Source organism: Medicago sativa, chromosome 1 (assembly GCF_051527215.1).
Source record: "Medicago sativa cultivar Bolivia chromosome 1, Bolivia_mono, whole genome shotgun sequence".
NCBI lineage: Eukaryota > Viridiplantae > Streptophyta > Magnoliopsida > Fabales > Fabaceae > Medicago > Medicago sativa.
The window spans coordinates 91,577,620-91,693,656 of NC_140749.1; the positions used below are offsets into that span (position 1 = coordinate 91,577,620).

The following is a 116,037-nucleotide window of genomic DNA, read 5'->3' on the forward strand; positions in this document are numbered from 1 at the left end:
CAAAATAGCTCAATGGATATCCACATGTAAAATAAACGGATATTTGAACTATTTGTTACTTAACGGGTGCAGATTTAATGATATCTATGTTTGTGCCATGTTTATTGAAATTTGCATATAAAAAAGGGTTGTTTAAAAAAAAAAATTGTCAACAATATTTACTACATAGATATCCAAATTAGAAATCATCTCTCAAGTCTCAACCACCATTAAAATGATAGAAGAAACGACCAGAGGTAGACGTCACAGAGAAAATACGAAAAGTAGATAAAACACACAAGAAAGCAGAATTATGCTGCTAACGAGGAAGCAAAATATGAAAAGAAACAATAATCAGTGTTTAAACACTTTTTAACCGAATATAACAACTTTCTCAACTTATTCTAAAAAAAAAAAAAAAAAAGACATCTTTCTTAACGAGTCAAGAAACTACAAAATTTTGAACGGAGTGTTTGAAAATAAACATTGCATAAAAGATCAGCTCCTGGGAAATACTCCAGAAATATCAAAACATCTTTAAGCAACAGTAGGCACCTCAATATTAGTGGTGGGCAAAATAGCTGCGGGCCGGTTGCATTCCTCCTCCTCCTTTGGAGTGTGGATAGTGACAATATCAGGTAGGGGAGTTTTAGGACCATGTTTCCCTTTAGGATCCCACTCAAGCATGATCTTCACTTTGATTCCAAGAACACCCTACAAGACAGTAAGGAAAAATTTGTTAGCAACATTAATCCATAACAACAAAATGAATAAACAAATTTCAGAAATTTCAGGAACCAAAATGAATAAACAATTAGAAAATGTTGGGGACAAAAAAATTGTATCATGTAACAAGGAAGAGCAGAAGCAAACCTGTCTGAGGAGCACATGTCTAACTGCAGAGTCAATGTAATCTTTCACTGGCTGACCAGAAGAAAGGAAGTATCCTTCCTTGAACTTCATTGATTTAGCTCTTTGAGCCCTCAATTTTCCACTGACAATGACCTTATCAAATAAAACAACAATTTACAACCAAATTAGTAATTTAATATTTACAACCAAATTAGTAATTTAATACACAAAAAAAATGATATAATAAACGAGTTTCAAAGCTGTTTCTGTGGAACAAACCTCACATCCCTTGGCACCACTTTCCATAACAAACCTCAAAACACCATAGCAGGCCCTGCGACAAATAGTTCGAGACACGGTTAATGATGTCACAGCAAAGACAGAATTGTATCCGAGAAAATATAAATGGGAAAGTTTTAAATATTAGCATGCCTTGGATAAACACTAATCATGGAAAATGTGACATCTTTATAACTTTAAAGGTGGACAACTATCAAACAATTGGAGCAGATTCATTACAAAATTATGTGTTTCTGTAACTATTAAATTTTAGGTATATTACAATTTTTTAACAGTGGGTTATATTCCAATTTTTTGAAAGTGGAGTATATTACAGTCACCAAACAATATGGGAATTTACAGAGGAATATAATATTAGACATAAAGTATACATTAACCATGAAACAGAGGTTTGGGAGTAAGCAGTAACTATGCTGTCATGACTAACCAAAGTATTTTCCTTTCTAAAAACAGGGAAGTGGTCAGACAACATACCAAGTTTCGACTCAGTACAACATCGAAAGCTAGTCTAGTTTAAACTAATTAATAAACGAAATAAAATCAACCACTCTTCCAGCTTCCAAATTGATAGAAAAACATTACCAAATTCATAAAAACCAGAAAGGAAAAAAAAAAATGTTCAATAATAATGTGCATTCGATATCGAGTAGGAAAAATAAAGGCATACTTATAAACAGGAAGAAAAAAAACAGCAAGCAATAATTCTGTTTATCAGAGGTAATATGCAATACATACATTCATTAACATAATCAGCATGCAGCAACATATACATAGCATTGTAAGACTCATTAGTCATTAAACATAATCGAATAAATGATTTAACGTAGTAATCCTATATACCTGCGGACGGCAAGACCACCAAGGAGCTTGTAACGAAGAGATTCGGCTTGAGCAGCAGCACAAAGTCCTCTATTGCTGACCTTTTCAGCATAAAGTTGGACACTGTTCTCAGGAAAGTTAAACCTCTTCTGAATCAATGTGGTTAGCTCTCTTATTCTCCTTCCCTTCTCACCTACAAAATCACAAACAACAATTCAAAATGAAAAATAAGAATAATAATTTTTTTTTTTTTGGAAGATGATGAATGCAAAGCAAAAACACACCGAGAACAGCTTGGGTACGAGTAGCTTTGATGATGATCTCGGTGCGAATAGGGGTAACCCTAATCTCAACACCAGTATAGCCCTCTTCAGCGAGTACACGGCTCAATAACTCATGCATTTCAGCGTGCAAAACTCCATCATCAACCACCTACAACACAAAACTCAACAAATTTTAACAACGGAAATGCTGAACAACATTATCACGACAAATGCAAGCATGTACTCGCGATGCATTCGTTACCTTTCTCATTTTGCTCATTTGGATCGCCATGTTTCTAAAATTCGTCCACGGCACGAGATCTGCAAAACGACAAAACCCTTATTTTGGAGGAAAGTGGCACGGTGAGTGAGTTTATATAGGTGCAGGTGGTTATTAATCTAACGGACCAACTTATTTTAGGGTTTTACCATCAACGGCCAATACTAGTTCTATTTTTTACTGTGTTTTTTTTTTTTTTTATAAAAAGTGATTTTTTTTTTATTGACGGTATTTATGTTGAAAATAAACCATATAATAATAATAGTAATAATAAAATGTCAGACGTTGTGATTAGGATTCAAACTTTTTTTTTTCTTTCTTTTTTTCCTCAATCCAATCCGCCAACACAATTTGATGCCCACGCTTGTATTTTCACATGGAGAATATTAGACAAACCTATAATCCCATAAAAACCAAATCGAAATGTTCCATCATGGTTACGCACCAAGCCACGAAACCCGGGATTAGTAAGAGCACTTCCATCCACATTGAGAACCATGCCATCCACATCCCCTTTATTCCAACACACCTCACAAGTTGTTCGAGTGAAGTGGGAGGTTGGATTCCCAAACGTCAGCTTAGAAACTTGTAGCTAAGTAAAGATAGATGTTGTGATCTGGTATTTCACATGAGTTATTCCCTCAAAAATAAATTTGTTGCGAGAGATCCAAATATCCCACATTATCAATGGAGCTAAGATACCCACTTCAGCCACTAAGGTCGCTATGATCTTCGAAGTATTGTCTAGACAAACCTTGTGACACATTGCTTGAACATCACTAAACCCACAATCAGTCTAGATTTCAACTTAGCGTGGACATATCATTAGACAATAAAAAAATGGTTTCATCTTCATTACAAAAAGGGCAAGTGGACGTTAAAAGAACTCCCCGATGACACAATATACTTCTACTAGGGAGAGACTTGTGGCATGTTCGCCATAAGAAAAATCGCACACTAGCTAAAAGATGTAACTTCCAAATTCACGTTCCAAGATTCTTAAGAAATTTCATTATAATGTTGTGATAAAAGCCAAGTATAACCACTTTTCGATGTATATTGACCACTCTGTCTAGCACTCCAAACCTAAGTATGTTTCAAGGAATCAACAAAACATGGTATTGGAATAAAAGAAAAAACTTGTATGATATCATATACAGACGGTATTAAAATCTTGTTAAAAAGAAAAGGACAATTTGATTATTAGAATTTAAATACCCAATGTATATATGTTATTGATTAGAGCATAATTTTTTTTCATGTTATTTACAAATATTTCATATTATTTACAATTTAAATAAAAATATGCTTATATTGAGTCTTGTTATGTTTCTTTTTATTATTTGAGCATGATTTCAAATTGTTTAAGATGACCGTGTATATAGGAAGAAGTCCGACCATGTTTATTTTTACTAATTCAATTCGATAAACCTAGTTATATATCTTTTTGGATAACAAGATGACCTAAGCCCAACAAAGAATAGAATTATTGTCGAACAAGACTCGAGTAGAATCACCAACTATATATTAGCTAAAATAATAAACTATATTTGCGAGCGTATCGGAAAAAGTATTAGCTTCTCCGTATGAATGATAAATCCAAACCTCTCAATTCATCCAACAATCACCTAATATGTTGTAATAAACTTCAACCTGTTGTCATTCTCACTTTCGAGGAAGAGAGAGTTGTGGCCACTATCCAAGAGTCAACCTAAAGCTCTACTCTATTAAAACCATGAGCTCTAACCAACTTGGAACCTTCAAACCCACCCCAAAACTCAGCTAAATATGCATCACAACTCCCCAATCCATTTGAGAAACCACAAATCCACTCCACATTAATTGCCACCCTTCAGCACTCCTCCAAACTGGCTATAGATCCCTTTTTAGACACGCCGTCGGGTATTGGGACAGATCCATCCTATATCCGGTGGCTTCCAAGAAATATCCTCCGTTACTCTCCTGCCACAGGGGGATGATTATGTTGATCGTCCATTTAACAATAACTCTCCCTGTAATCTATATCTATTACCATCATATTTATCTGATCCATCTATTTTTGGCCACCTAGTTGATGACGTTATTTTTACTAATTATATTTGCTTTGGGGTTGAGTTACGTTTTTTTTTCAATGATTTTTTGTTGTTTGATGGCAACTTTTATATATATATATATATATATATATATATATATATATATATATATATATATATATATATATATATATCCAACTTCTTCCAACAAAAGAAATTTGCCGAAATAATAAAAGGGAGAACTAACTGGCTAGCTATTTTAATTAATTTTAATTCCAGCTGCTTTCTCACATCACACCCACACCCACACCCACCGGCTTCAAGTATAAAAAATCAGCATCACGGTCATACATATCAAGCATGCTCGCTCATCCATTACCATTTTATTCAGTCAGCTCTGAGCACCTTGATACTGTCTCACATTCTCACTAATTAAATTAATTGAATGCCTATTTATGTTGATAAAAAAAATTAATTGATGCATATATATGTGGGAAGAAAAGTCTAGCATAAGTACTTCCCTAAAAAAAAAAGTATAGCATAATACCTTTGACTTTTCAGTATGACTGAATTACTACGCTATTTCTGCGTGCGTGGAATTCTGTCTCTTCTCTTTAATTTCCATGTGCAACTTGGAATGAAACTCTGAGAGCCAGACTCAGTCAACTCATACTTCACTCCCCTTTCACATTTGATAACAAGTTTTTTAGCTTTTATGTCTGTTTGTATGTCTTTTTCCGTTATTTAGTTGACAATGTACTCCTTTTTTCAACTTTTTGACAAAAAATACTTAGTCGATGTTATTAATAGTCAAAAAATTGTAATCAAAATACAAATGATGATAACTTCTTAAATTTCAAAGATAGGTAGTAATCACTATTAGCAAAGATTTTGAAAAAAAGAGTATCTAAAAGACTAATAAAAATCTCATGGGAAGAATTGTTTTGATACCATAATTTAAACTATTGTAAGCCACATCAATGCTCTTAGTCATGGCCACACTTATCCGCCACATAAGCATTTGAATGACATATACAACAAATGTTCGTATAAGAGATCAAAATAAAACTTTTGATGAGAGATTAACCTTATCAAAAACATATAAGAGATTAAAATTAAATGAAAGTTGAGTAATTGAACTGATTTAAGTTAAGATTTAAAAGAGATATAGTTTTTGAGTTCAACCCCGACAAATAATTTTTTATTTTGTAAAAATAATCTTTACTTTGTTAATTTAAAATTCAAAATAGTTTTGTGAACGATACTCAGGCCCGGTTTTAGGGGTGCAAACAGCTCAACCAAATCAGGCCTCTAAATGGTATGGGCAAAAAAAAAAAAATTATAGCCTAATACCCACCCCACTCAAATAAAAAAAAATCATATTTTCCTTCTTTTTCTTTCTTCGATACATGTTTGGGTTTCTTCTAGACTCTAGTTCTCCTTTCTGGATATAAATCTGATGCTATCAAATCACCCCCCCAATTTGTATAATCACTTAATCAGTCAATTTGAAAAACTATTTCATTGAAAGAATCACAACAATCATTTCTTTTTCGCATAAACCATTCGTTTTCCTCTTTCTCACAACGAAGGAGTGACAAATCCAAACAACATCGTTAGGTAAATTTCACATCTCTTTCGCTTAATTTTTTTTATTTCGTTTCATGTTTAGAAGTTCTTCTGATTTTTTAATGAAGCTTAACTACACGAATTTTGTTATACGTTGCTTAATGCTTATCAGTGATTACTCTTTAAAATTTCAGTGTATAATTGCTAATTTTGTTGAACATTGCAAATATATGGTCTAATATATGTTGAATGTTGAAATTTTTTGTTATATGTTGAATGTTGAAAAATATAATTGCTAATTTTGTTATATGTTGGATGCTGAATGTTGACAAATTTTGGTATATGTTGTTAATATATGTCTCCTAAATGTTAGGTTCTACATTTTTTTTCTTTTCATTATTCCTTTATGCCTCCTAAATTGCCTCCTAGGATTAGAAAATTTAAAAAAAACTATCATTGTTATTTTACTAAGGGTCTATTTTACTATGAGAGCTGAGCCTCCTATTTAACAAGAACAACCCTGACGATATTATATGTGTACTACTAGCAGTAAACTATTTGGTATAGGTTATTATACTCGACATTCAAAATTCTTGAACACACATGACATCTTACGGTGTCATAACTAATTTAATGGCAAACTTAGAAAACAAACTGAAAAACCTAATCAATTCACTTTGTTTAGCAACTAATCAATCCTTTTTTTGAGTTAAATCTACATGTATAAACAATTTATTATACACTCATAGTTTATCTTTTAGTGGACTCGTGCTTGGTCACGCGCTAATAACTAGTAGTGCATTACTAGTTAACGTTGATACGCAAGTTTGAGCAAGTTTGAGCAAGCTGACATATGAATGAAGAAAATTGACAAGTCAACGTTCGAGCAAATGATCATGTATGGAGCCACGTGCGCTCCTATATAAAAAAATTGTTCTATACGGGATCGACATCTTTAAAGTAAACAGCTATCTTTAAGATGAAAAATAAATAATATTATATATTAATTAACAAATTAAAAATATATATTGTAGATACTCGTAACACATCGTAAATTTGTTAAAATAACAAGACTTGATTTTTTTTTATTTTACATTTTACTCACTTTAACGTATCCTTTTTATTCATAATGAACAAACTAATTAAAAATGGCGGTGTCCTTTTTGAGATGTTAATGAAAGCAAACTGCATTAGAGTCTAAGCAAGAAAGCGACGAAAAGTATCTTTTTTTAGGACTAGACTTTTCACCCGTGCTACCGCACGGGTCATATATAATGTAAAAGTATTAGGGAAAAGCAAAAATACATTGTATAATTATTGATAAATAAATTGATGAAATAAAAATAGTAATGAATATAAATTAAATTATCCACAAATACAATTTATTGGATATATACTGAATACAAATGTTAATAACAAATTATTTATACCTACAATATAAATAGAAACATAAATCAAAATTCGTAGCCCCTATGATTTTGAGAAATGTGTAACTTTGGACTTGATTAAATAAAATCTAAATCAAATAAGTATTGGGCCGGTGCTATATAAATTGAGCAGTTAAAAATGGCAAAATAATTTGAAAAGTTAACTATAGAATGCGAGAGCATACAAATTTAAATAAATTTAAAATATAACACTCTTCTGAAATTTCTGAAACCTCTACTCCACATATCCAAGGCAGAGTCCACTCAAGTCTATGGCCAAAAACTCATTGATTGATCTATCTGTTAAAGATATCATCAAATAAAATTATTTGTTTCTCATTTTCAAATAGATATACAAAAGTCAATTACTAATATAGACATCCTTCTTAAACATTGTATATTGTATCTACCATATATGGAATATTGAACCTTAACAGGGGCATATTACATCTACCATATAAGGATTGTTGTAAGTTGTCTAAGTATTATTTAGTGTTGTGGCTTAGGAGTTCGCCAAACTAAAATTCAGTCATATGTTACAGTAAAGTATATGATGACATCATTGTTCAATAAGATTTAATGTATCATGATAGCTATAAAGTTCACTTGCACTTTGTACTCAAACTTATTCTTCACAGGAAAATCAAAAGCAGCTCTTGTGAAGAAATACACCGTAGAGTGATAAACAAAGTCAACTAATTGTGCCTTTTGATCATCCCTAATTCATTTAACCTGCTATCTCATGACAACAAAAAATCACATATAGTACATATCAGAGAATCTACATGAGCTCACTAAAATATATGGAGACCACATGCATATCATCAATAACTGCAAATTAATTTTACAATAAACAGTGTATAGAGTAAATTGGACTAAAATGGTCAGTAGTGGGAAAAATGGAACCTTGGAAGGAATATCACTAAATGAGTAAATTGGACTAAAATGGCCAGTAGTAGAAAAAATGGAACCTTGGAAGGAATCTCACTAAATGAGGCAAGTTGATTAACCATCTAATGAAGAGGTCAAACAGAGAGCCGAGCTTTAAAAATATATTCTTTAAAAACCTAAGTTTAGTTATAGACAATTTCAGATCAATTCTATTTAAACAATTGAAAATTGCAAACTTGAAAGTTGCAGCAACTTAAACAAAGAGGCATGCATGTTGAATCAATACGTACAATTGTTTTGTGTCATGACTAATGAACATCATTGTTTTTCCCAAATGTCTATTGATTAAAAGATATGTCAAAATATTATAATTTTGACCTCTAGCCACGCTACAAATAAGTATCTAACAATCATGTTAGAGGAAACCATTGTTTTTTTACTTTTAAATGTTGAACTTGCCTCTCAAAGCTAGAGGCAATCATATTATCAACTAAAAAAACCTGATGGCAAGCTCGCATTACCATATCATAAACAAAATTTTAATGCATAAAAAGTAGTGACCATAGTGATTGAACTACCTCATCCATCCAATAGCATATCATTTGAGATCAATAGTGCTTCACCTGAAGAAAACAAACCATGAGTCTATCTTTTCACACTTAAAAGTTGTCAAATAATTTACAATAGAAAAAGACCAACTTTAGTTTTAGTAACTGATTAAACACATTATAAAGCATGTTAGCTTTCCAAACATGACATTGTCCAAATCAAAATAGCAAATAACAGAACAAACATAAAAGACATAAAAATTATTGTACACACTTTGCAATTTGCACGCATGTTCATCACAAAAAAATAGAGAAAGAAGAGTTAACAATAAAGAACAAAAGTAATAAGTCGTTAATGAGATAAGAGTCTAATTGAGGTTGTTAAAGAGAGAAGAGTCCAATGAGTGAGAGAAAATGTGTACGATGAAGAAAGGATGAGCAGTTTAAGATCATCAATGTCTGTGTTCGATTTCGACATCGTTGATTAGGGGGATGAGCAAGTTGAGATCCAATTGTTACAGTGAAGTCATTTCTGATTGCTTTAGGGATGAATCCATGTTCAACCATGAATAAAATAGAGAGTTGAGAGTGATGAGAGAAAGTGAGGAAGAGCTTTTTCTGATTTTACCTCATCGCTTCCTTTCAAATTAAGCTCCTTTTCATCACACACCAAACTAAAATCTGTCACATTTTCACCAGCATAAATATTTTATTCTGGCAATGCATTGGGCACGGCTTCAGCTATGTTGAGACTTGAGTCACTTGACAAACCAGAAAAACCATCACACCATGCACAATACTCGACTCATCATTCTTTGAATCTGCAATTGGGCTTGTTAATAGATCCACAATAGAGCGTGACAATTGACCTTGCGTCCCACCTATATTTCCCACTTCAAAACTTTCACTTTGCAAAATTTATGGATTTTTAATTTGGCAGTCATTGCTGACTCACATCGGCTGTTGTGAAACAAATAATCAGACATTATAGAATTACAGATTAACCAATGACATGTTGGTATTAATCATAATTATAGTATTAATTTATACGGTTATCAATTTGGCGATGCATTTTCAAGAGCTTCAATTGCTTTACTCAATCAAATTACATTATATAGAACTCAATCAAATCTTAAGATAAAATCCTACAACAACAAATCATTCTCTAATTCAAAATAAAGCAAATTAAATGGCAATAAACCTTACAACAATTTCTTAAAAAAAAAAATCAACCAAATAGAGCACTGTCCAAAAATCAAGAGCATGTTGGCATTAAGCATGTTTTTATAGTTCTCTGTTTGACATTGAAATTTCAAGAGATTCAATTGTTTTATGAAGAGGACATCAGTGTAGTTTACTTACCCTATATTGCATCCTTTATAGTGATTCAGCCGAATCACCTACCCAAATTACAATCTTCCTTGTGACTCAGCTAAATCGTTGACGACATCAGCCCTTCTGATAGCTCTGCTGAATGTAGGGGACAATAATAACAACATGGTTGATATGCATAAACAGTAGGAACATAATGCATTTGTATTTGTTGTAGCATGTATAACATTAAAGTTAATGGCCAAAGTTAGTAAAAGCATAACAAATAGGACGTAAAGTAGGAGAAAAAAATAGCTTGTTGGAAATGTGTTAGTTTTTTATTAAAAAAAATAAAAAAATTACCATTAATTTCATTCAAAAAGAGTAACCAAATGACTATTATTGCTAAAATAACAGTCTGTTTCAAGAAAGGGACTGGTTTTGTAATTACAAAATTCAATTGTTTTCTATAAAATTATTGGCTTGCTATAAAATTCAAGAGTAACCAAAGGACTAACAAATAATAGTCTCGTTGCTATAAAATTCAATAGTAAATGAAGAGGACATCAGTGTAGTTTACTTACCCTATATTGCATCCTTTATAGTGATTCAGCCGAATCACCTACCCAAATTACAATCTTCCTTGTGACTCAGCTAAATCGTTGACGACATCAGCCCTTCTGATAGCTCTGTTGAATGTAGGGGACAATAATAACAACATGGTTGATATGCATAAACAGTAGGAACATAATGCATTTGTATTTGTTGTAGCATGTATAACATTAAAGTTAATGGCCAAAGTTAGTAAAAGCATAACAAATAGGAAGTAAAGTAGGAGAAAAAAATAGCTTGTTGGAAATGTGTTAGTTTTTTATTAAAAAAAATAAAAAATTACCATTAATTTCATTCAAAAAGAGTAACCAAATGACTATCATTGCTAAAATAACAGTCTGTTTCAAGAAAGGGACTGGTTTTGTAATTACAAAATTCAATTGTTTTCTATAAAATTATTGGCTTGCTATAAAATTCAAGAGTAACCAAAGGACTAACAAATAATAGTCTCTTTGCTATAAAATTCAATAGCAAAAATCTCAATAATATAAACAATACCATAAAATAAAAATTTCTAGCTTCTTCCTTTTTAATTTACCTTCAGAATTTGTGTTTAAGTATGTGATTTACCCTGTTCTTTGTATAATCCGCGTCATTTAGTAATTGATGGCATATGGGAAGTAATCTTTACAATGGTTGTTTTGCTCCACTCTTTAGTTCTTGCAATTGAATCCTGCAAAAGTAACTAACCGACTTTCATAATCTATTCCATAAGATAATGCAAATTAAGAAGTTCGAGGGAAATACAATTAAGAAAACAAAGACTTGGCTCGTGATAAACAGAGTCTATAAGGAAAAAGTAAACTACCTTCAACCAAAAAGGATGAAAATTCAGACCTGACATATTCAATTACTGGACCTCATACATCCATAAAATGCATATCGGCCGCACATTATTAGCATTTCAATTGCTAAAGTTACACTGCCACTGAAAAAATTACCAGAAAAAAAAATTTACTTTGATTTAGGAAATCCCTGATATAAAAATCCATAAATTGGAAAACAAATCAAACCCCAACTATTAGTTGCTCTCAAAGTCACAAAGAATGATATAAAAATCCATAAATTGGAAAACAAATCAAACCCCAACTATTAGTTGCTCTCAAAGTCACAAAGAATGATCTGATACCATATGATAAGCACATCTAAGAATTACCTAAACAGTGGAAACCGAATCGTCGCCGAAATGCTTCCCGGGTTGTTAAAGAGAGGTTTTGCAATTGACTCATTCAGAAATGCTTCCCGAATTCGTCGTATTATGTTGTCTCGCTGTGACCGTTGCGACATGGAGCCATGGATTTGCAGCCTAGGTCAGCGACTAACACATACAAAGAAACGCGTGAGAGAAAGAGAGGAAAATATACATACCGTCGTTGAAAAAGGGTCAGGGTTCAGCCGACGTCGGAAAAGGGTTGACGGTTGATAAATGAATCGGCCGTCGAGTTCAGCGACTTGGAGGCACGGATCGGCCGCCGTTGAAAAAGGGAGAAGCATATAAATTTGTAGATGATGATGGCGGAGGAGAAAAGCAAGAAATAAAGGTGTGAAAATAGGAGATTAGGTGTGAGGAGATTAGGGTTGGCGGTGGTGATGATGATAAGAGGAAGAAGAAGAAACGCGTGTTTGTTTTGGGAAAAAGAAAACGCGTATGTTTATTGGTTAGGGTAAAATAGGAATTTTATTCATTAGGGCTTAGGTTTAATTAGGGCTAAAATGTTGGCATGTGTTAACTTTTATATATAGATTGATACCATATGATAAGCACATCTAAGAATTACCTAAACAGTGGAAACCGAATCGTCGCCGAAATGCTTCCCGGGTTGTTGAAGAGAGGTTTTGCAATTGACTCATTCATAAATGCTTCCCGAATTCGTCGTATTATGTTGTCTCGCTGTGACCGTTGCGACATGGAGCCATGGATTTGCAGCCTAGGTCAGCGACTAACACATACAAAGAAACGCGTGAGAGAAAGAGAGGAAAATATACATACCGTCGTTGAAAAAGGGTCAGGGTTCAGCCGACGTCGGAAAAGGGTTGACGGTTGATAAATGAATCGGCCGTCGAGTTCAGCGACTTGGAGGCACGGATCGGCCGTCGTTGAAAAAGGGAGAAGCATATAAATTTGTAGATGATGATGGCGGAGGAGAAAAGCAAGAAATAAAGGTGTGAAAATAGGAGATTAGGTGTGAGGAGATTAGGGTTGGCGGTGGTGATGATGATAAGAGGAAGAAGAAGAAACGCGTGTTTGTTTTGGGAAAAAGAAAACGCGTATGTTTATTGGTTAGGGTAAAATAGGAATTTTATTCATTAGGGCTTAGGTTTAATTAGGGCTAAAATGTTGGCATGTGTTAACTTTTATATATAGATTGATTGATATGTGAATACCAACACAAAAGATATGTTCACAAGAGAATTTCTCTATGCAACATTATTTCTACATACTCCTTCCGTCGCAAAATGCAAGCAAAAATTGGTCAATATAAATTGACGTATTTACCAAATACATCAACTTAAACCATATATATTTTTAAACGGTAAATCTTGGATGGAGTCGAACCCTTGACCTGCCTAGCACTTTCATTTGCTCCAACCATGTTATCCCTAATTTTTAACCGGTTGTTGCTCACAATTTCACAAACGCACATTATCAGTATTTTATCCAAATTGAAAATTTAGAGTCCTAGCGAAATGACATAAATTTTTTTTTGTTTGTAAATAAGCAAAATGACATAAGCTTTTTTTGGTGGCGGTCGAGATTTAAACCTCGGACCTTACATATATTATGCATCCTTGCGAACTGATAAGTTAGGATCATATAAATATATTATGTCTAATGTTACCAATTTTTAATTGTATGCGCATGTGACTACATACGTATAGATATCAGAAAAATTTAGGATGATAATTTGATTATTTTTCAAGTAACTAACTACTAGTTGACCATTCAATATAAGGATGCAATACTACGGGTGCTTACTTGGACTTGATAATTTAATTTCAAAAGTCTTGCGATGGTCCCATTGGTGATTCTTCAAGACTTTTCAATTGAACTTTGTTTTTTCGAAAAATGATTTCCATTAGAGCCAGATCGATGCCGGGTAAATGATGCCATTGACCCCAGATATCTTGGTCTAAAAATTAGAATCAAATTTAGCCAAGTTCTAACAACCTTTTTTTTTTTTTGACAAAATGTTCTAACAAACATGTCCTCGTGAGCTTAGCTCAGTTGACATGAACAATGCATAATATATGCAAGGTCCGGGGTTCGAACCCCGACAACCACAAAAAAAAAAAACATAAAGGATCGGTTGTTTTGATACGCTGTAAACGAAGATTGATCATTTCTAAAATTTGGTCAACATCCCAAATATAAATTAAATCTTAAAATGAAATTGTCATTGATTTTCCCTTGAAAAATTATATACCCATTTAGAATTCCGTTTCTCTTACAGGATTCATAGGCCAGAGCCTCAGAAGTTAAAAATATAATTTGAAATAAAATAGTTTCGTTGAAGATTTTCTTGTTTGCTTGAAAATGTTACCTAGGCGTAGTGTTTTAAATTCGGATTCACTTACTTGTGTTGTAAGTTGTGGTTAAACGAAAGCTTTTTTGGAGTTGTTGAAAGAAAGCTTAAAACATCTATTCTTTTAATGTTCTTTTTTTAGATGTATTTGAAATTTAATCTTGAAGTCATCAAAGACATCAATAGGAAGGCTTCATGTAGTTTTGGCTAGCATGCATTTTGTAAATTTGGAAGGAACATAAGACTATTTTGTCGAAAAGATTCATCGGTTGCTGATATTGTTGATAAGGTGAAACTCCATCGTGGTGTTGGCAAAAAGCAAAATTTCAAAACATTTGTTCTGATCTAAATCATTGTTGGTCGAACCCAATTGAGTGCTTTCAAGTGAAATAATTATTTTATCTTTCGATGTAATTGTCGTTTTATGGTTTTGTTTTTGGTATTATTCTTTGCATGTCTTGTGCTTGAATAGATTTTATGCATATGAAACTTGAAAAGAGTTTTAAATCAATTTTAGTTTCTTTTTTAAAATATAACCATCTAGATTGATGGAGGAAACATGCATAAGAATAATAATATCACTGAATGTGAAAGGTTGGCTACATCGTTCTTCTCCATATGCAAAGAAGTCAACATTAGCAACAAATAAGGGCGCCAACATTTGTTTTTCTAAATCAATATTCTATATATATTCAATTCAGCAAGTTGCTCCATCTCATTTATACATATTACCTCACTACTTCAATAACCATAAGTGGCAACGAGTGCAAGCTAGCTAGCTAGCTATTGCAAAAAGAAAAATATATCTTCTTGCAAGTCACAAAACTATGGCGGCCGTAGGTAATTCCATTGGTGTTCATGGTTTGGGAGACATGAAGAGTCTCACCGTCCAATTCATCACCGGACGGTGGTTCGTCATTTTTGCCTCCTTTCTAATCATGGCAGCCGCCGGAGCCACCTACATGTTCGGTCTATACTCCCCAGACATAAAAACAACACTTGGCTATGACCAAAGCACACTAAACCTCCTTAGTTTTTTCAAAGACTTTGGTAGCAACGTTGGTGTCCTTTCAGGACTAATCAACGAACTCTATCCACCATGGGTAGTTTTGACAATAGGTGCTATTCTCAATTTCTTTGGTTACTTCATGATTTGGTTATCAGTCACCAAAAAAATAGCAAGACCACAAGTTTGGCAAATGTGTCTTTACATTTGTATAGGTGCTAATTCTCAGTCTTTTGCAAACACTGGTTCACTTGTTACTTGTGTTAAGAATTTCCCGGAATCTCGTGGCGCGGTTTTGGGAATTCTTAAAGGCTATGTTGGTCTTAGTGGTGCAATCATCACACAACTTTACTCTGCTATTTACTATGATGACACAAAGGCTTTGATTTTGTTTATAGGTTGGCTTCCTGCTGCTATTTCCTTTGCTTTTCTTCGAACCATTCGATATATGAAACCTGTTCGACAAGTTAATGAACTTAGGGTTTTTTATAATTTCTTGTATATTTCACTTGGTCTTGCTGGATTCTTGTTGGTTATGATCATAATTCAGAAGAAGGTTAGTTTTTCACAGAGTGAGTATGGTTTAAGTGCTGCTGTGGTTATTTTCTTGCTTTTTCTTCCACTTGCCGTTGTTTTCATTGAAGAGAACAAGATTTGGCAGAGTAAAAAACTTGCTTTGGTTGATCCTTCACCAGTGCAAATAGTAACAGAAGGTAAAACTGAAACTGAAAAAGCCAACAACAACCTCAGGTCAACAACCTCTGCTGTTTCAGTTTCAGTCCCAAAAAAAGATCCAAAATGGTGGGAAGATGTGTTCAATCCACCAGCAAGAGGTAATGATTATACAATACTTCAAGCACTTTTCAGCATAGATATGTTGATACTATTTGTGGCATGTATTTGTGGTGTTGGTGGAACTTTAACGGCAATTGATAATCTTGGTCAGATAGGAACATCACTTAGATATCCAAAGAAAAGCATAAGCACTTTTGTGTCTTTAGTAAGCATTTGGAATTATCTAGGACGTGTTTTCTCAGGATTTGTTTCTGAGCATTTTCTAACGAAGTACAGATTTCCTCGTCCTCTTATGCTTACTTTAACTCTCTTTGTCTCATGTGTGGGACACCTTCTGATAGCATTTGATGTGCCTGAGGGTCTCTACGTAGCTTCAGTAATAATTGGATTTTGTTTTGGTGCTCAATGGCCATTACTTTTTGCCATTATATCAGAACTTTTTGGGCTAAAATATTATGCAACTTTATATAATTTTGGAAGTGTAGCAAGTCCACTTGGGTTATATGTGCTTAATGTGAAGATCGCTGGTCATTTGTATGACAAAGAAGCAAAGAAGCAATTGGAAGCACTTGGAAAGCAAAGAATAGAAGGGCAGGAATTGAATTGTGTTGGTGTTGATTGTTACAAGTTATCTTTCATTATTATTACAGCTGCAACATTTTTTGGTGCTGTTGTTTCACTTATTTTGGTGGCTAGGACCAGAAAGTTTTACAAAGGTGACATATACAAGAGATATAGGGAAGAAGCTGAAATGGTGGAGGTAAAGAACGAGGGAAAAACAGAAGAAGATGACAAAGTTGGTCAACAGCAGCATGTTGCGACAACTTAGAATTAGGACAAATGGTTAAGGACGATATTATAGATCATAGATCATATATGTGGAAACATGAAATTTAAAATTTGTCATACATATTATAAAGTATAATTGTAGCTTTATGTGCGTTTGTTTTTCTTTGTCGTGATGTATACTTGTCATTTTCTTTTGTCACACATTCAAAGAAAAGAAACTTGATTTCATTATACTATAGTTTAATGCAGAATCCCCTGTTAGCATGATTGTGTACGTTTGAGACCTCGAAGTATGCTCATTTCAACGTCTCAGATTTGATTCACTCGTGTGCTAACAATTATTCTGTTGGATCAGTCCATACAGAGTTGTGCATCTCTTACTTCAATCGGGATGATGTGGTAAAGGATGGTGAAATTGGTTCGTTGGATTAACGGGTGCTTAGCCGGACACTGATTTAAAAAAAAAATTATAGTTTAATGAAAGATTTGCTCCTTTTCTTACATGCACGTTGATGGTTTGAGGCTGTGTGTTCCAAACATGTTTGAACGAATCCATGTTAAGTATTGTATTGGTGCTGTCAGTAAACCAAGACCTCTGTGGAATCGAAATCATATCCAATATTTCAACTCCGAAGTTATGACTTATTTAGATTAGAACGATGAATCTGTTCATTTTTTTTTTGGTACAAAAGAGGGCCAAAGGCCCAAAAGAAAACTAAGAAGCTTCTTAATCTGTTCATTTTTAATAGGCAACATGATCATAATAAAATTCGGAATCAACCAAAAGGGACAAAAATCAAACATTTTAACTTATTGACACATAAGGTCAATGTTGAATTAATGATCCAACAATCCATCACCTCGACTATACCACAATCTTATAGTTACGCATTGCAAAAACTACCCATATGAGCTAATTAAACCCATTAATGACCATGTATATTGACACAAAAGAATGACATGGATGTGTAGCATGGATTTTCATGTCAACATAAAAGCATGAAAATATGAGTGTAAAAATACCAAAATTGTATTTCTGCAGAAAATACCCTTAAACCTTACCTAAAGTGAAGTATGTCTATATCATAAAAGCATTTGAAACAAACTCACTATGAAACTGAATATCACTTAATTGTATAACATCCATACAAGCAGTATGCTCATGAGTTTTTTTTTTTAGGTGGCAACTCTCTTTTAAGTGGATCTGCAACAATGGAGTTTGTCTCGATATTCTCTATAGACAACTATTGACTTTGAACTTTTTCTTTAACAACAAGGAACTAGATCTTTATCTGTTTCAACCTCGTCGATTTTCTGTTGTTAGTGGAAATATACCTGTTGATTTACTGTCACAAAATAACTTTAGTGTTTTTTTTTTTATAAAAAAAAGCTCCACATCCATTATGTCCAGCCCTGTAACAAAGTTTCGCAATTGTCTCAAAACATGCTATATTTGCATCCAACAAAATCAGAGACACTATATCCAATGACCTCAAGATGATCTAACCTCTGATATGCGAGCATGTAGTCCTTTGTTCTCTTTAAATATTGCATGACTTGTTTCGATGTTTGCCGATGCTCTAATCATGGATTACTCAAATACCTGTCCAACATCCCAGTATCGTACACTATATCTAGACGCATACAAACTTGTGCATGCATTAGACTCCCAATTGTCGATGCATAAGAAATCTTCTACATTTCATTTTTTTTCAAAGTGGTTCTTAGGGAACTGATTGAGACTAAACTTGTCTCCCTTATCTGCAGGGGTACCGCATCGTTTATTGTCTTGCATGTCATATCAGTTGAGAAAATTTTTAATATAGTCTTTTTGTGACAATTAAAGAATACTCTGAGAACAATCATAGTGTATCAGTATATCTAATACAAAAGATGTGTTGTCAAGATCTTTCGTCTCAAAATTCTTATCTAGAAATATTTTGATTTCCTGCAATAAATTTACTTCATTGTTGGCAAGCAAAATGTCTTCGTCATATAAAACCGGGAAAATATACTTGCTCCCACATAACTTATGATATATTCAATCATCAACCAAATTTACCTTAAAATAAAACGAGATGATCACTTGATAAAATTCGGAATACCATTGTCGAAATGCTTGCTTGAACCCATAAATGAATTTCTAAAGTTTGCAAATCATATCCTTTGAATTTTCTGAAACAAAGTTTTTTGGCTGCACCATATAAATTGTCTCAATAATGTCACCATTTAGAAACACAATCTTTACATCCATCAGATATAATCGAAGTTCAAAATGCTTCACCAATGCCATTGTAGTCCTAAAAGAGTCTATCAAAGAAACCGGAGAGAAAGTCTCTTTATATTCAATGGCTTTTTACTACGTAAATCCTTTTGCGACAACACGAGCTTTGTACCTCTCCACACCGCTTTTTGGTTCTCTTGACCTTAAATATTGAGTTTCACACCTTGTGGCAATAGGATAAAATCTCGAACGCCATTGTCCTTCATGGCATTGATCCACCTTTTAGAATTTGGATTTTCCATGATCGCGTCATCATCAATTAATGCAATGTTAACCTCATGTTCATAGAGAAATAAAAAACCAAAAAAGAAAAGAGTGCAAAAAATACTTTTCAACTTAACATTGTGTTTTCGAAAAATGATTTCCAATAGAGCCAGATTTCGATGCCGGGGAAATGATGCCATTGTCCCCATATATCTTAGTCTAAAAATTAGAATAAAATCCATCTGTTGGTACACAAGCAAGTAAATAGAAAGGATCAGTTGTTTAGATACTCCACAAAAAATTCATATTTACGTTATTAAATCTTTGTTTTGATACTTTGTAAATGAAAATTGATCTTTTTTAAAATTTGGTCAACATCCCAAATATAAATTAAATCTCAAAATGAAATTGTAATTCATTTTCACTTGAAGTATAATATAACCATCTAGAATTCAGTTTCTCTCACAGGATTCATCTGCTAGAGCCTCAGAAATCAAAGATATATAATTTGGAATAATTAAAATTGTTTCTTTGAATAAAAGATAATTTGGCTAGGCGAGGTGTTTTAAATTTTGGATTCTCTTGCTTGTGTTGGAGGTTGTGGTTGTGACGAAAACATCTATTTTTTTAATGTCCTATTTTTAGATGTATTTGGAAGTTAATCTTAAAGTGGTTGAGCATCTCATGCGATTTATCAAATATAACTAGTGAGCATGCTCCACAATTGTGTGGCTTTTGTTTCTCATCAAAGGTGTCAATGGAAAGGCTTCAAGTAGTTTGGCTAGCGTGCATTTGACAAATTTGGAAGAAACACAATAATAGATTTTGTCAAAAAGAATCATGGGTAGCGGATATTGTGGATAGGGGAAACTACATTTGTGGTGGTTGCACAAAACAATGTTTCAAGACATTGGTTATGGTCTAAATCATTTGTGGTCGAACCCAATTGAGTGATTTCATGTGTAATAGTTATTTTTCTTTGTTGTAATTGTCGGTTTTTGGTTTTGAATTTGAGATTTTACTCTTGTACATTTTTCTTGGGATTATTCTCAATTGAGGATTAGGTGATTTGTATCTTAGGTTGTTGATGTTATTCTTTGCACCTCTTGTGCTTGAATAGTTTTAAATATATTTTACCTTTTTTTTTAGAAAAATTATAACCAACTAGATTGATGGAGGAAACATAGGTTGGCCATATCGTTTTCTTCATATGCAATAAGTCAACATTAGAAACAAATAAGAGCACCATTATTGGTTTTAAGGAACTTGCTCCATCTCATTTATACAATATCACTTATACAAGTGCCAACAAAAGTGCTAGCTATTGCAAATTTGCTTGCAATCCAAGTAAATATGGCAATTGGTGTTCATGATTGGGGAGACATGAAGAGTCTCACCGTCCAAGCCATCACCGGACGGTGGTTTGTCATTTTTGCTTCCTTTCTAATCATGTCAGCTGCCGGAGCCACCTACATGTTCGGTCTATACTCCAGCGACATAAAAGAAACACTTGGCTATGACCAAAGCACACTAGACCTCCTTAGTTTTTTCAAAGATTTTGGTAGCAATGTTGGTGTCCTTGCAGGACTAATCAACGAAATCTCTCCACCTTGGGTAGTTTTAGCAATAGGTGCTATACTTAATTTCTTTGGTTACTTCATGATTTGGCTATCCATAACAAAAAAAACTGCAAGACCACATGTTTGGCAAATGTGTCTTTACATTTGCATAGGTGCTAATTCTCAGTCTTTTGCAAACACCGGTTCACTTGTTACTTGTGTTAAGAATTTCCCCGAATCTCGCGGAGCTGTTTTGGGAATTCTAAAAGGATATCTTGGTCTTAGTGGTGCTATCATCACACAACTTTACTCTGCTATTTATTATGATGACTCAAAGGCTTTGATTTTGCTTATAGGTTGGCTTCCTGCTGCTATTTCATTCGCTTTTCTTAGAACCATTCGGTATATGAAACCTGTTCGACAAGTCAATGAGCTTAAGGTTTTTTATAATTTCTTGTACATCTCACTTGCTCTTGCTGGTTTCTTGTTGGTTATAATTATTATAGAGAAGAGTAGTAGTTTCACACAGGGTGAGTTTGGTTTAAGTGCTGCTGTGGTGATTTTCTTGCTTTTTCTCCCACTTGCTGTTGTTTTTATTGAAGAGAACAAGATTTGGAAGAGTAAAAAGCTTGCTTTGGTTGACTCTTCACCAGTGCAAATAGTAACAGAAGGTAAAACTGAAACTGAAAAAGCCAACAACAACCTCAGTTCAACAACCTCTGCTGTTTCAGTTTCAGTCCCAAAAAAAGATCCAAAATGGTGGGAAGATATGTTCAATCCACCGGCAAGAGGTGATGATTATACAATACTTCAAGCACTTTTCAGCATAGACATGTTGATACTATTTGTGGCATGTATTTGTGGTATTGGTGGATCATTGACAGCAGTTGATAATCTTGGTCAGATAGGAACATCACTTAGATATCCAAAGAAAAGCATAAGCACTTTTGTGTCTTTAGTAAGTATTTGGAATTATTTAGGACGTGTTTTCTCCGGATTTGTTTCAGAACATTTTCTAACAAGGTACAGATTTCCTCGTCCTCTTATGCTTTCTTTGACTCTCTTTGTCTCGTGTGTGGGACACCTTTTGATAGCATTTGGTGTGCCAAAGGGTCTCTATGCAGCTTCAGTGATTATCGGATTTTGTTTTGGTGCTCAATGGCCATTACTTTTTGCCATTATATCAGAACTTTTTGGACTTAAATATTATGCAACTTTGTATAATTTTGGAAGTATAACAAGTCCAATTGGCTTATATGTGCTTAATGTGAAGATCACTGGTCATTTGTATGACAAAGAAGCTAAGAAACAATTGGAAGCACTTGGAAAGCATAGAATAGAAGGGCAGGAATTGAATTGTGTTGGTGTTGATTGTTTCAAGTTATCTTTCATTATTATTGCAGCTGCAACTTTCTTTGGTGCTGTTGTTAACCTTATTTTGGTGGCTAGGACAAGAAAGTTTTACAAAGGTGACATATACAAGAGATATAGGGAAGAAGCTGAAATGGTGGAGGTAAAGAACGAGGGAAAAACAGAAGAAGATGACAAAGTTGGCATGCGGTGACAACTTAGAAATAGGGCAAATGGTTAAGGATCATGAATCCGATATCCCATGTCATAGATCATAGATCCACAATTAAGTATAAATATGAAATTTTCCCTTAAAAAAGTGTAAATATGAAATTTAAAATGTTGTCATACATATTTTCTATATCTATCTAAAAAGGGCAGACACGATTTTGGGATGACCTTTTCATTTTCAATTTTATCCTTCATTTAAACTATTTTGTTTACAATTGTATAAATTAATAATTAAAAACTACGAAATCTCATTAAAATAGGAACAACACCACTACAATAAAAATTTAAATCATTACTTAAAAAATTAGTTATGAACCTATGAATGACTAACCACTCACACTTGAAAACCAATAATCTTCCCCTCAAGTGTAAGTTTCCACCACTTATACTTGATCCAAGCACTAGGATCTCAATCTTGCTCCCACCAAGCTGAACTTGGGTTCTAATACCACTTGTTGGGGAAATAAGGGGAGCGATGAAAGCAAAAATAAGTCAATATTCCCGGAGCATAATAGAGGGAGACACCACATCTCCATCCAAAATTTTAAGGCATTAGGTATATGAGTCACATATCTTATATATCCAACATTTTGCACATTTATAGCAATGTGCAACTAACCACTCATACACTGAATGAATGAGCCTTTTAAGATATTAGAATCATAATATCCACCATGGATTCTCAACATGATATTAGAATCATAATATCCACCATGGATTCTCTAATGCATACCTTTTAAGATATTATCATCCTCTTCATTCTATCTTTGTTGTTTGCTACCATTTATTCTATTCATTTTCATTCAATGAATGCTTTCTCTAATATTAATATATCATAAAGATCATGGATATTGCTCTCTCACATCAAGAAACTCCACGATAAATAATATTATGGGGTGTTAAATAAACAATAAGCCTTTCTAGTGAAAGGTTTACTATGAGTGAGATTGCTCTATGCTTGACTATTTCTTTGTTTCACAGGTTACTTGCCAAAGTTCATGTTTTTATTCTCTTGTTGAATGTTTTCATGCTCCCAAAAAAATATGGTGGTAAGTCTCTTTAATTTAGGTGTCAAGGACCACTTTTGAGACCGACTCTCTTGCTCTCTACTATAAGGTCAAGAAAGGCTATACTACTTATACCATGTTGCTTCTTCTCAACAAGATCCTCACTTTACAGTAGAAATTAGACGAGTTCACTTTACTTTTCTCCGAGAGAGAGGCTAATCGTTGGGCTCATATGATTGCTCATTGTGGACAAACTGCTCTTTTCATATTACTACTTTTAATTTTATTCCTGCTCTTTTTGCAACCTTTTGTAAAGGTGATGTTGGAGGTATTCCTCATCAGCAGATGAGTTAATAAATGAGTCTTTACTCTTTTCTATTAAAAAAATTATTAATTAAATTATTTATTTATCAAATTTTGTTGGTTTCAAACACAACTTGTATCCATGACAATCTTGTTGACTAAAAGATATAATAATGTGTGTATGTATATATAAAGGATATAACTCATGATTAATTTATCTTATTGTACGCTGACTCATCAAATATTGAATTGAGTCAAAATAATTATAAATTTGTTCCCAAAATAAAACAAATTTTACTACTCCCTCTCTCTCTATTTAATTGAACATATCTCATTTATAACAGCAGTTCACAGCTGCAGAGCTACTGCTAAAACCAAAACCAAGTAAGCAGTAAGCACCAACAATATACAAAAATATTATGGCGGTTGGTAATTCCATTGGTGTTCATGGTTTAGGAGACATGAAGAGTCTCACTGTCCAATTCATCACCGGACGGTGGTTCGTCATTTTCGCCTCCTTCCTAATCATGGCAGCCGCAGGAGCCACCTACATGTTCGGTCTATACTCCGGTGACATAAAAACAACACTTGGTTATGACCAAAGTACACTAAACCTCCTTAGTTTTTTCAAAGATTTTGGTAGCAACGTTGGTGTTCTTGCAGGACTAGTCAACGAGCTCTATCCACCTTGGGTAGTTTTAACAATAGGTGCTATACTAAACTTTTTTGGTTACTTTATGATTTGGTTATCGGTCACCAAAAAAATAGCAAGACCAAAAGTTTGGCAAATGTGTCTTTACATTTGTATAGGTGCTAATTCTCAGTCTTTTGCAAACACGGGTTCACTTGTTACTTGTGTTAAGAATTTCCCTGAATCTCGTGGCGCGGTTTTGGGAATTCTTAAAGGCTATGTTGGTCTTAGTGGTGCAATCATCACACAGCTTTACTCTGCTATTTACTATGATGACACAAAGGCTTTGATTTTGTTTATTGGTTGGCTTCCTGCTGCTATTTCTTTTGCTTTTCTTCGAACCATTCGATATATGAAACCTGTTCGACAAGTTAATGAGCTTAAGGTTTTTTATAATTTCTTGTATGTTTCACTTGGTCTAGCTGGATTCTTGTTGGTTATGATTATAATCCAGAAGAATAGTAGTTTCACACAGGGTGAGTTTGGTTTAAGTGCTGCTGTGGTTATTTTCTTGCTTTTTCTTCCACTTGCCGTTGTTTTCATTGAAGAGAACAAGATTTGGCAGAGTAAAAAACTAGCTTTGGTTGATCCTTCACCAGTGCAAATAGTAACAGAAGGTGAAACTGTAACTGAAACAGAAAAAGTCAACTCTGCTGTTTCAGTTTCAGCTCCAAAAAAAGATCCAAAGTGGTGGGAAGATGTGTTCAATCCACCAGCCAGAGGTGATGATTATACAATACTTCAAGCACTTTTCAGCATAGATATGTTGATACTATTTGTGGCATGTATTTGTGGTGTTGGTGGAACTTTGACAGCAATTGATAATCTTGGTCAGATAGGAACATCACTTAGATATCCAAAGAAAAGCATAAGCACTTTTGTGTCTTTAGTAAGCATTTGGAATTATCTAGGACGTGTTTTCTCAGGATTTGTTTCTGAACATTTTCTAACGAAGTACAGATTTCCTCGTCCTCTTATGCTTACTTTAACTCTCTTTGTCTCATGTGTGGGACACCTTCTGATAGCATTTGATGTGCCAGAGGGTCTCTACGTAGCTTCAGTAATAATTGGATTTTGTTTTGGTGCTCAATGGCCATTACTTTTTGCCATTATATCAGAACTTTTTGGGCTAAAATATTATGCAACTTTGTATAATTTTGGTAGTGTAGCAAGTCCACTTGGGCTATATGTGCTTAATGTGAAGATCACTGGTCATTTGTATGACAAAGAAGCTAAGAAACAATTGGAAGCACTTGGAAAGCATAGAATAGAAGGGCATGAATTGAATTGTGTTGGTGTTGATTGTTTCAAGTTATCCTTCATTATTATTACCGCTGCAACATTTTTTGGTGCTGTTGTTTCACTTATTTTGGTGGCTAGGACAAGAAAGTTTTACAAAGGTGACATATACAAGAGGTACAGAGAAGAAGCTGAAATGGTGGAGGTAAAGAACGTGGAAAAGACAGAGGAAGATGACAAAGTTGGTCAACAGCAGCATGTGGTGACAACTTAGAATTATGACAAGTGGATAAGGATGATATTAATTATAGATCATAGATTCATAATTAAGTGTAAACATGAAATTTAAAATGCTGTCATACATATTATACAGTATAATATGTAACATTATGTGTACTAATTTTTCTTTGCCGTGATGCATAATTCTCATTTTCTTTTCACACATTCAAAGAAAAGAAACTTGATTGCATTCTTATACTATAGTTTAATCCAGATCTGTTCCTTTACTTACATACAAGTTGTTGGTTAATGCCAAGTTCAAGTCTTTGCTTTAATTTTCCCTCAAAAAAAAAAAAGTCTTTGCTTTAATTTATAATATTCATTTTCATTTGGATTTTAATTAAAAATAAGCTTTGGTCAATGCTTGCAACAGTGAACGTGCCATATTTGTTTAAGATTGTTAGAGGCTGTGCTCCAAACATGTTTGAAAGAACCCATGTAATTGTAATGTATTGGTTGTGCAAATAAAACAAAGACATCTATCTATGGAATCGAAATATACTCCAATATTTCAACTCCGAAGTTGTGCTCTATTGAGATTGGAACAATGACTCTGTTCATTTGTAATTGGCAACATGAGTATATTAAAATTTGGATACAACCAAAAGGGGACCAAAATTATAAGAAAATATATAGTCATTTTAACTTATAAAATTAAATCAAGTAGACAACTTGCAATAGCAGGGCATTGCAAGCATGTATCATTCTCAAATAGTACAATTCCTCAGATGTGATACAAAGGGTTACAAGTCCTACATAATGACATATGGCCATATGGTAAATCGATTCAACAATCTGCAATGTTATGAATATATGAAATTAATGTATTAGATTCTAGTTTTGTCCTTGTGCAAAAATAGGAATTTGATTGTGAAATGTGATAGCAACATTAACTCTAACCCTCTCTTTTCAAGGATTTTAATCATCTTCATTCCAATCTCTCTACATCTCTCTCCATCCTCTTTAGTTCTTCTCTATCCTCTTAACCTCTTGATTCCACTCATTTTTTCTTATATTCCATATGAATACGGGCAAGATTTACTCTAATAATTTTTTAACATTATTTGTACCTTACTTTTTATACTTATTTTGATTCATAACAAAAGGCCAAATACCACGTCTGGTCCTTTTAGTTTGATAGAATTCACAAGTTAGTCATTTAAGTTTCGAAAATTTCAATCAAGTCCTTTTAGTTTGACAGAATTCTCAAGTTAGTCATTTAAGTTTTAAAAATTTCAAATAGGTCATTTTAGTTGATAAATTATTTCACTGTTACCCCTGTTGTCAATTAACTGATGCTGATGTAGTCGTTAAGTTGTTAAATTAGATCAAAATGCTACCTTTTAAAAGCTCGATGGTGTCAAAACGTTACGTTTAATCATCACAAATGATCATTCTAGCACTATAAATGTCATTTAATAGTGCCAGAAACGCATTTGTTGTTGTAAATAACTGTCTTTCTAGCACTGTAAATGATCATTTGTGACCATTAAACGTAGCGTTTTGACACCCTTTTTAAAAGACATCATTTTGATCCAAGTCAACAACTTAACGGGTACATCAACATCAGTTAAACAGAGACTGACAGCAGGGGTAACGGTGAAATAGTTTATCAACTAAAAGGACCTATTTGAAACTTTTGAAACTTAAAGGACTAATTTGGAAATTCTATCAAACTAAAAGGACCTAATTAAAACTTTCGAAACTTAAAGGACTAACTTGATAATTCTGTCAAACTAAAAGGACCGAAAGTGGTATTTGGCCCATAAGAAAATAGAGTGCCTCCAACATCATGTGATTCTTAATTTCTCATGTGATTCTTAATTTCTTATAACTCAAACTTAGGATTACATATTTCAATCTGTGATTAAATAATATCACTTTCATGTTCTCAAATTTACCTCAAAATTAATTCCACTTAAGCTGTTTTGATGGTATTGGCTTGGGACCTGGAGTGTGTTTCCTCCCTCAAGAGATTTTTGCTCTCCACCCAACACAAATCACTCGCGCCCTGCAGCCCTTCCATTTTTACCCCTGCGCAAGTTAAGTCACGCTGCACAACTTAACTTACGCACGTTATATTGTATACGTGACTTAACATGCGCTGCGTGAGTTAACTTGCGCAGCGTTAGTTAAGTCATTTAACGCCAACACAGAAGCACATTTCCCTCATTTCTCCAACTTCTCTCCAACTTCCCAACTTCGAAAATTTTCCCCCCATATCCGATTTTCATCATTCTTGCGCCATTCAAAGCCAATTTCTCCCACATTATCAAGTAAGTGATGATTAGCATACTTAATTGCATTTAAATTGTAGAAATTTTAGTTTTTTTTGAAGAAATATGACATTTTTAGGTTTTTATATATTTGGTTTGCATGTTAGTTTTGATGATTGTTAGTGACGAATTAACTTAGGAATTGTTGTTTAGAAGTTGTTTAGAGTAGAATGTGGTAGCTTAGGGTCTACAAATTGTTAGATTAAGGTAGTTGTTTAAAAATTGCACACCATGTGTTTGGTAAAATGTCTCAATGGTCATTTTTTGTTTTTTTGGATTGTGACTTATCAAATTAGTTAGCATATGGTTTGTTAATTGGGAGCTTCTATGAAGAAGTCGGACAATTGACTTCTTCGGTGCAGTCGTTTGAATGGACCAATCAGATTTTAAGTGATGACACGTCAGATGTAGAACAAATTATAATATGGATCACTTGCTTCATATGTTCCACCGTGGACAAGTTTATTTGATGATCTTAACGGTTAGATTTACTTGGTCTCTATGTTATTGTGGTACGACATCTACACATGATTTTTTTCTAGTACAAATTCTCTCTCTTCTTTATTTCCTTTTCTTTATTTATTCATATTCTCTCTCTTCCAGATTTTTATTAAATCAACATCTTCATCTTCTTCATCACATCTTCATCAACTTATTCATCGTTTTTATGAGAGAAAAAAAAGCCCAGAAAATAAAAAAAAAATGAAAATGCATAATTAACAAAAAATTACAGTTAAAAACACTTTCAATTTCAATGCTTCTTTATTTACATCACAAAACATCATACATGATAACACCAGGCAATGAGTAAATCTTCAGATTCATCAACTTCCATGTGTAACGGATCCATCTCTGTTTTGAATAATGACAACAAGGGAATAAGATACTTAGACAAACATCAGTCCAAAAAAAAGCATGGTAAAGGGGATGAGATTAATTACAAGAAAAAATAGGCACTCGTGATTTCATCTAATTACTGAACATGCACATATAACAATAGTTACACTTTCACATAAAAGTATTTTTAGAAATTCATAGGGAAAGTTATCCAAAAAATAAATTAAAAATTCATATGGAAGAATTATACTGCCGTATTCATCAATGTGTTTTATGAAATTAAAAGGAAATGGTGTGTTCATGATTATGTGTTCGAATTGAATTTTTGGTGATAAAATGAGTTAAAAGGTAAGGTTTTTATTTTTCGGGTCGCATGGGTTAAGCGGGTCATAACGACCCGTCTGGAGGTAGAAGATGAAGTATTAAAAAAAATAAAAGATTTGGCCAAAAAAGACAAGAATCGAACTCGCGACAAAAAAGACAAGAATCGAACTCGCGACCTCAACAATCACAAAAACAGACCAAACCAACGCAACATCAAATATATTCAGGTAATTTTAACATTATAATTCTACTTAACTGGTATGCGAATTTTAAAAAGTAATAAATTACTATATAATTGTCATTAATTTTATGATTTGTCAAAAAAAAATCATTAATTTTATGTTGGGTGCTATAAATTTGACACAAATTTACATAATGAGTAAATTGTCACTTTAGTCCCTGACTTTACACCTCGCTGTCACTTTAGAGTGACAGACAAAAATCCTTAAAAAATGAAAAGAAAATTCTTTGGAGTACAAATATATACTTATAATCCTTATAAAATGAAAAGAAAATTCTTTGGAGTACAAATATATACTTATAATCCTTTAAATCCTTTAGAATACATATGGCAAAAGTGGCAGGCAAAAATCCTTAAAACAATGAAAAGAAAATTCTTTAATATATACTTATAATCCTTAAAAAAAAGATACTTATAAAAAAGAGACATATTTAAATGGATTTGTCTTAATAATAATATATTGTATTTTTAAAGATGTCATGATTTAAAAATAGTCATGATTTTTAACATTTTGTTTGTGAAATCCAACGAAATTAACAACAGCCAAAGCACATGCAATCTAACGATTCAAATTTAAAGAAATTAAGAAATTCATCTCATCAATCTCGTTCATCCCAAATACATAAAAAGAAATTAATTAGTTAGGATCTAAAACAATAAATAAATTGGAATAAACGTGTTGTTGAAATATGAGTCACAAGTCGTTCATCGTAAGAGTCTTGGGAATTTCTCTCAAATTAAAAAAAAAAGTCTTTGAAATATCCCTAAATAAAAGTCTTTGGAAATGTAAAACTCTAAATGAGTACATATTAGTTTTATTAATATTAGTTATTTAAATTTTATTTTTAATAATTGTTATTGAAAGAATTTTTAATAAAATTATAATTAGGTATCCACTACAATATTAAATAAAATAAATGTCAAAATAATATAATTAATCGGACCGTTGAATATGACCTTATTGAAACAAGAACGAAGCAGGAACTGTAATTTCGGAAATCGAAATCTTCAATGTAAGTCGATCTGACGAACTATCCCATTAGAAACCTAATCAACAGGAAAGGACATTGCTCCGACGATCAAAACAGACCCAACCAACTAACGATATCAACAGGAAAGTCACAACCCAAAAATCATCATCATAAAACAAAAAGATGAAGATATTTAGAGTTTTTTTTAAAAAGAAAATAAATAAATAATGCTAATAAAAAATATAAATCATTTTTAGATTAAATAATTTTTTTAATCATTATAAGTTAATCTAACCAGATATAATTGGAAATCGCCAGCCACAAATTGGAATTTCGGCGATCAAAATCTTCGATACAAGCCAATCCGACGAACTATCTCATTAAAAACATAATCAATATAACCTTACTGCAATAAGAACGAATGAAAATTGGAATTTCAAAAATCGAAATATTCAGTGTAAGTCGATCTCACAAACTATTCCATTAGAAATCTAGTCAACATGGAAGGACATTACTCTGATGTTCAAAATGGATCCAATCGACTTACCTCCGAGAATCCGATATGAGGAATTCCAGTTCATATATCCTTTATGGTATACTAAGGTCGTTTTGAGCGATTTGATTTATTGTACTTGTTGTCATTCAGATTCTAGTCATGTCTGAATGAACAAATAATTATCATTAATTTCATGCTTTAGGAAATTCAATCTACTACTATAATAAGAAAGTTGATATGAGAAAATATTAAAAACTCATGACCATTTTCAAAATATCAAAATTAATATATTATTTCTATCAAAATATAAAAAACTAATGATTATTTACAAATATCAACATTAATGTATTTTTGTCAGAAAAATATTGATGTGTTGTTTCCATAGTTTTAAAAACCAGACCGGTCATTGACTCGGCAAGGTCACTAAATCACGGGTTTATTGGTCGAATCATTGAGTCATTGGTTGAACCGCATGACTAACCGAATGACTCGATTGTATAACTCGGTCTTGATAAAAATTTGTATTTATATTAAACTGGATAAGTCGGTACCTTAAATATTCTAAACCAATGCTCATCAAATCAAAATAAAAACAAATTAGAAAAGAAAAAAAAATCACAAGACATCGTACCAAAATAAACATCTAACATAACAATGTGGCATTAAATAATATATATTTAAATAACCATTACTATAAATGAATTAGTTGCTGCTGGTGTAATGGTAAAGCCTCCAACATGTGTGTGTTTTGTCCAAGGTTCGTTCGACTCTTGCTGCTATGTTTTTTTTTTTTTTTCAAAAACTTCTATTCGATTCTTGCTGCTATGTTTTTTCAAACTTCTACCAAAACAAAACTAATCTACTAAAATCAGAGATAGGTCAACGTGACAGCTTGCATAGGATATTGTGCATAGTTATAAATAAGCGTGTTATCAACATTAAAAGCAGCATTAAATAATTAAATAATTAAATCGTACGTGGATACGACTCTTCTTGTCAAGGATGTGATGAGTTCTTCTGGTAATTGGGATCAAAATTTCCTTTTTGATAACTTGCCTAACAACATAGCTGAAAAGGTGTTAGCTCTCCCCGCTCCTTCTAGTGGTGATGGTCCTGATATTATTGGTTGGGGAGGCACGAGTACGCGACAATTCTCGGTCAAAAGTGCGTACGACATGAAAGATGAGAATCATGCTAATACCGAAGGGGATTGGAAAAGTTTGTGGAATTGGAAGGGTCCTCATCGGATTCAAACGTTCATTTGGTTGGTTGCTCATGATCGCATTTTAACTAATTATCGTCGAAGTAGATGGGGTGTTGGCATATCCCCAATTTGTCCTTGTTGTGGGAGTGAGTTACTGTTTAACCAAAAAATATACTAATGATCACATTTTAAAAAGTAATTATGAGTTTTTAAAATTTTATCATATCGGTATATAAAATATGTAACGTGTGCAGTGCAGTTCAAATATTTAACGATGTTTTTCATATAAAATAATTATGAGTTTTCAAAATTTTATCATATTAACTTTCTGATGCCGTTATGCAATAAACTTCATCCTCAAATATAAGTAAATAAAATTCGCAACGGACGCGGTGCAAATAGTTAACGATGTTTTGCATAAAAAAATTATTTACCATAATCACTAAAATAATGTTGATATTTTGAAAATAGTCACGAGTTTTCAAAATTTTATCATATCAAAATTTTCACATCGATACATCAAAATTTGCTTATGCAGATCTAATCACATCAAATTCAAGAGTGCGGTGCAAATATTTAACGGTGTTTTGAATATTGAATAAAAATATTTAATAAAAATGCTACATTACCATTGATATTTTAAAAATAGTCATGTGTTTTTAAAATTTTATCATATCGATATTATGATATTGATAGCATACAAAATATCAAAGGAGTATGATAGGTAAGTCGATATAACAAATTATCCCTTCAGAAACCTAGTCAACTGAGAAGTACGCTTGTCCGACGACTGAAAGGAGTCTAGGTCACAAACGGAAACAAATATAATCAATCAGACCGTTGAATATGACCTTAATAGAGTAAGAAGGAAGTAGGAACTGGAATTTTTGAGATCGGAATCTAATTGGTAAGTCGATCTGACAAACTATCCCTTCAGAAACCTAGTCAACTTGGAAGTACGCTTGTCTGATGACTAAAAAGAGTCTAGGACACAAACGAAAACAAATATAATCAATCAGACCGTTGAATATGACCTTAATAGAGTAAGAAGGAAGTAGGAACTAGAATTTTTGAGATCGGAATTTGATTGGTAAGTCGATCTGACAAACTATCCCTTCAGAAACCTAGTCAACTGAGAAGTACGCTTGTCCGATGACTGAAAGGAGTCTAGGTCACAAACAGAAACAAATATAATCAACCAGACCGTTGATTATGACCTTAATAGAGTAAGAAGGAAGTAGGAACTAGAATTTTTTAGAACGGAATCTGATTGGTAAGTCGATCTGACAAACTATCCCTTCAGAAACCTAGTCAACTTGGAAGTACGCTTGTCCGACGACTAAAAAGAGTCTAGGTCACAAACGGAAACAAATATAGTCAATTAGATCGTTGAATATGACCTTAATAGAGTAAGAAGGAAGTAGGAACTGAAATTTTTCAGATCGAAATTTGATTGGTAAGTCGATCTGACAAACTATCCCTTCAGAAACCTAGTCAACTTGGAAGTACGCTTGTCCGACGACTAAAAAGAGTCTAGGTCACAAACAGAAACAAATATAATCAATCAGACCGTTAAATATGACCTTAACATAATGATTTAATTGTTTAGATTGAATTGTGAAGCAGTCAAACGTCTTTTAGGGTTTTGTGTTTAGAGTTTATGTTTTAGGGTTAGGGTTTATGGAGCATAAGGTTTAGGGCGTACTAACTAAAAGTCGAATGAACCAATATGATCATCCATAATGATTCAATTGTATAGATTGAATTGTGAAGCAGTCAATATTATGTATATAATTTGATTACGTGCATATTATGTTGATATTATATTTAATAATGATGTTTTGAAATAAAAAAAATGTAGATATAACATACTTATATATATATAATATATTTCGATTCTAGACATAAAAAGATAGACGCCACAGTCAGTGGTTAAAATTTCAATTTTGCACAAACATGTTCATGGTTCGATTCATGTTGTCTTTCGATTTTTACAATTTGGAATTTTCGATTCATGTTGTCTTCAGTTTTTACAATTTTGGAATTTATCTATAAAAAACTTAAATTCAAAGCAGTTGAACAATAATTCGTTAAGAATTCGCGCATTAACCGCTCATTAATTATCCTTCAATTCCCAAGCTTGTAACAAAGTCTCACTATTATTACCCCACTAGCTTAGGAATATGTGGAACGGTGAAAAAAAAAAACTCAAAAGACATCAGTTTAAATAATAAAGGTAGCTTAGAAAAGTAGCTTAGAAAATCAAAGCATTGATTAATTAGAAGCGTACAAGTTCATCCATTAGAACTAAAAAGAAATCAAAATAAAAATTATTAGTATATACTTTCAGATATTTGTGTTGTATTTTAAAAGTGGTATAAAATGACAAACGATTTGATTTGATTGGTTGAAAAAGCAAACAATGTTTCTGATATAAAATGACTGAGCAGTGAACAAACAAATATTATAACTAATGACTAATTAACGGAAATGATTATTATTAAAATTCTAAATGATATTATAATTATATATGGGGATTGGAATACAAATTAGTTGGCACAAATCAATGGAATATGGAATCATGTCGTTTTATTTAATCAAAAGTTTTTTCATGACAAATATGTTGAGATAAATAAGGATATTAAGAGTCAATACTCAATATCTTTTCCTTTAAAAAAAGAATCAATACCATTGGTTAGAATAATCGATAGTCAATACTCAATATCTTTTTCTTTTAAAAAAAATCAATACTATATGTTGAAATATTTAATTAATAATAAACTTTTTCTTTGACAAAATAATCGATAACAAACGTCTTAAAAAAACAGATAAAATTGGTATAATAAAATTGATGTTCACAAAATTGCCTAAAATATACCTCAGTTAGAATTTTAATCTCTACTAATTTTAATCTCCACTAATTTATTAATGTGCCTAAAATTTGCATCCATAGAAAAATTAAATTAATGTTTTTTTTTTGAAATAAAATTAAATTAATGTTAATAATTTCATTTAGTATATTTTAATATTTATATATTTCATAATCTGATTGGTAATTATCGCATTTTAAAAAGTAATTAATAAATGAATATATATATATATATATATATATATATATATTTCAACTTCATTAGACAAATAAGTACTTGGTGTGATGGTTAGTTAGTTTTCTAGTTATTTGCTCATATGTACACGTTTCGAAAACTTGATCCTTCTATTTTTTTTTTTCAAATTCTGCTTATTTTCTACTACAAGGGAATTGCGCTTTTATTGCAGAATTAAATAGTATTAATGGCGCATTTATCAGCATTTTTTCTTAAAGAAAATCAAAAATAAAAATAGCAAGAATCAGAATTAAATAGTATTAATGGCGCATTTATCAGCATTTTTTCTTAAAGTAAATCAAAAATAAGAATAGCAAGTATATATATATATATATATATATATATTTCTACTTCATTAGACAAATAAGTACTTGGTGTGATGGTTAGTTAGTTTTCTAGTTAGTTGCTCATATGTACACGTTTCGAAACTTGATCCTTCTATTTTTCGAAACTTGATCCTTCTATTTTTTTTTCAAATTCTGCTTATTTTCTACTCCCTCCGGTCCTTATTATAAGAAACAATTGACTTTTTTGGTTCATAGAATAATTAATGTATCTTGTTATAAATATAGACTAGATACATCACTTACACAATGAACCTAAAAAGTCAACTTTTTCTTATAATAAGGACCGGAGGGAGTACTACAAGGGAATTGCGCTTTTATTGCAGAATTAAATAGTATTAATGGCGCATTTATCAGCATTTTTTCTTAAAGAAAATCAAAAATAAAAATAGCAAGAATCAGAATTAAATAGTATTAATGGCGCATTTATCAGCATTTTTTCTTAAAGAAAATCAAAAATAAGAATAGCAAGAATCAAACTCGTGACCTACCACCATTTTATAATGTGACTAAACCACTGCGCTAATATAATCAGTTGTGATTTTTTCCGCTATTTCCTTTTTATTATAACAAATCCGATTAAAGAAAAAACCAGTCATCTTCAACCTCCAGCCGGGTCTTTTTAACCCGGTTCAGACCCTCGAAACCCGAAATTGAACCCGATGATTTAGACCGATTTTGAACAGTCATTTTAACTCCACTGTAACCACCGTCGCAGATTCACTCAGAGAAGGTAGTGAAGCTGCACCAGGAACAAGGGAGCGGGTGCTTCTACCTAAGTCTTTGGAACATTGCTTTTTGCTGGGCTAACTAATGATAGGAGTTAAGATTTTTGTTTAGGGGCATGGATCTTTCAAACAATATTCTATTTGTTGTTTTCATTTCCCTTATTTCAATATGAATTTAATTATGTTACAATGTCAAAAAAAAAAAAGATGATGAAGGTATGAAGATGATGATGATGTTCATAATCTTCCTTGGGTTTATTTATTTTTAATAATGAAATATTTTTTATAAAAAGGATTATCATAAAAAGGTTTATTTAAATATTTTTTGAAATAGAAATAAGAAAAATTCAAAAAGGAGAAAAGAAATAAATATAGTGTGAAAGGCAACACAATAACAATAGTGAGATGCTTAATCTGATGATTCAAAAAATCTAAGGGCTAAAATTTGACTGCAGGTACACGGTTCATACCATGCATCCACCAATATGACATGACATAACTAACACACGTGGCGCATTCTTATTAGCTGTAGGGTTGACTTCACCGAAGAAGTCATTTGCCTGACTTCTTCATAGAATTTTCCTTGTTAATTTTGATGGTTTGTTAATTTTGATTATAGTATGTTTGACTGCAATGTGGTAGTTTACGGGTTGAAATGACATTGTTGGAATTTTAGTGTTGTTGATGAATTGTTGGAAATGACACAATGTGCGTGTGAAAATGTATATTGAATTTGTGTTTTGTTAAATGTTGTGCAGATATGCCTCGGAGGAATGCGTCTCAGAGACCGCCTGAGCCGTCTGAGCCGCCTCAGGATAGGAGTGACAGACTTAGGGCAGGGAGGATGGCCCCTACTGGTAGTGCACGGAGGGAGAAAGAAGCATTACGCCCTCCTATGGCTGGTCGAGGGAGAGGTGTGGGAACGAGACTTGCTAGAGATGATGCTGCAGGGGGGTCAACGTCGAAGACGGGTCCATCCCAGACTATGGACCCGACGCAGTATCAGCAGCATTATGAGGTCTATCAGCAGCCGCATGATGCGTATCAGTTTCAAGAGCCTTAGCCTCACCAGTACCAGTTTGTTATTGAGGAGCCTGTTGTTGAGGAGCCGCCTGTTATTGAGGAGCCTCAGCAGAATGATGAGCCTGAGCAGCCCGAGCCTCGTTTTCAGGGGGTGCCGAGGGTGGTGTACGAGGCCGGTCCGGACGGCTATGCAGGGGGACCTTCTGATCTCACGCTTTTTGTAACACCCCGTTTTCCCAACATAAAAATTTCATTTAAAATCAGAGTATTCTGATCACAACGGAATGTCACATACTTCATTTAAATCATAAAACGGATAATAATAATTATCCTTCAAATTCAACATCATGAAAATCTTAAAATTGTTGCAGCGGAAAATAGTTCAACATCTAAAAGTCTTGGCACGCAGGCCTTATTGGAAAATCTCATAAATTAGTTCATAAAAGAGACACGTAAGGAATAGAAGTAAAAGCAAGCCCCCATCCCGTTACGTATCAGAGCACCTAGACACCAACAAAGAGTCCACTCATGAACGCCTCTAATCTTTATTACCTGCACATTACCCACGGTCGAGGCAACATATACGCAGAAGGGGTGAGATTTCATAGTCAATACATTAAGCATATAATCCAATAAAATGCATTTAACAACTTAAACATTAATAACATATCAACAATTAACAATTAGCACATTTTTCATTACATAACAAATACAATCATCAAATATCATTACTAATTTTCATCACAAATCATCCTTGACCATGCAACTCTATCAACTCAACAACAACTTAACAACACGACTCGTCTTTTACCATGCAACTCTATCAACTCGACAACAACCTGACAACTTAAACATCATGAACTTCTTGATATGCAAATGCATGTGGTACCAATCAGCAACAAAATGAGCATAATAGGCTCTTCAACGTGTGAGCACAAAGGCTGCCGGGCCTAAAGCCCCCAACTTTAATGAGCACAAAGGCTGCCGGGCCTAAAGCCCCCAACTTTAATGAGCACAAAGGCTGCCGGGCCTAAAGCCCCCAACTTTAATGAGTATGCAATGAACTCGACTTCCAACAACTTAGACAACGACGTGTACAACTCATACGACTCATAATCATGGACAACTTCTTAAATTCCAACAACATAGACCGACTCATGCAACCTCAAGACACTACAGTCGACAACAGAAAACAGCAGCAACATACAACAATTAACAACACTGGAATGTGTTAACATTCACATAAAGAATTAATTACATCAATATAAATAGCACAAAACATCATTATAGCATTCATGTAGTAACACTTCTAATTTCAGTCACCATAACAGACTTCTGGAGCTTATGAAAGCATCCTAAACAGCTCTCTAACTTACTTCTAAGGTCATCTCAAGACTACACGTGCGAAAGGATCGCATCGGGACAATTTTGGGCAACTAACAGCCTAACTCGCAGTGGCGAGTAACTTCACTCGCAATGGCGAGCAAAGTGTGCATTTCTGGGTTCCTACGTATTTACTCGCAGTGGCGAGTTATTCTGCTCGCAGTTGCGAGCTCACAGGTCACTCGCAGTTGCGAGTTGTGTTGCTCGCAGTTGCGAGTTCTGGGTTCTAGCTCGCAGTTGCGAGTGTTCTTGCTCGCAGGTGCGAGCGATGAATGTCAGTACGGCCAGAAACCTAAAAATCCCAACTTTTCACTTAATCTCCTAATTCTAACCTCAATTCAACATCTAATTATCATCTTATGGTGTATCTGAGTTCTGTACACTAATTTAGCATCAATCTAACATCTGTTCATGGTTCAATCATCAAAATTGTTCTTAAACCTAATTCTCAATTCTCACCAAAACTTAACCTGATCATGCTAAATTCATCCTATAGAATCATACTCTTAATAATATTGAAAATTAGTCTCACCCTTACCTTGTAATTGCAGAATCGATAGCCTCTCCCTCTGGTTCTCCTCTTCTGACTCTTTCTCTCTTTTCTCCAAAAGCGTTTCACGTAAAAACGTTTCCCACTTATGTCTGTATTATTTATTTACTCTTATTACTCATCTCACCTATAAACTTACTCTTTCCACCTCACAGCCCAACTTCTCATATTTTTATTTTATTTCTAATATCTTATTTTATTTAATAATAAAATAAGTCACACCAACATAACAACTTCACAACATCAAATACTCCACATAATTCATTCATAAATCATATAACTTACTCAAATCATAAATCACATAAATTACACAAATTATAAATCATATAAGCATATATTTATAAATATATTCTAAACTTCATTGAATTAATTAAATAGTTAAGACGGGCGTTACAACTCTCCCCAACTTATAGAATTTTCGTCCTCGAAAATTTACCTCAAGAAAACAACTCTGGATAAGACTCCATCATCTTACTCTCTAGCTCCCATGTCAGGCTTTCACCAGTCGTTCCACTCCAAACAACTCTCACTAGAGGAATCTCTTTGCCTCTCAACGTCTTCATCTTGCGATCATCAATCCTCAAGGGTAAGGTCTCTACCGTAAGGTTGTCTCTAACTTGCACATCATCACTCTGAATCACATGGGACGGGTCTGGAACATACTTCCTCAATTGCGACACATGGAATACATCATGCAAATTTGATAAATGCGGTGGTAAGCCAACTCTGTAAGCCACCGTGCCAATTCTCTCTGATATCTGATAAGGACCAATAAACTTTGGAGTCAACTTCTTTGACTTCAATGCACGGCCAACCCCGGTCGTTGGAGTAACCCTCAAGAACACATGGTCTCCCTCTTGAAACTCAAGATCTTTCTTACGCTTATCATGGTAACTCTTCTGTCGACTCTGCGACGCTTTCATCTTCTCTTGAATCATTTTCACCTTCTCGGTAGTCTGTTGAACAATTTCTGGTCCTAGAACCACACTTTCACCTGTCTCAAACCAACACAACGGAGTCCTACACCTCCGACCATACAAAGCCTCGAAAGGTGCCATCCCAATACTGGAATGATAGCTATTGTTATAAGTGAACTCTATCAACGGAAGATGACTATCCCAAGTTCCACCTTGCTCAAGCACACATACTCTCAACAAATCCTCAAGTGACTGAATCGTTCTTTCCGACTGACCATCTGTCTGAGGATGATAAGCCGAACTCAATCTCAACTTAGAACCTAAAGCCTCTTGCAAACTCTTCCAAAATCTAGAAGTAAATCGTGGATCTCTATCTGACACGATGCTTGAAGGAACACCATGCAATTTCAGTATGTCTCGAATATAAATCTCTGCCAACTGAGCCACAGGAAAACTAATATTAATCGGAAGGAAATGTGCCGACTTCGTCAATCTGTCAACAATCACCCAAATAGCGTCATTTCCCTTAGGAGTATTCGGCAAACTTGTCACAAAATCCATGGATATACTATCCCATTTCCATTCTGGTACATCTAACGGTGTCATCAACCCAGCAGGTTTCTGATGCTCTACCTTCGACTTCTGACAAATCAAACAAGAGTACACAAATTGTGCCACATCACGTTTCAATCCTGACCACCAAAACAGCTTCTTTAAATCATGATACATCTTTGTAGCTCCCGGATGAATGCTCAAGCTACTCCTATGACTCTCTTCCAGAATCATCCTTTTTATCTCATCATTGTCTGGAATACAAATCCTACCTCGGAACCTCAACACACCTTGATCATCGACTTTAAAGTCACCATCTTCAGTTTGATTACTAGCAACCAACAAGTCCACAAACTTAACATCAACCTTCTGTGCATCTCTAATACTTTTCAAGAAATCGTTATCAATTTTCAGCATTCCTAACTTAACGCTCTGAGACGACATTTCACAAACTAAGCTCATATCTCTAAACTGTTCAAGTAATTCAAATTCCTTCACCATCATAGCAGACATATGTAAACTCTTCCTACTTAAGGCATCCGCAACAACATTAGCTTTACCCGGATGGTAATTCAAACTAAAGTCATAATCCTTCAACAATTCGAGCCACCGTCGCTGTCGCATATTCAATTCTTTCTGATCAAACAAATACTTCAAGCTCTTGTGATCACTAAACACCTCGAATCTCGAACCATACAAGTAGTGTCTCCAAATCTTAAGGACAAATACGACTGCAGCTAATTCAAGGTCATGAGTAGGATAGTTTCGTTCATGAGTTCTCAACTGTCTTGATGCATAAGCAACAACTTTACCATCTTGCATAAGCACACCGCCTAAACCTAATTTGGACGCATCACAATACACCGCAAAAGGTTCATCAGGTTTTGGCAAAATCAAAATTGGAGCCGTCGTCAAACGCTTCTTCAATTCATTAAAACTGTTCTCACAATGAACATCCCACACAAAGGTTTTACCTTTACACGTCAACTGAGTTAACGGAAGTGCCAACTTAGAAAATCCTTCTATAAATCTTCGATAGTATCCTGCCAAACCCAAAAAGCTTCTAATCTCTGTAACTGACTTAGGAGTCTCCCATTGTGATACTGCTTCAACTTTAGATGGATCGACTGCAATACCACTACCGGAAATAACATGGCCCAGAAAACTTACCTCGTTCAACCAGAATTCACACTTAGACAATTTAGCATACAACTTCTTCTCTTTCAGCACTTGCAAAACGATTTTCAAATGTTCTGCATGTTCTTCTTCTGTCTTAGAGTAAATCAAAATATCATCGATGAACACAACCACAAAGCGATCCAAAAATGCATGGAAAATGCGATTCATATACTCCATAAACACGCCAGGCGCATTACTCACACCAAAAGGCATCACCTTATATTCATAATGACCATATCGCGTCCTAAAGGCCGTCTTCTGCATGTCTTCATCTTTTACTTTAATCTGGTGATAACCCGACCTTAAATCAATCTTGCTGAACACACGTGCACCCACCAGCTGGTCCATCAAATCATCAATTCTAGGAAGTGGATATCTATTCTTTATAGTTACTTTATTCAGTTGTCGATAATCAATGCACAACCTCATACTTCCATCTTTCTTCTTAACCAACAATACCGGCGCTCCCCAAGGTGAAACACTTGGTCTAATGAACTTCTTATCTAGCAATTCCTCCAACTGTTTCTTCAACTCAGCTAACTCAGATGCCGACATACGGTAAGGTGTCATAGACACAGGCTTCGTTCCCGGAATAAGATCAATGGAAAATTCAACTTCTCTCTCCGGTGGTACATCAGGGATTTCATCAGGGAAAACTTCAGGAAAATCACACACCACCTGCAACTTATCAATCACTGCTTGATTCTCCAAAGATAAGGATGCCATCAAGGAAAACATCAAGATCCCATCGCGTTCTAATTGCTTCAGCTGCTTAGTAGACAAAAATTCTGCTCCACTTTCCTCTTCAGCAGAAGAGAAACGCACCGACTTACTAAAACAATTAATACGGACATGGTTGTATTCCAACCAGTCCATACAAAGGGTTACACAACAAACAACAAACAGGACAACTCAAATACAGTACAAAACTGTAATACGACACAACGCGACTCTACTACTTGGCCGGACGGACCGACCTGCTCTGATACCAATTGTAACACCCCGTTTTCCCAACATAAAAATTTCATTTAAAATCAGAGTATTCTGATCACAACGGAATGTCACATACTTCATTTAAATCATAAAACGGATAATAATAATTATTCTTCAAATTCAACATCATGAAAATCTTAAAATTGTTGCAGCGGAAAATAGTTCAACATCTAAAAGTCTTGGCACGCAGGCCTTATTGGAAAATCTCATAAATTAGTTCATAAAAGAGACACGTAAGGAATAGAAGTAAAAGCAAGCCCCCATCCCGTTACGTATCAGAGCACCTAGACACCAACAAAGAGTCCACTCATGAACGCCTCTAATCTTTATTACCTGCACATTACCCACGGTCGAGGCAACATATACGCAGAAGGGGTGAGATTTCATAGTCAATACATTAAGCATATAATCCAATAAAATGCATTTAACAACTTAAACATTAATAACATATCAACAATTAACAATTAGCACATTTTTCATTACATAACAAATACAATCATCAAATATCATTACTAATTTTCATCACAAATCATCCTTGACCATGCAACTCTATCAACTCAACAACAACTTAACAACACGACTCGTCTTTTACCATGCAACTCTATCAACTCGACAACAACCTGACAACTTAAACATCATGAACTTCTTGATATGCAAATGCATGTGGTACCAATCAGCAACAAAATGAGCATAATAGGCTCTTCAACGTGTGAGCACAAAGGCTGCCGGGCCTAAAGCCCCCAACTTTAATGAGCACAAAGGCTGCCGGGCTTAAAGCCCCCAACTTTAATGAGCACAAAGGCTGCCGGGCCTAAAGCCCCCAACTTTAATGAGCACAAAGGCTGCCGGGCCTAAAGCCCCCAACTTTAATGAGCACAAAGGCTGCCGGGCCTAAAGCCCCCAACTTTAATGAGTATGCAATGAACTCGACTTCCAACAACTTAGACAACGACGTGTACAACTCATACGACTCATAATCATGGACAACTTCTTAAATTCCAACAACATAGACCGACTCATGCAACCTCAAGACACTACAGTCGACAACAGAAAACATCAGCAACATACAACAATTAACAACACTGGAATGTGTTAACATTCACATAAAGAATTAATTACATCAATATAAATAGCACAAAACATCATTATAGCATTCATGTAGTAACACTTCTAATTTCAGTCACCATAACAGACTTCTGGAGCTAATGAAAGCATCCTAAACAGCTCTCTAACTTACTTCTAAGGTCATCTCAAGACTACACGTGCGAAAGGATCGCATCGGGACAATTTTGGGCAACTAACAGCCTAACTCGCAGTGGCGAGTAACTTCACTCGCAATGGCGAGCAAAGTGTGCATTTCTGGGTTCCTACGTATTTACTCGCAGTGGCGAGTTATTCTGCTCGCAGTTGCGAGCTCACAGGTCACTCGCAGTTGCGAGTTGTGTTGCTCGCAGTTGCGAGTTCTGGGTTCTAGCTCGCAGTTGCGAGTGTTCTTGCTCGCAGGTGCGAGCGATGAATGTCAGTACGGCCAGAAACCTAAAAATCCCAACTTTTCACTTAATCTCCTAATTCTAACCTCAATTCAACATCTAATTATCATCTTATGGTGTATCTGAGTTCTGTACACTAATTTAGCATCAATCTAACATCTGTTCATGGTTCAATCATCAAAATTGTTCTTAAACCTAATTCTCAATTCTCACCAAAACTTAACCTGATCATGCTAAATTCATCCTATAGAATCATACTCTTAATAATATTGAAAATTAGTCTCACCCTTACCTTGTAATTGCAGAATCGATAGCCTCTCCCTCTGGTTCTCCTCTTCTGACTCTTTCTCTCTTTTCTCCAAAAGCGTTTCACGTAAAAACGTTTCCCACTTATGTCTGTATTATTTATTTACTCTTATTACTCATCTCACCTATAAACTTACTCTTTCCACCTCACAGCCCAACTTCTCATATTTTTATTTTATTTCTAATATCTTATTTTATTTAATAATAAAATAAGTCACACCAACATAACAACTTCACAACATCAAATACTCCACATAATTCATTCATAAATCATATAACTTACTCAAATCATAAATCACATAAATTACACAAATTATAAATCATATAAGCATATATTTATAAATATATTCTAAACTTCATTGAATTAATTAAATAGTTAAGACGGGCGTTACACTTTTACCTAACTTTGGTGGACATGTGGCATGTAGGATATGGGTTGATGCCGATGTAAGTATAATTTAATGTTTATTTTACTTATTTTTTGTTTTGAAATTCAATTAAATCTACCGCACTTGCGTTAGTTAACATGCGCAAGGGTAAATATGGAAGGGCTGCAGCGTGGGAGCAAAATGTGCTGGGTGGAGAGCAAAATTCCCCTCAAGATCCCAAATTTGATTCTTCCTGATACCAATTTAGATGGACTAATTTAGCTTCTTCAAAAAAATTACCTCAAAATCTACCGCACTTGCTTTGCTGTATGTTAAATCCAGTTTCCATTTATGAGTAAATACGAGTGACGTTGGACACAAAGTGTGTAATATCATGTCGGTGAAAGAAATATATGCTCACGGGCTTCTGGACTGAAAAAGACAAACACTATTAGCATTTAGCAGGCTAAGAAAATTGTGTATGCAATGATTTTTCAGGAATCTAGTATATCTATTATTTTCTGCCTCATCAAGCAGACAAAAATATCGTGCAAGGAGTGGTTTCATACCTATATACAGGGCCGTCCCTATAAAACTGGAGGCTCGGCTCTCGTAGTAAAAATAGGCACCTAATAAAAAAAAAAGCACAATTTTTTAAAGAAATTAATCTTTTATTGAAATTGAAAATAACACTCGTATAATGGTTATTAGCCACCGAAATTAAAATTAGCAATTATTTTTACTAAAGACGTGCTTGTTAATGAAAATAGATGACAAAAAATTCAAGATATATAGTAGTTATCTACATTCATAAATAACTTTGAAATGCATTTTAAATTGTAATGGCCTAGTAGTTATGTATGTAATTGAGACTTTTATATTTAGTTCAAATTCACACAAATGCTCGGGATTGAACCTCAAGACCAATGACTCAAGTGGATTCTATTTTACTAGTAAACTATTCCAATATATCTATTGATTTTTTTATATTTTATTTTATATACCTAACACTTTTGAGTGCTATATTTTTTTTTTGAGGCTCCTACGATTACGAGGCCAGGCACCGTAGCTCACCTTGCACATGCCAAGGGCCGGGCCTGCCTATATATATTCTTTTGTAAAAAAAAAAAAACCTATATGTATATTCTAAATTCCTTCATGCAATATAAAGTTGATTTTTTTACTCAAAAATATATCCTTTTTTATTCACCGAAAGTTTCTTAAGACTAAGCAAGTCATCAAAAAAATTTAAAGCAAATGAAAATATATTATTATCTCATTTGGTTTTATTGTACAAATTATCATCTCATTTGTTTTTTATTTTTATTTTTTTTGGTACAATCTCATTTTTTTATTTAACTCCCTAGCATTATTAATCCACTTTGGTTGATCTGGTGGTCTTGATTTAAGACTTTGGAATGTTATCTTGAACTCTCAGATTCGATTCTCATTGATGTTAATTTTAGTAAATTAGTTTGACTTCTTAAAAAAAACTCTCTAATGTTACTTTTCTTGATACCAAATTATGTATTCATCGTGCCATACTTGATATATTTCTCAAAAAGTGATTTTACCATATTATTTTTTTTAACAAATGATTTGACATAATAAGAAAATAACAATTACAGAATGGCTTAATTTAGGCTGATTTATCAAAGATTTGGTTTGATTACATACAATAGTTATAATGATCATTAGATAATTTGATGATTAACATCAATGTCGATTGACTTCTTAAGTCATTCCATTTTGATGATAAATCCTTTTCTTTTACCAAATTTTGATGATAAATTTTTGACCAAAACAAAGCTGGCTAATAAATTTTGTCCCTACCAAATTGCAGGAAAGATTTTCCTTCCTCCAATAGCATCACCCACCGATGTATCTATGTATGATTTTCAAACAGTGTGGTACAGCTCCCATGACTTAGAATTTAGATCAAGTTGAAGCTGAAGCCGAAGCCGAAAAAGTAAAACAATGGTCCCGCTAAGACAAGTCAACTAAAGAGTCTCTATATATGGCTGTGGCTATGCTCATGGATTGGTGGAGTTTCCTCTTACTTCCGGGGATATGCTAAGAAAAACTTAATGTTTGTCGACAAAATGTTAGTACTACTATTCAATTCAAAAATTAAATGAATATATTGCAAATTTGCATATGTTAAGAAGTTTAAAGTAGTAACTTTGCATTAGAACTTGTACATGGTATTAAATATATAACTTTTTCATAAATAATTGTTGTTTTTTAATAAAAGATTTTTACTTTTAATTATTTTAACATATACAATATTGACCATATTAGACAAACCTTCAAAACAATACTACTAATTAGCATCAAGACGAATAAAGTTGTCTTTCCGCTTTTATATGGTGTTTAATTAGTATATGTTTATTTTTTTTCTATGTGGTTATATATTTAAATTTTTGAAACATACCATAATCAAATAAAGATTTAACAATTAGTTTAATGTTTCTTTTTTTTGGAAGAAACTAAAATGAAATTTATTCAAAACACAAAGAATCCTAGCAAGCACAAGAAATGCTAAGCTAGAAGACTTAAAGAGCAACATACAAAGAAAAAGTGTCTGTATATATGCGGAACACCCAAACAAACACTCATGTATCAACTACAAACTTCTACAAGCAAACCAAAAACACCCTCCACGGAGGGCCCTCGAAACCAATAAAAACTAAACACCAAACCAAGAAGTCATCTCCAAAAACCAAAAGTCTAAACGTCTGCGCAATAGCAGAGACAAATCTTGTGTCAAACCGTTAAAAAAAACCTCTCCAAAATAACCATCCAATCTACCAAAAACTCATGTAACCGCACCTTAAACAAGTCCCACCGGCTAACATCTGTGTATTTGAAAACCCCATCAACGACAAACTCATAGAAGAAAAACTCACAAAAAGCATAACCACCACTAGCCACCACAAGCACCACCACCACCACCAAAACTACCATTAACCACCCAAAAACCACCATTAATCCTCACCAAAAACCAGCAACAGCCACCACGAAAACCAATAAACCCCACTGACCCTTCCATCAGCCACCACCACACACCCCTAGCCACCACACAACCACCACGAAAACAACTGCGACATTTTTGATGTTGTCTATCACCATCACTTCATCACCACCACCACACCACCACAACTCGGACTCTTCTCTCCACTGATCCACCAAAACAGCATCGTCGCCACCACTGCAAAACCACCACGTATCACCACCATCACCTCCTAACACCACTAAAATTGTGCCCTACTCCACCACAACACACCAACGGAAAATAAAACACGCAACAGTTCAAAACAAAAAAGTTGTCCCCGTTTCAAAGAGGAACAAAGACAACCAAAACACACAAAACCATCGGAGAACAACAACCTTAACGCCGACAGATCTGGCGTTTAGAGGTGGTGCGGAGGACTGGTGTCACTCGTCGCACCACCACCCTGACCGGCTACATCTTGTAAATTGAGGGTTTGGATTGGGGTAGAAGAAGGTGTAAACGGCGGGTTCTGTTTGTTAGAGAGATGCGAGAGCTTTTTGGTTTTGGTTAAGGATTTTCAAAAACAAACTCATGTTGCGGCGAGAGGTTCTGTTTGTTAAGGGCGTAGGTGTTTCTATTTTAGTAGAATTATTCATATTACAATGAGGTTTAACTGATTTTTTTTAATTAGAAATTTAAATAATATTATAAAAAAAGGTAAAATTGAAATCAGAATAGTTTAAATAAATGGAATAATTGAAAAATAAAAAAGACAACCTAAAATAATGAATCTCCTTTATTTATTTTGAGATAATCATGTATTTCATATTTGCATCTATCTAAAAATATTAAGGTGTAAATTATCTAATGTGCACATTTTTATTTGAACTAAAATCATTCGCCTTTATTAATTAAAATTATTATCTTAAAGGTTAGTTTTGTACTCCATCCGGTCACATTTATAAGCAGAAAATAATTTTTTAGATTCATTGAATAACCAATCTATCTTGTCTGTATATATGTCAGATGCATTAGTTATTCAATGAATTTAAAAAGAGAGAAGTGATTTTTTTAGGTTGTTTTGTGAAAGTTGATGAATGTGACGTTGAAGATAAAGAAGATGAGGAAGGAAGAACACGAAGATAGGGAGAAAAAAATTAGATTGTTTTAGTGTATTGTTACATACAATAGACCTCAAAAATCACATAGTGTATTTTTTAACAAATAGATCAAACAATTGAGATTAAAGAGTGAATGAGGTTTATGGTGGAGCATCTATAATGTTAGTTCACCTAAGATATTTGGGGTTAAGCCCTTGAAGAAATGGACTAAAATGTATAACGGAGATGAACGTAAAAGACTCAAACGGACCAAAAATTAATTATGAAACCAAAGTATACCAAATAAATAGTTAAGAGACCAAAAGAACAATTTAGCCTTATTATAAAGACATTATAAACATTAATTATGAAACCAAAGTATACCAAATAAATAGTTAAGAGACCAAAAGAACAATTTAGCCTTATTATAAAGACATTATAAACATTAGACAACAAAAAAAACAGGTCACCGCATAAACAAAAACAAAGAAGAAAAACATTCCTACAATTATAAGTATCCACCTTAGTTTACATTTGCTAATTTACACCCACTTTGATTAAAATTTCCAAAATTATCTTGATTTCATGGTGACTTCAGATACTGAAAAATAGCTATTTGGTCCAAATGAAATGGTGTGTACTTGCTAATTTATATCACATCAATGGAATGTTACACCAGTCTATTATCTTAGTCAATACATGTTTTTTAAATTTGACCATCGGATGATAAGTTTAAATCATATAGATCATTCACGTAAAATTTTATGTAAATATAAAATCATTTGATATGTTAGTGAGACTCGTCAAAATTCAATAAGTATATACTACTCTCTTTTTTCCCGATGAGCATATACTACTTTTAAAATCAATATTAAATACTAATTTTAAATTTTCAAATCAACATTAAATACTAATTTAAAATACAATCTTGAATACCGTAAAACAAAATGCAATATTGAATTGAAAAATATTCAAGTATCATTATTTATTTAGTTTAAATTTTGGTAAAAAATTAAAAAAATAAATTGCCATTTTTTATTTTTTGTTGAAAAAAGTCAGAGTGTGGAAAGTAGATACTTGGTTGAATTTTTTTTTAAGGAAGATACTTGGTTGAATTGAAACTCGTACGTAAGTATGAGGGAAAAAATTCTGTTGGTTATTTTTTGTTCAACAAATTCTTAAATTTCGTATCAGCGTTGCGAAATTCCTTTTCTTGGTAGAGCGTACGAAATTCCTTTCTTCGTCATATCTATATAACCGATGCATTTTCTTGTATTATTCTTTGTACGTGTTCAATAAAAATTTCTTGTGTATTTCAGAAAAATAATAATAATAATAATATTCCTTTCCTTAAAAAAAAATGATAATTCCTTGTGAGCAGGTAAAGCAATTTTTTTTTACCAAAAAAGTATAAAGTAAAGCAAAGCTTTAATTAAACCTATCAATGTTTTGGTGAGCTAATCCGGGTTACCATTAACGATGTCAACTTACATTCATAAATATCAATCCTTGTAGGGATCGTCTCATTTAGAGATTTTTTTTGATAGAGGTGAAATGTATGAGTGTTATTATCTTTTGATTAGAAGATGGAAATGAACTAACACCACAAAAAAATGAATGTGATGAACTTTTGTAGTTTTTTTTTTTTTTTTGAGGGAATGAACTTTTGTAGTTAATATAGAGTGAAATGAATGTGATTAACTTTTGTTGTTAAATTTTAGATAATTTTAAAAAAACTTAAAAAAACAATTTTAAAAAAATATACATAGATTAACCAAAAATACATGTTGGTACCTTAAAATTCATGGATTACCCGTTTAGCGGATATCCACACAAATATAAGGCGCACATGAATATCATACTAATTCAATGAAGCAGCACAAATATCATATTGTTTGTGTGCATCCATATCATCTACATGTCTTAGACTGAGACATTAGTCTCGTAGCTGGTTTCAAGGGCCTAAGTCATGAGGATATGTTTAGGCATCTACTCTAGTCCAAGGTATTACTTAATTTTGAGTGGATAAAGCAAAACTTTGACTCTAAAATAAAAAAACTATTACTTTCCTTCAAAAATAAAACTATTAATTTTAGTTTTTTTTTAAAAAAATTTAAAAACAAAGAGATAACACATGTACAACTTAAAACTTATTTTTTTTATAGATGATTTTTATGGATAGTAAACAAATAAAAATATCTTCAACTTCTTCAACTATATAATTTTGTAAAAAAAATAAAAATAAAAATAAATTTCTTCAACTATATAACTTAGTAAAGTGTCGAAAATAAATTTGTAAAAAAAATAAAAATAGACAGTACAAAGTCTCATCTATATAATGATTGGCACATTAACACTACCTAGCCAACATCTTCAACTTCTGTTACTATTAGTGACACCAAAATGGCGGTTGAAGGTGTAAGCCCGTTGAGGTTATCTCAAACAAAAAACCTCATAATCCAAGTTATCACAGGACGATGGTTCGTGGTATTTGCTTCTTTTCTAATCATGTCAGCTTCAGGAGCCACCTACATGTTTGGTCTTTACTCCGGTACCATAAAAACATCCTTAGCCTATGACCAAACAACTCTTAACCTCCTTAGTTTCTTCAAAGACTTAGGTGGCAACCTTGGTGTTTTCTCTGGCTTAATCAATGAAATCACACCGCCTTATGTTGTTCTTGCAATTGGTTCCCTTCTTAATTTCTTTGGTTACTTCATGATATGGTTAGCAGTGACTAAAAAAATACCAAAACCAAAAGTTTGGCAAATGTGTCTTTACATTTGTATAGGTGCTAATTCTCAGTCTTTTTCAAACACTGGTTCACTTGTTACTTGTGTTAAGAATTTCCCCGAAACTCGTGGTGTTGTGTTGGGGATTTTAAAAGGTTATGTTGGTCTTAGTGGTGCTATTATCACACAACTTTATTCTGCTATTTATTTTGATGATCCAAAAGCTTTGATTTTGCTTATTGCTTGGCTCCCAGCAGCAATTTCCTTTCTTTTTATTCGAACCATTCGATACATGAAACCGGTTAAACAGAACAACGAACTTGGTGTTTTTTACAAGTTTTTGTATATTTCACTTGGTCTAGCTGGTTTTTTAATGGTTATGATCATATTACAGAAAAAAGTGTCTTTTAAACAGAGTGAGTATATTGGAAGTGCTTCAGTTGTTCTAATTTTGCTGTTCCTACCTCTTGCTGTTGTCTTTGTTGAACAGAAAAAGAGTCAAATGAGTCAAAAGCTTGCATTTGTCGATCCATTTTCGGTTAAAATAGTAACTGATCAAGAAGTGAAAAAGTCTGCAGCAAAAAATTGTGATACTAATGCAATGGTTTGCGTTGTTGAACAAAAAGAAACTAGATGGTGGCAAAATATTTTTAGTCCACCAGAACAAGGTGAAGATTTTACAATACTTCAAGCCCTTTTCAGCATAGATATGTTATTGCTATTCTTTGCTGGTACATGTGGTGTTGGTGGAACTTTAACAGCAATTGATAATTTAGGTCAAATTGGAACCTCACTTGGATACCCAAAAACAAGCATAAGCACATTTGTTTCATTAGTGAGTATTTGGAATTACCTAGGAAGAGTTTTTTCTGGTTTTGTTTCTGAACATGTTTTAACAAAGTACAAATTTCCACGACCACTCATGTTCACATTGATTATGTTTTTATGCTGTGTCGGTCACTTATTGATAGCCTTTGATGTGCAAAATGGCCTCTATTTTGCTTCAGTAATCATTGGATTTTGTTTTGGTGCACAATGGCCATTGGTTTTTGCCATAATTTCGGAGTTGTTTGGTTTGAAATATTATTCAACTTTGATGAACTTTGGTGGGGTAGCTAGTCCAATTGGATTATATTTTCTTAATGTTAGGGTCGCTGGTCATTTATATGACAAAGAAGCTAAGAGGCAATTGATTGAAAAAGGAGTACAAAGAAAATTGGGTCAGGAATTGAATTGTGTAGGAGCAAGTTGTTTCAGATTGTCTTTCATTATTATCACTGCAGCTACTTTGTTTGGTGCCATTATTTCACTTATTTTAGTGGCTAGAACAATTAAGTTTTATAAAGGTGATATATACAAGAGGTACCGATCAGAGCAGGTTGAAGTTGAAGGAGCTACGGCTGAGATGACGGTGGTCCAAAATGACGGCAAGAGAGGACAGGAAGCAAAAGCTACAGGGATGTGATTCATTGATGTAGGCCTACTAGGGGTTGATTTTTATTTCTTTTTTAACAAAAAAAGTATATGATTGGTGTTTGAATGTTGATTTATAAGCAAATTTCACAACCACTAGGACGACAATGACTAGGAACCGAAAAAAAATTCAATCCATTCTTGTGTCTATATAGGACCGCTTTCTTTTTCAATACCCATCTTTCACTGTACTCATGTGATAAATATAGGGAATCAATTATATGATATCTAATTTTGGCTATATATGAATTTTGTGTATTCAACTTTGGCATTTTCTTGTGTGCAACATTTTGCTGTCTCAGCTACGTGCTTGGTTTGGCACCATATAGAAAATTGTTAGTTACTTGTTTAAAGTAAATTAACAATGATGATTACTTGTAAAAAAAAATAAAAAAATCACAATGATGAATCCAATTCAATGGGAGATACTAAAACGAGAGCTATCAACTTTTTAACAATTGAAGTGATAATATCTTTCAGAGAGCAAAATAAGATTCTATGCTATTTTTATTATTTTTACTTTTAAGCAGCACATGTGACTACTATAAAGTAAGCCAAGTATACTAAACTGAGTAGATTATTGGTATACTATACAATTTGGAAATTTCTTTGTTTACCTAGGCAATGTTCACTCATGTGAAGGAAGGAGTACCAGTCACTCAATTTGCAATTGTAAAATATTGAGAAGACAGCGAGTTTAGAGCTCTGTTTGTGGAAAACTATCTATACCCCATCAATTCTACTCATGTCCCTCAGATCATCATTAACTTCGCAAAATATCCTTTATTCTTTTTTGAAGAAAAATATCCTTTATTCTAACAAACTAAAAACAATTTTTTCTTTCTCAAATCCCACATACTCCATCAAAGATATGGATGGAACAAAAGTGAGATAGATATTTCAATTTTTTTAAAAGTGTCGGATGTTTCATTTTTAAAAGATTAGGTATGAAATCATATCGGATGTTTTGAAAAAGAGAAATGATGTTTGTACAACTATTTTAATACAATTTGGACAATTCTTTCATACGTTCATTGTCTTCTTGCTCTTTCTCTCTTATGTTTTCTCTCTATTGTTTTTCATCAATAAGAATATAGAAAAAGAATGTCGTCTCAAAAGTCATAAAATGGTTTTACAAAGTAGCTTCTTCTCCTGATCCTATCCTTTCTACTCCAAAAATTGTCTATCTTTTCGTTCTTCCCTCAAAGTAGCTTCTTCTTCTGATGAATAGTTGACACAATTAACATTTTAATTTCTAAAGATGATTTTCTATAGTTTAGCCTCCAAAATTTATCCCGAGTTTATTAATTAATAGAACTAATTCTTATATAGAATAATAAAGGCTTAATTACACCACAGGTCCTTTAAGTTTGACGTTTGTAACATATAGGTCCTTTAAGTTTGTTTTGTAACAGATAGGTCCTTTAAGTTTGACGTTTGTAACATACAGGTCCTTTAAGTTTGTTTTGTAACAGATAGGTCCTTTAACTTTGTAACAGTGTGCAACTAAGTCATTCTGTTAACTCACCGTAAAAAAAACGCTGACGTGGCTGTGAAGTCTGTCAATTTCGTCTCCTTTACCCTTACATTTCCCCAATTCTCAAACCCTGACTCCATTTTTATTCATACCAAAGCTTGAATTCGTCAAATCAATGGCTTCCAAGTGTAATACCAGCATTATTGCAGGGGAAGAACGTAGGATAGATGATAACAATTTCTTATATAGAGAGTTGAGTATATTTATCATCGGTTTCATCATCTCAGTTATTGCCTTTGCAATGTACTTGGTAATCTTGGACAAGAACTTATAAAATCCAACAATTAGATTTCGTGTGGTAGAACTGTTGTCTTCTTTCCTTCGGTTATCTTCTCCTGATTCTTCAAAAAAAACTGGGTGTAGTAAAGGAGATTAAATTGACAGACTTCACAGTCACGTCAGCGTTTTTTTTACGGTGAGTTAGCAGAAGGACTTAGTTGCACACTGTTACAGAGTTAAAGGACATATCTGTTACAAAACAAACTTAAAGGACCTATATGTTACAAACATCAAACTTAAAGGACCTATCTGTTACAAAACAAACTTAAAGGACCTATATGTTACAAACGTCAAACTTAAAGGACCTGTGGTGTAATTAAGCCAATAATAAAAGTAACGTTAAATTACTTGCCGAAACAGAACACAAGCTTCTGGAATAGAATTACTTGCATGTCTCTTCGTATAATTACTTGCCTCATCTCAATAGAATGCTCAAGATTGGAGAATGGGTCTTCTAGGAAGAGGGATTAGATCACGGGTTTCTCACTAGAGTATATGAATTGAGGAAAAAGCTTAAAGGAATTTTTGTTTGGGGATCAAAACTTGGGTGAAGAAATGGTTTGGAGAGAAAAGGGTTGGTTTTGGAAGAAAACACAAGAACTGAGGTTGTGTTATATATATATATATATATATATATATATATATATATATATATATGTATAATATATGTCTAGTACTTACGTATCGGAGGTGAAACAAAATTAAATTTAAAAAATGCACATGTGGTAGTTAAGTACCGGAATGTTCGGCTGTTATAGACTGGATGTGTTATTAAGGGTATTTTTGTAACTTTAGGGGCCTAAAGAGATATTGGGGGGCCTAAAAAGCAATCCTTCTGAACTTACTCTCAGGCCCAACTAATTTTATAGGCCAGTCCTAACTTTTAAAGCCCACAAGGGCTACTGCCACTGTACTTTCAAATCCACGTTGACCACATTTTTCTAACAAATAAATTTCCTTCTCAATACATAAAAATTTCATTTCTGATTTTTTGTTGTCTTTCCCAATTCACACTCACTCACTGTGCATGCAATTCGCATTGGTTTCAATCCACCGGAAATGACGAACAAGGGCAAAGCTCCCGCTGGCAAGGGTAAAGCTCCTGCCGGAAAAGGTTCCTCCGGCAAACGCAAGAACAACTTCGACGACGACAAAACCGGCAAACGGAAAAATCGAGGAGTCGTTCAGTTCTTCGAAGACGAAGCCGCTGACGTTGATAGCGATGACAGCGAGTTCAGCGATTTCAGCGACGGTACATTCTCTCAATTCCTTAATTTGTTGATCTCGCTAGAAATGTTAGGGTTTCGTACACATTTCGTTCTTTCGTTCAATTTTTCGTGTCATTTTCGAATTTCGTTTTTTCATCGATAGCATTTCTAATGGTTTTACGCTTATCTTCGTGTTTAGAATCTTATGAAGATGAGTTTGAGACATTGTCAACGACGAGGAATGAGTCAGTTAAGGGTTCGAGCAGCGTCCCACGCGTTCCTAAGCAGGAACTTGTGGATGAAGAAGAATTTGATAGATTGATGGAAGAACGTGTTAATTCTAGGTTTTTCCGTTTTGCTGAAGATGGAGATGAGTTTGAGGATAAACCAATGGAGGATAATTCTTCTTTACATCATGCTCTTAAGGAATCAATTCCAACCATATGGAGAGTTAAATGCACTGTATGTCACCTGAAACACGACTTTTATTGATTTTGCTAACCGTAGTTTCTTGCATTGCATTTATAATTTTTTTGGGGCTTCTATACCATGAAGCACATACACGGTCACGGACACCTGACATGACACTGGCACATCGACATTGGTAATAATTTGAGAAAACTACATAAGTGTCGGTGTCGTGTTAGTGTCGGATACACCTTTGATCAAAAGTTTTGGTGCTTCAGAGCTTCTATATTCCTTTGCTAAGCTTTGTTTGCCACAGGTTGGGCGCGAGAGGCTTTCAGCTATCTGTCTGATGCAGAAGTTTGTTCACCTGAAAGGACTGGATACTAAATTGCAGTTAATATCTGCCTTTGCTGTAGATCATGTAAAAGGATTTATATACGTTGAAGCTGAAAGGCAAAATGATATAAATCAGGTAGCTTTAGTAATAGGGTTTTGATTGGTTTATAGATAGATAGATATCAATTATTACTAGAGAGGTGTTTCTGCTGCTGGCTATTTTCATTTGTTACTCATGTGTAATTTCAGGCATGTTACGGGATTACTGGTATCTATGCTACTCGAGTGCAACCTGTTCCGAGAAATGAAGTTTTTCATCTGTTCTCTGTTAAAATTAAAAAACCTGAAATTACTGAGGGCATGTGGGGTCGCGTAAAAGGTGGTAATTACAAGGGGGATTTAGCACAGGTATCGCATGAGTAAAGATGTTGAGTTTTCATTTGCTATTCAACTTGTGAAATACTTATTCCCTTTATCTATTTTTATATTGCCAGGTTGTGGCAGTGAATAACACGCACAAAAAAGTTACCGTGAAGCTTGTTCCAAGAATCGATCTATTTGCGCTGGCTGCCAAATTTGTAATCTACGTTCCCATGATTTTCTCTGCTTTTTCCTTTCTACTGAACTTCAACTGTTAGCTTTGATTATGCCTGTTTTCATTCAGTTGTTATTTGGACAAATAGATGCTAAACAACTAAAGCGTATTCACATTTTTTGTTTCCATTCTTGGAAAATAAGATTAGAGACTAGTACAATTTTTTGAATTTAGCAACGATAAAAAATTATACCTGCATCCTGCAGTTGGTAGGTCATGATGTTGTGTCAAAATCCACATTTACTCAAGAGATTTGCAACTCGTACCTTTTTCCAACCCTTTGTATATTTATTTTAACTTTGACCTTTCCATCTGATATGTCATGGAAACTATTGTACACGTTAAAGTAGATTGAGAAAACTACAATTAGATTTGGACTTGTAACCAGACTTGATGGAAAATGTATTCTTTGGTTTTCACTTTAATTACATAAGATCATAAGACCTGGGAGGGAATCTAAATATTGTAAGGTAAACCTTTACCATGTCTCCATGAAATTGAGGCAGACTTGTATTACTGGTTTTGTCTCAGAGTGATGCAAATTCCTATTTCTACAGACTGCTCTTTTTTACTTCATCGTTCTTATCCTATTGTTGTGTACTGTACATGTAGACAAAAAATCATTGATGCATTTTTTTCTCATTGTTGCAGGGTGGAGGATGTCGCCAAAAAGCTGCGGTACCAGCACCAAGATTAATTAGCTCCACTGAACTTGAGTAATATTGCATATTCTCCTATTTTCCCTTTTTTAACTTAGTTTTTGGATAGTTTGTCTGATGGGGTTGTTTTTCAATGATTATGCAGGGAGTTCCGACCTCTGATCCAAATAAAACATGACCGGGAAACTGGCAAGGTTTTTCAGGTTCTTGATGGCATGCTGCTCAAGGATGGATTTCTATATAAGAAAGTATCTCCAGATTCATTAAGTTTTTGGGGTGTTGTTCCCACTGAAGAGGAGCTATTGAAGTTTGGGTCTTCCGAAAACAATGAATCAAATGATATGGAGTGGCTTTCTAATATTTATGGCGACACAAAGAAAAAACGGGTTACTATAGCTGACAAGGGCGATGGCAAAGGAGAGGGCTCATCAGCTTCGGGCGCAGGAAATGATTTTGAATTATATGCTCTTGTGCGTTTTCGGTAAGTTTTTGTTAAACTTAGCATTCATTATACCATACAAATTCGCTCCTCTCCCTCTCTCGCTCTCTCATGCACACACGAACATGCAGATGTGCACACATGCACATCCTGCAGATCGATGATTTTCATATCTGACAGAGCGTTGCCATTGCAGCAAAAAGGACTTTGGTGTGATAATAAGCACAGATAAAGACGGTACTTACAAGGTACCATATTCAGCTTATGCATTGCCCTTTGTATAAGCCTTTGATTTTGAGTGTCTATTGCATTTTTATAGTTATATTATAGTTTTCCTGTCTGTTGTAGATTTTAAAAGAGAGTTCAGAAGGACCGCTTGCTGTAACTGTTCAACGAAACGAAATAAAAAGTGCTCTGTGCGATCTGAAACTTAGTGCCCAGGACCTGCACCGTAAGACTATAGTTGTTAATGACAATGTTAAGGTTCTGGATGGTCCATCTCAGGTCCGATGCTCATTTCTGAATCGATTTTTGTCTGTATGTTTGAATCTCTTCTCACCCTTGATATTTTTTAAAATATTGTGTCATTTTGCAGGGCAAACAAGGCATTGTTAGACATATCTATCAAGGGATTGTCTTTCTATATGATGGAAATGAGGAAGAAAATGGTGGTTATGTCACAGCTAAAGCTATTATGTGTGAGAAAGTCAAGCTTGCCGTTAGTGATTTCAGTGCAACTGGAAAGGTCTAACATCTTATCTAGTACCCTCCTTGGTTACAAACACTGATAACTTGTGCTTATTTTTGATATTTGTACTCATTGATCTATACCCAGGATAGTGAACCAGGTCCTTTAGTCTTTGACGACCAACCGTCATCACCAAGATCACCACTCTCACCAAAAAAGCCATGGCAAGCAAAGGAAAAGGATTGTATGTAAAGATGCCCTACTCCAAGACACGTCTTTTAACTATGGATACAGTACGCATGTTACTAATTTTCCTCAATTCAATAATTGTGTATGCAGTTAACCGTGGGGACAGTGATAGCTTATTTGCTATTGGCCAGACCTTGAGAATTAGGATAGGTCCATTGAAGGGATACCTCTGCCGTGTCACTGGCATACGTCGCTCTGATGTTACCGTGAAACTAGATTCTCAGCAAAAGTTTCTTACAGGTATGTTTATGGTGGTCTTGCACTTGATTCTTCAAATATCAGATCATCATCATTTTTGACAATTTCCATGAACTTGCTATAATTCAGTTAAATCTGAGCACCTTTCTGTGGTTCAAGGGAAGAGTACCGCTGTGTCAGCAAGGTATTTCTGAGATTCACATTAACTGTGATTGCCGCAATTAGTTATTGTTACTTCTTGTTTTGTCTCTTTGTGAACATTGTCATGAGTTGCTATTATGTTTTTTATTTCAGTGGTGATCCAGATTCGAGTTCATTAAATCCATTTGATTTGCTGGGCACTGAAGGCAGCTCTGGAGGTGGTAATCCTTTATTTTCAAATTTATTGGCATCTCCTTATCCTTCAACTGGAAATAATTTTTTTTTCATATAAAATGTGGTCTTTAATTAACATGCATGATAGTTTCCTTTGCTGTACTCTGTTTTCCATCATGTTATGCTGAGATTTACATCTTTTCAAATGGAAAGGTTGGTTGAATAATAGTGCGGGAACGTCCACTGGAGGCGGTGGATGGAATGCTGGAGAAACGTCAGGTGAAAGGTATAACATATATTTCATAGTGATAGTTTATCTCTGTGATTTAATAAGCTTTATATATAAGTAACTTAATTATTCTTGATGGCTTCAATCGTCAAAAGCAAGGTTCACATGATATTCAGATATTGTTAAGTAATCTTGAAAGCAATGTTGTATACAGTGGATGGTAGTATAGAGTCGATGGCCAAATCTCCACCATATTAACTTAGGACCTATGGGGCCACCAATGTGGATGGCGTTTTACAAAATCTGCCTTAATGTTCCACCATAGCTGCTATTTAACAACAATAAAAAAATAAAATAATGTAAGCTAATGTCTACGAAAAATGGGAGCAGACAAGGTAAGTATTCCACAGAATGGCACAAATGGAACACACGGCAGAGGCAGAGACATCTATATGTCAAACATTCATAAATAAATGCATCTTATTTTGAAATTTTGAAATATACAAATATGGTTACTAAATATTACTAATACCAAGAAAGCATAACTAAATTATTTTAGACGTAGGAGCACCATCCTTCTGATACAGAACACAGTCTCTTTTAGAAGAGTCTCTAATCGATATATGAGGAGATTAGAATGCATATTTTTGGCGTTATAGTGGAAAGGCCCTAGTAATCCGTAGTTCAGCCAGGAGGTAAGTCAAGTCTGGCCAAGAATTGTTCCACCCAGGAATCGAACTCAGGTTCTCCTGAACAATTCGTCTTTGGTGGAGCTCATTAACCACTTAGAGCCCAATTGTTTGGTTTATTAGAGCCCATGTTTGTATAATTGTATTATTGTTTTTAAAACAGTCGTGATAATTATTATTTATTTTCTTCTTATTTTACTTTCTAACTTGCAGTTTATTGCTCCTTTTATTTTTTGTTTCCTCTCATCATATGGTAAATATTTTGCAGGAGTGCATGGGGTAACCCTTCGGCTCCAAGTTCTGTGGTATGTCTCGCATTGTAGCCTCAAAATACTGTTCAACCTTTTATTCCCCCTTCGACTCTTTCCTATCTCTCTCTAGGGTTTTAGTTGTTATTTTTCTGCTTTTTTAAACGTTATGTAAATACATTTTTCTTGTTGCTGCAGCCAGGGTCTACCTCGGATCCCCTCAGTTCTGAGGGTAATGCAGAAGATAATGCGTGGGGCACTAAAAGTACTTCAACTCCGACGCCCGCATGGGGTGCTGCAGTGAACACCGGAACCACATCTGAGCCAGATCAGTCTGGTGGCTGGGGCACTAAAAGTACTTCAACTGCGACGCCCGCATGGGGTGCTGCAGTGAACACCGGAACCACATCTGAGCCAGATCAATCTGGTAGCTGGGGCACTAAAAGTACTTCATCTCCGACGCCTGCATGGGGTGCTGCAGTGAACACCGGAACCACATCTGAGCCAGATCAATCTGGTGGCTGGGGCACTAAAAGTACTTCAACTCCGACGCCTGCATGGGGTGCTGCAGTGAACACTGGAACCACATCTGAGCCAGATCAGTCTGGTGGCTGGGGCACTAAAAGTACTTCAACTCCGACGCCTGCATGGGGTGCTGCAGTGAGCACTGGAACCACATCTGAGCCAGATCAGTCTGGTGGCTGGGGCAGTAAAAGTACTTCAACTCCGACGCCCGCATGGGGTGCTGCAGCAAACACCGGAACCACATCTGACCCAGATCAGTCAGGTGGCTGGGGAAAAGGTGGAGGCAGCTCAGGTCAGTCAGAGCCTAACGATAATCAGAATACTGCCTGGGGAACTAAAAGTACTTCAACTCCGAAGCCCGCATGGGGTGCTGCAGTGAACACTGAAATCACATCTGAGCCAGATCAGTCTGGTGGATGGGGAAAAGGTGGCGGCAGCTCGGGTCAGGCAGAGCTTAATGACAATCAGAATACTGCTTGGGGCACTAAAAGTACTTCAACTCCAAAGCCCTCATGGGGTGCTGCAGTGAACACTGGAATCACATCTAAGCCAGATCAGTCTGGTGAATGGGGAAAAGTTGGAGGCAGCTCGGGCCAGACAGAGCTTAATGACAATCAGAATACTGCTTGGGGCACTAAAAGTTCTTCAACTCCAACGCCTGCATGGGGTGCTGCAGTGAACACCGGAACCACATCTGACCCAGATCAGTCCGGCGGCTGGGGCGCTAAAAGTACTTCAACTCCGAAGCCCTCATGGGGTGCTGCAGTGAACACCGGAACCACATCTGAGCCAGATCAGTCCGGCGGCTGGGGCGCTAAAAGTACTTCTGATGTGAACAATAGCAATTGGAATTCTGGATCTGGTGATTCTAATAAAACATCAAACTCAGGAAAGAATAGTAACTGGAACAATTCCTCTGGGGGTGCTTGGAATGAAAACAAGACTTCCAACTGGAGTTCTGGTGGTGCAAGTGAAGGCACTAATTGGAGAAGCAATGAAGGTCCAAATGAAACTTCTGATGATGGAGGTGGTGGGAGGGGAGGTTACCGTGGTAGAGGTGGCTCAGACAGCGGTGGCTTTAGAGGTAGAGGTTTTCGGGGCAGAGGAGAACGTGGGGGCTTTGGTGGCCGAGGGGAACGAGGAGGCTTTGGTGGCAGAGGTAGATCAGATGGGGAAGGTTTTGGTGGTAGATGGGGATCAGACAGAGGATCCGGAGGAGGCAGAGGCCGTGGAAGGAATGACCGACCTGGTGGTTGGAGCAACAGTCGTGATTCTGGCGAGGATGGATCCTCTGACTGGAAGAAGGGGTCGGATAATGTTGAAGGGTGGAAGAGTAATAATGGGTCTGGGTCTTGGAACCAGAATAGTGGTGACAAGAAGGATGGAGGGAGCTGGACTTCAGCAAGTGGTGGAGCTAGTGGTAGTTGGAACAGTGATAGGCCAGGACAGGCGGCAGAGGCTAAAGACGATGCTGGCTGGGCCAAGGGAACGGATTCTGGTGCTGGCTGGGCCAAGGCAACAGATTCTGCTCCAGATAAGGGTCAATCATCTAGTTGGAATGGATCAGCAGCAGATGGTAAGGATTTGTCCGGTTGTCCACTCGATTATATAACCGTTTTTATAAGCTTGAGATATTTTAAAATGAAAGAAAGCTAGCATCTATTTTTTTGTATAAACCCTAATTCTTATAACTTGTAACTAATTTATGTAGGTGCTGCAGGCTCTTGGGGCAAAAAAAATGATGGGGGTAGCAAAGGTGGATGGTAACTACTTTCTAGAACGTGCTAAATGAACCAAAGTAAATCTAGCTGTGTCATTTCTACTTGCTGATTTCAATCGTTTTTTGTAAATTTTCACCAATCTTTCTGCTGGAACATTATGTCTATTATGTTAACTTTAAATTATTGTAAACAGATCTGATGAATGACTAACCCATTCTGCTGTGTTATTGCAAGGAATGTTCCATGAAATTCAGTGTTCAGTTGTTTGTTACCGTGTCTGTTTCTTTTTTAGGGGTGAATTACTGTGTTCTTTTGTTATATTTATTGATTTGCGTTGTGTTTCTTTTCTGGTAAATGATGTGTGTTTCAAATGTATATTGTTGCTAATTTGTGACGGTTGCTAATATTCATTTTCACTTGTGATTAAGTTGTCATGATATTACATAATGAGTCCGATTACGTCTGCTTTGTTAATTATAGGATAGGATTTTCGAATAAACTAGTTGAGCTGCTAAAGTGGTACATAAAAAAAAATGTCAAATACGATAGGAACGTTTAAAACCTTGTTTTCTTTTCAATTAAATTTAGTATTTCATAATGGGTTTAATTTGAAAACATTTTTAATGCATAAAATTTAAGTGCATGACCATTTCATGTTAAATAGACTTGGTAAAGGTTGGTAGCTGGCTAGATAAAAACATCGTAAGTTATCAATTAAATCAGTTTTTCGGCTAGATTATATCTGGGTCCTTTAAGTTTCATGTAACATATTTTATCCTTTAAGCTATTTTTGTCCCATATCAGTCCTTTTAAATTTTCTAAGGTGAGCAAAGTTACCCTTTCGTTAAAAACATGTTACAAAAATGCTGAGTTGGTTGTTACGTGTGTGACATGGCATGAAACACATCATTTGATGTCGTTTTGGTAGTCCTATGTGTATCAAACTCCACCGGTCATAATCAAACAAACACAAAATTAGGGTTCCTCAAAAAAATAAAAAAAGGGAGGTGAAATCAAAATCGATTGAAGGACAAATTAGGGTTCCTCAAAACAAACATGATTTGAAGGACAAATTATGTTGTTCTTTTTTGCTCGATGGTAAGGCTCGTGTTGTTCTTTGCTTGAAATCGAAATCCAACCATCAATCTGTGTTTTCTTGTTGAAATCTAACCATCAATTTGTAGTTATTTGTTTGAAATCGTGTTTTTCTCCAAAAAAAATTTCAATGTGTTTTCTTCATTCTGCATTTTCTTATTTCCACTGTTGTTATAATTTGTTTGAAATCGAATTCGAACTGTTGCTGCGCTTGGAAGCCATTGGCCTGAGAAATTCAAGCTTTGGTATGAATAAAAATGGAGTTAGGGTTTTGGATTTTGCGGGAAAACGGTTTGAAATGATGAGGAAAAAGAAGCGTTCATGCAATGTCACACATTTAACAGGTGACTCATCATTTTTGTAACATGTGTTTAACAAGAGGGTAACTTTGCACACATTTGTAAACTTAAAGGACTGATATGAGACAAAAATAATTTAAAGGATGACTATGTTACAAACGTGAAACTTAAAGACTATGATTTAATTAAGCTTAGTTTTTAATTGTTTCATCCATTTATCGCATTTTTTATTCAGCAAGATGACCTAATAGCTAAAAGAAGCTTAAAACCACGCCAAAAAGTTGTATGGTTTTTAATGACAAATGTTAATTATTAGTTGTTAGATTAATATTTAATCCTTACTCTGAATTTGAACTTAGAATCTTGAATTTTTTTTCCTTTAACTCAAATAAGTTGAGTTATTTATCACCCTGAGAAAAAGTTATACGTGATGAATCAAAAACATATTCTAATAAAAAGTATAAACATAATCAACTATTTTATATAATTTATATTTAGATATATTCATGTAGAAGAGGGTTGGACAATGACAATACATTCAAGTCAAAAATCAATTATAGGGGTAAAATGTCCAAATTTTAGCTTCAAGTTTAAATTAATTATAGATCCAAAATTAATTTCAATCAAGGATAACATTTCAAAATCAAATGTAAAGCAAATCTCTGGGTTACAAAGATAATAGCATTTACCTCACTCAAGAATTAGTGTATGTATTTTTTAGTAACAAAATTTATTTTGAATGAATTGATTATAATTAAAAATGGGTTGAATAATAAATTTGACTGTAAAAATTATGTCTAAAATAAAAAAATGCAAATTATACCTTCAAATTATTATCAATCCTATAAGCAAAGTAAATTTCAATATACATAATCCAAACATGTCCAAATTAATTGTGTCTACGGTCACTTTTGACTCTCCCTAAAACCAAACACACACTTAAACTACAAATTCAATATCATGCATAATTTAAATATGATTTTATGCAACATAATTTTTTTTCCCTAAAAAAAAAGTAGCATAATTTTTTTTCTCCAATAGTAATAGGCTTCTAGTCCTTTTTTTTATGGTGATTAAGGCTCTTTAGTTTTTTTTTTTTTTTGACAAAACTGATTAAGGCTCCTTAGTTCCTCTGCTTTTATATTTTGATTGATAAATTTGAGACATACTATTTTTTTAAATAGATAAAATGACAATAATTATTAAAAACGTAGTAGATACATGAACAGAGAAATCACATCATTTCCATTATTATTCCTAAAAAACAAATATCTTTGATTAATTTTCCATCTGTCATAGGCTTTGCTTACATCCCAACACAGCTAAACATCAATTTTGATCAATTATGACAACAATACAAACAGCTAAACATCTAATTATTTCCCTTTTCACAATTTTCCACTTTCTTATTTATCCAATTTTATTTTAATTTAATAATTGATGTAGTCACTGAAGAAAGAAAGAAAGAACGAACAATCAGAACAAAACAAAACAAAACGCAACTCAATTTCCGCATCTTCGTTTCCATGCTTCATCTTCATTCTTCGTTTTCCCCCAAATTCAATTTCTAGGGTTTCTTCAATTCCAAGAAATTCCTCGAAAATGTTCAACAAGATCATAAAACGTGCACACAGGAAATCAGGGAAATTAACATTCCCTGAAGATTCAACAAACAGTGTCCAATTTTACGAAGTAGTTGTTAAACATGCATCACGTAGCTCCACATTCAATTCCGAGCCACCAAACCTACCACCGAACACGGCGGCGCCGGCGAATCAAATCGTAATTGAATCACTTCCGCCACTCAAAGAAGTCCCCGTTCCAGAACGCGAAGCACTTTTCCTTCGTAAAATTCAACTCTGTTGTTATATCTGTGATTTCTCAAACACACTCAAGTTCATCGTCGAAAAAGAAATCAAACGCCACACACTTTACGAGCTAGTTGAAATTATTCAATCTTCTTCGTTTCAATTTAGCGAATTTCAAGAAGAATTGATTTCAATGGTTTCTGTTAACATTTTCCGTTGTTTACCACCAGCTTCTCATGAAAATACAGGTACCGAAACTGTTGATCCGGAAGAAGATGATACGTATATGGATCCATCTTGGAATCATTTACAATTGGTGTATGAGATTTTATTGCGTTACATTGTTGCACCGGAGACTGATATTAAAATAGCGAAGCGTTATGTAGATCATGTGTTTGTTTTAAAGCTTCTTGACTTGTTTGATTCGGAGGATCAACGCGAGCGCGAGTATTTGAAGACCATTGTTCATAGGATTTATGGGAAGTTTATGGTTCATAGACCATTTATAAGAAAGGCTATTAACAATATCTTTTATCGTTTTATATTTGAAACGCAGAGGCATAATGGTATTTGTGAATTGCTTGAGATTATGGCTAGTATTATAAATGGTTTTGCTTTGCCTATGAAAGAGGAACATAAGCTTTTTTTGATTAGGGCTCTTATTCCACTTCATAAACCAAAATGTATTTCGTCGTATCATCAGAATTTGTCTTACTGTGTTGTTCAGTTTGTTGAGAAAGATGGAAGGTTGGCTGATCCTGTGATAAAAGGGTTGGTGAAGTATTGGCCTGTTACGAATTGTCATAAGGAAGTTCTTTTTCTTAATGAGTTAGAAGAGGTTCTTGAGTGTACTCAACCTCCTGAGTTTGTGAGATGCATGGTTTCTCTTTTCAGACAGATTGGTCGGTGCCTTAACAGCCCTCACTTTCAGGTCTGTTGTCACTGCCACATTCACTTTTGCTTTAATTACCTTAAACTTTGCATGTGCAGATTCAAGTATTGCTTTTTGTTGTTTGTTATTGTGTTTATTGCAAAAAATACAAGGATGTGGTATTCTTAGCTTTAAGAGGGATGTTTGCTTTTGATCAGGTTACTTGTAACTTGTAGTGTAAATAATCATGTATTCTATTATATCCATCCTTTCTACTTTTGTTGGATAACATACTTAAGGTGGGAGCTTTTGTATGGGTTGCTTGGATGTTGGAATGATATACTTGGCTACTGTTTTTTCCTTATGTTGGTCATGAAACTTCCATGTATTTTGTTCTCTCACCTTAGCTATCCTATCAAAGGGAGAATAATCAAATTTGATATTGTTCTTTTTCGTTAATTTCAGGGTACTGGTATATATATTTTTGGGTTAGGAAAGTTGAACTTTATTTGATTTAGTGACACGTTAATGACATGAAGAGTGGTAGAGGAAGAAGGAGCAGCTGAGGGATATTAGTGGAGTGGTATCTAGAGTAGAGGGAGGGAGAGAGAGCACTCCTAACATAGAAAAAGAGTGTGTTAAGTTCAGTTGTACTCCAAGAACATTTAAAATGCAAGGAGATAAAAAAATGCTTGATGTTCTTCAGTTATTTTTAATTGGCCCCAAGTTGCTAAATGTGATCAATTCATCTATTTTTACTTCAATGTAAGAATAATAGTTGTATAGTTGTGTTCTTAATTTACTTACTTACGTATTATTGCCATGCCACTCAACTCCAATGCTAGAACAAATCAAAAACTACTTTTAGTTGTTCGTATACTTTTAGATTATTGCATTAGAGATGATCTAAGCCATAGGATAGGGTGATATGTGGCATGTGCTTCGTTGTTGATTAGCTTGTTTTTATTTATCTCTGGGGATATATTGAGCTATAAAGTTTAAATGGCTTAGTTGGGGTTTAGTTGACTTCTATTTCCTGCTTCAATTAATCTATTGTATATGTGTTTTTTGTATGTAAAATGTCAGATGCCGTGCTGTGATTTGCAGGGCCTTGGGAATCTGTGTTGGGTTCAGGGCCTTTCAAATTAGGACACTAGCTATGCATAATGCTCAATAGATTTTATTGTAGTACCTGTTTTTGATAAATGATAAATCGTGTCCTTTCACAATAGTGAGTAGTAAAGGAAAAGTATTTCTTTATTTTCTTTTGACTGCTCTCTGTCAATTGAATCTATGACAGGTTGCTGAACGGGCACTCTATTTGTGGAACAATGAGCACATTATAAGCTTAGTTGCTCAGAATCGGAATGTTATACTGCCAATAATCTTCGATGCTTTGGAAAGTAATACGAAAAACCATTGGAACCGAGCAGTGCATGGACTAACAGCCAATTTGAGGAAGATGTTTCAGGAGATGGATGCTGAACTGTTTGAAGAGTGTCATAAACAGTACTTGGAGAAGGAAGCCATGGCTAAAGAACTAGAAGAGAAGCGGGAGTTAACATGGAAGAAATTAGAAGCAGTGGCTGCAGAGGCTGTTGTGAGGGATGAAATGGTTTTGGTTAACTGATGTGTTGTGCTGCAACTCTTCTTTCCACATTGGTGATTTTGCTGAAATTTCATTCCAGTGCTAGATTACTGCAAAATGTAAGTTGTAAAGGAAGAAAGCATAATTTTATTTTAGCTACAGGTGTGATGAACAAGAGGAGCAAATTAATGAGCTCACGGATCATGTTTTTGCTAAACGAGGAATATATAGGTGCCATTCGTCATACAGATAAAATAGAACAGAATTAGTACTTTTTGATTTTATTTTTGGTTCCATCCTTTTTAGTGGAACCAAAATTTACTACTTTACTTTACATTATGTTTTGTTATAATTTCAAATCAATATGCATAAAATATAGAACAGAACTCATATGTTTGATTCTATACTATTCTAATATCAAAGGCTATAGTGTTGCTTTTGATTTACCCTTTCTTGTTTTTTATTCATTCCTTATATCCTCCAGTATCTTGTGTTAATTAACTGTAAATATACCCTTCTATTTTCCTTTGATAAAGTTGTCATTTAGCATTCCTAGTTTTTTTCCGATGAATGGTGAAATTGACTTGATCCTATCCGAGGAAGAATTTCTTCCATGGTTAGTGGGCATAACAATAGCCTTAGGGAGAGTTTGCAATTTTACATGAATCAAATCTTAGTGAATAATATAAGCACACTAAGGAGAAACCAGCTACATAATTGTAGACTTATATAATAATAATATAATTTAAAAAATAACATCCAAAAGGAGCCAAGAGGGGCACGTGAATGGTTCAATGTGATGCCTGTGTTGGCGAAAGAGAACACCATAGTGGGTCAGATGACATCTGTGATGTTTTTCGGCACACAAAGGCAGCGTTGCCAGTCTAATACTAGCACTCATGACAATTGCGCACACACGGTTGTTTTGACCGCGTCTGCACTAACCAAAACACCCACTTTTAGGTGAAGCTTCACTGCTATATCACATGTTCTCTGTGTCACATTCTCTATTTCTTGGCGCGCAGGTTTAGCACTCTAGCAATCGCTTGCCCAAAAAGGCTGTGTTAGGGTAAATTACTTCAAAAACTCAAAAATGATGACTTTTAAGTGTGTGATTCATAAATTTCTAAATACATTTTGCTTAGATCAAACATCAATCGTGGTGACTCACTTGATATCATCGATCATTCGACTCATTAGTCAGCCGATAGCTTAGCTATCTTACTATCTAGGCTGACCATGATTGACTTCATATAATTGATTGTCTGTCGATTTCAACAACAGAAACCTAAATATATTTTGAGTGTTAACAGCCTCTAACAGAAAAAGTTAATAGAAGTTGTTGCTTTTTTCTGTTGGGTTGGATTATGAGATATTGGACATTTCCCAGCCAATTGTACAAAGAAGATTGGTTCTAATGCTATCTATAAAGATCCTCAGTCAAACAAGGATAAGTCTAATTCGATGATTAGTAACACCCTTAAAAATTTGGTTACATCCTAAAATGATTAAAATACCTTTTAAATTTCCAATGCGCCTAAAACTCTTTCTCTAATCTTCCAAAACCTCATCGTCAAAACAAGTGTTTCTCTTATCTTTTTTCGTCAAATTTTTGCAAATTTTTTAATAATCAAATTTCTGCAAATTTATGTTCTTTACTTGATTTTAGTTTCCATACGTTACGTGAACTCAGTTTACGTATGTTACATGAATTTATATAACGTGCAAAGTTTATAAAACGATGCATACATCAATTTGTTCCACATACGTATGTGTCAAGTTAACGTCTATAAACCTGTGTTTCGAGATGTAGGTAATTTAGAATACGTAAGCTTACGAAATTTGTTCATGTAAATTCTAAAGTTGGAACTTTAAACAACACTTACAATTCTTGTCAAAAAAAAAAAAAAACAACACTTACAATTCAAAGGCAAAGAAAACACAAGAAATCATCATGAAAAAACATAAATTCTTTTATCTATACAATAGAGTATTAATGACTTTGTGATTCAATCTTTAATCTTTCATTGAGATTGATGGGAATGATCACATATCAATAAATGTTTGTGTGTGTATGTGAACAGGGACGAATTGACCATGAGGGTAGTGGGATCAGCTGCCCCCACTTGTTTATTATAACAAATCCTTAAATATTTATGCAATGGGACTATACTCATAAGGTATTATTGTCCTCTTATAGTCCATTGATAACATTACAACAAACTATAAATCTAATGAGAATACTAACGAGTGTCCTAAAATTATTGGTTTTAATAGAGATAAAAAAGAAAAAAAAATGAAACATTTATGCGAATAAAGGGTAATTTTGATATTATTAAATTTAGGTGTAAGTGAATTTTTTGGCTGTGTTTAGAGAAAAAAAAAATCCTTGCATTTTTTCGAGAAAAAACCCTTGCATTATTATTTAGTTAGATGTATATAGATAGTGATGTTTGACGAGAATGACCGTTGAAGATGAGGCAAATAAATCGTTTCATTTATGAGGTTAAGTTATATTATTTCCCAAAGATATGCACATGGAGATAGGATAATAATTCTTTAGTACTGGACGGTTTGACAAATTCTTTTTGATATGGAGACAGTCCATGTTAGCACTTCACTATTATTACGTAGAAAAAGCATTAAAATTAAATAAAGGGAACCGAAGTTGACATGGCATCACAACTGCCACTTCATCCACTCATATCCTCCTATCTTCATGTTTTTCTTATATGTTTAAAGATGAACTCTAGCAGAGTAGAAGCAAGCAACACTCATACGACCAACTAAAAACTTACACCACTTTCATAACTAACAATAATGTCAAACGTAGCTCGGACTGCAACTTAAGAGATGTCGAAAGAGTTTTATAAACGAGTTTCAAGATTCACATCTTTAAAGCTAACATAATCACTAATTTACAACCGTTTGTTTATAAAAAAATTGCTGGTAAATACGATGTGAATTAGAACTTTAACATTGTTTAGAAAGGTGAAGGTTGAACAACGTATAAAGGAAATGACTCATAAGTTCAATGTTAAAAGTTTTTGGTTAAGATGTGATTTCTATCTGATTTGTGTGATTGCTTTTGACTCGATGTGGACGATTCCTCGAACTCCCTTTCATGACCTAACAATGATATCAAAGCTGATGGTTCAACTAAAGGGTTCAACTCCTTATATTGAAAGTCTTCCTACCAAATAATGTTCAGTTGGCGTCTCATTGATGTGTAGAGTGTCACGGAGGTGCAAGTATGCGTAGATGAAAATGCTTCCGCTTGAGGAAAAACATACATTCATGTGAATGACTCACACTTGAGGGAGGGATTGTTGTGACAAGTGTAAAGTGAGTTATAAGTCTTACATTGAATAGAAAAGTGAATGTTGGACAATATAACATGAAATTATCAATAAACCTAATGTCGTAAGATTTAAGATTAAGATGTGATGTCTCATTCACTTATGTGATTGCTTTTGGCTCAATGTAAATGATCTTTGACGTTGATACTCTCCACCACCTAAGAACCAAAAAAGTGCTCTTCTAATTTGTTAAAAACAAGAATGATGTCTCCTAATTTGACAAAACAAAAAAACGCTCTTCTAGTTTTTATTTGTTATTCTCCGTGACCCCGTTAGGGTCGGTGACAACATCTTCAACAAGTTTCTTTTTAGTCTTTTTCACCTCTTTTGCTAATGTTATTAAAACAATATAAAATTATCATATATACATGACAATATATATTTATTTAATAGTATAAATGTATTAATAATTCAAAATTTTAACTTAGTTATAAAACAATTGTTGGGTCATGAGGGGAGCTCGAGGGACCGTCCGCATCGAGGCTAGAACAAGAACATAAACAAGAGAGACACTACACTCTTACCCAAAACCTTAAGGCAATAGGTTTGTGGGTCCTCTTACTTATAAGGTGTTCAACCTTTACTATTTTATCTGATGTGGGACATATAAACTCACACTTGCACACAACACTCCCCCTCAAGTGTGAGTCCATCTATTCATCATGCTTCCCCTTCAAGCAGAAGCTCTTACTTTGCATGTATCGCCGTTGCTGGTTTCTCCGCAAACGGACTGACGCCGTTGCTGGTTTCTCCGCAAACGGACTGACACTGCTTTTACCGCCGTTGCTGCTTTCTGCGCAAACGGACTGGCTATCTCGGTCGTACCCTTCATCGAACCGGGTTTGTGGGTCCTCTTACTTATAAGGTGTTCAACCTTTACTATTTTATCTGATGTGGGACATATAAACTCACACTTGCACACAACACTCCCCCTCAAGTGTGAGTCCATCTATTCATCATGCTTCCCCTTCAAGCAGAAGCTCTTACTTTGCATGTATCGCCGTTGCTGGTTTCTCCGCAAACGGACTGACACTGCTTTTACCGCCGTTGCTGCTTTCTGCGCAAACGGACTGGCTATCTCGGTCGTACCCTTCATCGAACCGAGCTCTGATGCCACTGTTGGGTCATGAGGTTGGGTCATGAGGGGAGCTCGAGGGACCGTCCACATCGAGGCTAGAACAACCACATGAACAAGAGAGACACCACACTCTTACCCAAAACCTTAAGGCAATAGGTTTATGGGTCCTCTTACTTATAAGGTGTTCAACCTTTACTATTTTATCTGATGTGGGACATATAAACTCACACTTGCACACAACAACAATATACTAAATGTCATGTTCATAAACTTGTCTCAAACTAAATGTACTCCACAAATCATAAAAACTATATAAAAAACAAGATTTTGTTAAGTTTCTAAACCAAATGGCGCGATTGAGTTGTTATTTTAAAAAAGTCCCAATTATTAAATTTTATAACTTCATTCATATATTCATTTAGCGTTGTGTGAGTATGCATATCGATGTACTTGTGAGCTTAACTCAGTTGGTAGAGACAATACATAATATATACAGATTCAAACCCCGGACACCACAAAAAAAATATAGGCATATTGAGCTTAGAAAAAACTTAAGTGTTGGCGATGTATATTTGACAACGTTTTTTAATGTTGTCACTACATAATAGACAATGTTTTATAAAATATAAACGGTACACAACCTCACCCATTCGACGATATGAAACTTTTATATGCAGTTTGATTTGAATATATTCAAATTATAAAAGCAGAAAGAGTTGTGCATAATGAAATATGATTTCTAATTTCTAAATTCTAAAATAAATTACTGTAACTTTGATCTTTTTTTTTCCCTTTGATAACTTTTTTGGTATCAAAGGAATTCTTTTCCCACCCCAATTGTGAGATCATCATAGTAATGATAATAGAATATCATAGTTGGTGATAATGTCCAAATTGAAAATAATTAAAAGAGACAAAAAAGTTGAAACAAATACAATTGATGATGAGTAGGGTGCTAGCGGTGCTGCTTGGCTGCTGGTACCTTTGAATATCATCCCAAAGAAGTCCCCATCGTCATTGCTGGACCCCCCATTCCCATTGTAACCCTTGCTGTTGGCTCCTGTCGTGGTCCCACCACCGTTGAACCCGGGATATATATCTCCATTATCCCTGCTCAATAATTCACTTATTAGACTCTAATAAAAGTACCTTCCTTTTTGTTTGGTAGACATGGGAAATCTATTCTATAAACACTAATAATCATGAAAACATTGAGATAACAATAGCAAGACAAAATGGTGGACAATTGCTTCAAATCGAAGGAAAAACAATGACAAACATTTTGTTTCAGAGTACATGAATTATAGTGCACAACTTGCTTTGTTTTTAGACCCTTCAAAACATCGAAGCATCGTAGTTAATAGTTCATTCATCCTACTTTTTTTCTTTATACAAAATAAATTTAGATTAGGGAGGCACACCCTTGTGCAAGATCAGAAAGAACCATCAACTTCAATGAAGACTTGCAATGGAATTTGCATATAACCAACCAATTGAAAAATTCCGAACTTTAACCCCAGCCACAGCGGGTTGAACAGAAGGTCCAACCATCTGTGTCAGCTAAAATTGATTCTTTCATACTTGCTTCAAATTGAAGAAAAGCCAAATACTTTAATAGCTAAGAAATTTGACTAGTATCAAACTATCAATAGCAACGTTAATTGGTTGAGGGAGCTTTAATTGCATTTTCTATTTAAACCGTGTGTGTATAACGACGAGAGTAGGAAAAAGTGAGTGGATCTCATACGTAAGAAAGACAAGCCTTTTAGCATGCAAAACCTGGTATGAGTCAAAACATAAATGGAAAACAACTCTAGATAAGATGCAGTTGTGTTAAAGCTACATGCGTGACTAGATTCAATAAATTTAGGCAAAAAAGTCAAATACAAAATAAATTAAATTTGATTATAGTTTGAAATTTTATAGAGGGGAGTCACTCAATAGAGCAAGACTTGAATCCTTTGCAGCCAATGTAGAGATACTCTAAAATGGACACCACTCAATAGGGTTGAAACTTCATTCATACAAAATCACATAAATGAGGAACCAATTTTTTTAGGGAAAATGGAGAAGATCACCACTCTACTGACCAGTAGGTACTAGAGAATTAATTGTACTAATCAAAAGTCATGTCTTCTTAATTCAAATTTGATTTAAGCCATTATGATCCAATAATGTCCCAGTCCTAGAGAATAGCGGTTACTTGGCACACAATTAAATAATGAAATAATAGACTAATCAGTTGCAAGAGAGAGATATGTAGAGACAGTGTGAGCAAGTAACAAAGGGGAGTCCCTTTCCAAATTCTGATCCAATAGCAACTTGGTGAGCTGTGTGACTAGTTTGGGTCTAATCAATATTTGTACGATCATTTTTTGACAACTTTATCTCTCATACTCACATTATGTTTTTACTTTCTCCCTGTTGCTTTGGTTTTCGTCCCAATACCTATTTCTCTTTGTAAAATTATGGTTGTCCGAAAAGTTGTCAATCAAATAGTTGTTCAAATAACACAACTCAATCAGAAATGGGTCCAAGAGGAAAAAGGGTGCTCAAAATATGTTTATGTTATGAAAGGTCCCACGCTTACTTGCTGGAAAGCATATAAAAAGGGAATATAGTTTCAGTCATCTACCCATAACACCCTCCAAAACATCTGATCTGACGTAAGGGCAGGTCCTTGTCACTCTACCCTGGAAACGTAGTCTTTTTCTATCTATACAACAACCCTGTTTACACACATTCAGATCTTCTGTTAGAAAGCTCATTCCAAGATTTGGACTTTTCTAACTTTGGAGTGATGAGATTTTTTTTTATAACCATATGTTATAGATTATAGATGCTATAGTCAATAAATCTGTTGGATACACGAGGTAGGTCCATCCGCATTCAATTGGGTTTTTTCATATGCATGAATAAGAGATCAAACTCATGACCACTTATTTAAGATGTCTAAATCTCTTAACACTCAAACTAACCACATATTGATGAATGAATATGAATTCAAGATTGTGCATTTTTTGGATCAAACTCATGACCACTTATTTAAGATGTCTAAATCTCTTAACACTCAAACTAACCACATATTGATGAATGAATATGAATTCAAGATTGTGCATTTTTTGTATCACGATGGGTTTGTCAAAATCATGGCAGCACACCGTGATTTCATCAAAGTTAGCGTCATACCAACATGTACAGTATAGAATTGGTGAATAAAATCTTGTTGAAAGAGTATTTAGCCGAGAGAAAATCTTTCCTCCATTCTCTCTCCTGATTTATCTTCAGCATTTCTAGAACCTTTTATCTTCTTTTTTGTTGTCAATACCTCTATATCTCTTCTAATTCCTCTTTTTCTATATTGTCTATAGATATCCTTTCCTCTCTCTACTCAGCTCCCCAGACCTCCATGTCTCCTAATTTATCCCTACACACTCATGTCTAGACAAGCCAAATAACAATCCGCACACATGCATCTCTTCTTTTTTTAAAATTATATTAAGCATAACATAACTCTCCAAAATTAATTTGTAAAGTCATGAGTTAGGATCATCTTCATTTCTCAAAAGAAATAGAGGACTCCATTTTGAAAGAGATAGATACAAAAAGTTAAAACTGGAACCCACCGTCATTAATTTCTTTTAAAAAAAGAATCAACTTTTTTGTGTTTATTTCTCTCTAAAGGGAATCCTCTATTTCTTTTGAAAAGTGAAGATAGAGATACATTCCACACTTATAAACAGATCTTAGACCATAGTTCAGTTTGTCAAAATAATTTTTGAGCTAATAACGGATAATATTTATAGCTTATAAGCTCATATCATTAAAATCAACATTTTTAGTAACATATTTTTCTCACAAATTTATAGCATATTTTACTAGCTTATATCGTTTTTTAGTAAACTACTTCAGTAGCGTTTAAACCTATAGTTTTTCAGAAAAACGAGTCAATTTTATCTTTGATATCTTAACAGTTAGCTCAATTGCTAATTTTACAAAGCACTACAATCCATTATACGTTCATCCACTATCAGCTATCGTATATCAACTAGCTTATCAGTTATTGGTTATAAAAAATCATCCGCCAGTATCTAGCTTATCATGTATCCGATACTTTTAACCAAACAATTCAACTTTTTACAAGTTGCCCCACCCAATATAGCACTCCTTTTTTGCCATTCTTTCTCACATTAAGCATCACCAGCCCTAAACCTTGACTTGTTTAAAAAATAACTTCACCCATTTCAACTTTTATAACTGTTTGCTAATGAGTGATGTAAGAACATTGGTTACAGAGGTAGTAATAAAAAAAAAAAAAACTTGCCTTCAAAATACAACTTAAAGAATTGAAAATGTAATGATTATAAATTTTCCTATAAAAACTTACCTCTTTTAATTCCTTAATTTTCCATTTTTTATTTTGTCTTTAACTGTCACTAGATTATCCTTCAATTTCAATCCTAAAGGCTAAAACTGCTAAGATTGAGTTGCTTATTTAAGAACCCTTCAATTAAAATGCTATAAATGTAGCTCAATTCATAATGGAGTAAGTGAATTTGCTCCTCCTAACCATTTGCTTTATGGGGCATGAATGTAGCTCAATAACAGTTTTCACTTCCAACAACACTATCCAAAGGGGATCTAAACGAAGTTTTCACCTTTCAAAATCAGGTCACTCCCCACATAAAAAAAGGGTTTTATCTCGTTACACACTCAACTTTATATAAGAAAAAGACGAATGCTAACAAAAAAAAGTGGCCGTTGGGCCATGAGCTAGAGATTCCCAATGACCTCACAATCACGTGCATAAGCACACAAAAAAGTCCCACTTTCCCCTGATTCACTACTAAATTACTTAAAAATTGGTAATTCCAATTTCCAACCTTGTTTTACACCATCATTACAATAATTTTACCATAAAAAGTTAGATTTAGCACTAACCCAAGTTTAGGAAACAGCAAGACGGTGAAAGTGTGTTAAAATAACAATAACAATAACAAACAATATTCCCTACACCTTTTCACAGTAGAGTACTATGCTACTCCCTCCGTCCCGGTTTAATTGACCTACTTTGGTTTTTCACACAGATTAAGAAAAGTGTATAAATAAATGGGAAAGTGAAATATATTGTATTGGGAATGATAAAAGTAGTATTATTTAGTGTTATATTGTATTGGGAATGATGAAAGTTGTATTGAAAATTGAAATGGGTCAGTTATTTTGGGACACTTTTTTTTAAAAAATGGGTCAGTTATTCCGGGACGGAGGGAGTATATTGCTCATCAACAACTTGTGTTTAGTTGTTCTCGTGCTGTACCGCGTCCCTCAACTGAACATCACCATGTGTGTTTTTCATTTTATTAAAGAGATAAAATAAAAAGTGTAGGACACTAGGACCATGTGGTCAGAGAAGGGAGTATACCAAAAAGACTATAGTAACCTTTTCTATCATAAGATATTATTACGTGAAAAGACGAGTTTAGCCTTTCTAATGCCAGTTAATAAGACAGGTAATGTCCGTTGTTAGGGCATCCTATTCCTCCTCCTATATTAACATGATTAATTTTAAACTTTTTACCAATTAAATAATGCAAGACGTGTTCAAAAAAGTAAGGTGATGGTGATTTTAATATTGAAAAATGTAATACCTGGGATCACCGAATACACCAGAGTACATGGTAAGCTGGTTAATTTGCTCCGCGGATTTTGGCTGTACACTTGACGCCTCCGCATACTGAGCACTCATCCCCACCCCTGACGGTACAAAGAATGCTCCATTTACCATTATATCCCCTTCCGTCCTCCAATTCCAACCACTCCATTCATTATCATTTGTATCCACGCGCTTTGTCACCTGAAAATTCCATCATTAGCATTAGCATCTCATCTCCACGCGCCACCATTGCGAGTACAAAAGCATAGTATATTCGTTCCAAAAACATGAGTCAAAGAAAGTTGCAACTTGCATTTCCAAAAAGCAAAAAGGGTAAAACAGTAAAATTAAAAGACGAACCTCTTTAGCATTTGGATCGGAAGGAGCTGTGTAACGGTTACCCTGACTGTTAATAGTAGGATTAGCACTACCTCCGATAGCATACATTTCCCACTGTGTAAAATCATTGTTAACAACATGAATATAACCAAGTCTACAACGCGGCATTCTTTGAACAAGTCCTTCACCAAAGTGATTAAACGCAATTGTCACTTGCATTCCTCTGTCTGGACTGTATTTATCATTATGACCTAAAAGCATAACTTCATCGTGATGACCAAAATGATTATTCGAAATTGTTATTGCAGTGGACCCCATTATAGCATCGATTAAACCGTCGGTGCAATAAGATAACGAGCAATGGTCGATCCAGATGTTACGTGAACCGAAGATTGATATTCCGTCACCGTCCGATATGCCTCTGAATCCTACATGCGTTGGACTCGCGCGTATGTTAGTATTCCCTGAGGGTCTACAGTGATGAACATGGATATTGTGGATTATCACGTTTGAGATGTATTGGAGTGTGATGCAACCGTGGCCGGTGATTTGAACATTTGCGCCGCGGCCGTCGACGGTTTTGTAAGAATTGAAGATGAGTTCATGACGGAGGTTTATTGTCATTGAAGAGGAGAAGATTATCCAGAGTGGTTCGTCTTGAATCACGGCGTGACGGAGTGTTCCTGGAACTGGATTTGCTGGGTCGTTGTCGGAGGAATCTGTCACTATGTAGATCTGACCTCCTTTACCTCCCATGGCGGCGCGACCAAAACCAATTCCGCAATCTGCTAATTTCTGACGGTTTGCGGACCAGTTTGGGTCGCATCGCCAGCAATCGTCTACCGGGTTTCCGGTTAAACAATTGCCTTGGTCTTTTGAGAGCAGTTCCCTTCTAGAAAATGACACATTGATTTTCCTGCATGCATTAACAACAAAAAAAAGTTAAAATGTGTTTATTTTTGTTGCGAAGTGAAATAAAGAAGAATGTAGATTTTTTTTTTGCTTACTGATGAAGTTCGTGAACCACAGCTTCAGGGTAAGGATGTTGGTGGGGTAAGGTGAGGTTGGAGAAAGCTTTGATTTGAGATAAGAAAGAGCACAAGAGGCACATTAAAAGAATGCAGCTCATAGGAAGCATTCTTTGTTTCAATGAATGAATGAATCAGCTATAATAATGACTTGTGTGAGAGGTGTTGTTGTTGTTGGGGGTATAGTATATGGGTAAGTAAGCAAGTTAAGGAAGAAGGGGTTGAGGGGTTTTGTTTTGGTTTTGTCTGTTTTTTTGTTAGATAAAAATTCTTTTTTTGCTTCAGATGTCTTCCTCTTCCTCTTCAATGCACAACAACTTAGGAAGCTGGAATTTTTGGGAATTGGGTTGGGCTTTTATATTAAAAATACTAGGTTTCTTTTCATATAAAAAAACTAAGTTTATTTTTATAATAATGGTTGCGGTAATTATTCTTAAATTATTATTAAAAAATGAAAAAATTGAGTTGCTTTACTGGTGGGGTTTTGTTTATTTGAGAGATTAGAGAGGTTGTGTTAAGGACAAAAAATAGAGGGAAAGGAAAAAACCATTCCCTACCTTGGCTCTTGGTTTTTCTAATTCCCCCCACCCTTTGCAAAAACTCTCAATTACTCACATTCTTTGCCTTACTTGTTAAACCTTTCTAAGCATTGCGGCTAGAAGATCAATGGTTGGGAAACTGCATAGAATAGAAAGAGAAATAAAGAGGCTTATCCAAATGGGTAAATATAAAATTTCTAATTTCTTTCTTCCGCGTCAAATTTAGGTTCTTTTCTTTTTTGGTATTGTATCTTTGTGTAGATTTAAGATTCTTTTATTCCCAATAATCCCCCACCTCCACTTTCTTAAAAAGCTTTTTATCTCTTTATTTACTCTCTTTTTTGCGAGAATCTGTTTATTACTTTATGAATGAATAGGTGGGAAAGAGATTTGGGGTTAGATACTAATGAAAACAAAAATGCATCTTTGAGTCAATTTATTGCTCTAGGATTTGGAATGCATGCACCGTTTCCTCACCAAAGATTTTCTTTTCATTGCTCACGAAGAAAAGTAGCAAAGATACAAAGGGGGGAGGGAAAAAAAACAAGTATCTTTGAGGCTCGATGTGTAATTTAGTGCGAAGTTTTCTTTCAGTAAATCTAGAACACGAAATTAGCATATGGTGTATAAATTAGTGCATGTAACTTTATTCGTTAAATCAAGCCCTCATATTCCTTCTTTCAGAGGGATAGATCCCTCTAAAAATATAAGAGAGATAAATTGATGAACTAAACAGGTGGTGGAAACGCCCTTACAATCCAACACCAAAAGAGCGTGTAGAAAAATACATTTTGATTCAATAAAAATTGGAAATAAAGTATCATGAAATATTTTTTAAGCAATTGTAAGAAGAAGAAAAATTGTTTTTAGCTAATAAGTCTGCGTAGGAATAGCCTCTCTGAAACAATATTGAATGGTGGCCCGTGGCCGTTCAATCGAAGAGGTGAAGGACGTTAAGTACATCTTTCAAGAGAGATTTGAGATAAGAGATTGAGGTTAATTGATTAAAAACAGTTGCAATTAGGGTATAATCTATCTAAAAAACAACATGATCAAGGTGAGGATTGCGAGTAATACATATGGCATGAACTAAACTTCACATCTCAGCACATGAGAATGGTTGCGAGCAAGATTACAATAGAAACCTTGTATAAGACTACATTGGAAGTCTCTAAGCAAATCTCCACAAGCTGAAAAGTCATTCATTTTTCTATGAGCTTCATCTACATTAAACTTGACTGGGAGTCCCATTTGATATGGATGGTGGTGTTAGAACTCTCCATTTGTACTTTGTTGGCAATATGGAGAAGTCAAACCCCAAAGAGAATGGAATATCGATAAAATAAAACAGTTCATTATGATCCTTCTACAAAGCTAAAAAATTTCCAATATCATCGTTATCAAGGTTCCATTCAAGCCAAGACATGAAACCTAGACTAAAGAATTTCGCCCAATAATTTGGTTTGATGATTGGGGACCAAAATTTTATAGCTTCATCACAATCTCGCAAGATGTGCATATTAGATTCGGGATCCTAGTGGCGACTAGGACGGTTGTGGTCAGCGGTCACAAATAGCCAAAGAAGGTAGAGGTAGGGTGATATGACCTGCAACAGAAAGAGTTAGTTTTTCATCTAGTTAATTTTTTTTCTCATATTGTCAATAAGAATGCTGAACGAATGTTTAGAATTTTTTTTGTGAAGCATATCCTAAATAACACCCAAGGTCATTGGTTTCCTTAATGTCTTGAATGCAACATAAATTGACAACAAGGTCATGATTTGTATTTTTAGAGAAGAAATCTTAGATCTATGAAAATTAAATTGACAACATAATATTACTTAACTTAAAAATAAAAGAAATTATGGTGCCCAAATGATAATTGATCTTTGGCAGTCACACACACCTCAATTGTACGTAGGTAGGGCCACAAATGCTTACTCAAATACACCAAAATACATGTTGGCGACATACATTATAAAAAAAGTTAGTTTATTCCATTTTTTTTACATTTTTAAATTCTTATTAGTGGGAACAACTTGATAATTTAAAATCATATACATCTACCGTAATTTTTAAATCATACATTGTAAGGTATAAGGAGAAACTTTGGTTCTTTTATTATTAGGTGTTCATAATGATACTCATTTCTGAAAACCACTCCCAGCTGGATTTATCAATTTCGAAGAAAAAAACACCTACATAGATTGATAAATTCGTATAACACAAAAAAAAGATAGATAATTCGTATAAAACGGCATTTTTCTCCGTTTGAACGAGCAAATCTAGACAAATGCAGTTTGTAATAGTCAAGGGTGGAAAAAAATTTGCTCTTCTTCCTTTCAGTTTTTCTCATTCCCGAATTAACTCACGTTGAACATTTTTAAAGGAAAGAGTAATTTTGAAGGGGAGAAAAGCAATTTCCGAATTATTGTCTTGGGCCTAATATTTTTGTAATTGCATTACCAGGGTCCAATTAATCTGCAACCCAAAGAAATTCATTTTTTTTAAATTGTTTTTTAGACACCCTTATTTTGTTCTTGGACATCAGAATTAACCATTTTACCGGTTCATTCACAAACAACATTTATTCACCTTTCCATATCTGCATGTACAGGAGCATAAAAAAGAAAAACAAAAACCATTATTGCTTGGAACGGTTATTAACCATATTGCTAGCAAGATTAAGGTGCTCATATTAGTGATTATAAAGTGTCGGGCTCTATTCCCTGGCAAAAGTTATGGTGCATAAGCCATAACTTATGCACCATGCATAAGTTAATCACAACCATCAGATCAGGGACACGTGTTATAATCTTGTGATTCAGCTCTTTCCCATTGTTTTGCATCACAACCACTCTGTCTTCTCTCACACTGTACAGAACAAAAAAACAAATGAACAAAAGAGATGAACCTTCATCTTCATCTTGATATAGGGACACAACTGAGCGACGACACACACAAAATGACAAGGGTATATCTTCAACAATTCCTTCAATTTGATGTTCTCATTCGATGAGTTCCTTCATGAAGTCGATGGAGTTTGTGGCCGGGAAAGCGGAGTAGCCGTGTACTAGATTATTGTGGCGGTAGATCATGTCAGAGAGTGTGGAGGTTGGAATTGATATGAGGAAGAAAAAAAACCTTTGTATCTAGAGTATAGTTGTGAATCAATAGGCAAAATTAATTAAAAAGAAATTAAATTTAGTTTAAAATAATTGAAAAAGGAAAATGCTACTTCTCCCGAGAAATAATATCCCGAGAGTATCACGACCTTGCATTCCTTGTATTTCTCCACCTTATTATATTGTCAGCTGCCCATGTATTGTGTAGAAGCCCTTAATCTAACGGTTCCAAATTATTCGGGATAACTTCTTGATGTTTTCCTTCCCACTAAATAGCACCGCTCATTCAAAAAATAACATAACATTAAATGATTGAATGATAAATACGTAAACCATTAAACTTTATGCTACTCTTATATTCATAAAAAAAGAAGAGTAACCGTTAAATTAATTTCTAAATTTGTAAAACATTCTCAATTTAATCATGGAAAATGATAGATATTGTGACAAACTTTATCAAGAAAATTTCAAGACAATTTTTTTAATTACACACCATTACCTCCCTTTCCGGCAAATAACAAATTTAATTGACTGAAACCATTAAATTAAGGGAAATGATAGGTTGACATCCTTGTTTATGTACCACTCATGTACACTCTCATGTGGCAGGGGTATTTTAGTCATTTCATATCACACCATCACCCTTTTTGAATGAGTTTTACTATTTTTACCGCATATCACAATTGTATGCGGATGTCAAAGTGTGTATGTCACCTAAGGTGATCTATGTATGAGTGCTCTTAAATTAATTTCTAACTTTATAAAACATTCTCACATTTTTTTTGGTAAAGTAATAGCCTAGTGGCTAGAGAATAAGTGGAATGTCCGGAGTTCGAACCCCGGACCCTGCACATATTGTGCATTATCCCTTACCAAATGAGCTAAGCTCATAGTGACTAAAACATTCTCAATTTTTTCATTAATACGTTGACACAAAAATCTTTTTGAGTAAAAATTAACATGAACTTTTTTGAAATATCTTTATATAATACAAAAGCATACCTCTATAAGCGATAGTACACGTGGCATCTTCTTGCTCTTCATCTCATTTAATGTTTTTCTGTCAACCAATCAAAATGGATATTGAATCATTTACTTTTTGTTAGCCAATCAAAATGGATCAATGACTCATTTACTTTTCATGAGCCAATCAAAATTGATAATGACATGATTTTTTTTCCTATATATAGAGACAATTTGTTTTTCATTATTTTCATCTACATCTTCCTCCCATAAAAAAATCATTGTTTTCAACCCCATTCTCTTTTCTTTTATTTGTTTATTTCTTAATGACATGTTACTTTTTATTGTGATTTCTTATGTTGCTATTTTCTACTCATATTTTCTTTTAAATTTTTCTTTTGGTGCTTTTTTCTATATTCTTTGTTTTTGACCGAATCTCTATTCATGTTTCTATTTTCTTTTGTAGATAACAAAAAAAAATTGTTTTTATGGCTCCTTTGATTTATTTAAAACAGACAATAACAAAACTAATATTTTATAATTAAAACAAATAGATATTTGAGTGGACAAAGTTAATTAATTAATGGGCGTATAAATAAAAAACAAAAACAAGACCTTGCGTTAGTGTATAATGTTTTTGATTTTTTTTAGTTTTATTTCCTTCATCCTTATGAAATATTTAAATGAATTCATACTATTATTAAAAATAATATTCTAATTAATGATTATTAAATTATTAAATTTTTTTAGAAAAAAATATTAATGTTTTATTCAACACCATATCTTTGTATTCATTCTTTTTTTTTTAAGGAGCATCAATTCTATTATTAAAATTTATAATCGCAAATGGTTTAAAAATGACTCCATATTTAATTCTTTCCACAATATTCGTTCCATCCTTGACTTCTACGGAAAAACAATTCTTTTAAAACACTTCTCCAAACTTGAAAAATTAAAATTGATTGATTTTGAAATCGTAATCATAGTAATTTAAAAAAATAAATATGAAAATCACTTATTTTGGCTCAAGTTGTTTATGAACTCCATCAAATGATTTTTTTTGGGAAAACTCATATTTTAGTTACGTCACGGTTGAACTCTTCTCTTAGGAACCATAAGGTTAACAAAAAAAAAAATATAAAGACACCTAAATACCCATTATTATTATTTTAGGGAATAAATGCTCATTATCATTTTCCCTAAAAATAATCATACAATATACAACAATATAATTTCCACTAAACGGTCTTTATTACTTTTCTAAAAATAATGAAATTGAATATTGCATCATATTTTTACACCTATTCCTTTTTTAAAAGATGATATTCCATAGGTTTGTACTACATATAAATTTGCTTCTATTTAATGGTGTTTTTTTTGTTAATGATACTAACAAAGTTTAATCTGGTTATACGATAAAGGATCAAGTAGCACTAACTTACACAAGTTAAGAGATCAATTTGACTTATATTAAAATTAAGGGCCCAAACTGAGATTTTAAAATAAGTTTATGGGTTAAATTGACCAATTTTAAAGTTATGGGACTAAATTAAACTTTAAAATTAGTTACAGGGCCAAAGTGACATTTAAGCCAAAGAAAAAAAATTAACAATACGGAAAAATCATATAATTATAGAAATAGTAATAACAACAATATTTAAAAGGAGAATTGAATGATATTATTAGTATTAATATTTGCTATCATGTTTTTTTTTTTTAAATATGGTAACATGTCTTTAAATTTTTTTTTTATAAGTTAATACTAAATTACTAATAGTAGCATTACAAAGGAAGGTAGACTCAATTGGTAAAGAATTGACTTAACTGCAAGGTAATTGATTTAACTTATGGTGTGCATGCGCGAAGACTTCTTTAGTGAATGATTTACAAGTACCTCTCTAAATGCTCTTCGAGCCATGAGATTTGTTTTGACCCTGATGAGCTTCTGAAGCCTAACTCATCTAAACATTTTATCATTTTTTTTTAAATTGTAAATTTAAAAAAAAATTAAAAATGAAAAATCTCAACTTTTTGATTCAAAATGAAAGCCTAAATTTTAGCATATTATAAAAGAAAAAAGATCAATCGAAAACATTTTTTAGGAAAGATTATTCAATAAAATGGAAAAATCATATAATTATAGAAACAATAATAATAAAGTTTTGAAGAAGAATCGAATGTTACCCAAAATTAAATTTGAGCAATAACCAGTGATTTTTTAAATTCCAATTTTACTAATTTTCTACAAAGTCTGTATTTCAATTTTTTTTTAAAGTATATATGTCGTGTCCTTTTAATAGCATAATGCATGTAAATGTCTTTTAATAACACTTTTTTTAATGCCTTTATGTCTAATTTTATAAATAAAAATGTACATGGGATAACTCTTTAATGATCATTGCACTAACGATTTTTGAGGTATAATATTTAATGAAGTTAATAAAATAAGAAACACAAATCATATTGACTTTATTTTTAATAAAAAAAAATATGTCGACGAATGTTGATTTTGTGAAAGGTATGAAATATGATTTCATCTATCTCCAATGATACTAGCCTAGATCTAAAATTTGTCTTTTTACTACTAGATTAAACCATGAGAGTTGGAAAATCACAATTAACTAGACTAAATCCTGAGAGTTTATCATAATGTCGGGATTTCCAGTGGAGCCTACATTGGGTTGGGTAATCATGTTAGGTCAATAGCAATCACGCAAGTTAATTTGACACTACATCTTCACGCAGAACCTTAAAGCCCTAGACATATGGGTAATCTCATTTATATGTTGATCAAATTCTACTCTTTCTTCCGATATGTAAAACGTTAACTCACACTTCATACATTAACGTATTTTAATCAAGTGTGTGAATTTATGCATTCATAATTATGTGACGTAGTCATAAAAAGTAAAATAGAGACACAAACATGTTCAAAAATGTGGGTTAGTGGTGATTTCATGGATGTAGGTTTACACTCCTTTCTTTCATGAGAAGGGATAAATGAAATTAGAAGCAAAGTGAATACGAAAAAGGACATTGAATATGAGAGAAATGATAAGAGAAAAAGATATGCAATGGGTTTTCTGTCATGAGTTGGAACCTCTAAATCCAAAGTTTTTCTTTTTACCACTAGATTAAACCCTTAGAGTCGGAAAATCACAATGAAGTAGAAAATGCATTTTTAATTCAAATTAATCATGATAAATAGCATATTCATTATACATGAACCATCTCTCATCTTGGTTTTTTACTGAAAAAAGTTTATTGGTTTAATTGTTCTTGATTATTGGAATTACATTATGAAACACATTTTTCAAAAGTTGTTGGTAATTTTATGAGTTTCTTGAAAGGGTTGAGAATTTCTCGATAATTAATTTACCAAAACATTAGACTCAATTAAAAACAAACCACATCATTTAAAAATGTATAATAAACATGTATGTTGTCAACTTAACATACATAAAAGTGCTTTTCTAAGGTTAAATCCTACCAAAGACCAAAAATAAAAGAATTTGAAATAATACAAGTTGAATGAAATAAATGGTATGAAAGAGAACAACATGAAAAAACTTAAATTTAAAATTTTCTAGAAGAAGAATTAGACTAAACCAAAAAAAGTGTTATACCATTTTAAATTTTTTAATAAACATGTATTTTATCAACTTAGCATAATACATCTGCATTTGTCTAATGTAAAATCCCATCAAATGCCAAAAGTAAATGAATTTGAAAAAGATATTAAGTTTGAATAAAAAATATAGCATTAAAGCGAATGACATTTATTAACTAAAATTTAAGATAAAAAAAAAAATCAAACAAATGACATTCAAAAACTAACAAATCAGTTTATCATAATGTTAGGCCTTCCAATAGAGCCTACATTAGGTTGGATAATCATGTTATGTTAATAGCAACCAAACAAGTTAGATTGACACTACGTCTTCACAAAAAACCTTAAGGCACTAGGTAAATGGGTCATCTCATTTCTATCTTGATCAAAATCTACTCTTTCATCCAATATGTAGAATGTTAACTCACACTTGAAAATGTTACCATATTTTAACCAACTGTGTGATTACATGTGTTCTTAATTATGTGACACGGTCATGGAAAGTAAAATAGAGACACAACATGTTCAAAAATTTGGGTTGATGATTATTTCGTGGATGTATGTTTATGTTCCTTTCTTTCACGAGAAGAGATAAAGAAAATTAGAAGAAACACAATGAATACGAAAAAGAACATTGGATATGAGAGAAATAATAAGAGAAAAAAATATGCAGTGTGTTTTGTCCATAAGAGAGTAGTGAATAATACGAGTTGTCGTTAATTTTATAGATTTGTTGAAGGAATTGAGGAATCTTGAGTAATTATTTTACCAACAAATTAGACTTAATTAAAAAAACTCAATATAATTTTAAAATGTTTAATAAGCATGTATTTTCTAAACTCAACATAACACATCTGCATTTTTCGATTGTTATATCCCACCTAATATCAAAATTAAAGGAATTTAAAATAATAGAAGTTGAATAAAAATATAGTATGAAAATGAATTTTAACATAAGAGAAATGATAAGGGAAAAAAATTAAGGAGTGTGTGCTTTGTCTGTGAAAGTATACGGAATATATTGAGTTGTTGGGGGACTACCGGGGATCCAAAAACTAACAAAAAAATTCATCATAATTTTGGAACTACCAGGGAATCCTACACTGGGTATGATTCCCACAGTATACTAGAAACCACACGAGTGAGATTGATACCACATCCTTACAAAATATCTTATAGCATCAAGTATATGAGTCTTTTTACTGATACCTTCTTCGAAATCTACTATTCCATCCAATATAGAGCTTTAAGGAATTAACTAGGTATATGGGTATATCATTTAAATGTTCTTTAAAATTTACTCTAGCGTTCATGCAAAACTTTAACTCACAATTGACACATTAACATCTCTTCTTCAAGTATGAGACTCTTTGCATCTGTGATCTACCACCTTGAATCACTTCCGTTTTCCCCACAAAGTTGAATCGAATAGAGAGGAACCACACAAATAAGAATGATACCATATTTTCACCCAATATTTTAAGCCATTAAGTGTATGAATTTTTTTCACTTATATGTTGTTCAACCTTCAATCCTCTACTCAATGTTAGACTATAACTTACATTTGATACATCACAACATTATCTCCCTCAAATATGAAAAAATTCTAGCTCGTGCTTGGCACGGGTATCCATACTACTCCCTCCGTTTCAAAATGAGTGTCGTTTTAGGTGTTTACACACATATTAAGAAATGCAATGATTAAAAGAAAGAGAATGATTATTTTACCAAATTATCCTTATTAACTATTGGTTAGTTTTAAAAGTAATACTTTGGAAGTAGTGTGCAGAGTATTAATTGGAGGGTACAATTGAAAAGAAAAAGTTATTATTGCATTGGAAACCGAAAGTGACATTCATTTTGAAACAAATTTTTTTGGCTAAAGCGACACTCATTTTGAAACGGAGGGAGTAGTTCTTTATATTAGAGAGCTATTTGAACAACAAAAAAAAGAATTTGGCGTGAATGGGGGGCATAATTGGATTTAGTGATAACAAGACAGTGCATCATCGTAGATCATTTGTCTCATTTGCACGCCTACTATATATACTTGGATTTTGTCTCTCCGCTTATTCTGCTTCTGATTGAATACAAATTACAAACTCTCTGCTCTGCCCTAGCGATCTCAATCTCTCGTTGTACATCTTCCCGTTAAAATCTCGGTATGTTTTCTGTTTCTTCATCCTTGATTAGTATTTCAATTTCTTTTCTGATTTTTTTGCTACCATTTAGGTTTTACTTTAGTTTCTACAATAGGTCGAGTAATGTATATAAAGTTGAGATTCATATTTTTCTTTGCGTTAACCTTCCGGAAGGGGTTCTCTAATCCGGAGTCCGGCCGTGACCCAAGTATAGCCTGACAAAAATTTGTAATCGAATATTTCGTCTTTTGGTGGAGCTGATTAACCACTTAGCCCAATTGCTTGGTTAAGAAAAGTTAAGAAATGAAAGATAGTAGTGGAATCATCGTGGTGGGTGCCGATTGGAATTTAAATGAGAATTTATTTTTCTGTACTTAGCTATGAGTAGTTGCATAATTCTACAAGAGGTCAAAGATAAGAGAGAAAAAATTAAGATAACATGTTACAATTAAAGTAACGAAATTTGAGTGATTTATTATGCTGTTAAACAGTACCATTTCAATAACATAACTGTACTATTACTTGATTGTTATTCCATATTGTTATTATTGTCTGCATTTAGTATGCTTCATTTACTTGATATTAATTTTGAGGCAAATAGTCATTTTTGTCCCTGAATGCGTAACGAGTAGCCACAATTGTCCTCGATGTAGCAAAATTATGAAATAGTCATGATTGTACACTCTTTAGTCAAAATAGTATTTGATGTTAAAATGTTTCCTTTAATGCCATGACCTTGGAGCTCTTGGAGGGCTAAAGCGTGGTGAGTTAACATAAGGAGGGTTAAAACGGGGAATAGACATGATTGATGTAAGCATTTCTTGATCGGAAATAATAGCATTTGTTCTCGCCATAGACTATTTTGACTAACGGAGTGCACAATCAATTACTATTTTGAAATTTTGCTACATTGGAGGATCATTGTGGCTATTCGTTACAAATTTAAGAATGGAAATGATTATTTGCCCTTTAATTTTGTGCAGTCTTGAAGTGCTGGATACCTCATGTGACTGAATTAGTAGTTATGCCATTTTTGCTTTTTTGCACTTCTACTGCTACTTTTTTCAGTTGGACATATTGAGTCTCTTATGTAGAGTAATTTCAAATTTAATGCTAAGTTGTATAACTCTACCCCAAGATGAAGATACAGGAAATCAAAACAAATCAATTAGCTTGGAAATATGTTTTGATATATTTTGTTTGAAATGACAATTTTCCTGTCTTCCTTTTTATTTTGAGGAAAAACAAAGTTTTACTTTTAAAAATAAAATTGGTAAAAAGTGAAATTATTATTAATTAAGGTGGCATTAATGAAAGTCTTACAATTGTTTATGAGGAGATTCGAACTCTTGCCTCTCGAGGTTATAAAATCAAACTCATCTTACCACTAACTACCCTGACATCTAATGGACTTTCTTCCTTTTGTTTTGCTTCTTAGTTGAAAAAATGAGGTCTAAAGTAATCTTTCAATGAGACCTGAATGTGTGGGTTTTCAGTATTTAAGGCGTGATTTAGAAAATCAAGAGATTCTTCTATGCCCCTCGTTTTGTATTTGTGTTATGCTTAATGGTAAGTTTGTGTATATAAGCACTGTTTGCTATTATTCTAACACCTTCCATTTAAAGAGTTGACTCTATAGTAACAATCCGTATGCATTCAGATTTTCCTTCTCTGTTTTTGATTTCGTGGTTTTTCATTTGGACCATTCTACAAATGGATGCCTATCTTTTTTTTTTTTTTTTGGATAATCTTAATAAACTACTTTTTTGTATGAAATACTTTCAGTGGGATTATAAGTTTCTTCTTCATTTTGCATCTTTCATTGTAGTTATGGAAACTATTAATCTTTGCTTATATGTTTCAGGTGTATTTTAACTATTCATGAAGCTTTCTCATAATAAGATGGATTGCATTAGTCAGTTACCCGATTGCATTTTGTCTCATATCTTGACAATGTTACCCATGAAAGATCTGTTGAAAACCAGCATACTGTCTAGAAGGTGGTGCAGGCTATGGGCTTTAAGGAGAGATCTCTACTTTGATATCCACAATGTTCTTGGAAGCGAGATGGAACTACTAGAAACTGGGGATCTCATTGAACTCCCTAGAGATTCTACTGTGGTTTGTTTTACCGATTTTGATCTGAGTAGGGATGAATTTGTAAATCGAGTAGACCAGTTTGTTATGAATTTTGAAGGAACAAAGATTGATTCTTTCCTAGTGAACTTCTATTTAGATTGTGAACATAGTAACAATATTGGTCAATGGATAAGTTTTGCGATTGCAAGAGGAGTTGAAAGAATCGATCTACTTTTTCTAGGAAGGCCTTATGCACATCTCGGTCCTTCACCCAAACGTTACAAGTTTTCCTTTGACTTATTTTCGAAGATCAAAGCTTCAACTCCAAAGCATTTACATCTACAAAACTGTCTAGTTTGCCATTTCACCAACTGTGACTTTATTCTGTTCAAAAATTTGAGATCACTTACACTTGGAAGTACAAAAGTGGATGAACTGTTTATTACAAGTCTGGTGTCTAATTTAGAACTACTTGATGAGCTTCACTTAATATATTGTGAGTTCAAATCATCAATGCCAAAGATAGTGAGTTCATCCTTATGTCATCTTGAGGTTAAAAACTGTCATGTCGTATCCAACAACATCAAAAAGGGTGTAAACCTTTGTTCACTAGATTGCCTTAAACTCACTTCATTGGAGTACTTTGGTCCTGGTTTGGAGACCTTTTACATCAATACCCCTATGTTAAAGAGAATTCGTATACCAGTTATATCCGACGAATATGTTAATGCATTTGCACTCTTGTCAACTCTTACTGAACTTGATATTCTGCAATTGGACATCTATTCAATGGTTAGTCGTAATGTGTTGGAACAGTGAGTTCTTTTTACATTTCTTTGTCTTTTTAATGTTTTATTTTGAATCTTACACATTCTTGTTCTTGTTCAGGTCAAACCTTTGCTAAAAATGACTCAACCACTCAAACATCTTAAACAATTGAACTTCATCATACAGTGGTCGCCCTGGGACATCTTAAGTGATTTGGAGTTTGATCTTTTGTGGATTCTCAACATCCTTCAAACTTTTCCTCATTTGCAGAAACTTTCAATCATGGTGAGTGAACATGCTTAATACCCATGTTTTATATATTTATTTATTGTTATGGTTATCATTTGATTTTGAGCCATGACTTCATTCATAAATTAAGTTATTCTTTTGATCTGGTGAGTCATGAAATAAGATCATATATGTTTAAAACATCCTAATATGCTAACACCAATTGAGTTTAATGCACTTTCCTGTCCATTATCTTTCCAAATCTAAACTTTGATTTGATTACTCTCAAGAGTTCAACTCTTCATTGGAAGTATTTTACATTTAGACTAGTGCTAGGAATACTCATTTTAACAATCTCTTTTCAACAATCACTCTCTTATTAGGTGAAATCATGCGGGTCCTACCATTTTATGTTTGGCGTATTTTTAAAATGATGTGATCCACATGTATTTCATCCCATAAGAGATTAAGTGTTGGAAAGAGTTTGTTAAAGTGAGTGTTCCTAGCACACCTCTTATATTTATAGTTATACAAGCTTTTGTTATTTGTTTAGAAATCTTTCTTAGACGTATGGATTTGCATTCATTGGTATAAATTTGTCAATTTAACTACCATTCCTATTTTGATTTCTCTTTTTGATAGCTCACATATCCAAAGATCATTAAAAAACAAAAAGCTGTCAAAGATGTTGAAATATGCTCTCATGACGAGATCAGAGTTATTGAATTAGGAGGCTGTGTTGGCAATTGGTATGAAATTGAGTTTGTAATGAATGCTCTGAAATATGCCCAGAAACTTGAGCGAATAGTTTTAAGTCCTTATCGTGGAGAACACGACTCGGTGGATTGGAAATCTGATCCTCCTGTGTGGTCTCAAAATGGCTGTCGAAGGATTAGTGAAAAGCTTCGAGGTGAAGATGTAGTTGGACGAGAAAAAGTTGTGTTCATATAAGAGTATATAACTTTTTTCTGTTGCTCGTCGAGATGATCGATAGAATAATATCTATATTGCTCATAATTTTATTACTTGTGATCGTTGCAATAATAGCATTTGACTTTCAAGGAGTTGTTTACCATGTTCTGCAATCTATGAAGCCTGAATACGTAGTACGGGTATGAGTACCATACAATAGCTGATACACAAAATTTTTGAAATTTAGGATACGATACAGTTAAAATACGTTAACAAATATCGAAACTTATATGCATAAAATTCCTGGAAAAAAAAAAGTATTGATTACTCTTCGGTCTTCATCACTATATAATCATAAAAGTCACAATTTACAAAAAAAAAAAAAAAAAGTGATAATAAAAAAGTGAAGTTTTCGTGTAAATTATATTTTATTTTCTTTCATATATTAGGATATCAACAAATGCATCAATAAAAGAACTCAAAATGAATTTTTTTTTAATGTTGATTGATTTAAGGGTTAATTATGTTTTTGGTCCCTACAAAATTGCGACCTTGTAAGTTTAGTCCTTACTTAATTTTAATAGCATTTTTAATCCCTACAAAAAAAAATTTACTTATAATTTTAGTCCCTGCTAAAATAAATTTTGTTTAATTATCCTTAAACTCTTAAATTTTTTAACGATTCTTTTTATACAAGTTTAGAACACTATGAAAGGTTCATTTACTAAAATCTATAATTTTTTAACATGAAATAAATTAAATATGAATTTTTTAAAACGACAAAAGTTTAAGATATAAGTAACAAAAATATGGACATTAAAAACGTTAAACCCTAAATTGTTGAAAAATAGTAACAAAAATATTTTTTTTCAGAGGACCTTTTAATAACGTTCTTAACACGCCTGTAAAAAATTGTTGAAAAACTTAAGAGTTTAAGCATAAATTAAACAAATTTGGATTGAGTAAGGACTAATATTGAGTGCAGAATTTTTTTGTAGGGATTAAAAATGCTATTAAAATTAAGTAAGGACTAAACTTACAAGGTCGCAATTTTGTAGGGACCAAAAACATAATTAACCCTTGATTTAATCTTCTCTATGGTTACCTTCATCTACATAAAAACATAATTTTTATTTGGTTAATCGAAAAACTATTATACTGATTCATATCTTAAATTGAACCATATACATCTCTATTGAATTTTCACAATACAATCTCACTTCTTTACCCTTCATTTTTTTCTTCTTCCATGATACGTATATGTGAATTATTATATAAGTATGATACGTATATGTGAATTATTATATAAGTATTTGTGTATATGTCGAGTATTTTATAAGTATCCGATAAAATATATTTTTAAAATTAAAATAATTAATTTCGATACATTGTAAATACATATCCGTTAGTATCCGTGAGTATCTGCAGAGTATCGGTATCCGATACGGATATACGTCTCTATATTTGGATTATATGGACTTCATAGTCCGCAATACAAGAAACTTATCCCCAAAATTTCAACTTTGAGAAGATTGTATGAGTTGCTCATCCCTTACTGTGCAGGTTTGCACTTTGCACTTCAGGCGATCTAAATTCGCTTATTTGGAGTTTTCACATATACAAACTGAATGGTGATGCTTTTTTTTTTTGGAAAGGAACTGAATGGTGATGCTTAATTTGCTTCTAGTTGTATTTTAATTTAATATCGCTATATTATGTGGGGTTTTTTTTATTTTTAAGGAAAAAAAAAACTTAACTCATTTCAATAATCAAAATGTGTTACATATAATTTGGTAGGCTAAAATATGGTATTGGTCCCTGCAAAATAGGCTAGTTTTGGTTTTAGTCCCTGCAAAAATAGGTCAGTTTTGGTTTTAGTCCCTGCAAATTTTTTTTATAGTTTTTGGTCCCTGCAAAAAATTTTGTTTTTGGAAATAGTCCCTGACCCCAGTTATGTGATGATTTGTCACTTTTATAAATTAAAAAATAATTATTGTATCTGTTTTATTATTATTTTTTAATTAAAAAATAATTATTGTTATATAAATTATAAAAAATAATATTCTTTTTATTAAGTAAACACATATGCCACATATGCACAAAAGTGACAAATCATCACATAATTGGGGTCAGGGACTATTTCCAAAAACAAAATTTTTTGCAGGGACCAAAAACTATAAAAAAAAAAATTGCAGGGACTAAAACCAAAACTGACCTATTTTTGCAGGGACCAAAAACTATAAAAAAAATTTGCAGGGACTAAAACCAAAACTGACCTATTTTTGCAGGGACCAAAAACTATAAAAAAAAATTGCAGAGACTAAAACCAAAACTGACCCATTTTGCAGGGACCAATACCATATTTTAGCCAATTTGGTATAATGACTATAACTGATAAGGTGTTTGTATTTACTAAAAAAGGGTTAATTATGTTTCTAGTCCCTATAAAATAGCGACCTTGTAAGTTTAGTCCCTACTTAATTTTAATAGCATTTTTAGTCCCTATAAAAAAAAATTACTTATAATTTTAGTCCCTGCTAAAACAAAGTTTGATTAATTATCCTTAAACTCTTAAATTTTTGAACGATTTTTTTTGAGACAAGATTAGAACACTATGAAAGGTTCGTTTACTAAAATTTAGAATTTTCTGACATGAAATGAATTAAATATGAATTTTTTAAAACGACAAAAGTTAAAGATAAAAAGTAATAAAATCTGGATGTAGAAATCAAATTTTGCAATAATTTTTTGCGGACGAACTTTTAGTAATGTTCTAAACATGTCTGCAAAAAATTGTTCAAAAATTTAAGAGTTTAAGCATAAATTAAACAAAGTTGAATTGAGTAGGGACTAATACTGAGTGCAGAAAAACAAAATTAGGGACTAAAAATGCTATTAAAATTAAGTAGGGACTAAACTTAGAAGGTCGCTATTTTATAGGGACTAGAAACATAATTAACCCTTTACTAAATTATAAGCAATTTCATTTGTTTGTTTCCATCAAACTTAACACTGAAGTTTGCATAATATTGACTAAACAGGGCTATATTATGCGGTTCTTGTTTTCATTTACTTTCCATATTCTATGTTTTCACCTTCAATTTAACTAATAAACATGACAATATAAATTTGATATGTTTTTCGTCATTTTCTTTACAATTTTTTTTAAGAGACTAAAATGGAATATATTATAACACAGCATGTCGTTCCTAGCACAAGGTGTGACCAGGAAAAACATAAAAGTCTGTACAATATTTACAACCTGGAAAAAGGAAAGAAACAAAAAGAAAAGCGAAAGAAATAACACTTATTCGTAGCCCAACATTGCTAGTGGATTAAGCCACCAACCATGGTAATTAACGAAGAATTGTAATTTCTCCTTCACCCGTGAGAAGGAAAGCGACTTTATTTTGTCCACTAAGTGCAAAATCGAGCATTCATTAGCGTTGAAAATTCTGTTATTTCTTTCTTTACAATTTATTAAAACAATACCAGCATTTTTTAGAAATTTTAAAAATATCAAAACATTATTTTTATTGTTTTTCGAAAATGATATTCTTCTTAGCTTTCCTACAATACTCTTTTTAGTACAATGGTTTATTTCATAAGTTTTCCATTTTATTGTTGGCAATTTTAAAAGACGTGCATTTTTCAATTCTTTTAATTTCTCTTTCTCATATTAATAATAAAAGATAATTTTGTAAAGTAATTTATAATTTTTTTATATAAAATTAACTGTATTTCTTAATTTATATGAAATTGTCAAAATAAAATATAATTTAGAGTAGTGAGGTTTGGGAATGTGGATGTTTGGTGTACCACTTCATTTCCTTCCAAAAATTACATCAATGCTGTCGTAAAGATTATAAGGAATCGGTGGAAGCCAAAGACAAGATGAGAGTGCAACCTCCAAGAACAACCTTGTAGATAGTTTTTCATCAAATGCAGATTTTTAGAGCTATTTAGTTCATTTCTATCATTTTAGTGTTGAATTAATTAGAACCATTTTAAATAAATTGTCAATTTATTTTTAAATTCTTCGGTCAATTAGATATCTTTGTTATTATTTTCTCCCTAAACATGATTAAAGGAGACTAAAACTCATCTTGTTAAGTTATGATTCAAGATGCCCTGCATCATAATTTAATTAACAACAAAACCACAAAACAAGATGACTATAAGTCTATAACTTAATTTTCATTAAATATTCTTTCAATCTACAAAATGTACAACAACAAAAAAAGGTTAAAACTAGCTACATCTAATTAATACTAAGAAGCTGTTACATTATTATTATCATCTTCAATCTCAGTAATCTCATTCTGTCCCTCACATAGATACAAAGGTGAAGAAGAGGCAAAAGAAGAAACAGCAGAAGAATATAACGTTAAATTAGAACAAGAGTTATTAGAATTATTAGAAGCTGCTAAACTAATCAACAAATCAACAAAAGCACCAACAATAAAGCCATGATTATTTTTACCATTCACTTTCAAATACCAGCTCAAAAGCTCTTCCAAACCTTCCCAATCTTTCACACCATGAGACTCAACCATCTCTTCCATTGATCTCTTAAAATCTTCATATGGATCCTCTGACTCCATAGCTAACACAACACTTTCTTTGAATGGAAAACCATTCGCTTTCGCCTTTTCTAAGATCGAACTCGTGTCTTCTGCTTCGAAAAACAATCTCTCCGATGACCTCTCCGACTTAACTCCTCGTACCAATGTCTCCAATGATTCGCCGTCGTTGTAGCAATAGTAATCTTCTGATTCTGTTGAGAAACTTGCAGATTCAGAGGATGTTGTGAACCATGATTTTGGTGTTTCTATAATGTTCTCTGTTTGGTCAAAAAACACAGAATTAACCGTTTTGAATATGTCATCATCAGTAGTACCACCAACTCGAAAAGAAAGAGTTTTTGGATGGCCACAAGAGGGTAAGAATTGCCATGGATGTTGTTTTCTTTGTGAAATTTCTTTGGTTTTGAAAAGAGAAGGTAGTTTCAAATTTTTCTTTCCCATATTGTGTTTGAGAGGGGTGTGAAGGGTGAAGAGAGGGTGGATTCTGTGATGAATTTCTATGAGTTGTTGTGTTGGGAGAGTTTTGGTGTTTGGTTTGGTGTTTGTAATAAATTTGATGAGAAATGAGTTATTTAAAGCACAGGATTGTGATATGAAGCAAAAGAATATGACAAGGAAATGGGGTCTGGTAGGTGCTTTCATGTGTGAATTTAATTTGTAGGTTAGTAAAATTCAATGTTATTCAATGCACGCATCAACAACTGAATGTAACAGCACTCTTTTCAGAAGTGTCAGTCTCATATCTTCCTAAAAAATATGTTAGATATTTATAATTTATTTTATAAAAAAAAAAACATAATTATCATCTATGGATTGAGCCGAGTGGTACGAGACTTAAAAACATCTCAAACATGTAGTCGTGATTTGATTTTTGACATTTGTGTATGGAGAAAAAATTGTTGAAGAGAATTATCCATCTTGTATGTCAAATAGATTTGTGTAACATGATCGTGAAAAAGAAAATATTCACCAACTTTTTATAAAAAGAAAAAGGTATGCAAGTTTGGCTCCCGATGTCTCGGGGTTCATATAATGTTGACAGAGATATTTACATACCATTCATCAACGATGTCCTTACATCGGCAACTAGATTTGGATCTAAGTTTTTGTGGCTTGTGGGTTCTTAGCTGTAAGTTTTTGTGAACCTTACCGGCTAGATCATATTTTTAGTATTAACTCTTTGGTTTTTAGGAGAAAGAGACCTTAGTAATCAAGAGTTCGGTTGAAAGGTAAATAATAAATTCTCTCAAACAATTCATTTTGGGAAAAACTCATTAACCATTTGAGTGCAATTACCTACTAGATCAATCTGAATCAACTAGGTTAGCATGAAAAAGAAAAAAACATAACTGGTAAAATGCATTTATTATTGTCATATGTGTTTGACCTCGTGAGGGCATATTTCTTTTTCTTTTTTAAAGAACATAAAAGAAATTACTAACAGTAGACCAGGAAACAAATGTGTCCTTCATTGGCATTAAAATTAAACCATTACACATTTATGGCAAAAGTAGGCAATTTTCCCATAACCTTTTAGTAGGGTTGAGAGGGGCAAAAATATAGGAAACAAAGGGAAGTCAGTAAGTAACACATCATGAAGATAAAACTGATAATAAGAGTAGTTAGATCAATAACTTGCGCAGCAAGTTACTTTGCCCTAGTTAGTTTTCAGTTAGTTAGACTAGCCTTTATTCTCTATGTGCTGGTTCATTGTAATAGAGTACACCTCCTAGACACTATATAAGCTGTACTTGATCTTCATTCATGAATCAATGAGAATATTATTCATTCATTTTTCCTTTCATAATATGGTATCAGTGACTTTTCCCAATTGGTTGGAAAAGTTTGTTACGATTCAGTTACACTACTTCCGCCATTGAAGCTTCATCTTGAAGCTTTTTCTTCTTCCTCTTTCTTCTTTCTTGCTTCATACCGAAGCTTCTCGTTCGTCTTTCTTGCTTCACATCGAAGCTTCTTGTTACTCTGTTTCTTCTGCGTTTTTTCTTCGCAGTTTCTCCTTTCTTCTTCGCATATCTTCTTCTTTGTTCTTCCATGGCTCCACGCCAAACTCAACCAGATACCGATTCTCCATTTTACGTTCATCCAAGTGAAAGTCCTACATCTCTCACTGTTTCTCCGAAATTGGATGGATCCAATTATCTAGCTTGGAGTCGTTCCATGAAGCGTGCTCTTGGCACGAAGAACAAGCTCATGTTCATTGATGGATCCATTCCAATTCCTGATCCTGATGATCTTAATCGTAGTGCTTGGGAACGTTGCAATTATCTTCTTCATTCTTGGATTTTGAACTCTGTTTCTGAATCCATTGCTCAAACCATTGTGTTTCATGATACTGCCATCTCAGCTTGGGAAGATTTGAAAGAACGGTTTGCCAAAGTTGATCGTGTTCGTATTTCTACTTTGCGTTCTACAATTAACAATCTTAAGCAAGGTACCAAGTCTGTTTTGGAGTATTTTCTTGAGCTTCGTAGTCTTTGGGATGAATTGAACTCCCATAGACCTATTCCTACATGCAACTGTGTTCATACGTGTAGACTTGATGCAATTCGTATGGCAAAGAATTATAGAGTTGAGGATCAGATTATGCAGTTTTTGACTGGATTGAATGAGTCATTTTCTGTGGTGAAGACTCAAATCCTTCTCATGGATCCTTTACCTCCCATAAACAAGGTGTATTCACTTGTGGCTCAGGAAGAAAGTCAGAATTCTTTGCTTCCTACCCCTATATCCCTTGATGAATCTAGTGTCTCTGTTAATGCGTATGATTCAAAGAAATTTGCTGGGAACAAAGGTAAAGGACCTGCTGGTACTTCTAACAATAAGTCAAGTGGCAGATATTGCACTTTTTGCAATAGGTACAATCACACTGTTGAATTTTGTTACTTGAAGCATGGGCACCCCAATTCTACTAAGTCCCATAATTCAACTAATGCCACTACTGCTGAAGCTTCTGATGCAAGCAAACCCTCCTCCACTTCTGACATGGTAGCAACTGGTTCTAGTTTCAGTTTGACACAAGAAAAGTATGATCACCTCGTGACCTTGTTACAACAAGCCAATTTACTTTCTTCAGCATCTTCTTCAGGACCTGTCTCCAATCACATTCATACTTCCTCATTCCCAGATCATTCATCTGGTCATGCCTCTCAGACAGGTACCTTCAGTGTCATCTCTTGTTCTATTCAAACTGCTTGTGATTTTTGGTTATTAGATTCTGGTGCTAATGATCATATATGCTCTTCTTCCTCTTCTTTCTCTTCCTTTTACAAAATTAAACCTACATATGTGAATTTACCAAATGGCACTTCTGTTCAAGTTACTCATGCAGGAAATGTCTCCTTTTCTCCTCAATTATATCTGACTCATGTCTTGTTTTGTCCTTCCTTTAAACTTAATCTTATTTCAGTTTCCAAATTATGTGATTCTCTTTCATGTATTGTGAATTTCTCTTCTAATAGTTGTAATATCCAGGAGCTGAATTCCAGGAAGATGATTGGTTTGGGTGAAAAGACTAATGGCTTATACAAACTGGTGCTGAATGCTTCTGCTTCTAGTTCTTCACCCCTTCCCAATAATATTTCCCCATCCCTTTGTAATTTTTCTGCTTCAAACAAATCTTCTCATGTTGTAATTCCTTCTTCAGCCATATGGCATTTCAGATTTGGACATCTCTCTCATCAGAGATTGTCTCATATGCACCAATTGTATCCATCTATTACTTGTGATAATAAAGCAACCTGTGACATTTGTCACTTTGCCAGACATAAGAAGTTATCTTTTCCTATTAGTAAATCTCATGCTTTATCCAAATTTGAATTACTTCATTTAGATATTTGGGGTCCTCTTGCTATTTCTTCTGTCCATAATCACAGATATTTTTTAACCATTGTAGATGATTTTAGTAGATTTGTTTGGACCATTCTACTTAAATCCAAATCAGAAGTATCTCAACATGTCAAAAACTTTATTCAAAACATTGAAACTCAATATCATATCATTCCCAAAATTGTTAGATCAGATAATGGTCCTGAATTCCTCATTCCTGAATTTTATGCTTCTAAAGGAATTGAACATCAAAGGTCTTGTGTTGAAACTCCCCAACAAAATGGGAGGGTGGAAAGAAAGCATCAACATATTTTAAATGTTGCTAGAGCTTTATTGTTTCAGTCAAAACTTCCTAAACATTTTTGGTCCTATGCTGTTCATCATGCAACCTTTTTAATCAATAGGGTTTCCACTTCTTTACTCAATAATATGTCCCCTTATCAGATTTTGTATGATTCTCTACCTGATATTAACCTTTTTAAAGTGTTTGGGTCCCTTTGTTATGCCTCTACTCTTCAGGCTCATAGATCAAAACTTGATTCTAGAGCCAGAAAATGTGTTTTCTTGGGATACAAGTCAGGTTTCAAGGGTTATGTTCTTTATGACTTGAATTCCAGAGAAATATTCATTTCTAGACATGTTACTTTTCATGATCATATTTTACCTTATATCAATCCTCATGTTACCAATTGGGAGTATTTTCCTTCCCAATCTTCATCTGTCTCTCCCAATGAGACTGACAGTTTACCTGTCATGCATCCTTCCACTTTTGATGCCATTCCATCCAATAATATTGTCCATCATACTTCACCACCTGAATTACCTCCTCTTATTAGATCATCTAGAATCAGACAAGCATCATCACACCTCAGAGATTTTGTATGCCAAGTCTCCAATCCATCATCTTCTCCTTCATCCTGCAATGATTCTTCCCTTTATCCTCTTACTTCTTCTCTTTCATATAATAACTTGTCTAACCAACATCTTCATTTTGTTTTGTCTCTTCAAACACATACTGAGCCCAAGTCATATGCTGAAGCAAGTAAATTTGAGTGTTGGAAGAAGGCCATGGAGACTGAACTTACTGCTCTTGTCCAAACTGGAACATGGAAGATAGTTGATTTACCTCCAAATATTAAACCTGTTGGCTGCAGATGGGTTTATAAAATCAAGCACCATGCAGATGGGTCCATAGAAAGATTTAAAGCACGTTTGGTTGCTAAAGGATATAACCAAATAGAGGGTTTAGATTACTTTGATACATATTCTCCAGTTGCCAAGATGACTACAGTTAGATTGGTCATTGCTTTGGCATCCATACATGATTGGTTTATTCACCAACTTGATGTTAACAATGCCTTTTTACATGGTGAATTGCAAGAAGATGTGTATATGCAGTTGCCTCCTGGGGTCAATGTCTCTAAACCTAATCAAGTTTGCAAATTGGTTAAATCCCTCTATGGATTGAAACAGGCTTCTAGGAAATGGTATGAGAAGCTCACATCTTTATTATTGGCTCAAGGATACATGCATGCTAACTCAGATCATTCTCTTTTCACTAAATCCACTGCTACTACATTTACTATTCTTTTAGTATATGTAGATGACATTATACTAGCAGGAAATTCCATATCTGAGTTCACCAACATCAAAACCATCCTTCATGCTTCTTTCAAAATCAAGGATTTGGGCCAACTCAAGTATTTTCTAGGGTTGGAAGTTGCTCATTCTCAGAAGGGCATTTCACTTTGTCAAAGAAAGTACTGCTTGGATCTTCTTGCTGATTCAGGTCTTAATCATTCAAAACCTGTCTCTACTCCTTCTGATCCATCCATTAAGCTTCACCATGACTCTAGTCCTGCTTACACTGACATTTCTGCATACAGAAGATTGGTTGGTAGATTGTTATATCTTAATACCACCAGGCCTGATATCACTTTTGTTACACAACAATTGAGCCAATTTTTGACTAAACCAACCCAAGTTCATCACAATGCTGCTATGAGAGTGTTAAGGTATCTCAAATCATCTCCAGGCAAAGGTTTATTCTTCCCTAGAGATTCAGCTCTTTAGTTGTTGGGCTTTTCAGATGCAGACTGGGCTGGTTGCTTAGACTCCAGGAGATCCATTTCTGGTCAATGTTTCTTCCTTGGTAAATCCTTAATTTCATGGCGCACCAAGAAACAACTAACTGTTTCCAGGTCCTCTTCAGAGGCTGAATATAGGGCCCTTGCAGCTGCCACTTGTGAACTTCAGTGGCTTCTCTATTTGCTTCAGGATTTGCACATTCAAACCACAAAGTTGCCTGTTTTGTATTGTGACAACCAAAGCGCCTTGCACATTGCAGCTAATCCTGTCTTTCACGAACGAACAAAGCATTTAGAGATTGATTGTCACCTTGTACGTGACAAACTGCAAGCTGGTGTGATGAAACTTCTTCCAGTCACTTCTCAAGCACAGATTGCAGATTTCTTCACTAAAGCTCTCCTTCCTCAGCCTTTCAGCATTTTATTATCCAAGTTGAATATGGTAGACATTTACCATCCTTCAACTTGTGGGGGGCTAACACATCATGAAGATAAAACTGATAATAAGAGTAGTTAGATCAATAACTTGCGCAGCAAGTTACTTTGCCCTAGTTAGTTTTCAGTTAGTTAGACTAGCCTTTATTCTCTATGTGCTGGTTCATTGTAATAGAGTACACCTCCTAGACACTATATAAGCTGTACTTGATCTTCATTCATGAATCAATGAGAATATTATTCATTCATTTTTCCTTTCATAATAGTAAGATATAAAATTAGTGAAATTAGGTGAAAAAGACATTTATGGCATATTATAAGTGAAATATTTGTGGTTGGAATAGAGAGACTATGAAAATTTTGCTAGTAGAGCTAGTACTAGCTTATATGAGCCGAAGAAAAGAAGGTGAATTCTTGTGATGTTTTTAAAGAGGGAACGGTTGCATCACGCATACTGTATCTATTTATTAGAAAAGGATGGTTTTGAGATCTAAAAAAACTAGGCTCTGTATTTATTAGGAACTTCTTTTTATTGTTTTTACCTCATATACTATATATACCTGTCACATTCAATAAATAACCCGTCATTTGTATTTTGGATAGAGGGGGAGATAACCTATGATATTTCTGCTTTTTACCCCACAATTTGTATGTAAAGATTTTTTGTACCGTTAAATCATTAATCATGTTTGACTTTAATCATAATTACTTTTAAAAGTCTTGTATACGCGACAACGTAAAAACTTACTCGCACATTATGAGATACACATAGAACTATAGATGAGGTAAAGGAAAGAAAGGGATACAAGAAGAAAAAATAATAGATTTGATGTAGGAAAATAGAGAGAAAGAAAGCGCGGGAGAAAATGAGGTAAGAAAATCAGATTACAATTGAAAATGTTGTAGAGTTAATACTTGATCGTGCTAGTTGACTTGTTTGTGAATGGCTAAAAAGAATTAGAAATACTACACAATTATACTATATGCATTCTTTTATGTACATGCATAATGCATTACATTCTGTGATGTACATGAATGTTTGTTGGCCACTAATAAAATAGAAATTCCCCCACTTTGTTGCAGCATAGTGCTTTATAAATTACTAATAAATAATTATACGTATGCATTGTTTCTCAATTTCTGATCATCCATATATCCATTTCCCAAAGTTGACCAATCCTCTCGAAAAGGCCCTAGTGCTTACTTTTGTTGGACTGGATCGAGTTGACTTTAAATTAAGTTGATGAATTTCAAATTCTTGAGTTGCTTGAGGTAGTACTTTCGAAGATGGGTCATGTTAACTTGTGCCCTAATGGCACATGTTAAGGAACCCAAAATGAACAACTTTGCATTGGAAAACATAATAATTTAACTTTTAAGAAGTTGACTGCACGACTTTTAATACGTATATTTCTATAATAAGTTCCTTAACATGTGCCCTTGAGGGCACAAGTTAACATTTGCTTTTTTCTTATAATAGTAACAGGAGGGTGTAGTAATTCTAATTTTATGTGCAAAATGCACGCAAATTTGAGTTGTGGTTTGAGGCAAAGGGTTAAGAAATTGGAGGTCAAGGTTCAAGTCCAAACTAGATGAAAAAAAAAAAAAAACTATTATAATGATTAACATAATACACCATCCGGTTACTATTATAAGCAAAAATCAACATTTTAGATTCATTCAATTAATGATGTACATGGACTTTATTATAGACCATATACATCATTTAATGAATGAATCTAAAATGTTTATTTTTGCTTATAATAGTGACCGGTGGGTGTATTTACTATTAAAAAAATGCAAACAAATTGTTTGACAACTGTGTTAAGAATATCTAGAACTACTTTACAATTAAGCATATTTATTCTATGGTGCAATGACGATAGGAACCGTTAGATTTGAAGAGGTAAATTCAACGGTCCATGCATCTAAGAAGTAGTTGTAGAGAATCTAATTTCTAAACAATAAATTGTCAATGTATGTTTGATTCAATTTTTAGAGGAATTAAAATTGATTTTAGATAAGTAAAATTCTGAACTCTTAGAATTAATTTATGTCACCGTAACATTTTATATTCGAAGATCAATTTTGTTTTGTATCTTGAATATCCTTGAAGACAAATTGTTTAATTATAATTTGCTGGCATTGTTGCAACCACCTTTTGATCAATCCGATGGTATCTATAAACCATTAAAGTTGACTCCATCAAGCTTATTAGCTAGGGAGTTAGGATCTCTTATCCAAAGCTTCACACCTTATCCTATAGAGAAAACTCAGAAATAATAATGCAACTGTTTTTTCTGTGACTAAACAAATGCTTTGTACACTGATCCATGTGATCATGGGTCCTAAGATAATGGCTTAGTTGTAGATAAAAGTAACACTTAGCAAACTTGAAAATGAGGTTTGAGTAGAGGTCCCCAGCATCATTTCTTATCAAATTAAAGCCATTAAGCTTTTAATAGTAAACATGACAAAGAATAATTGTAACCTCATGATATATAAAAGGAATGATAACTATATTACACTAATGTTGATGAATCAACAAGTACTTTGGTAGTGATTACTTCCAATGGATGCCTTCTACTTAAGGAGAAAACTCCACGTGAATTTTATACTGAATAACTGTCATTTAATTTTAGGCCCTTGTTTTCACAAGTCTGGTTTTACTATAGATCCTCGTGATTTCCCACTTGCACTGTTTTGTTGTCCCGTTCATATGAGAAAAATATTGTTTCTTTTTTGTTTTAAGTCTTGTATATTTGTTTGTCCGAAGTTCTATAGAAAGATAAATAAATAATTGTTTTAACGAAATTTGAATCCCGATTCTCTCAAATAAAAAACCATATGAGAAAACTATTGATGAAAATGTTTTTCTATCGTGTGCAAATTTACACATGTTAAGTTTAAAATGATAAGTTTGTATTGAAATTTGTGCATTTTAATATTAATATATAACTTTTTAATAAATAATTGATGTTTGTTAATAAAAAAAATTGTTAATTTTAATTGCTTTAACATGTGCAATATTGCACATGTTAGACAAACTCTTGTTGAAATACATTTTTACTTAGGACAATGAAGCGCAACTTAGTTGATATAAGACGCTCCACCTACGCCTTTTACCTTGAAAGGTCGTGAGTTCAAGTCAAGTCATAAAGGGGAAAGAAAAAAGTACAATTGATATTCTTTTTTAAAAAAAAGAAAGGAAAAAAAAAGGTTAGGATTACAATTGTATTCTATGTATTTAGAAAATAGTTTTTGGTCGAAAAAGTAGTTTTATTAAAAAAAGAAAGGAAAAAAAAGGTTAGGATTACAATTGTATTCTATGTATTTAGAAAATAGTTTTTGGTCGAAAAAGTAGTTTTAATTAGATCCCTTTTTCAAAATAATCACAATTGATACCGTCAAAAAAACAAAAATAAGCACAATTGATCCTCTCAAATAAAAACTAACAAAAAGAATACAAAGTCCAACCAATTAAATATTATCATTTTCATAATAGATGGCCAAAATTTGACGAAAACTATATGAGGATCTAAAAACAATAATTATCCTCCCCTCAAAAGGAAAAAAAAAAAAGCAATAATTATCCTATTTTAAGAATTTAAATATATTTAAGCATATAGTTTTTTTGTGATTGGAATTTGCCTACAGTATTGGATGTTTCATATACTAGTGCCAGCTCCAAGCTTGATGACGATTGATTTTATTCAATTGAAAATCGAATAAGCTTATTTTTATATTATATATCCAACAATCAATATGAATAGTATAATAGAAATGAGATCAATATGAATAATTTAATTTCTCCAATGTGTTTGAAATCTCTTTTTTAATTAGTAGTAGAACCGTAGAAGTGATATCCTTGTGTGGAATCTTTGTATCATTATGTCTTCCGAATCTTGGGTTCTAAGAGAAAAATATAGTTGGAAGTGAACTGTTATGTCTCCAACTACACTTATTGGCTATTATTCATGCTCCATGCATGGATGCACATGCTAATTTCAAGTCTATGGTTGTTCCCCAACCTCACTGTTTCCAGAATTGTTTAATTAACTTCCTAACGAGTATAAGATTTTTTTATTTTATTTTACGGAGACCAAATGTGTATAAGCTGCTTCAATATATTATCGTTGTTAATTATTAAGATTTTTTTTTAGGGGAATTATTAAGATTTTTACCATCAAGATTTTGTGGCAAATTACACCCACTCACTAAATGCTTTTTATTCACTTTTTTCCTTTTTATTTACTAAATTCGCACGTTAGAAATTAAAACCAAATTGCTTAGAAAAATCTCCATCCACCTAATTTGAAAGCTTCTCTTTAGACCAAATTAACGTTGCTGAGAATTAAATCATTTATTCGTGAGAACTTGAAACAAGCGAAGGTGAAAAAGAGTTTCGTGTTGTGTGATCTACTACTAAATCTATCTATGACGAACATTTAACAACTACAAAAAAAAAGTTGCATGACATGCAAATCTTTTGTGTGCATACACTCCGGACTGACCCTACAGATTAAGAGGCCTAAAACAAATTTTTTAATAGCTTTTAAAAATATATTTTTCTAACAAAATATTATATAAAATCAATTTTGTGGAGATCAAAATTTGAATTCATGACCAACAGTAATTGATGTCTTTTTAGTACTCCCTTCGTTTCAAAATGAGTGTCGCTTTAGCCAAAAATATTTGTTTCAAAATGAGTGTCGCTTTCACTTTCCAATGCAATAATAATTTTTTCTTTTCAATTGTACCCTCCAATTAATAATCTGCACACTACTTCCAAAGTATTACTTTTAAAACTAACCAATAGTTAATAAGGATAATTTGGTAAAATAACAATTCTCTTTCTTTTAATCATTGTATTTCTTAATATGTGTGTAAACACCTAAAACGACACTCATTTTGAAACGGATGGAGTAGTAAGTTATGTTATGCAAATATCTGTAATTTATCTATCATATAATATATATTTATAACCAACTTAATTTTTTAGAGGTTTTTTTTACCCAAAATTTTTAGACCTAAAGCCCTTGTTTGGGTTGCTTAGCCCTTAGATCGGCCCTGCATACACTATTAGTTTTTTCTCATATCTATAGAGAAGGTAATCAATTATGCAGATAAACTTGTTGATTACATGCAGACTTTCTAAAAAAAACTTATGCAGTCCTCATGAAATATAATTTATTTAGGCATTATTTTTTGTACTTATATTTTGATCATATCTCAATTAGATATTGGAAGGACCGACTGACATACTTATCTCCGTAATCGTTTGGAAAGTTGATGACTGAACTAGATTCACCTTTTTAATTTTATGTAGGCAAATGTTAACTTGTGCCCTCAATGGCACATGTTAAGGAACTTATTATAGAAATATATGTATTAAAAGTCGTGCAATCAACTTCTTAAAAATTAAATTATCATGTTTTCCAATGCAAAATTTCTCATTTTAGGTTCCTTAACATGTGTCATTAGGGCACAAGTTAACATAACCCTTTTATGTATTTCTTTTTGGATTTTTAATCGACTTGAATATTCTTGGGTAGCACTTTGGTGACATTGTGGTTGGCCAATGTCACGTGACATTGACACCCCAATGTCACCAAAGTGTTTTCCAATATTTTTTTTATAAGCTCACCATTTTAAATATAATTTTAGTAAATACCATGCAAATACATCTCATCATGAGTTTATTTGAATTCCTTAAAAAAAAAAATGTATTTCATTTTCTAATTACATTTTATGTATTATTTGATTCATGTTAAATTAGTCATTGAAATATATTATGGGGAATTTTTTCGTGGTCTTCGAAATTTTTGGAGCAAAAGTTATTGAGATATCATAGTCACTTCCTGATTGCTTGTTCCTTGTTGATGGAAGGGTGTACCTATTCAACATACTTCTTTTCATCTTGCATCAAAGATGAATCTTATAGATGATGGAGTAAAATTCGTTGGATTCATGTCCTGGAAATATTTTGAATTTAGTCCATCTTTTGTTTTGTAATGCAACGCATTAAGGGCATATGCTTCCTCTGTTAGTTTTCATAGAGGATTTTAAATTGTTGTTTTTTGGGGCATAACCTTTTCTTCTTTTTTTCGGTCAAGGGGGCAACCCTTTTATTCAACAAAAGAAATATAGAAAATAATATTATTTTGTGTTGACATATCAATAATAATATTTCCTCCCTTCTTCAAAAAACATTAATATTACCCTTTTTAGGATGGGGATAACAAGTCCTCAAAACATTTCATTAGTGATAGAAATAAGTTAGATCGGACAAGACTTTACAAGATTTAAGCCTTGAGTGATAGAAATAAGTTAGATCGGGCAAGACTTTACAAGATCTAAGCCTTGAGTGATAAACAAATTTTAGGTTCAATTCTATTAGAGTAAATTACACTTCTCTCCCCTCTTATTCAAAATATATTAGAAAATATTTCACTCGCCTCCCTTGAAAGAAGCTTGAATTACATTCCCCTCCCCTCTTGTGTTAAAATCTACGCTTTAGTCCCTCAATATTTTTTTTATTTCTAATAATCTAGAAGAAAAAAAAAATCAAACACACTTCAAAGAAAAATAGTATTGCGGATCCATTTTAATATAATCAAATTTTGAATACATATTTTTCACTATTTTTTATTCATAATTTCATTAACATTTAGTTTTAAACCCTATTATAAAATATGAAACAACCCCAGATAAAATTAAAATATGTGAAAAATTACTAAAGTCGATTAAGTAGGTTATTTAAAAGTGAATTTTATACTCTAAATTATAAAGTTAATAACAAAATATTTAAATTATAAAGAAACAATTATTTTTTTTGTGGTGGTCGAAGTTTGAACCCCGGACCTTGCATATATTATGCATTGTCCTTACCAATTGAGTTAAGCTCGCGAGAACAATTTATTTATTTTTTAAATAGTGATTCAAAATTATTATATATTATAAAAATAAAAATATTTAAATATGTTAAAATAGATTAAAATGTAGTGCATATTTAATTATTGAGGGATGAGGTTGTAATTCAAGCATCTCATAGGGAAGGGTAGTATAAATTTTACTTTTTACGAGAGCAGAGAATGTATTTTAACATAACAGGGGAGATGAGTGTAATTCAGGCTTCTCTTAGGAGAGGATAGTGTAATTTACTCATTCTACTATGTTACATGTCATAGACTCGTTTTTAAGCCAAAACCTAAACTTTCTAAAAATCTGGTATAATCTATTACTCTTTTGTGTCCCAGACACGTTAATTATTCAATGAATCTAGAAAAAAAATTATTTCTTAATGTGATATTTTTAAATAGATTAACTATCTTTCTTCAAAAAAAAAAAGATTAACTATCTAATCTAATACGATAAAAAGATCAAGTTCTATTTTAAGATCTAACTAGTTACAAACTCGTGCTTCGCACGGGGTGGATTGCTTTTTTTCGGATAATTTTGTTGGCAAACCCATATTTGTTAATACGCTTAAAAGTAAACTGATTCGAAATTTAGATATTACATGCATATAAGTATAAAAAATCATGATCCATAACATATCAAATCTTAGATATGTCTACCATAAACGAAACCATTGCAAAAAAAAATTGTTCCAAAGAAAAAATGAGCAAATGAACGAATATTGCACAAATATTATAAATCTTTATCAAAATATTAATGAAAGTTTGGTTTTCATTGGAACTATTTCACTACAATTTACTCCAGTTACAGTAGCCATTATGAGGGTGTAACATATTCGGGAAGTAGGTCAGATTGTGGCAAACATTGAAATGACAGATAATTATAAACCATAATACAATATTTAGAATACTCTTGCATTACGGATTACAAAATTAAATCTTCAAAATAGCTTGATCACGAGTAACAAATGAAAACATATTTAGTCAGCGGTAGAAACACTTTTCCAATAATAATTGATATCTATCTATAAACCAATGAAAACCCTATTACCATAGCTACTTGATTTATATCATTTTGACTTTCAGCTTCAACGTATATAAATCTTATTTTATTATCTTTTTATCACTTATATATTTAATTTCAACATCGTTTAATCATCACAACATCACAAATATTTTTATTCACGCTGTCATTTAATGATTCCAAATATTTTTATTTCCTTTTTTTAACCTCGCGAATATATACACACATGTAGCTCCGCCAGTGCTGGGTGGGCTACATGTTAACAAAAAGTATTCACATATATTAGAGTGCTTTATTACAGTTTGATGGAAGTAGGAATCGTCCAATGATAGATAGCCAAGTCCAAAAAGTGTTTCAAAGTAAACAACATGATGAAATGATAATAATAAATTAGAAACTACTATTTATATGCAAGTAAGGTTTGTAATGATATTGTAACCGTACATGATTTTGCATATTTCGAAAAGTAGACAAAACTTCCCATGTTTGGTCTCAAGCAAAGGCTATGAGAATAGAGGACTGAAGAATAAGCCTTGTCTATCTTCAATGCAAACCAACTGCAATGATTCATGCCATAATTATATTGTTGTCAGTGGCGTATCCAGGACTCTGAGTCAGGGGGTGCAAATTTTAACTTTACTAGCATGGAAACCCGTGCCAAGCACGGGCTAGAATTCCGTCAAACTTAAGAGATAATATTGCGATGTAGCAAAAGTCGGTTAAAGTTCAACATTAGATGAAAGAGTGCAGGTTGAACATCAAAAGAGTGAAAAACTCATACCTAAGCCTTAAATTTTTGGATGAAATTGTAGTCTCATTTTCACCGTGTGGTTGCCCTTTCTCCAATGAGTTGATCCACATTATTGTTGGCTCCTCCAGAAAGTCCAACCGTGGTATGATATCATGGTTCAACGTTGTAGGGGAGCGAGAGTGTTCTAGGTGGTGGATCACGAACACGGAGAGTCTGACACTTAATGGAGAGATGTTATTGTGTTAAGTGTAAGTTAAAATTTCACATTGTATGCAAGAGTAGATGTGACAAACATATAAATAATATGATCCAAACCGTAATGCCTTGAGACATTGGATGAAGGTGTGATGTTAAGCTCACTCGTGTGATTGCTCTTAGCCTAATGTGATCATACAACTCAATTTTGACTCTCACAGAAGTTCCAATGTTGTGATATTTTTATTTGTTAGTTTTTGAATGTCGTTTTGTTTAATTTTTTTATCTTAAATGTCAAAAAATTATTCAACCTCTGTTATATCTGATTCATTCACTTTTGATCTTTGGTAAGATCTAACAATAGTAAAATGTAGATGTGTTTTGTTGAGATAAAAAATACATACATGTTTATTGGAAATTTTAAATTGTTGTGGCATTTTTTTAATGAGTCTAATATTTTGGTAAGATAATTACAGATTAATTCTTATCTCCTTCAATAAATGTATAATATTACCAATAACTCATTATATACTTTATTCTCTTAGAGAAAAACAATCACTCCTTACTTGTTTCTATTTTCATTTCTCTCATGTTCAAATTCCTTTTTCGTCTTTTTTATTTTTCTAATGAGTAATGATATTTTGACATTCATTTGAT

The 116,037-nt window shown here is 33.4% G+C and overlaps 10 protein-coding genes and 1 long non-coding RNA gene across 16 annotated transcripts; 7 read left to right on the forward strand and 4 right to left on the reverse strand.

Annotated features, from left to right (window-relative positions):
* Positions 1 to 290: 290 nt before the first annotated feature.
* Positions 291 to 2,594, reverse strand: LOC146959115 (small ribosomal subunit protein uS3x-like). The gene is made up of 6 exons (XM_085740651.1): positions 2,476 to 2,594; positions 2,235 to 2,382; positions 1,972 to 2,143; positions 1,111 to 1,165; positions 853 to 984; positions 291 to 693 (listed from the first exon to the last, which is right to left on the reverse strand). Exons 1-6 carry the CDS (start codon positions 2,503 to 2,505, stop codon positions 517 to 519), a joined length of 714 nt encoding a protein of 237 aa, XP_085596777.1. The 5' UTR covers positions 2,506 to 2,594; the 3' UTR covers positions 291 to 516.
* Positions 2,595 to 7,986: 5,392 nt separating this feature from the next.
* On the reverse strand, positions 7,987 to 13,207 carry LOC146959116 (uncharacterized). 5 transcript variants are annotated; one of them, XR_015024825.1, is made up of 9 exons: positions 12,875 to 13,207; positions 12,663 to 12,775; positions 11,693 to 11,812; positions 11,423 to 11,557; positions 10,857 to 10,961; positions 10,324 to 10,428; positions 9,590 to 9,921; positions 8,992 to 9,036; positions 7,987 to 8,257 (listed from the first exon to the last, which is right to left on the reverse strand). It is a non-coding gene; the product is annotated as an uncharacterized LOC146959116 (long non-coding RNA). The 5 variants fall into 5 exon arrangements; XR_015024826.1 differs by lacking the exons at positions 12,663 to 12,775; positions 12,875 to 13,207 and adding exons at positions 12,041 to 12,153; positions 12,253 to 12,648 and having other exon boundaries at positions 10,324 to 10,431; XR_015024824.1 differs by lacking the exons at positions 12,663 to 12,775; positions 12,875 to 13,207 and adding exons at positions 12,041 to 12,153; positions 12,253 to 12,647 and having other exon boundaries at positions 7,987 to 8,254.
* A 1,951-nt stretch (positions 13,208 to 15,158) lies between these two features.
* On the forward strand, positions 15,159 to 17,229 carry LOC146959117 (protein NUCLEAR FUSION DEFECTIVE 4-like). The gene has a single exon (XM_085740652.1). The coding sequence runs from the start codon at positions 15,236 to 15,238 to the stop codon at positions 17,036 to 17,038; it is 1,803 nt and encodes a 600-aa protein (XP_085596778.1). The 5' UTR covers positions 15,159 to 15,235; the 3' UTR covers positions 17,039 to 17,229.
* A 3,412-nt stretch (positions 17,230 to 20,641) lies between these two features.
* Positions 20,642 to 22,790, forward strand: LOC146959118 (protein NUCLEAR FUSION DEFECTIVE 4-like). Its single transcript, XM_085740633.1, has one exon. It carries the CDS (start codon positions 20,840 to 20,842, stop codon positions 22,607 to 22,609), a length of 1,770 nt encoding a protein of 589 aa, XP_085596759.1. The 5' UTR covers positions 20,642 to 20,839; the 3' UTR covers positions 22,610 to 22,790.
* Positions 22,791 to 24,281: 1,491 nt separating this feature from the next.
* On the forward strand, positions 24,282 to 26,376 carry LOC146959119 (protein NUCLEAR FUSION DEFECTIVE 4-like). The gene has a single exon (XM_085740653.1). It carries the CDS (start codon positions 24,356 to 24,358, stop codon positions 26,138 to 26,140), a length of 1,785 nt encoding a protein of 594 aa, XP_085596779.1. The 5' UTR covers positions 24,282 to 24,355; the 3' UTR covers positions 26,141 to 26,376.
* Positions 26,377 to 51,889: 25,513 nt separating this feature from the next.
* Positions 51,890 to 53,974, forward strand: LOC146959120 (protein NUCLEAR FUSION DEFECTIVE 4-like). Its single transcript, XM_085740634.1, has one exon. The coding sequence runs from the start codon at positions 51,930 to 51,932 to the stop codon at positions 53,721 to 53,723; it is 1,794 nt and encodes a 597-aa protein (XP_085596760.1). The 5' UTR covers positions 51,890 to 51,929; the 3' UTR covers positions 53,724 to 53,974.
* A 2,552-nt stretch (positions 53,975 to 56,526) lies between these two features.
* On the forward strand, positions 56,527 to 64,325 carry KTF1 (kow domain-containing transcription factor 1). The gene is made up of 18 exons (XM_085740635.1): positions 56,527 to 56,799; positions 56,955 to 57,217; positions 57,480 to 57,635; positions 57,749 to 57,907; positions 57,994 to 58,077; positions 58,746 to 58,810; positions 58,899 to 59,234; positions 59,389 to 59,440; positions 59,541 to 59,696; positions 59,788 to 59,937; positions 60,028 to 60,124; positions 60,220 to 60,369; positions 60,457 to 60,511; positions 60,622 to 60,686; positions 60,856 to 60,928; positions 61,829 to 61,865; positions 62,007 to 63,909; positions 64,045 to 64,325. The coding sequence occupies exons 1-18, from the start codon at positions 56,607 to 56,609 to the stop codon at positions 64,098 to 64,100; spliced, it is 4,050 nt and encodes a 1,349-aa protein (XP_085596761.1). The 5' UTR covers positions 56,527 to 56,606; the 3' UTR covers positions 64,101 to 64,325.
* A 2,595-nt stretch (positions 64,326 to 66,920) lies between these two features.
* On the forward strand, positions 66,921 to 70,161 carry LOC146959122 (serine/threonine protein phosphatase 2A 57 kDa regulatory subunit B' beta isoform-like). The gene is made up of 2 exons (XM_085740654.1): positions 66,921 to 68,187; positions 69,428 to 70,161. Exons 1-2 carry the CDS (start codon positions 67,051 to 67,053, stop codon positions 69,755 to 69,757), a joined length of 1,467 nt encoding a protein of 488 aa, XP_085596780.1. The 5' UTR covers positions 66,921 to 67,050; the 3' UTR covers positions 69,758 to 70,161.
* A 4,707-nt stretch (positions 70,162 to 74,868) lies between these two features.
* Positions 74,869 to 81,500, reverse strand: LOC146959123 (putative pectate lyase 18). The gene is made up of 4 exons (XM_085740655.1): positions 81,152 to 81,500; positions 80,166 to 81,060; positions 79,801 to 80,006; positions 74,869 to 75,262 (listed from the first exon to the last, which is right to left on the reverse strand). Exons 1-4 carry the CDS (start codon positions 81,280 to 81,282, stop codon positions 75,001 to 75,003), a joined length of 1,494 nt encoding a protein of 497 aa, XP_085596781.1. The 5' UTR covers positions 81,283 to 81,500; the 3' UTR covers positions 74,869 to 75,000.
* A 9,979-nt stretch (positions 81,501 to 91,479) lies between these two features.
* Positions 91,480 to 95,709, forward strand: LOC146959124 (putative F-box protein At3g58860). 2 transcript variants are annotated; one of them, XM_085740657.1, is made up of 5 exons: positions 91,480 to 91,570; positions 92,292 to 92,359; positions 93,414 to 94,420; positions 94,517 to 94,681; positions 95,267 to 95,709. In XM_085740657.1, the coding sequence occupies exons 3-5, from the start codon at positions 93,431 to 93,433 to the stop codon at positions 95,573 to 95,575; spliced, it is 1,464 nt and encodes a 487-aa protein (XP_085596783.1). In that variant the 5' UTR covers positions 91,480 to 91,570; positions 92,292 to 92,359; positions 93,414 to 93,430; the 3' UTR covers positions 95,576 to 95,709. The 2 variants fall into 2 exon arrangements, with proteins under 2 accessions (XP_085596783.1, XP_085596782.1); XM_085740656.1 differs by lacking the exon at positions 92,292 to 92,359.
* A 4,001-nt stretch (positions 95,710 to 99,710) lies between these two features.
* Positions 99,711 to 100,793, reverse strand: OFP13 (ovate family protein 13). Its single transcript, XM_085740636.1, has one exon. The coding sequence runs from the start codon at positions 100,762 to 100,764 to the stop codon at positions 99,808 to 99,810; it is 957 nt and encodes a 318-aa protein (XP_085596762.1). The 5' UTR covers positions 100,765 to 100,793; the 3' UTR covers positions 99,711 to 99,807.
* Between the last annotated feature and the right edge of the window lie 15,244 nt (positions 100,794 to 116,037).

What these genes read in the sequence shown, in the direction of transcription:
- LOC146959115 (XM_085740651.1), bottom strand. Translation starts at nt 2,505, where the DNA reads ATGGCGATCCAAATGAGCAAAATGAGAAAG. An exon ending in GGTGGTCTTGCCGTCCGCAG is followed by an intron (nt 1,166 to 1,971) that starts GTATATAGGATT and finishes TATTTGTCGCAG; the next exon opens with GGCCTGCTATGGTGTTTTGA. An exon ending in GACATGTGCTCCTCAGACAG is followed by an intron (nt 694 to 852) that starts GTTTGCTTCTGC and finishes ACTGTCTTGTAG; the next exon opens with GGTGTTCTTGGAATCAAAGT.
- LOC146959117 (XM_085740652.1), top strand. Translation starts at nt 15,236, where the DNA reads ATGGCGGCCGTAGGTAATTCCATTGGTGTTCATGGTTTGGGAGACATG.
- LOC146959118 (XM_085740633.1), top strand. Translation starts at nt 20,840, where the DNA reads ATGGCAATTGGTGTTCATGATTGGGGAGACATGAAGAGTCTCACCGTC.
- LOC146959119 (XM_085740653.1), top strand. Translation starts at nt 24,356, where the DNA reads ATGGCGGTTGGTAATTCCATTGGTGTTCATGGTTTAGGAGACATGAAG.
- LOC146959120 (XM_085740634.1), top strand. Translation starts at nt 51,930, where the DNA reads ATGGCGGTTGAAGGTGTAAGCCCGTTGAGGTTATCTCAAACAAAAAAC.
- KTF1 (XM_085740635.1), top strand. Translation starts at nt 56,607, where the DNA reads ATGACGAACAAGGGCAAAGCTCCCGCTGGCAAGGGTAAAGCTCCTGCC. An exon ending in GTTCAGCGATTTCAGCGACG is followed by an intron (nt 56,800 to 56,954) that starts GTACATTCTCTC and finishes CTTCGTGTTTAG; the next exon opens with AATCTTATGAAGATGAGTTT. An exon ending in GAATGGATCAGCAGCAGATG is followed by an intron (nt 63,910 to 64,044) that starts GTAAGGATTTGT and finishes TAATTTATGTAG; the next exon opens with GTGCTGCAGGCTCTTGGGGC.
- LOC146959122 (XM_085740654.1), top strand. Translation starts at nt 67,051, where the DNA reads ATGTTCAACAAGATCATAAAACGTGCACACAGGAAATCAGGGAAATTA. An exon ending in TTAACAGCCCTCACTTTCAG is followed by an intron (nt 68,188 to 69,427) that starts GTCTGTTGTCAC and finishes AATCTATGACAG; the next exon opens with GTTGCTGAACGGGCACTCTA.
- LOC146959123 (XM_085740655.1), bottom strand. Translation starts at nt 81,282, where the DNA reads ATGCTTCCTATGAGCTGCATTCTTTTAATGTGCCTCTTGTGCTCTTTC. An exon ending in GTGGTTCACGAACTTCATCA is followed by an intron (nt 81,061 to 81,151) that starts GTAAGCAAAAAA and finishes TAATGCATGCAG; the next exon opens with GAAAATCAATGTGTCATTTT. An exon ending in GGTGTATTCGGTGATCCCAG is followed by an intron (nt 75,263 to 79,800) that starts GTATTACATTTT and finishes ATTATTGAGCAG; the next exon opens with GGATAATGGAGATATATATC.
- LOC146959124 (XM_085740657.1), top strand. Translation starts at nt 93,431, where the DNA reads ATGAAGCTTTCTCATAATAAGATGGATTGCATTAGTCAGTTACCCGAT. An exon ending in AATTGGACATCTATTCAATG is followed by an intron (nt 94,421 to 94,516) that starts GTTAGTCGTAAT and finishes GTTCTTGTTCAG; the next exon opens with GTCAAACCTTTGCTAAAAAT. An exon ending in TGCAGAAACTTTCAATCATG is followed by an intron (nt 94,682 to 95,266) that starts GTGAGTGAACAT and finishes TCTTTTTGATAG; the next exon opens with CTCACATATCCAAAGATCAT.
- OFP13 (XM_085740636.1), bottom strand. Translation starts at nt 100,764, where the DNA reads ATGAAAGCACCTACCAGACCCCATTTCCTTGTCATATTCTTTTGCTTC.